General features: G+C 28.2%; 2 protein-coding genes and 1 long non-coding RNA gene across 4 annotated transcripts; 2 read left to right on the top strand and 1 right to left on the bottom strand.

Moving 5' to 3' along the window:
- Positions 1 to 25,677: 25,677 nt before the first annotated feature.
- LOC136978615 (zinc finger protein 862-like) lies at positions 25,678 to 32,117 on the bottom strand. Its single transcript, XM_067274355.1, has 2 exons — positions 32,002 to 32,117; positions 25,678 to 28,054 (listed from the first exon to the last, which is right to left on the bottom strand). The coding sequence occupies exons 1-2, from the start codon at positions 32,115 to 32,117 to the stop codon at positions 25,678 to 25,680; spliced, it is 2,493 nt and encodes an 830-aa protein (XP_067130456.1).
- Positions 32,118 to 47,647: 15,530 nt separating this feature from the next.
- LOC136978749 (calcitonin gene-related peptide type 1 receptor-like) lies at positions 47,648 to 69,601 on the top strand. Of its 2 annotated transcripts, none has more exons than XM_067274550.1 (15): positions 47,648 to 47,738; positions 48,333 to 48,418; positions 48,532 to 48,659; positions 50,787 to 50,980; positions 52,529 to 52,654; positions 52,720 to 52,811; positions 52,882 to 52,973; positions 53,056 to 53,200; positions 53,287 to 53,437; positions 53,664 to 53,724; positions 58,031 to 58,097; positions 58,181 to 58,269; positions 60,938 to 61,079; positions 61,153 to 61,194; positions 69,393 to 69,601. In XM_067274550.1, the coding sequence occupies exons 2-15, from the start codon at positions 48,368 to 48,370 to the stop codon at positions 69,543 to 69,545; spliced, it is 1,533 nt and encodes a 510-aa protein (XP_067130651.1). In that variant the 5' UTR covers positions 47,648 to 47,738; positions 48,333 to 48,367; the 3' UTR covers positions 69,546 to 69,601. The 2 variants fall into 2 exon arrangements, with proteins under 2 accessions (XP_067130651.1, XP_067130652.1); XM_067274551.1 differs by having other exon boundaries at positions 47,672 to 47,738; positions 48,351 to 48,418.
- Positions 69,602 to 97,292: 27,691 nt separating this feature from the next.
- On the top strand, positions 97,293 to 103,128 carry LOC136978746 (uncharacterized). The gene is made up of 2 exons (XR_010881278.1): positions 97,293 to 99,099; positions 101,997 to 103,128. It is a non-coding gene; the product is annotated as an uncharacterized lncRNA (long non-coding RNA).
- The last annotated feature ends 40,772 nt before the right edge of the window (positions 103,129 to 143,900 follow it).

Below are 143,900 nucleotides of genomic sequence, written 5' to 3'. Positions count from 1 at the left end.
GTTCGGGTCAAAAAGTCATTAATCTTATTCGTGCTTGTAAACTCTTGCAAGCATGGCAAATCTGATTACCACTGCATGATTTGAGCTCGTACAGTATGTGTTAAGATCGCGCATGAAAAATCCAATTTAATCCCTTAAAATTATCTAAAACGTACCCAATAAATAAACGTGAAAACTTTTCAGATAAAAGTAACAAATTAATAAATTTTCCATTACTTCAAATAAATATAATATAATAATTAAAAAGTGTAAAAATAATGCATTTTAGACTCTCAATTTACTTTCTGTCTAGAGAAATATATATTAAAGTTTAAGTAATAATTGCTAAAAAACGTTTTTTAGTTTTTAAAAAACTTATCACACCAGAAATCCATATAAAAAAGTAATGACTTTACGAAGAAACTCATATAATAATTTCAAAAATTATTTTAAAAGAAATAAAATTTGAAAATAATGTTTGTTGAAATCAGATATGAAAATGATTAAAAATTTAAAATATTTTTTTCAATTCATCTTATTTTATAAAATAAAATTTTTAGGATATCGACCTACATAACACATTTAATAATATCAACTTCTAAACCCTAATAAATTTTTAAAATGCAATTGAAACATTATAAATTTATACTAATAATTTATTTTAAATTTAAATTTGTCTTCCAAATTTGTATATGGATATCTTTCTTGTAAGTAGTATAGATTTTTCCCTCAGAAATGTCTTTAAAATTAAATCAAGCGGATAACTGTAGTCAGCAGTTTTCTTGCAATAACTGAATTTTTTAATAACCAAGTTTTAAAATTTCGAAGCAAATCAATAAAAACAAGCCTTAAAAAAACACTTTTTCAACACTATATATTCATATTCTGAATTGGCCTATATTTATATATATTTTAAAACTTTATTATTGAATTTAAACAGATAAAAAATACACTTAATTATAGCAAATATCATTTAAGTTATAATTAATTTTTTTAAATCCTTAAAATCTTATTCAACTGTATATGAAAGAATTTCTGTCTTATTTAATCTTGAATTATATACAATTTATAATGTTAAATGTTGTTTGCGAAATATTATTTCTTTTCTCTGAAATTTTGAAGTAATATGGTGTACAGAATAAGTTGTATTATTACATTTATAACGTTTATATAAGATGTAACAGTGGATTGATGGAGATTGTGGCACTGAGGCAATAAAGAGATTTGGAAGAATAGATACGGCATACAAATATTAGATGATGGCCCTATGTTAGTAAAATCTTATGGTAAAAATAACTCGATACCAAGAAAATAAGATTTATCAGGAGGGAGTGAGAAAACGAAATTGAACAAAACAGAAGTGCAACTGTCAAACTTCAGCAACATTAAAGTATAAGGAAGAAAAAATGAATGTTACAAACAAATACGTAATTTTACATCAAATAAGAACATACAACTAATTTACAATTTGAATATATTAGGAATTAAATAAATAAATAAAATCCCAAAATTAAGATTCAGAATGTCTACTTAACTTTTAAAATTAAAAAAAAGAAAAAACGATTTCTATTACGAAACGTAGTTAACATCGAAAAATGATATTATTTAATTTTAGAAACAGATAAATATTTCAGATGTTTCAAACTTTCAAAATTTAATAAATCATTGAAAAGTTTATCTACATGAAAATCAGATTGTTTGTAGTCCTTATTAAATGGTAGATATGAATAGAATTTATTAAATTTATATATCTATTACTTTTATATTTAGACAAGTGTGCTGAATATTAAATTCTTGCTGCAAGCAAGAATTAATTACTTTTTAAAAAGAATAAAAATATCAAATTTAGAAAGAGATAACATATTGGTGTAAGTCGACAACGATGAAAAAGTGGATTAAATTTAATTTTACTTTAAATGAATAATATTAAGAATTTAACAGTTTAATTTTAAAAGTTCAAATATATTATAATATATTTTACATTATAATTATGTATAATATTTACATAATTGAGTATAATTTATAATCATAAAAATAATGAAATTATAAAAAGAAACTACAAATACAATTGTTATTAAAATAAATATAACATGAATTTTTATAATTTTTTTAACGTTACATTAAAAAAACAAAGTCTAGACATTTAAAAATAGATCCTGCTGAACGTTATTATAGCTTTATCCCCACATAAAAAATTAAAATTGTTTTGCATACAATGGTAATAATAAATCTCATATTAATTTCTGTTGACGGTTATCTACATCGTTTAAAATCAACGAAGACATCAACGTGAAAGAAAACTTCAATATTAATAGGAAAAATTTTATAATAATTGACGGAATTTGATCATTAAAGAAATGCATTTAAATATTGGAAGCTCACAGATTAAATTATATTAATAATAAATATATAATTAAATTTAAGTAAAACAATTGGCTCAATTGTTTAAATAAGATTTTCAATGGAATAAAATAATAGAAGAATGTAAATGAATCATTTTAAAAATGTTATTTAAATTTGAGGAAATAAAATATTTCTCATTTATTAAATTCCATATCCAATTTCTACGAGGAGATTTATGTTACTTATATAATAATTTCAAGAAAAATTTAAAATAACGTAAAATATTTGAACACATTCCATTATTACTTTTACCATAAGGAATGATATATATTTTGCCGAATGCATGATATCATGAATCACACGAGTTAAAATATTTTCTTTTGCTTTGCGTTCAAAGAAAAATATTTTGGATAAATTTATCTCTCAAGGATGACAAGAGCTAATAACAAATCTTTCAAATAATTATAAATGTTTTTAAATCAGAAATTATCCTAAAATAATAATAATAATAATAATAATAATAATAAATCTTTTTATTATTTATTTCTTTTAAACGTAAATTTTTTTAATCATAGTGAATATTTATTATTTCTCATGAATAATTCTTATTTATTTAATAAACAAAAACGTGCCTATTAAATATTAAAATTTCTTTTTTAATGTAATTATTTACAATGTTTTATCATTTACAAAATGTGCGCATAACTTTAATATTCCATTTATTTTCACATTTTTCTTGTAAGTTACTTGTAATTTGATTTTATTTAATTTTCTTTTTTATTATAATTTCGCTTCGTTTGTAATTTATTTAGTAACTACCAAAATAATTTAAATCCTTGTAAATATAGAAAGAAATCAAATTCTTAAATTATTATGTTTAAGTAAACAGCTATAAAAATTTATTTTTAAATGCGTTGAAATGACTAATTACTTTAATTGCTTGGTATATTATTACTCTCTAAATAATTCTGATGTATCCATGACAAAACCGAGATATTATTAACAATTTATACAATTTTAATTAAACCAAATCTTAATAATATTAATATTAAATTACATTTTTGCAACGTACTTTTGAATAGTTTTTATTTGTCTGTTAGAAACGAAAAATCGAAAATAATTGGAGACTGTCAAATACTTTCGAAAGATTCCATTAAATGTGTTTTAGCCTAGAGAACATTTAGTTTATTTATTTTCTTTTCTTTTCACTGCCCAGTAGCTATTTTCACTCGGGACAATATCTGATGAATTTATAAGCACGATAATATATTTTGTTGAGTGACAACTAGGTTGAACTTTAGCGAAAATATATGAGTTAAAAATAACTTTTATACTTATTTTTCTTTTTCTTATTATGCCAAATAATGCGATTTTGAAATTTATCCTATTTTTTCTAGCTTTTGAAATATTTTCAATTTTATATATATAAAGAATCTATTACTTTTGTTCATTCATTTTAATTAATTCTAATCCACTTAACACATAATTTACTTATAATTCTTTAAAGTTTCATTATTTTTTTTATCTAACTAGAATTCGAATAATAATCTAATAATAAATAAATAAAACTTTCCTTACTAAAAATCCGAAGTTTTAAGTAAAATTAAATCAAAGAAAATAAAAGTAAAATTAAAAAATATATTTTTACTAAAGAGATTTTAAAAATGTTATTCTTTCAAATATCAACAGTTTGACTATATTTTATCTAATCTTAATCTTTCTTTTAATTGAATTGTTTTAATCTTAACAATAGTAATTAACTGTTTTTCTTGAATTGCGATTTTTACTTCAATTTCTATTTCAAGCGATTCAAGAACACTTGATCGTCGCGACTACTTGAAAGTTTGCCTCTTCCACTACTTTGAAGCACAAATAATTGATTGAACACATGATTTACTCATTAAAACTGCAATACTTTTAACGTTAATTTCCTTATAAAGTTTTAAATATTAAAATTTTATTAATTTCTATTCGATTTTTATTATTTTACTTAATCTGACATATACGTTACTTTTAAGCAAAACCAAATATATATCCTCTTAAGTGATTTACTTGAAAAAATGGGCCATACAATATACAAAAAGAAAATTATTATTTAAAATAATAATTTAAAGCTCTTGATATATTATTTGAAAAGAATAAAATAAGCGCTGCTAAATGTTTTTCTTCATTCAAACTCTATTAAATGAAACCTTTTCGTCATATAAACTTTATTACTGAAATAATTAAGAGTTAAGTGAAGGTATCGAAGAATGCCAACATGTCGTATCATTACTGACTAATTACTTACTAGCTTAGACTTTATTAAAGTAACCCAAGGACACTTGTAAGACCTTTATATTTATAATAGTTTTAAAAACGTTAATAATATTAATTCTTTCAAGTAACATTAAATAAATACAAACTTATTCTTTTAGAATTTTAATAAATCTAATTTATTACATTATCATGAAATGTAATTTCAAAATAATAGTCACAAAATCCTATAAAATCTTCCTATTTAATAAGTATTTTAAAATTTAATTTCATAAAGTTGAATTATTTTAATTTTTGTTCAATAATATTTACTATCATTGTTAGGGATATTAATTATAATAGATTTCATGAAAACATTAATGTAAATGTACACAATATACATAGGCTTATAGAAATTTAAAACATTAAACTAATTGAACAGCTTTAATAATTATTCTATTCTTCACTATATAATAAAATGTATTTAACAGATAACAATTCAAATTTGTATATACATTAAATCGTTTAAAAATAACCAAAATATATATATATATTTGATCGTTAAGTTTAATTCGGAAGTAAATTATATTAATATCTGTATTTAGTTACCTGCTAAGACGTTAATAGTGTTGCATAAAAACATTACTAAATTGAATCCGAATGGTTCTAATCATAAATAAAATAATTTATTATATGAATAGATATATTTGCAGAATTTAGAATTTCGATGTACTTTTAATTGATTTTTCTTCCAATAAATTTGATGAGAAAATTATTTAGCTAATCAACATACATTGATCACGTTATATTCTAGTAATTTTTATCTGTCATTTTTTAATTTTAATGCGTCAAATAGTCTATTGACTTTCTGTTCGGGGGAAAAGTAGCAAGTTTTATTATAATTAAGTTTAATCTATTTTATTTTGTAGCTGAGATGGTGGAACATATACGTAATAACTCATCCATATGCACTTAATATTCTTCATTAATTTGTCAAAAGGTTTTATAATAATATCTTATAATTATAAATCTTAAAAAGGATTTATAACTAAATTTTTAGATGCTGGATATCATTAAAAACATTCATTCAAATAAAGTACACAGCTTCATAATGATTATATAATCTCTTCATATGTATATTCTTATTGCAATTTAAAATTAATTTTAAAAATATTACTTTAGCTGTAGTTGAATTAGTTGGAATCACAATTTTGATAAAATATCCCTTTTCTGTGCATGTTTTATATAATCAATTTTAGTATAAGGCATTACACTCTATTTTTAAATTATTTGATTTTTGAAGATCTTGCAATAAGGAAAAGAGAAATCTGGCATATTCCAAAATCGCTGGCAATTGAACGACAAGATTTATCTCTCCTAAAAGGAATTCGTTTTGCATATGTTAACATATACTTAGTTCTTTTTCTGTGTATTTTTACAATATTCAGACATTTTGACTCTAAGATAAAAGTTGGGATAAAATTTCGATAGGATATCACAACTCAATAAATAGGCACTCTGCCAAGGAAGAATGCTTCCCGAGAGGACTTTCTATTTTTATTGGAATCTGGTCCATATTTGGGTGTTATGCACCCAAAGGAAAGTTCATGTTGTTCAAGTGCGAACCCGCGACCAACTACCAACATTCAGCAGTTTTATCCACTCGGCTAGTGGCGGGTCTAAAACAAAAGTAATTCAATTATTTAAATGAAATTCTATTGCCAATAAATTTTTAAAATATACAAAATTAATATTAAATTGTACCATTTAGAATGTCGTAAATTTTTTTTTTCAGAAAATAATCGTTAAAAGCTTCTATCTAATAGTATTATAAATAAATGTTCTTAAATAAACAACTTCAAAAGAATTGTAACATATTACACTTTTATCCGAGATTATCCTTAAACTGGACCTGGAAAATGTGTACAGTACGTGGAAATTACATTTAAATGTCGTAAATAACACAAGGCACTTATATCAATGTAAGCGATGTTTTACTCAATCATACCTATAGTTAATTAATTACATTAGAAAACCTTAAAAGAATATTTTATGGTATATTTCAAAATATATTATCCAAACACTTCTTAATGTATATGTAATAATAAATTTATCTCTCTCAAGTAGGTCTTTTGAAACAATGACATCAATTTATTATGCTGCTTTTAAGCAAGCTTCTGTACCAGGCATTTAAAATACATTACAGAAAACGTATACATTAGCATATTTAATTATGATAATTATCAATAATTGCTGTTTATACGAAATCCAATCTGGAAATGATTAAAGTAAGTGAGATCAAATTTTGGAATCATCTGAAGATATAGATCTGTTTTACCGGAAATGACTAGACATCGCTTTAACATTTGAAAAAATAGAAAGAATGTAAGAAATAGCATTAGAAAAATAGTCTGACAACACGAAGAAACAACAAAAACAATAACAAACATTGTTAGATTTGTCGGTATCTACGGTAAGATTTGTTTTCTTTATTGCATGTAAACTTTATCTGTACAAGGTGGATCAAATTCAGCAAATGGAACAAAGTGATGAAGTTTTCTTTATGGTGTTTTTTCCTTTTAGGAATAAAACTAGTTTATAACAGATGTTATTTCTTTGAGAAAACATTACATCACTCTGAAGTAGGTATTATTAAACTATTTTCTCACTCATCACATTTGATATAAGAATATATATATATACAGACAGACATACAGGCATTTCAAGGTTTTAATGAAAACTTTGGAATAATTTTAGCATCAGAAATGCTTCTATGTGACTTGAAATTTTTACAAAATTTAAAATATCTTACATCTAAATATATTTTAATAGATAATATCAATTTAAAATATCTTAGCAATTTTTAAAAGACACAAATGACTGGAATTTACAAAACCAATTTTAATAGATAAATATATATGTCATATATATATTGAAAGCTATTTTTATTAGATATATATTAAGTATATTAATAAATGAAAATGGCATATAACTTCTTGTCTATCTAATAGATTAAATTTAGTTTTGATTTATTTTAATTTGAAAAATTTGAATAACTTAAATGTTATTAAGTAACTTTGAATAAAAGTTATTTAAGAAAATTGGCTTTCTAGAAAAAGTTATAACCGGAAAATTATATAAAATGCCTTATTTTAGAATGTTAGTGTTATTGTCAGAGATGTTATTTCAATCGAATAGAAGAGAAAATATACATTTACTTCTTTTATGATTTTTAAATAAATTTTGAAAAATTGATGTATAAATTATAATAAAAATATCCAAAGGAAAGAAATCGAACTTAGTATGAGAAATGAAAAAAAATATGAATTAATAATATGAACCGAATGATGTCATTTATACCAATAGATAAAAGAAAAGTTGTGTAAGTCGGTAAGTAATCAATGATTCAACCTTGAAATATGATAAGCAAAGGGAAGTTGTATATGTCATCCATGCATAAGTTATATACCTGAGATGCCTCCGCTGTATCCTCTTGCATCATTTTATATATACAATGCAGACATCTGAATAGGAAGTCATTTTCATCCCGTAAAGTGTGTTTATAACCACTGGACATACTTTACTTTATTTCTGATGAAATTTCGAAGTTTTATATATAAAATTTAATAAAAATCTAAAACTGCATTAGTTTGAAAAGCTTTGTAGAAAATTTTAAAAGTTTTTAGTTATTTTTTTTTAGAATATAAAATATTTATAAGCTAAAATTTTATTCCGGATATTATACACTAAACATTATATTTTTAAAAATAAAGTTTTATTTTTTTATACTATAATTTATTAATTTAAATGTAGAGGTATAAATCGCGTTTATTTCGATATTAATTGTATTATTAATATGAAAAATATGCAAGAATATAAAAAAATATCGAATATTATTGTTATAATTTTGTAAATTTAATAAAAGTGAATTGAATAATAAGGTAAAAATAAAAATGGATTTCGAAATCGAAAATCAGTAAATATTTATTCTGCTTGACGCGATAATCTGTAAAGATATTGAAAAAATAAGATTTGAAACTAGAAATTTTTACAAAAAAGAATTTAAATACAGTCAACAATGATTTGAATTTTCAAACAGCAATTTTAGAGCCACTACCAATCCATATTTCCATCATTTTTTTCGAGATGTATGTGACAACTCCAGGACTAACAATCATATATAATAGTTCTTATCCAAAACCTCGGAAATTTTCTATCTTTACTGGACAGAAAGGGAAGCAAAATAATCGTATTTGAATGAAAAACAATTTGAATTCGAATTCGAATTTTATGTATAAAAATGTAAAATGGTTAAAAAGTTTTTCAAAATTCTATTACTTTCTTCCAATATTAATGCATATTTAAATGCAGTTTTAATTCTGCTTTGTTACTAATTAACTTTTTAAAACCTCTTATTAATTAACATGTTATAACTGAACTAAAACGTTCACATTTATTCAATTATTAAGTATGTTAATTAAGTAAAAGTGAAAATTATTTTAATATATAGCAATTTATGGTAAATACACTAAATATTTTAATATAAACAGTAGCTATAACACATTCAAAAGGGTGGCCATAGGAGCAATGTTTTACCGCTTTATTATTTCTTTAAAATAAAAATATTAAAATGTTAATATATTATCATTAATTTTCAATTTAGTTGCTATTTTATCTTTTAAGTCATTCATGAATTTTAGTTTGTTTTAAATAATTATTAAACAATAAAACTTTCATATTGTCTATCGTTAAAACGGGTAGTTTTTAAGATTGTACCAGTTGTACTTAGATTATTGCTTTTAAAGTTATTTATACATTGACCTATAACTTGATTATATTGCATTAGAAGATCTATAAAATGGCTCTATTCTATTTTTGAGGTTAAAAAACAGTAGAAATCCAGGATTGTCCCGGAAATATCGAAACTTATAGTCATCATATTTGTGTATAGATTTTATCACACGTATAAAAAGTTGTCCCCCTGATCTACTCCTAAATTTTCTAGCGAATAAGTTGTATTAAATGCAGTTATTTACATTAATATTTTAAGATCGGTAATCATACAAAAATCAATTCTAGACTTTTTAAAACTTTGTTTATAATTATCAATGTTTTTCTCGATGACATATTATTTCATTAATTTCTTGCGATTAAATTATTGTGCATGAAAATCAAATTATCCCGTTAAACAGCTAAAATTTTCTATTCATCCGTCGAGAAATCGATACGAAGCATAGCATCAAGTCGATTACTTTCGTCAAACTATTTCCCAAACGACGAAACTCGATATACCAGAAACCCTAACCACTTTTTATAAAACGAACGGCGATTGTCATTTTAGATCAAATATTTAAGGATAAATTAATTTTTTACATTTTATATTTCCGTGTTTATTCTGCATTATTTAAGGTTTCCAGTTGATTTTTATTTAATTCAACTTAAATTTTGTCGATAAGTATAAATAAAACTACCAGTCATTGTGATGTTGATATGTACTACATAGTTAATATATGTTCTTGACTAAAATAACTTTTTATAAGTGAATCTTTCAACTATTCTTCGTTTACTATTAAAAAAACTCAAATGATTGATCACAGAAAAGAATGTTGTTTTTATCTAACTGATAAATATTTCTAAAGAATATGATAAATGTTTGATTTCCTCTACAAAACTTGATAAAATTTGTTATTTGAGCCATTCACTTCTTCTGAATCAATCATAAAATCTTAGTAAATTTATCCTTAAAAGCATTCTTTCGAATTTATTTTTCATTTTATTTAGTTATTTTACTTAGAAACTCATAATCAGCGTAATAAAATTGAGATGATTTTCACAGCATGATAAATGATTTACTTATGGTCAGTGGTCAATTGTAACTGATCTGATATAAGCTTTGAAAACTTATACATCTTTTATAACACAGTTATATAAAACTTTATTTTCTGTGGAAATGGTTTCTTTATATAAAACTTTTCGAAGAAAGATTTTCTGAAAAATAACCTGAAAAATACACTAAATTAATTTCGATACATCTTACTAATATGAAAGTTTTCAAGTAAATATGAAGTAAATAAATTTAATTAATTAATATAAAAAACAAATCAAATTAATTAATTTATTTTTTATCCTTTAAATTGATTATCTTAAAAAAGTTTCTCTGATATAGTTATTTAATTACTAATTTTCTCGAATGAAATATCATGAGATGCAATTAAATAGATTAGATTCATCCTGCATAATAATATTCTTGAAATATGACTATTTCAGATGTAGTAACTCAGTTTTACACGCCTAAATACAAGAAAAATTGAAAAATAAATTAGAAATAATAATTAATACACCAATTTCTAAAGCCAATTAACTCAAAATTATTTTGATTAATTAATAATTCGCTTCAAAAACACAGTTTGAGATTCGATGTTTGGAGGCAAAATAACAAAACGTTTGAGTTATATTTAAAATGTATTTATGATAATTCTTCAGAAAAACCTATTTCTTTGCTTCCTATTTTTGTACAAATTGATTTTTTCCTTTGTAAATTAATTTAAAACGCAGATTACAGATAGCAAGATGAATTTAATGTCAAAACTAATTAACTTCGTTGTCATTTAAGTATACAGTAATTGGAGTTAAGAATATCGAAAAAATAAATTTTTCATCGACATTTCTAATTTCAATGCAATATTTTACCCTTTCTATATTTAAAATTCTTCATTTTTATTCTTAGATATCTTATTATAATTAAATTGTATTCCTATACGATATTAAATACTATTGTAAGTTTTTATGTTTTTTTATCTAGTATATGATATTAAAAATTTTATAAGTTGAAATAAATAATAGGGTAGAAAAATTATTAAATTAAATAAAATATTATTAATATATTTATTTATAAATACCATTTGTGATTATTAATATTATATAACTTAAAAATTAAATTAAATTCTTATTTTTTATCACGATATATAAGAAATATTTTTGCTTGAATGTAATATTATATTATGTTAGATCGAAATATAAATTTTATTTTTATTTGAATTAACACAAGCGATAATTATATACTTAAAGAATTTTCTTACGTTTTGAAAATCAGCATAATTAGCCTATTGACTACGCATTGTTATTTGATTATCCTTGTTTGAAAAGAAATTTCTGAATTTGAAAGTTTGAAAATTGTTCATAAAAACGAGCAGTTATTTGTTGTGACATGGTCACAATGCCGGGCTGAAATTTTTAATTTCATTTAAAATATATGCTCTCCACCTCAAATTAGTACTAACTTGCCCCTGTACATCATACTTTTCCTTTAACTTTAGAGTCGTGCCGGTCATGTATCTAACAGGGGAAATATTTAAACTGAAATAATGTGACTTTCGGTTTGCCTCTGAAGTTAGTATATAGTTAATCGGGGCCTCCTACGCATGAGGTTTCCAAATCTGGTCTCGTATTTCATCTATCTAAGAGAATTCTTCGGTGGAGATTTATAGGTCTACAATTTTTTCAAATTGCAGACTAATATGCATTTTAAATACATTTTACTGTATTTTTAATAAACTATTTGTATCATTTTATATTCACATCTTTTTAGTACCTTTAAAAATATTAAAAACACGTTTTACGAACATGTTACAGAATTTTTTATATATTTTTAAATGATAAAAATATATAATGTTTTAAAAATAATTAATCAAAGTATTCATAAATAATTTAAGTAAACAGTTAATAAACTTCTTCAACATTTGTTACTGGTAATTCTTAGGTGATTCTAACATCGTATTACTTTAACTGGTCAGCAGGCCACAATAAATATCTACAGAGCTACTGCCTTTTTTAGTAGACTTGTGCAAGTGTTGTTTTCTCATTTTTCACCTCTTTCTATCATTCTAGTATTTTCTTCCACTCTATCTTTTCAACCCACTTCCAAGATCAAACCAATTGAATAGTACATGATCTATTGTACAAAGAATATTATTAATGAAAAATCTTAAAATTTAATTACTTTATTATTATTTTTATAAATAAAATGATTGTTTTTCCTGCTGACAACAACATTTACTTCGAACTTGCGATACAGATTTATTCTAACCAAATTACAAGTTAAATGTTAATAAAAGTAATTAAGCATAACGTAAAAATTATTATTATTTTTTTTTTAAATATATAAATTACATTTTTCTCTTTTCTACTTAAAATTAAATTTAAATTTCACGCTTTAAAAGTTTTCTTATAAAGTGAGGAAATTCTCATTTTTTATAAACTTATGGAAGAATTTAGAATGATTTCTTTTTCAACGTAAGATATATGCTATATGTCAAGTTATGTCATATATCAATGCCGAAATGTCGAATATTTTGATAAATCCTTGTATATACTATCTACAACAATTGGAAAAACGTCGAAATAGTAAAATTGTTTAGGATAAAGTGTTCGCTAGTTGAAATTCTTAACACTTTCCAATTGAAAATTTGAGTATTCAACCAGAGACAATTCACTTATTAATCAATTTTTTCTTTCATGAAGTAATGAAACGAAGAGACAAATGGATTAGAAGAAAACTAAAAGCATTTTTTTTAGTCACGCCGTATTAAACCGATTTTTCAAACGTATCAACAGATTATGTATATAGCTTATTTTGCGTAATTATACAAAGAAAAATCAGAAATTTTTTTGCTTTATAGAATTTCTAACGGAATAAACATTAAAAGACCACTTAGTAAAATAAAAATGTTGGATCGACAAATTTTATTCCAATTTTTTTGCGAGCTTTATTTAAATTTCGTTATTTTATTGGATTACTCGATTTAATACCCTAAACATTTCATAATTTAAAAAGAAGAAATATTTAAATTACGAATTCTTTCGAAAAAAAATCGTCTAGAAAAAATAAATGAAATTTATTATTTAATTTTCATGTGTTTATGCTTCGTCAATATGATAAATTTTAATGTTTTAAAGTTATTTAATTTCTATTGTTTCTCCTGTTGATTTTTATAATATTCTTTGTTCGCGTTGTTATAAATTATTTATGATAAAACGAATCTTGTATTTAATACGTTGCTGACGTTATTAAGATTGATAATTGTACAAAAATATAATTTTCATACAGAAAAAAAAACGGAAATAAAAGTGTCAAAAAAATATTAGGAAAAACACGAATCAAATGATAATCAAGTAAATGACTGTGGTTTACATTAATGAATTATTAACTGAGGGAAAGTTACGTTTCTAATCGATTAACTTGATTTATATACCGTATAATTTAATGAAATATTTCACGCTCGAAGAGATTCTAAATTAAGAAATTACTATATCTTTTCAAGTAACTATATCAACTTACCAACTTAAGGAGGAATCGAGTTTTTATATATTTTCGTTAAAAATTTCGTCTTATAATCATCTAAATAGAAATAAAATTAATATCGAACTCAACGCGTAAATTAAAATATATTTTAAAAATATGTTAATGGAATTAAAGATAAAATATTTTATAATTTACAGCAAATTTTTAGTATTTTTATACACACGTATAATACACACAGAGTTTTAATGTAACGGAGTACAGATAACTCTAAAACAAGTAAATAATATAATGTGAGGAGTAAATACAAATAAAATTTGTTAACTTCTTACGTTTTTTCCAATCACAAAGGACAACTAACACTGGCAAAGTCGACTTTTCCTTTGAGGCTCTCCCTTGATTACGATTATTTAAATTGATTAAAAGTTTCCCTGGAACTGAATTATTGTAAAAATAATTTAAAACTATAAGAATGAAATGCTTTTTTTTTGTATTTAAAACATCGACGTTACCAATATTATAATTGTCTTCTAGTGGTGGGTTGAAAAGGATTTAAGAAAATAACAAATTTAATTTGTATTATTTTTATATATTTAATCCTCGGATTTTTAAATTTTACATATAAAACAAGAGTTTATTAATATTTTGAATATATAATATAAATATATTACGGTAATTAATAAAACACAGGTAAACAAAAATAAATAACAATTTAAAAATAAAAACAAAAAGTTAAGAATTTTTTATTTAATTAAATAATTTCTTAAAATTTGGCTAATAGTTATAAAATTTTGAAGTAAAAATAAAACATTAATTATCGTTGAGAATGATAAATATAACTCATCAATCAGTCCGATGTCAATTTTGAACGTAATTAATGCACCCTGCTCGGTTTATTCAAGCGAACAAACTTATTGAAGCAGATATGAAAATAAAGTGACTATTAGATTATTTAATAGACTAAACTATAATTAAAAGCAAAATTATATAAAATATTTATAACAAATTAATATCTTCGAATACTACAGTAATGAATTGTATGTTTGTGCCATCTGGTGAATAAATGCAGAATTAATTCTGACATACGCTTTAATGTATATTTTCTTTATAAGTTAGCAAATAAAACTAACGATAACAAAATTTTATCGCTAATTATTATATTAAATTGTAATTTTATTATATTATGATTTGTGATAAAAATTTTATTAAAATTCATTTTGTTACGAGTTTATTAAATTAATTTCAAACTATTTATATTTTAAATATTAAATACAGTAAGAAATAAATAGATTTTAGAATATATTTAATATTTTAAGGAGTAAGCAAAATTATTTTTATAAAATTTAAATTATACACTTTTTCTAATTTTTTAATTTAAAATGTCCATAATTTTTTTTTAAATTAAAACGAAATAAAAATTTAAATCATCTTTTAAAATTTATAACAGAATTTATTTTAAATGTAAACTAAGTTATACTTAAAACGATGATTAAAAAATGGATATTTTATCATAAATGTATAACTGTTTACTCTTATATTTACTTTTTTTAGATTTTGCTTAATTAGCAGAGATTTTAATGCTGGATTTCATCTGGAAGTAAATTTCACAACTAAATTTTTATTTTCCTGGCTCTGTTATAACAGAGAGAAACTATGGAGATCGGTCAAAAAATTACCCCCTCACCCAAGATTCATTTTTTAATTCAGGACATCTTGAAACGTTGAGAAATGCAAAAAAATCAGGGTTTTTTTTCTGTATGTATGGATGTTAATGTGTGTTTTAGTGGATTATAACTTTATCACCCTGTTTGAAGCTCAATAAACCATGTGCTTTTTGTCAAAATTTCTGAACTTTTTCAGGTAGATTTGTTTATTAGGGGATTGACGCTATTAAATTTTGGTGATTAAAGGTCGACGGAGTGGGGAGGATTAAAGGGTCGTGTATATCTCCAGTATGATCGGACTAAATGCGATTTTACTCGTTATTAGCATTTACAATTTTTAAAAAACTTATCTCTACTCTTAAAATTAAGCTTTTTCCCATTTCATAATAGTTAAAAATATAAAAAGTTTTGGTTAATGTTACCTATGGTTCCAAAATGGCGGCTCGTCTCTGATTCCAGCAAATAGAAGAAAGGAAACAGTGGGGACGCACGTTCTAACCTAATCTAACCTATTCTAATAAATTACCATAATTATTACTAACAAAATTATTAGAATAGGTTAGGTTAGGTTAGAACGTGCGTCCCCACTGTTTCCTTTCTTCTATTTGCTGGAATCAGAGAAAAGCCGCCATTTTGGAACCATAGGTAATATTAACCAAAGTTTTTAAGTAAAATATCATTACAGATGGTGTCATCCGCAGTTTTAAATGTTTCCGGGAAAGTTAAGCAACTCGTTACTGGATTTTTTTCCTCCTGTTTAGACTTTTGATAAAAATAATTCGTTTCGAAAGCAATACAATTGGTTTTCTGCAGAAGGTTCAGAAATTTTAATTATAAATTTTCGGAACAAATTTTAATTGTGAATTATATCAATTAGCTAAATAAATTTATTTTAATTAATAGCTATAATATTACTTAAAAAGAGTAATTACTTTTATTATTTAATACTACACAATTAACTAACTTTTTAAATAATTATTGATACAGCTCATTCGGATAATTAGTTGAATGTAACTTTTGAAATATAAAATATCAGCTAATGAGAAATTTTAAATGTATTATAATAAATATACATTTTTACAATCATTAGAATAACTTTTCATTTATAAACGTAATTAAATTTATGCTTATGCATAATTCTAAAAATATAAAAAAATGCATATAAATTAACGGTTTTTACTTTTAGATTATAATTACTGCATTATTGAAAATAATGTATTTAAGATTTTTAATTCTATAATTATTGTTAAATTAAAACATGTTTAATTTAAAGAAAATATTGTAAATTAATAGGAAAATTCTTATTTCTTCGAAAAGAAGTCTTTGTAAAGTATAGTAATGAGGACTATCGTTTCAATGATAAATGCTTCTGGAACAATTTAAGTGAAATCGATTATTCCGTGAATAATTTCCTTAAAGTGAAACTTTTCCACAAGTAACTTGCTTATCAAAATTGAAATTTTTCTGCAATTAAAGTGCTGTTGATCAACTGACTAAGATAAATTACCTGCGATCATTTCTCAATGGATAATTTAAAGTTGAGTGCTTTATTTATTAAATTTAATATGATAATATTAAATTTAATAAATAAATAAGTATACTGTATATAGGTACAGTGCGTATCCATTTTGCATGAAGAATAAGCATATAGAGATACGCACGGGATATAATACATACGCGTGCGGCTAAGTGTATTGAAACGAACGTAATCATTTTTGAAAATCTCCTAAACTCTGAAAATTTGTAAGCATTGATACAAAATGGATCTGTAACAACTTTCTTCTTTAATTTTTAAGTGGAGAGATATGTTATTACTTGCAACAGTTACTTTTTTACAGAAAATGTACTTTGTTTTCAACTTTGAAATTTGCCAAGGTTACGCGCTGTTTACATGAATTAGTCCGTAACTATTGAGAATAGGACTCAAGTTTATAGAATACTTTTTGCTTAAAAAGATCTCCGAAATAAGCTCCGTAAGTAAAGGTATAGTGAATGATGAAAAGATAAATTCATAACAGAATTATCCCTAAAAAATTTAAGGAACTAGATCAGACTTGACACCAGATTCTTAAGGATGTCATTTAGTCTCTGAGCCAAAAAAGAGAAAACAGTCATCAAGTCGAGCAATAATATTTAAATCAAGCATTCAAATATAGTTAAAATACAACCTTAATTTCACATTATCCTATCAAGCCTGTTAAAGAGCCCTGATCCCACCAACAAGTTTCACTAATAGTAAATACTAATACTACTATATAATTTCAACTTTCGTTAAATTTAAAAGTGATCATAATAATTACCATTTTAAAATAAAATATAAAAGTTAACGTAGTGTACACAATGTTAGAAATTCAGGAAAAAACATTTCGACAAATTTCGTTTTCAAATTCTTAAAGTAGATGATAACTATCATTTCAATAACAACTAGCAGATCCACATTCAATTTTTATTTTTAACAAATTGTTTTAAAATCGAATGGAACGTTTTCGATTAGACTCGCCTATGTTTTAATTTCTCAAATGAAATCAGTTTACGAAGCTTAAATTTTTCTTATGAATTTCTATCCATGTCTTGAGTTACATCGGAATTTTAAATGTAATGTCAAATGACTACATTAAATGCTTACCAAAAGCTCAAAGAATTCGATACCTGAATCACAGTGTAGGAAATGACCTATATAGAAACATAAGCAAGAAACATTTTCTTTATTCAATGGGAGGAGACAGAAGATTAAATTCGTGAGATCTCAAGAACTACAGTTACAGCCACTAATAATTTCAATCTTATTCTTTTATACAAATTATAGTTTTTTAATTCGTAGATTTCGTTATAATAATGCTAATACTGAAATTTCTTTATTCTAATTTAAAGCGAGATTTGTCACAAAAATTTTATGGCATTATAAAGGCATTTTTCATTTCAGTCGATGAGAAACAATACTTTTAAAAAAGTTCTTTATCATATATATAACAATGTATATATTAAAAACTGATTTCAAAATTGTTATTTATTGAAATAATTTATTTCGTTATAAATAATATTTAACTAAACAAACTTATAGCAAAACTTGATAGGAGTAAGTATGAAATGATTAATATTTAAATTTTGATTCACGGAATATTCGACTAATATAATTAATTAACTACAATAGAACTAATTAACTCTTGATTAATTATTTTCTTAAGTAGAAAATTAATAATTAGAAAAATAAATTTGTCTTTATAAAAGTTTAAGGCATCATCCTCTTGATAATTTCCCAACATGAGTATTTTATTATCTTCATCCCATTCATAAAATATAGCTATCTTTTATAACCGTTTTATAAAATTCTCCATATATACTGTACCTTATCATACTTTCCGTAAAATGTATAATTTAGGCTTACACACGAAAAAGAAAAGGACCCAGTCATGTCCCAAGGCTGGGTCCTTTTCTTGTTCTCTTCGCTCAAAACTACTTCTGAATTTTTTTTAGTCCTGGCATATATTTGTGGTAAACCATCTGACGATTCGGTTTGCTTCCTTCTTTTACCATGGCGCACTTCAGTTTAGATTCTGTCGGCTTTTAAATACTTTGCTGTCTCTCACAGTTGAGATTAAAGCGTTGTCCGTCATCCTCGATTTTCAGACCAAGAATGTCCTCTTCCTTTCTGAGCAGTAGCAGGAGCCCTGATTGCTCATGGGTCGTTCCCAATTAAGACGATCCTTTTGTGTTTAACGCCTGTTTAGCCCACGGCTAACCAGGTGATTCGGATCCTGATCTACATATTTGTATATGTTGTATATATATTATGTAAAGAAGAAGTTGTGACTCAGTATCTCCATATTAGACCATCACTACTTTGATGAGAATGTGTTTTTGTATGTTATATTTTCTTGTAAATGAAGTTTGTTATCATATAACTGAGTTTTTAAAGTTTATATAAAATTGGAAAATCTGTATTGCTGTATGTTACGGCTAAAAAATATTCTTTTTGATGCAGAGAATAGCAACTACTAAAATGGATACAGAAAAGACGTGACATTTGCATAAGTTACTAATCTTTGACAAAAAAAGAATATAATACCGGTATTGTTGAAGTACTTTTTTAAAATGAAAGCTACACAAAAAGATACCATTAAAAAAGCTTAGAAAATTTAATTATGTGATCAATAATTCATTACGTTATTTGAATATGGAATTAAATTCTTTAAAGTATCGAAATTAGAAGATAAAAAAGGTTTGTCTAAATTTGTCTTTTTAATTAATACATAAAGAACAAACATTGACAGTCCGTTTTTCTTTAATAGAATTCATCCAATACGTTTAAAAAATTACATTTCCTCAATTTTTTTGGCAACTTGAACTTAAATTTTTCAATTATTTTACAAAATTATTGCAGTTTCATTATTCAGTTTAAATAAGAAAACAGCATAAACCTTAATTTAATAAATATAATAAATAAATAACAAACTATCTAAAAAACAATTTATATGTATATTAAGTTTATACTTATATCTTGATTTCTGTATTAATTAATATTCGACTGTTGAATTTATCAAATTAAACTTTGTCCGTCAGAAAGAAATAAAAATATTTTTACAACATGAATGCATAATTTGAATTAAATAAATATTTAAAGGTTTATTTCAAAATTCGAGAGAAACCGTTTATAAATATGCATAGTGAATTAGTGAATACTTCAGTAGTTGTATATTATTAAACGTATGATTTTTTCATTGTGGATTACATTGTTTTAACCAAATCACGTGTTTTCCAAACGTCATTCTGAAATTCCAGATCTCATTACATATGATTCGTAAAGTTTAAGATGCTTCAATTTAACGCCACCAAATTCAAACGCAAACAAATGATTGTCGTAAATCGAACTATATATTTTTAGCAGTACATCTTTGAAGTTTTATTAAAATGTTTCTTTTTCAAACGTTCATTACTTTCCTAGTGTTACATTAACAGAGGAAAAGTATGGCAATCGGTCAAAAAATGACCCCTACGTTTTTGGACTCAGGAGACCTTGAAACGTCGCGAAATACATCAAAATTCGGGTTTCCAAGTTGTTTGTCTCTTTGAAGCTTAATAACTCCTATGCTTTTTTGTCGAAAATTTCTGAAATTTTACAGGGTGGTTTGTGTATTAAGGGAAATTTTTCTAGAAATTTTCAAGAAAATGAGACAATCGGATCGGGCGATTTTAATTCGAACAAGGCCATATTTCAAAAGCTTCAGAGTTATAAAAATTTTATTCGTACAAATTATTAGTTTACCAAAAAATAAATTAATTTTTTTTCAAATATCACTCCAATATTAACGTTCTCTAAACTTTGCTATAGTGTTTATTAAACAAACAGTTTTCGCCGAGAAAGTTATGCAATTCGATGCTGAATTTTCTTAAATACGTCTTTTGTAATACAAACCTATTAGTGCAATGAAAAATATATTCATTTTTACTGTTTATTTTATTAGTTGCAAAATTCCAATTGTTTACTATGTTGTTACTGTGTATACTCGGCCCACAGTTACTATAGAGGAAATTGATAGGAGGATACGTCTTTTTTTGTTAATTTGTAAACAAGAATTTTTAATAAATATAAATATTTACTAGAAGATAATAATGTTGATGTAATTAACTAAATTAACCACACTCACTCGACATCTTTTCGATACAAAGTGAAGTCCGAGAGAGTGTAAGTGCATTCGTAAACAATTCTATCACACCAAAAATGAACCAATCCGAGGGCCAGTTCTTGATGCTCCGACTTCGTATTAATTTAGATAAAAGAAATAGTTGTAATACAATGTGGAACCATTATAATTTTCATGAAAACAATGTCTATATTTATAAATATACTAATACCATTTTAATAATTTAGAATTAAAAATGATTCAAGTCGAAAATTGATAAGTTTCCATCGTAGATTTGTTTCTGTTCTTCCATTTACACCTCTCTGCCTTCTGGACGACTAACTTCTACTAGAATTTTTTTAACTTATTAAATACTAGTTTAAAATATAGAAACTAAACAATGTAACATAATTCAACTTAAATATTTACGATTTTATAACCGAGATAAGGAAATATGTTAAAATTAGATAAATTCAAAGCATTATATAACCCATACAGAAATATTCTTTATTATTTAAAAATATTTTGAGTTTGAAAATTGATTTTTAAACGAAAACATTCAGCTTTATCGCAAGCTGGCCAAATATCAATTACATTTATCCGACGTTTTGGTTTAATCGATGTTTATATTTCGTGTTCAGAGAAAGTTGCTGAACTTTCTTCTTAAAGAATAAAAACCGACTTGAAAGGTTAGAAGCTATAATAGAAAAGATCATTTCACCGGTAAACAATCTGTCTTTCCATTAAGGTTCATCGAGAAGTAGTACAGCTGGAACTTTCGTGTTATTTGTGAAGAAGGTCGACCTGTCATATTATGGATTTCCTAGTTACGGATCGATCAAAACTCACTCGACTTAGAGGATCAGAATCATACTGCAGTAGCGAATTTCATAGGAATCTCCGAGAAATCTGTCCTGACATTTCCGACAAAATATTGCTGACATGAATTGGAAGAGAGAAATTTAGTCCGTTTATATCAAAGGAATTGACCACTGTACTTTGATCTAGTCTTTGTCTTTTTTTCCCTCTATAAAAATTAAAACTTAACTTTTTCTAATTTATATAGCTTTGTGTGTTTACACTTAATTTTTTTTCCCTTTCGAACTACATAAAACGAATCTTTTTCATTTATAACTTATTTTGAATATAGCATTGAAATACTAAATTCAGACTAATGGGACTGAATTACAGAATATCATTAAATTATTAGTAATTTCAACATAATAATATAACTATTATATAATTTAAATATTGGCATCGAGTTTAGTTACACCATGTGTAATCATTTTATTTTATTTACTTCAAAAATGTCATATACAATATTTATATCAACAATAGTAAATAGTATATTACATTGTTTTGTGCTAGTTAGTGATCATATTTCTTTTCACTGAAAATGTAATGTTGACATTTTAGAGTTTAAGGTTCTTATCATTTTAAAACTGGCTTCTATTTTATTGAAGAAAATTGTTTTTATTTGGTTTTTTTTAATTTAAACTAATAGTTTAAAATCTATTTCTTTCGGCTGTTGGATTTATTGTTCGTTTAGTTATCTTAAAAGTTATGACAATCAATTTTTTTCACTTGCAAACTAAACGTAGTTGTGTTATCACACTATTTTTTGGCAGAAAATTTTTATACGTATTCTTTACGGCATTATAAGGCAATACAATTTTTCATTTGTTTTTTAACATGATAAAACTAACAGTAATACAATATATTAATGTTTATTTACCATCGAATCATAAACATCAGTATGAAGTAGGTCATATCTAACAATACACGATAAACTAAGAATCATCTCTGATCTGTTCGAGATTAATGGTTTATATCCATTAATCATATCCTTTTTCAAATATGTATTATTTGAAAAAGCTTGAAAAGAAATAATGTATTTTTATAAACAGTTTCTGGATTTGTTTGTCTTGGAATCGTGAAATAAACAGTTCGAGTTCAAAATTTGAAATTAAAAAAAAAAATACACTAGAGGTTAAATGTCTGAAATATGTATTTTAGGATATCTGATAAATATAAGTAATAAATGAAAATAATAATTAGAATTAAATGATCATGTAATTCATATTCAGATGATGAATGTGATGCTGCAACCACATTGCAAAAAAAAAAAGTTACATTCCAATTTTGCATATACATCAGTAGAAAAATGACTTTTATAAATTTTGAGCAAAGATTCTTATAATCTTTGAGGGAAAGCAGGTGGTGTGAGACTGGGTCTAACAGACCATCTCCTAAAAGTTCCTGTAATATTTTGACTTCCTAGATTCAATCTTGGGTCCCCCATAACGATAGGCCGACGTCTTAACCGCTCGTCCATCCAGCCGTCCCTCTACACAATGCTAGAATATAACGATATAACGATATTACCGAACACCTTGTTACCTCGGAGATTGAATTCCTCACTCAATTTCTTATGCCAGGTCACGTGCACTAGATCAAATTTCTATTGTTGCGGACACTTCAATAGTTTTCAATTCGTTTCTTTTCATTCTTTGCACGTGGATGGCAATTCTTAAAAATATCGGCATTTTGTAATTTCTTGATAGTTTCATTTATTGTATATTTAAAAATCTTTTTTACAGAATAAAAATTAGTCAGATTTCTGGTTCAAAAAATATTTAAAATATTATATGATTTGAAAAAACAAAAATCGTTAAGACTGAGTTGTTTAAAGTTTAAAATCGAAGGCAGATTAATTTTATCGCAAGTTTAAGCGATATGACATATGCAAATTGCGCAGGGTCAATAAATGAATACTGTCACGCAACGTATTTTTACGCAATTGCCAACTCGGTATAATATCCATACCCAGTTCCCTGTACCCACAGGTTGAAGTGGGCCTATGCTTTCTGTTGTTTTGCAGCTGGCAAGTGTCTGTGTAATGTAAATACTGTATATAACTGTTTGTACTTGTAAACTTTGTTATTCGGATCGATATACTCTGTCAAATAACCATCAAATAACCGGCAAATCGGTACCAGCGATTTTGGTGAACATATGTCTATTTTCTGTCCAGAAGCTTGGTAAGAGTCTGTATTGTATATAGCTGTACATAGTTGTTTTCCGTACCCACAAGCGTTGGTGCGGGTGAGTTTTATGTAGCTTGGAAGTTCTTCAAGTTTTTTGTTCTCAATTGTATAACTTCCTTATTGATGTTCAACATTTGTATACACTGTTTGTTTTCTGTTTATCCGTACCCACAAGTGGTAGTGGGCTTTGTACACAAATTTTGTATTCATGTTACCACTCTGTACTCAATCTTTTGTTACATTTTGTTCGTTTTGATAAGTAAAACGATGCAGACTATCTATCATATAAATTTTGAATGCTTTTTTAACACTATGTATTCAATATAATATTCAGACTAAAACAGTAATACTTTCTTTCTGAAAATCGCCTTTGCCTTTCTCTGTTTTATATATATATAATACTATTAACTACGTATTTTATTGATTAAAATTGTAGTAGATTAGATTGCTTTAATTTACAATTACAGTATATTTAATATCAAAGTAGTAACTGTTAAAAACATCACCAGATGGCAGTAGAAGTTAACAAATTACGATAAAGATTATTTTGGAAGTCTGCATTAAAGAAATAAATATTTTATGTAAAAATTCTATTAAATTAAAGTTGTCTTCAATATATTATAATATGTTCGGAAAAAGCGCATATATAATATATACTTTATTTTTAAAAAATGATTACGATGCTATAGTATTTCCTTGAATTCTTAAGTATAGAGCCGATGTCCCGGATCTTCGATGTGTATAACTCCGCCGTCCTAGTTAAGTAACGAAGCTATATGAGATTGAATAAAATAAAATAGAATAAAACATTAAAAAATTCAAATATAACGTCATATGACGTAATTTTTAAAATTATGAGTAATGTTCAAAATAACCAGTCGGGTTGACAAAACACAACGTTTATATTGACGAAACAAACATACAAAATAATGTTTACAACTAGGTATCCACAATACACTAATCTAAGTTACGACCTACTATGTTCCGTACAAGTCCGTTGGAAGGACACCTTACGACCTCCGCTAACAGACTTAGTACTCGCAACACCTCTGAGTCAGAAAAAGTTCGTGATAGTCCAACGGGAGTCCACTTACACCAGGTTTCAGCAAGGTCCCAAAAAGAGAGATAGAGAGCAGTGTTGCCGTTTTGAAATTTCAAAATGTACTGAATCTCCTTCAAAAAATGTACTATTTTCCTTCAAAATGTACTATTTCTATGGTTGGTTGCTTTTGATATTAATATACCATCATACTAAGTTTTTGTGCTTATTTCAAATTCATATTCATAAATACTTTAAGTGAATATATATATATATATAGGTTATATATAGGCACGTAAACAAAGTATTCATGAAAAAATATATATATGTATACTTTCAATCTGCCACATAGGCACTTCATTAAATTAAATAAAAGAATAGTAAGACAACACTTTCTTTAATAAAATTAGCAAAATCAATTCTACAAGCATAAAAAATTGCAAATCTTATCTTACAAGTTGAACAGATGTATTATGTCGTCTACATCTTCAATCTCTTCTGTTTCGGTATCGTGGATAGCTATTGGGTGAGTTTCTTTAAGTTCTGGGATCCAATCGTAACATTTTCGGTTTTGGGTTTTTAATAACTCTTTTGATAGCAGAAAAGCATTACAAGTGTCAACCTGAAGTCTATTGCGAATCTTTGTCTTAATTAAATTAAGTTGTGAGAAGACTCTTTCCACACAAGCACTAGAGTGGGGAAGACTCAACAAACTTGTTGAAAGCTTTCCAAGTATTGGAAACATCACGTCGCCATTGTCATCTTTAATTTTATTTACTTCATACCAGAAAGTTTCTAGGTTTTCAACTGCACAACTGGTTAACTTATCACGAATTTCAGGCAGCAGTTGCCATTCTGTGTTCAGCTCTTCATACTCATGTTCAGACACAATATTAGGAAAATGTGTTACCAGGTTTACAACTGATCTAACATTTCCAGACAAAGCAATTTTTGGCTCCAACTTCGTTATTTCCTGCAAGATCAAATCATCAAAAGGAAATTTCTTTTTAATTTCTGCACTTAAAACAATATAGAAAGACTGAATGCTTGAGAGAAATAGCTTCATGTCTTTTTCAGGGAATTTATTCTTTGCAATCTGAACTTCGCACATTGCACCAAGATATATTGTTTCTATTCGTTGAAAATGTGAATTTTGAGTGTCTATCTTGTTCAGCGGTATTGAATCCACATAATCTTTTTTCAGATAGTTGTGCAAAATTGTTTTAAACAGAGAAGATATGTTTGGCAGAAGTGATGTAATACGTGGCCTCTCGCTTTGAAAATTAAGGTTCATTTTGTTGATGAGTTCCAAAATGTAAGATAAAAAATGTAAATACAACTTATTAAAGGGATTCTGTAAATCTTTCAGTAACAACTGTGCTGTATGTATGTTATCTTCCACAGCAGCTGCTGTAAAATAAAGAGTGAGTGCATTCCATTGTTCTAAGGTTCTATTGACTACTGCCTGCCAGGATAGCCATCTTGTCTGAGATAAACGTAACAATCGATGTGGTTGGCCATCTACAAATTTTTGAAATTCACTAAGTTCATTGATCCTCTTGGAGCTATGAGCAAAGTAAGCATATATATTTCTAACCAAGTCTTCAATTGTCCGTGGAAGTTTGTTGCAAGCCTGCGACACACATAAGCTAAAAGAATGGCATACACATCCAAGAACAAAAATATTCGGATTGTCCTTTTTAATTAACGCTTTCACACCACCAGATTCACCCATCATCACAGAGGCATTATCCGCACCAAATCCAATCATATTTTGTGCAGGAATATTTAAATTTATCAAAAGTTCCATCATTGAATGATAGATAGCTTCAGCAGTTGCTTGCTGAACTTGCAACAGTCCCATAAAGCGATCCCTTGCTTTTCCAGAAGAGTTATCAAAATACCTAGCAATCACTGCCAAGCATTTGGTGGAGGAGATATCAGTCGTTTCATCAATAATTAAGGAAAATTTCACATTTTGTAACACTGAAGTCATTTCTTCGCAGCTTTTCGCAGATAATTTTTCTTTAATGAGTTCTGTTGTTTTCGTTCGGGCTACTTTTAGGTCTTTGGCAATATTTGAATCATGGCATACGGACTGGATAAGTTTAGGAAGGTGATCCATAATCTTTATTGGAAGATTATGCTCTACACAAAACATAGCTAATTTCAGCTCAGCTTCTAATTTTTCTTGTTGGTTTGATTTTCTTTGAAAAGCTTCTAGTAGGCCTCCTGATTTTACTGTTTCAAGGCTCTTCATTGCTTGTTTGTGTTTTGTATTGGTGGCATGTCGTCGAAGGTGACAAACATTTCCAGATATGGTTTTTTGGCATACTGCACAAAATGCTTTATTTGGGTATACTGTAGATCGTCTTAGCCAAGTCTTAAATTCTCCCATTTGTAGCCACTTGTCACAAAAATTTTGAGGATAATTTTTTCCTTTCTTCTCAGATTTATCATCCTTTTTCACAACACCACCATTCGATCCTGCTTCGTTTTCACTACCAGATTCAATACAAGATGAGTCTAATTCAGCTTCTTCAACTTCCGATTCAGAAGAATACAAATTAGTCATTTCCTGAGTTAACGATTTAGATAATGTTGATTTCTCAATGTGCCTGCGTTTCTTAACTGGAGAACTAGTACTTTTAGAAGCTGAAGTTATATCCCTCATATTTGTGGAAATGGCGGAAACAGCAGTTGCAGAAACATTGTTCGAAGAAAGCACTGCAGGATTAACGGGAATTTGAGTAGGCTTAACGGTTATTGGATGTAAGTTCTTCTGTGCTGCACCAATGTAGCCTATTTTTTGGTTGCGCTTGATGTATCTAAATTAGAAATTAGACAAAACATTGCACTATATTGTAATAATGTTTAGTCGGAAATTATTTAATGTACGTGAAAACATAAATAAAAAGCAAATCGATATATTTGCTCACAAATATTTTTAAAAAAAATTTAAAAAGCATTAATATGAGTGCTTTTTTAACAGTTTTTTAATGATCGAAATTCTTTAAATCTTCGTGAGATCGAAATCAAATGCTCTGTTATTGAAATACAAATATAATCAAGGTGTGACTTGAAAAGGCTAATATTTAAATATAAAATAAAATATTTCATAAAATTTTTTAATGAAAATATGTTGTATGGTTTTTTTAACACAAGCATTAAAGCTAATTTTTTAAAAATACAATAGTGATGGATAAAAAAATTATAAACTAAATATGCGTGGACAGATTCAAATTAACAAAAGTTAATTCGGTTAAATTTCAGATATGTATACTGTCATGGCCGCACAGTGGGGACCTACGTTCAAACCTAACCTAACCTATTCTAATAAATTAACAAATTATTAGTAATTTATTAGAATAGGTTAGGTTAGGTTAGAACGTGGGTCCTCGGGCCCGAGAAAATTAAAAATTTGCATTTCTAATCGCAAATACTATCGAGATTCCGGAAGGGCAGCCATAACAGTATACGTATCTGAAATTTAACCGTTATTTCTTCTACCAAAATTACTAAAACTGAAGTTCATAATTTAAGAATTAAATTATAATGGTAGAAAATAATATAAAAGTATTTATATTATTTATACTCGTACAATTTCAAAACTATTTTCTATAATAATTCGACTCTGACTTAACGGCTATTTTGATATTATTGACGACAAAAGTTTAAAATCGTTGATTTCCTTACCTGTCCATTATTTTTGTTTGACGGATTTGAATTGTTTGGATCACGTGACACTATCTATGTTGTTGACGTCACCGACATAAGCCATGTGTATGTTGTGATTGGATAATTCAAATTAACAAGTAGTGACACTAGTGAGACTTTATTGAACTAATTTTTTCGGATTCTTTCGTTAATTAAGGCATGAAATATTATTTTGTACCATAAATGGTACTAAAATATTATAATGTACTCAAAATGTACTAAAAATCTAAGTGTACTTTCAATGCTCTCGAAAACGCAAAATGTACCAGAAAAGTACAAATGTACTAGGAACGGCAACACTGATACGAGAGAGATCCTTTTCCCGCCGAAAACTGCTTCTTATATCGTAGCCGACGTTCAAATTCTCCGCCAATCAGCTTCGATGTCTTCATAAAGTCCGGCCAACGGCCATTCTCTCCGACAGCCAATCGTCGATTCCAACCACAACGGCTTTCCCAACGGATCTTCTCTAACGGTTCTTCCGTAACGGCTATGATTTTGAATAGAGAGGTTTCATGTCGACATCACGAGTGACGTCATGAGCATGCGCAATTGTCCAGCGCCATCTTTGTGACTGTTTGTGACTTGTTTACGTTTTGTGTGTGTTCACGTGCGTTTTAACTGGAGTTCTTGTGTTGTTTTTTTTCGTCGCGAATATCACTATGGTGATTTGTTGTGTAATTGGGTGTAATGCTAGTTCACTCAAGAACAAAGGAACATCATTTTTTAAAATTCCCGGCATTATTTGTCATCAAGGATCTCAAACTGAGGAGCTTTCACGACGAAGGCAAACTGCATGGCTCTCGAGAATTAACCGGAAAAATTTCGTTACGAATAAAGTGAATATCAATACAAGAGTTTGTCAGAAACATTTCATTTCAATATTTACGTTAATAAACACTAAGTTATATTTTAAAACCTAAAAGAGTTTACTGATTTGCTTATATTAATTTAGTTAGGTATAATGCATTTATAAACGAATAACTAACGTAATTTCAGGCTTTAGCTAGTGCAAACTTATAAACATTACACGTTAAAACGAAAAGCAAGTAGACTTATTATATGCTAGTTTCAACTAGAAAATAAAGGTACTGAACAATTTGAATTAAAAAATTTCCACGGCTGTTTTTAATTAGACTTTTACTTTCAGACAAAAATTCTTACTTAAGAAATACGTAAAAACACGAGTTTAAACAAACAAAAGAAAACATATCTTTCCAAGCAATATTACTTCGCTGTTATTAATTACTTTTACTTTTATATCAGGAGAAACCCAGCCACTTGTTAAATAGTTATGGGCCTCTAAAGATTTATAAGCTTTCATTTGTGACAGGGTGTAGAAATTTGTTGTAAAAACCAAATAGTTTATAATGTCACCAAATTCTACTTTCGGCCACAACTCTTGATATACGACGAAGTCTGATAAACTGGCTTCGTATGGATCGCCTTGACATAACGAAATTTTCTCTTCGTACAGAGCTGCATCTCGTCCTGTTAGACTGCTAGAATAGCTTGCAAGAAAAGAATCTTTTTTAACTTAATCCATGATAATAGAACTGCAGTATTTTTGTACGTTTAAACTAAAAAAAGACGTCGAATAACAGACTACGTGCAAGCTAAGCGAGCGAAAACTACCACAAAAATGGCGAATGGGCGGAGCAAACGTGTGTTTTATCACGTGACATGCGACCTTGAAACCTCTCTATTACGAAAGTTTCCGTTATCTTACAAACAGCGGGAATCGTTCGCCTGGGCGATTCCATCCACTACATTATGTTTAAACTGTTATAATATATTTGAAATTTCCGACATTTTACAAGAATGACGTCATATGATTAATTCTTCAATAATTCTTGCAAAATGTCGGAAATTTCAAATAGATATTAACATGAAAAATTTTTTAAATTGTTATAATGTTCCATATCCATTTTGTTTTATTTAGTAATGAACACAAAACTGTTTTCTTTCGCATATATAGATTAATGAACATCGGTCCATTCTTACTGCATAATTAAATCAAATTATTACTAAGTGATTCTTAGATTAATTGTAGTATAAGTAATAAGTGATATTTGGAGAGAAACTTACTACATAAATTATTGAAGTGCAATACAGTCAAATGTCTGAACAGCACTTATCAATACAGGAAATCCTGGTTAGTTCGAAATACATATTTCTGAATATAATGCCAAATGCATGTAACTGGTGTAATTTATTAATCAAACGGAATACGGCTACTTAAACAGAACGCTACTTTTGTTAATTAATAATTAATAATATAATTATAATATAAACTGCAGGTAAACAGCATGTGTCCGGTTACAACCTTACAGATTGCCAGATAGGTTTTATAAAAGTAAAGCAAAATTTCTCTAAATGTAGCGCAAATTATTTTTAATGTGGCTCAAAAGTAGTAGCCAGAGCCTTATAAATATCTCAATTTGCTACTCGTAGCTTAATCTTGCAATCCCGAAATTCAGCCGTATTTTACGAAATAAGAGAAAAAAGGGTAGTCGGTATGTAAAGTGACACCTGAAAATGTGTTACTGTAAAAACAAAGCCATATTGATCAGATTAGAGTTGTTCTTGGTTTATTGTTCTCTTATAGTAGGGAAGCAGTTATGAACGAGTTAACATACGCATATTACTTCTAATTACGAAGCAGCCGTATTTCGAATTAACCGAATTCCTTAACGTGTAAATCTCTATATATCAGGCCGGGACAAAAGTACGGGTACGAACTAATCGGAATTCAAACTATACGAGTTCGAATTAACGAGAATTTCCTGTATAATGACAAATCCCTCCATAACGATACGAAATATATGTCTCAACGGAATTCGTATTAGCTTAGTGTAAAACTTGTCCCGATTAAACGATGTTCTTTATTGTTCTAAATCTCTGTTTTGTGAAACTTTTTTTACTATACTCGTAAAAAATGCGTAGTAGTTTCCTCTCTCTACAACAATAATATTCTAGTAAATTAAATTTTAATATTTCTCTAGTTTTAGAAATGAAAATATAGTATTCTTTTAATACAACGATTCCAGTACGTTACCTGTAGTCAGTAAGAACTTTATTTAAAACTCTTTCTTCCCAGTGAACACTAAGAGGGCTTTTTTCAGCAAACCAATTATGGATTTTGTCAGCCCACAATGGGGCAGCTAAACCCATCGGCAAAACCCAGCGATAAGGAATGGGGATAGACTGTCCCGATATATCAGGACAGTCGATCCCCGAAAAACTGCTGGAGTATTTCCGACCGTTCGCATTTGATCCTACGTTTCCAGAACGGTAACCTATCCCATAATCACTCTGTCATCTAACCGTCTGCGGTCAGTAAGCATCGGGACTGTACGGACGAGGGCAGGTTGCCAGATTTAACGTGTTTTTGGTGTTTTCGCTTTTAAATTTTTTAACAACAATACTGTATATTTTTCCATTCTAACATTGTGTAACTTTGAAGACATTGTGAAATAATCCTATTTGTATTCAGACAAAGTAAAACGAGGAATGGGATACTTTTTTAAAAAATTCTCACGATAACAATAAATTTCTCCACAACAATATTTTTTATTGTTCCATAAATATCACTATAGAGGGATTTCACTGTACTTAAATCTGGTCCATGTTTTCAGTTGTAAAATGTATGACACATATAAAAAAATTTTAAAAATTAAAGCTGGTTTTAAAAAGCAAACGAACTTGATTTTATTGTGGATTCGAAAATAACCACTTGCGGCATCTATATTTCTAGAAAATTAAAGCGCGTATAAATATATAGTTTAGGGAATTTCCAAAGAAAGATTTACACAAACCACATATGTGATTCAAGCTTTGCTACAATTTGGAGAAATCAGCTAGTGAAAGATTTTAGATAATACAAAAACTTTTGGAGAAGCTTCAATAAAATGAACGACAGCATTTGAATGGTACTGTACAATAGGTTTAAAAATGGCTGCAGTTCAGTCGTAGATGGCCTAAGATCTGGACGTCCAAAAACGGTGAGATAACCCGAAACCATTGAAAAAATTAAGAATTTCATACCTGTAAATCGAAGGATAACAATCAGAGAAGTTGCAGAAGAAATCAAAATGTTATACAGACTATGTCATTCAATCATTCATGAAGACCTTGACTTGAAAAAAAAAGGTTAAGCAAGTTTGTTCTACTAATAATAAGCTAGCATTGGCCTAAGAACCGCTACGAAGTGGATACGAACTGCCAGCTCATCTCTTTCGGCAAGTTCATTAATTAACCTAGAAAAAGGAAATTCAAATGGTTTGCCAAAACATGTTCTTGATGGTGAAAATGACAAGATGGGCAGATAATCAGCGACGAGAATTGAGACAACTGGTACGACCTCAAACAAAATCCTAATGAAATCAATGAGTCTTTTTCGATTTTGGATCGCTACTCCAAAGCGAAAAAGTCAGGAATTCGAAGTCCTAAAAGTTTATGGTTTCACTATTATATGGCAATTAAGGTTTAATTCATGAATTCATGCCAGTAGTAACAATCAACCAGGATACGCATCAGTCCATTTGTGAAGGTTGAGAGAAGCAGTGAGAAAAAAGCCTGAAAAACTGTACTCAAAATTGCTTTCTCTATTACAATAAATGCTCGGCCACAGACAGTCAATTCAATTCTATGGGCCAAAAATAACATTCCCACCCTTCCTGTTACTCATACTCTCTAGATTTAGTTCCGAATGAATCTTTTCCCGAAACTGAAAGTGAATCTGAAAGGTAAGAATTCCGATACGAAGATGAAACAAAAATTACTGGAAGTTTTAAGAAGCCGACAAAAGAATGATTTTTATGCGAGTGTTCAGAACCAGGAAGAAGACAGAGACATTGTTTACATGCAGGAGAATCCTGTTTAGATTACAATAAATTAATTATTAATTTAGTATTGTTAATACTCTTGTGACGTTTGCTTAGTGTCTGTTCATTAAAATGTATGGAAACAACAATACAATTTATATTAAAGAAAAATAATATTCTAGTGTACAATTAAATAAAATTATTTTTAAGAAAGTAAAGTAAAATTTAGTTAATATGCAAAATTATTAATTTTTGATGTGTATAATATATATTTCGTATCAGTGAAATATCATAATATGAATTCTTTTATGATGAAAATTCAGATCTAAATTTTGATTTTATAAATTCAAAATCCATAAAATATCAAAGAACAGTAGAAAAATATAATTATAATATAAAAATTATTCTAAGCAATTGTAAACAAACTTTATAGCAATAATATGGTTTTTATTAAATTTAATACTTAATAATCTTGTTAATAATTGATTAAAATTGGTATACCAGTATTTCAGGACATATCTAATTTTGCATTCTGAATAATTTCCTAAAATGTTATAAAATCACAAGTTATATTAAAAATATGTTTTACAGATTTATTCAGATTGTAAGCTAAACAACAAAGTACTTACTTTTAATAATATAAACGTAAAAATAAATTCTATAATTGTTTAGAACTTAATTTTATAACGTAAGAATTACAGTTCTTTGAGAAAAATGTTTAACTTTTCGATCATACCTTGTATTTTATCAATGTATTGATGTTGTTTTTGAAAAGAGTGGACGTTTATCTAGCCTAGTTCATCTTATATTCAGTTTTTTTTTCTAATATTAAGCTTTATTTTTTGTTTGTGTAATTCGAGTTTCACTTCATAACGCGCTATGATCTTATTATATCTATCTGAAATGATGAAGTGTCCATAAAAATAACCATTAGAAATAATAGGAAATCAATAATAAATCAAAGATTGTTAACTTAATAAAACAAAAAATATTTGTTAAACTGATAAAGTTAAATTTTGATATAGTTGGTAACTTCTATTTGAATGCGCTTAAATTGAAAGACAAGTTAAAATATTTTTCTGTCTCACTGTATCAGATTGATTAGTGAACACTAATCGTTGTTTCCAGAAAAAAAACACAAGAATACAACATAAAATTACCTTTATCGTATTCTAAAAATATTGATTATATACAGTATTTTAAAATCGATTATAAAACTAAATTTTATAAACTTTATCTTACGTTATCCATAATAACATATAAAGAATGGAGCCAATTTCTTTTACAAAAGTCAAACGAATAAAGTCACGTTTTATTGAAAACATAGAGCATTAATTATAAGGAAATTGTTCTAAATAAAGCTTTGCAATACATAAAAAGAAATAGCTGCGTCACCTATCACGTGTTTTCTTTTCTTTACATTTATATTTATTAAATTCAAAAATATTTCAGAATATTAAAAAATAAATCCTCAATATATACATTTTCATAAAATTCGCAATTATTGCTTGTTATTTTACAGTTGAAGGTGGCGTTTACTTTATTATATACGTATTTCTGTGTGATTGATCAAACTTTTCTTTTCCTCCCTCCTACGGCTTTCTCTCCATTCTCTTTAAGCCTATTTTTATTATTAATTTTGCTATTATATTTGACGAATTCTTTGAATAATTGTTTCGTATTTTCCACTTCCAAATAAATATCGGGTCTGTTTTTCAATTGGTTCGCTTTCTTTTCATCCTTCCGTGTAAAATCATCTTTTCTCTTTTAAAATGAATTCAGAATTCTTCTCTTACGTTTTGCTTGACAACTTAAAATCAACTTTCTATTATATTTCTCAATTATATTCTTAAATAATTGCATATTTGATGGCCGAATAATTTTCAAGTATGCCTATAGTTGACGACTAAAGTTATTATCTTTATGTTAAAGAATATATAAAGAATGATAACAAATGTAACGTGTTACCATTCTTGAAAAATTATATATACATATTTTTCAAACCTGAACAGCTTCAAATTTTTACTTAAATCTTTATTCTTTAGTAATAATGTTGGCTTAATTATAAAACTGTTCACGTTTATTACTTATTTATTAATACTTAATTACAAGATTTTGTTTAATAGATCTATAAGAAGAAAATATAATTGTTGTACGTATATAATTAATGTGTGTTATTATATAAAATTCTGTTTTTATAAGAATTTTTTATATTATTTTAACACGGTTTGGAAAAAATTTCATTCTCTTTTTACACAGTTTGTATTGATGTATTACGTTTCAATACATCAATACGTTTGCCTTTTTTAAAAATCTTTATTTCTGAAAAAAGATATTCATAATTTATTTTCTTAAAAAATCCTTTACTGAAGAAATTCTTAAAATTTGCATTTAAGGTTCTACACACGCTCGAGTAAATTTTAAGATTTATCTGTTTTTTGCGACTTATTTGAATGTGTGTAGCAACAGCCAGTCTTTCATTTCTACTTTATCCCGCGATTGAAGCAGTCCAAAAAAGATTTAATTCGAAGTTTAATGATTTGTTTGCACCATTGCGTTTCTTCCAATTTTTTTCAATACGGATTACTAATTGCATGCCATTCGGTGTTAAAACCTACAGGTAAGTCGAACAAAAAACTAAAATCCAAATTAAATGTGTGCGAATAAGTGTGTAGCAACTTATTACAATTTAAACAGAGTTACAAGCCCGCATTTGATTTATGAAATAGTTTAAAAATTTTGTTTAAACACACCTTTTTATATTTATTGGTTTATTGTATTATCTTTGCCGATGGTTAACGTCTGCAACCAATCTTTTTTTTCATATAGATAGTGTTTTTTATGTAGATTTATCGGGAATGAATTTTCGGGAACTTCCCGAAAATTCCGTGTAATCTGTATATATATGTAAAATATAAATAAATATATATGTTTAAATAAATAATGCCATAATGCCATATAAGCCGTATTATATTTATTTATAAATCATATTTAAAAATGTTTTTAACATACTACGCTTTTAAAACAGTTACATAATAAAATTATTTGTTTATCATTATTACACATTAATACTTAATAAAACTAAATCTTAAAATATTTTATCGTTTTCGTATTTTATTTTTTACGATTTTATACATGATCTTTTAGGATTGTTTGCAGACCTTAATCAAGAGATTTTATGAGTTTATGGAGCTTGAAATTGAATTAAAAGTCCTCTAAGAACGAGAAAAAGAATTTCAAAAGTTTCTTAAAATTATATAATTTATTTCATTATTTTATAAATACCTCTCACTAAATGAGTAAATACATAAATGCTTAATTGATGCTGTTGTATTAATCAATTAAACCTTTTCTATTCTACAATATAAAAAGTTATCCGCTGGAAGAAGCATTTGACAACATTCAATTCAAATTCTGTGAAATCATAGACATTTTTGCTAGTCCAATTAATCATTAGACTGTTTAAAAGTTAAATTTAAATAAATGTTTTCATTAAATAAAAAAAATCTTGAAGTAACAGACATTTTAGAATGACCAAATACTTTAATTGCTGTCTTATTAAGTTATCAAAATAATTTAATCAATTATTAGTTAAGACTTCTCAGATTTATTTATTTAGTTCCGAGTATTAAAAAATTATTCGAACTTTCTTTATCACAAGAAATTTTTGTTTTGAATCCGATCAAAATTCTTATGATTCTTGTGGGCATTTTCATGACTCCCAACAAAGAAATAAGGAAAGATCATTTATTTAAATCCTTATTGGCTGATGTTATTGAAAAGCCAGGTCTATTTAAAAGTATTTCTTACAAGAAAAACTTCAGTCAAGTATGCTGAAAAATTGCTGTGTTAAAATTTAATTATTAGAATCGAATTGCTTTTGCCTTCAGATATTGTTTTGTTTATAGTCACTTTAATTGTTAGTGTAATAAGTTATTTATGATCTGTTATTTGCATCTACAGAAAATCTATATCAATATAATTTGGTTGTTTCCTTTCTTTTCTTTAATTTCTATCTCTATCGCTTTCTATCTTTTATATACGGTTAAAAACTATGAAAACGAGCTTATTTTGTTATATATTATTGTTTTGTTTATCTAAAAAACCTTAATGTGAGTTCATATATAAAAAAGTATTGAAAATCTGTTTATCTGATTTTAAACTTATTTTATAAGACCAAAATATTTTAAAGATAATAATAGTATTTATCTCCTACTAAATTTAACATTTGTATTCTGAATTACAGTATTAAATCGAAAATGTAATAATTAAAACTATTCAACAATAATCAGTTTTATAGTTAATTTTGATTACATTATTTTTGTTTAACACTGTCTATTTTGTAAGTTATAAACGTATAAAAACCAAAGTACAGTATATTAATTCGTGATTAGTTTTCGCGAGTGAAGTTTTCATTTTCCATCTACAATGATCGATGAATGTGTTTTTGAATCTATTTATAGTGCGAGATTACAAATTTTATTATATTTTTCAATTATTTTAGAAGCTTATTTTCAATTTTATAGCCAGTTGGGAAAGAAAAACTTTCTTATAGCATAGATTTAATTTCTAAAACTAAATATGAATATGATTTCTTAATAAAATTGTCTATTCATGTCCAAGTTTTTCAAATTGTTTATTTATGATTACAATAAAGCTAGTTTATTTATTCTTAGAATAGTGATATTGTATTTTTAAAAATGTCTACAGTTCATTAAATGCTTTAAGTATTTATTTAAAACGGGTAAGTAAACTATATTTTCTGCTTTGTTACAGAATTCAGATACAAAATTAGCGGTTTCGAGCCTTTTCCATTCTACGTACACCTTTTTATGAAAATAAGAAAAAAATTCATATACTCTTAAACGTTCGTAAATCAAAAATAGGTAAATAGCGTTGTCAAATGATTTTTAAAGGTTGCTCCATTGATTTTTAATTATTAATTTTCGATTTGAAGTACTATGGCGCATTTTTAGTAATGTAGACTAAGTCAATATAAAAGAAAGTTCAATTTAAACTAACTAAATAAAGATCCTTAGAAATATATAAAATGCCAAAAATTTCTACTAAACAGCTGCTTAGTTTTTTTAAGAATTAATATTCTTTACAAATAATTAATTAGCAGTTTTTATGAACTTAGATCCAAAAGATTTTGAATCACCCAAGTGTAAACGTCTTTAAAATTGATGTTTTTAATAATTATATTTGTCAGCATTAAATTTTTTTCGCGACTCCCTTGAAGTGTTTAGCGTATCCCACGTTGAAAAACGCTTTACTAAACTAATATTATCATATAAAATATATTATTATGCTAACTGTTAAGACTTTCGTATATACGAAGTACTTTACAAAACTGTACTAGACAAATATATGATAATAGAAGAAAATATGAATCCCAGTTTGAAAAATAATTTAAAAGTTTCTTTTCTGATTTTTAATTAATAACAATGATTTATGTATCATAAAACAAAACCTCCCTACTCTTATACGATTAAAAATTAAGCAATAAAAAAATATTTACAATTTTATAAATTTTATAATCTAAATTTTCGGGTTCTTAGACAGAATTTTAAAACTATTCTTTCATTTCCAAGCAGTTTAATTCTCTTTCAGAAATACTAAAAATTAAAGCAATATATTCAAGTTAAATTAAATTCTTACAACATCCCTGATGATCAAACATTCCAATGTTTGAAAAATAATGTTTACTGCTCTGATTCCTTTCCAGATAAAACATATTTATCTGTAAAAACCAAAACTTTTTACTTATTAATTTTGAAAATTAAAAAAGAAACTTATTATTTTCAAGCTTTATAACATTGTAACGTACTAAACAATGTCTTTAATTAATGTATATATTCACATTTCATTTATTTCTTTTATAATTCATTTTATTTTATTTTATCTTATTTTTACTAATTCAAATGTGCATTCTCTCTCTTTCTTTCTTGTTGTTACATGTCTGTGACATGTAATTAAAATGTGTAAGCTAGCCTAATTAATTTTGCTTTATTGTTTATGATATATGTATCTAAGAATAACGATATGTTTAATTATTCAACTCTGGAATTCAACTATAGCTGTATTTTAATAATTTTGTGTCATTCTTTTCTTATCTGAGATTCATTTTATTGTTAGTGTAATTATTAATCAGAAATAAAATTAATTAGATATACATAAGGTGCGATTTAATGGGAGGAATGGGAATTTCTTTCTTCTAACTTTCATATCTCCACTCTGCAGAAATGGAAGTATACCAACTGGGAATAGCTTCTTTTCCTTCCACTTATCAAACTCGTGGGTGTTGAAACTTGTAATTTGCATAAAACCAAACTCGTGTTTTATGCAAATTATAAGGATGATTTGTAGGTGTGATCATCATTTATGACGTCTAAATTGTAGAATTTTTCCCGGTAGACTACACGGAGTAGGCTACATACAGTCACTAGCCGTTTTGATTTCCTTTTTCGATAGTGTTTTCTTTCTTCTGAACTAGAGAAGAGTAGAGAGAAATGTCTTTTATATCTAGAAGCGTTTATTCGGTGGTAGTTTTCTTCAGAATAGTTCCAGTTTCGGTAAAAATTATTGAAGTTCAGTAACTAACTATATGCACAACTATAAGCCAATACTTAAAATGAGTGATCATTCTCCTAGAAATTTTACATCTAAAACCAATGACATTAAAAATCGCATAGTGAATGTAAGAATAGTAAACAGTATCTTATATTACATACCATTTTTTATGTAAATATTTACTGTAAATAAAGACTACTTTAATGAAATTTTGAAGAAATAACTTATACAAACTTATTTAAAAGTGTCATTGTCAATTTTAATAGTCAGTTAAAAAATGCTTTATTAACTAATTTTTGTTATTTGTTAGTTCTATAACGATCATTTTAAAAGCTGAAAGCACTAGTAATTCAATAAGAATTTTGAAATTAATTTTGTTTTTCCTTAAAAGAAAAGTAGACATTATTGCATTTCCAATGGAAGCAAATGATTTTCTAATATTTGCCTCCAGAAGTTAATTAAACTTATCGAGAACCGAAAAATTTATTGAAATAAACGAGCAAAGAAAAATTGATTTTATCTAATGCATAATGGTTGAATGAGCATTATGGTGATAGATTTTTTCCAAATATGTCTCCTTGATTTCTCTTCTATGTCAGATAAAAATAGCTAAATCGATAAATTATTTGAAATATTACAAAAGTATATAGTAATTAATGAAAACTGGAGTTTTTGCTATAATAAATATAAGAATTTAAGAATATATTGTATAATAGTGGTTATCGTTATTTTAGTTATTAGTAATTTTAGATTCAATTGTCTGTTATTGTTAATTATTTATTACAATTATTCTATATTATACAGTATAATTTTAGTCAATTGTATATAATGTTTTACAAATATAATATTATAATAAAGTATATACATTTGTATTATAATAATAACTTCTTTGTCTAGTGTAAAATTGTTAACGTATTTCACTGTATTACCGAATGCATGTTGAAGAGGATTCAAATCCCGCTTCGGACATAGATGTTTGCTGTCAATTTTAATGAAGAACATTACTAGGAAAAGTAGTTATTTGTAATCACAAATTATAAGATATTATCACTGTGCATTTCTAATTTCATAAAGATATAAACCTAATTTTTTAATACGATGTTATATAGAACATTAATATCATAATTTAACATTAAAGAAACGTATATAATATGTTTGAAATGATATAAATGATACTTCTTATTTAACAAACTAAAATAGGAAATATATTTTAGCATTCGAAAATTTCACTAATATTAATAAGTAATGAAAAAGGTTAAATATAATGCTAATGCGTATGTATCTGTACATTATTTTAGAATACATTCGTTGTAGTAGTTTGTAGTTTTCTTAACAGTAAACGAGCTCAAATCATTATGAAATGAACAAAGAAATTGGCAAGTAAAACATATAATAATATGAAAGAGAATTTAATAAAATTATAAGCACATTTTGTAAAAATATGTAAAATCTGTAGATACATTATTGTAATAGTTATTATGATACATAATGATATATTGTATATGACCACGGTGGCCAAACTGTGGATCGCGAGCAATATGCAGTTCTTCTAGACCCTTATTGGGACTTCCATATACTTATACAATTTCTTTTTAAAACATTCAACTTACACATATATAATATTTTTGTAAGTTTTCTGACTATTACATAGTGTAAAGTATATAGAAACAGTAAGTGTAATTCGCAACTTAATCTCGAACAGAAAACTGAAAGCTTAGGGTACATTCATAATGTTGAAAGTTAAATGATTGTTTACCTAATCAGTCGTAAAGTATCTGTGAAGTATCTGTGAAGTAATCTAAAAGTTACTGTATAACAATGATAATTATATTGTTAAAGTACTATAAATGCGTCTTCTATATATTTCTGATAAGTATCACTCCTATCGTCACAACGTTTGGCCATTTTTGTTATATGGTATGGTTCTCCATTGCTGTAATTTGCTTAAATTAATTTCTTTACTAAGAACTTCACTTTATTTTTGGCTTGTAGCCTTGTTGTAAGTGCAGCATTCGCAACTAAACCAAATGCTAGACTTTGCGTAACATAATTATCGTCAATTGTTCTAATTAATTCGATAAGTTTAAATTCAATTGATATTAAATTATAACAGCAGTTAATCCATAAATTATTAAATACAGTATATTTGTAATTAAATATAACTTTAGTGTTATTTTGAAGAGTAGTACTTATTATTTTTATCTTATTAATTAAGTAAAATTATTCATTACTGCAGTTTTACGTAAAATTAGGATTCATCATTATAACACATTATGTAATATATACGGTAATATTTTGTAATTTAATATATTTTATAATTTTATTTTCGATGTCGAATGAGGAAAAATGTAACATAAAACATTTTATAAAATAGAAATTATAATAAATTCAGAAGTAACTTAAAACATTAGATTTAATATAAAATGCATTAAAAGTTTTATACTGAATATTACTTTAATAAATATACACATGTTTGTCAAATTTATAATTTCCAGCAGGTTTGAATGACAACTAGAAAGATTTACTAAATGATTTTTAATGTAAATTATATAAATTTTTCAAGAAATTAATAATTTTGCAATTCCGAATGAATCTAATTGTGTTTAAATCGAGCATTTAAACTAGCATTAATTCACCAAAAGAATTTTTAATAATTTTCACTTCAATGAACTTCAAACAATTAAAATGTTATCTATTCAAGATTTTGATTAAACATTATATGACAATTTCTATAGAGCAAATTTTCAATGTTTATAAAGGTATGAATGCTTTCCAAGGTGCTTGAACAGCTTTGTATAATTGATTAATTCTATATTAAGCAGAATAATCGAAAATTTAAATTGCGTCGAGGTTTCAAATAAGGAAATTGATAAATTATATCCTCATAAATTGTATTTAATGTAAATAGTTTCTTTATTGTTATAAAGTTTCACTTCATGTTTCATTCATGCGAATGGCAATTTTTATATTTTATCTATAATCCGTTACATGAATTTTTAAACTAAGTAAACCATTTATTAATATAGCTACAGAATGTATGGATCGATTTTAGAAAGAAACTTTTTAATTTGTAAATCTTTAATTAAGATAAAGAATTACATTCATAATTCATATATGTGAATACATTATTTTAATTTAGGCATTTTTGTTTTTGTTTTCCTTTTTAATTTTGTCTTTATTCGAAGAATTTTTTCTGAATTGCTTTCCTGTACAGATTATTTGAATTCTTTTATACTTTATTAAGTTAATTATTTGAAACGAAATTTTATATTTAATAATTGTTAACAAACTTGTCAATAATGATTAAAATATAATTTTTTAAATGAAAGAACTAATCAAAACATAAGAAAAGAATTGTTTAACGTACTGCACGTAAGTACTCTGTAGATGTTCCTTCTTCTTTCTGACAAGCTACCAAACCTAAAAGAACAGCAAAAAGTATCAGAGTAGTCTGATACCTCTACTTAATTGCGTTTATTAGCATTGTAGATTTCTATCATCCTCTTATATTCTTTTCACTTCATATAGGACGCGATAGGTCACGAATATGTTCATTTATTCAGCTGTATAAGAAAAACTAAGTAAATATACTCATTTACTAGATGACTGAATCTGAATAAATTCGAATTTTAACGTTAATTCTATACTTATAGATTTATAAATTCACATAGGTTTACTTATTCTTTTTTGAAAAAAATACTTAATGTATTAAGGCATAAATTTGGGCTAAATAAGCTTAAACTTTTAAATAAAACGTGTGAATGAACTATTATTTTACAACACAGAGAAACGAATAGAGATAGAAGAATTAATAGATGAAAAGTATGAAAAGCTAACAGTGTATAAATACATTTTTCCAGAATTTAATTATTCGCTTATTCCAAGTGAGAACTTATGCTAAAATTTTATTATTTCTATTTCTTAATAAAGTAAAAGAAAAATTCTTTGTAGCATATTAATGTCTCAAATTAAGGTATTATTTTAAAATAAGTTTTTAACTTATATGATTTAATAGAAAATTTATAGAAAAATTCTTAATGTCTTAATGTTTTAAAGTTTGTTGAAAATGTAACAATATTTATTCAACTTTTCTTTCAAATATAATTTTAAATTTCTTTTATTTATTAAAAGATGTAAGGCTATTTTAGTAGAATCTTACATAATAAAAAGTTTGCAATGAAAAACTTTGTCACTGCTTGCCATTTACTTGCACAATTTATTCTAATTAAATTTTAAAATTAATTATTATAATTTATTTTTAATTAAATTTAATTTTAAAAAACACCAGTATCTTGTGATTTTTCCAATTTTTTTTACCAGTAATATAATAGCAAATACATTAGAATAACAATTTCTCTTTAGTGGCAAGAAAATTAAATATCTTCTTTTATATTGTCACAGCCAACTGTTTCTAGATTTTTTGCATTTTAACAATAAAGTCAATATAATCGAGTGCTACTTCTAGATAAATTTGAGATCACATTAAACATACTGCAGATGATAATGTATTTAATATATCTTATGAGAATATTCTGTTAAGTGCATATTAGAAAGGAGATGATGATAATTTATAATGAAAATTTTGTTTAAGAGAGAAAGAAAAAACTAATTAAACTTTTAAGAAAAATTTTCTATTTTATATAAAGATTTGTCTAGCATTAATATATTATTTCTATCCAGATATACATATTTTATATTCGCCTATATATATTTTATGTATAAAGCACTTAATCCATGTCAGAAATAAATCGATATTTTTGACTTATAGAAGAAGTTTAATACTTTAATGAAATGCATTAAGAAATGTCACTTTTTATTTTAAGCAATCGTTTAAATCGTTAGAAGAATTAGTACTTTATTCTGTTTTCTGCTTGAAAATAAATTATTTCTGTATTAAAGGTTAAAATAGTATACTTAATATTTCAGCAGTTTTTCTTGCTCTTAGACAGTAAAAACTAAAGGAAAGACTTAAATGGATTGTTATAATTTTAATAAAAAAATTATATTAAGAATATATAGAGATAATATATTATAAATATTATACATGTTACATATATAATGCATTTATGTGTATTTTCTAATTCCTTTCTATTCGTAAGTACACGATATAATAAATTTTTTTATCTTTCACTCGAATGGCAAATAAACTGAGAGCACTTTTGTAGGTTATTCCAGTTATTTTATAAGAATATTTTCTTAAAGGTAGATGTTAGAGAAAGATAATGTTAGTTGTTCTTTCAAGTTTTCTGCCTCAACAAATCTTGGACATAAATCTAATTTCTCTTGCACGAAGAACAAATTCTAAACTGCTACATATTTTATGTTAATTTCTGTACACAAAATTTTTTTTTGTTATGAAAGTTTAGTAATAATATATAGTAAATACTAAATCTTTCTAGCATAGAATTTTTATGATGTGCAAGCTTAATCGCTATAATAATAATGATGATATGTATTCAATTTTTAATAACTTAATACGTAATGATTTACGAGATTAATGCATAAAATAAAGCTATTGAAATTTTTTTCGATAAAATTATTATTTTTTTAAAAGTTTTTAATGCAAAGTACAATTAAGATTTTTTAAAAAGAAATTACTTTTCTACTTTATAATTAAGATTTCTTTCTTTAAATTTAAAAATACGTTTGGTTAAATTATATTTCACACTCTATACAATTAGATAAAACCCCCTTTTACAAATTTTTAGCTAAAATATAGGTCTATTGTATTTATAATGCCATTTTATTACCACAGAAATAAAGGAAATTGCCTTTCACATAGGAATATTAACTCAGAATATAAGTGAAAAATATTGAAAACTGTATTAAATAGATGAATGAAAATGTATATATTTGTTGAATTTGAAACAAAATAATCTAAAATCTAATTCAAAATCTATTTCAAAAAGATTTTTGTTCAGGAATTGCTGAGAAGCGTCATTAAAATATTATCAAATGGCCATTCGATATTGTTTTAATGACATTTCAGCAACATTTTAATATGCACCTCACATATAACAACGAACTATCTATGCAAGCAATTAATTAATAAAAGAAAGAAGAATAAAAAGAATTTTAAAAACGATAATTTATAACAATTTATATTACAGATAAAATAAAAGGAAGACTGAAAGTTCCTATTATGATGTGCATGAGGAATCTCCTACAGGGAAGATTTTATAACATTTTAAATATAATTACATAAAAATGTTCTTTTTTTATTTGTTTTCTTATTTCAGTTAAAATATAATACTGATGACTTGATCTTTGCCTGTTTTGTACATACCTATTAATTATAATTCCTTTTTTTTTTATAAAGTTTGTTTCTGTTTAAAATATTCATTTTTATGATAACTATATCGTATTATTATTATATTGCTAGCTTATTGTTAATTATTAATTATACTTTGAAGTTAAATTTATTTTTTGCATATTACGATACACTTAATATAAACTAAGTTAACACTAGATATACAATAATCTGTTATTTATTATTTTACGTATAATTGGAAATGTCTTACGACAATGGATCTCCACCCCTAACAACGAACAACCAGCACTGTAGAATAATATAAATCAAAATTAATTTGAATAATATCATTTTCTGTTGAATAAGAATCAAAAGTTGATTAAAGTACTTTAAAATGTATTATATTTTACTGTAATTACTTAATGAATAAGTAATAATAGTAAAATTCTATTTCCGAAATGATTTATTCATTATAGTACCAGAATACTGAATATAATTTCATTCAATGTTGTTTATATTAGTTTTACTGAATATGAATTTAGTATTGCACTATTTATTGCATCGTAAATTGCACTTTTTTTATTTCAAACGTTTATATGAACACCATTAAACGAAGTTTTTGACAGTAGATTGCGAAATTATAACAAATGAATTTTTATTATATTTTTACTTCCTTCGCAACGCATAAACTCACAGAAATTTTTTGATAAAATGGTTTTTCTATATTTGATTTATGATAACTTTAAAATTTAGCAATTCATTTTTTTGACATAGAAAAACAAAATTAACAACCAAAAATAAAAGCGAATCATAAAATTATTTTCAAAAATTATTTAATTAATAAATTATTCAGTTAATTTGCCTATTAAGTATTATTCATTTCTATTGTGCTTTATTATTATTATTATTATTATTTAATAGACTAATAGATTTAAAATCTAAATTAAAAAATCAATTTATCAGTAACAAGAAGAGATAACTGTTGTTTCGTCATCAATAATAACACCGTAACAGACAAGATACTATATCTATTTGAAATAACTGCAATACCGAACACACTATCTGTTTCACTCTCGACAGTTGAAGTACCGTCAGTTTATTAATGGTTATGGAATGAATAGGATGTATGTATTCTATAAAAATAATGTAAGTAAAGCATTACTTTAAATTTAATTACATATTTTTACTATGTAAAATTTTCGTGTATAAAAATGAAATTTTTACATTTATAAGTCAATTATTTTTTAATTTGACACTTAGATTGTTATGTCAATTGATTTTTTCAACAAAATTGATTACATTTTTGTAATTCTGAGTAATTTGGGGGTTTTGACAACAATCGTTAATATCTATTTATATAGAAAGTAATGTAGTTCTAGAAACGAGAGTAAACTTTATCAACAATACAGGTGTGCCATTTAAAATTTTAATATTTGTTTCTATTTTGGAATCAATTAAAGATAATGCCATCTCTACAATTAATGTAATTTTTATACCTAATATTTTAGTATATCCTTTCTGTTTACCAAGACAAATGTGGTAATAAAATAAATATGCAATATATTCATATTAATTGTATAATTTTAAAGTATTTAAATTGTGTATATAAGCATTATTTATACTAACAATTATTTGATTATAGCTTTAAAGTTTTTTTTTAGTTACTTATATTAGAAAATAAACTTAGTTTTATCATTTTAAAACAATAAATTTCTTTGTTTGGATTTTTCTATTTATCAGCTCTTTACTGATTAACAGAAATTATCTCTATTAGAATGATTTATTTAAAGTACTTCTTTTTATTTCATCTTTTCATCGTTTCACAGGTATGAATTATATTCTAAATAATTTAAATTTATTCATTCAATTAAAAAGTGTTAAAAATAATTATTATTTTGTTAAAATTAAGTTAATTATCTTATTATTTTTATCTTTATAGGGTCAAAATATAACCTGTCGTGGACGAAATCACTATTTTAGTAGAGATAGTTTTGCTGTTTATTACTGTTTAATGTGCTTTTATTACATTCCTGAGCACATGTTTCCAAAAGGAAAAGTCAATTTCAGGTATTGTGTAAACTTATAAATTACAGAAGAATTGTTGGTAATAGAAAAATTTTATAATCCAATTAATAATGCCTGATAAATTGGGGTTATCTTTAATAAATAATTACGTTGTTAAATTAAACGATTTTACTTGGCCTCAAATATCTATCTTTTATAACATGAATAACATTAGGCTTACATTTAATTTTAATTTTTTCAAAAACGTGAATTTGTCTCTTTTCTTTACTAAATATTTTTAATTTAATAAACAAATTTTTACGTTTTGTCATGTAAATTATATTCAGATAAAATATCTAACTTTTTTAATTCCCTAGATCTTTAATTCTCTTGTTAAACATTAAAAATTTGATTGTAAACATTTACTTCATGCAAAACAAATTACTTTGCTTTCCATGAGCTAAATTTTTTCAAATAAAATTAATTAAATCTATAGAAAATATTCTTTATTTTGTAATCATGCTATTTTGATTATGAAAATCGAATAATTAGAATGTTTTTATCGTATAATAAATTAATCTGTAAATAATAACTCACTCGAAAAAATTAGAGATTTTAAAGACGTCGTCGTGTAATGGAATGATACATTTACTTTAAAATATTTTGTTTCCTTATTTATTTTTTGTTTTATTTCACGATGATATATATATATATAAATTTCTTTATAATTTAAATATATATGGAAATTTATTATAGAATTCAAAATACAAAAGGAGAGAGAACGTAAATAAATTTAACTTTATAATAATGTAACATTTTTCAAAATCTGCTTTATTATTTTTCTATTTATATGTATATAATTTTTATATATTAAGATTTTATACAATATAAAATAGATTATTTTTCGAGACTGTTGAGAGGAAAAAGCACTGGATACAAATTACATGAATGTAAAGGAGTTCAGAAAACTTTTAAAAATGATAAATTAGCATAATCTTTACAAATTTTGGTAGATTTTTTCCCGTAATTTCACAATTTTTAAGTATAATAAATGTGGTTTTTGTTATTTAAATATCGAAAAATTGTTTATTTTGTAAACAGTAGAGAAAGGGCCTATGAGAATGTTAAACTGAGACACGTTTCTTCTCTCGACAGATTTACCATTTCAAGTCAATAGATGAATTTTTTTCTTTGTTATAAAATATATTTAAATAATTCATTACAATTAACAAAAATTAACCAAAAAAAATTCTTAATTTTCGGGATATTTTGTAATATTGTGGATTCTTGTTTAGTGTGTTGCTGTTATCTGCAGCCTTTTTGAGTTGTCGTTTCTAAATTTATATTTATGTTTTATAAAATATTATGGACAACAAAGTTACATTAAATACTACAGAAATAAACTTTTTATATCTGGTTTAGAATATAAATTTTAAAAAAAGTAAAAAAATGCATAATTTCTAAATTATTTTTCCTAATAAAATCATTTTCTATTAATATTTATTTAAAAGAGTGCTGAAATAGTTCAAATTAATTTTATTTGGTTTAGAAGTAAATTATAATAACTAAATTAATTTCGGTGTTATGTAAAAAATATAAATTAGATTACTTGAAAACCTATAAATCAATACGTAAGTTAATTGTTTGAAAATTTTACATTTGTTAAGTATAATATGATTTGATGATGAATTAATAATTTATTTGACTTTATAAAAAGTAAAAGAATTGTAGATAATCAAATAACACTGTTGAGTAAAGGAAAATTTAAAGTTCTTACTTAATTTAATTAAATAAAGTGACTGTACTATTTGCCCAGTAACTATACATTAGATCCTTCCAATTTATATTATAAATTTTTTTAAATAAAAATGTTATATTTAATTAACATTTTACTTGAGATAGAAATATAAAAAATTCTTTATATTATTTAATTTTCAAATAACAAAGAGTTCGATGAACGCGTTAAAAAAAATTTAAAATTGCAATTTTCTTTCTAGGCGAATAATACATTAAAAATTTTAATGTAGCTAAAAGTTAATTTGTAAATGTTTTACCTAAATTTTAGTATTAAAATCTTAGAGTATATCATTATAATTAATTATTTCTAGATTTGTTTAACTATAAATATATATGTAAATTATACAATCAGCTTGTGATTCGATTTATCTCAGTTTTATATTTATTTACTAGATATAATCGTTTAACAAATTTGGTACATGATCCACGTACAAATCAAAGCTTTGTATTGGATCCAAAAAATAAATCATCACCCGTGTATCAGAATTTTGCCAATGATCGTGATGCGAGTAAATGGACCGATTGTTGCCAGGCTGCTATTGACTGTTGTGATAAGATGCTGAGTGATCCTCCTTTGCCAAAAACGGGTAATTTTCACGTTGTTTTTCAAGCAATAAATATTATTTTATTTTTAAAGCTTTCAATTTGTGTGAAAAGAATAAAATTTATAAATATTAATAAAAAAATTCGAAAGATTTAATTATTTTTCAACTATTTTAAATTGCCTTTACTATATTTACGGTTGATAAATTAAATTTTGCAAAAATGAAAATTTAAACAATGACAACAAATAGAATTTGAATAGATAAAAATTAAATAAACGTTTACTTCGAAACTATAATTAGAAATTAATTAATAAGATATTTAAAAAAATTTCCACTTTACTTATGTCAATTCTGTACTTTATGTAATTATTGACCTCATTTGATATCGTAAAAAGATCAGATTTTATCAGGATTTGTAAACATGTAATTCGTTAATGTGTATTATTTAGTTTACTTTCTTGTTATTTTCTTTATCTTCCATAAAATAAAAATCATATATTTTTTCTTTTTTATAAAGGAAAAGAACTTTAAATATTCTTAATGGTAGAATAATTGTGATTATACATCGAGATTAAATATTATAATTAAAAAACAGATTGCTTAAGGAATTTATTGTATTTTTTAAAAAATTAATAATAATAATAATAGATTGTTTTAAATTTGTCCCTTCAGGTCTTTTGCAAATCTTGACGTTTTTAAGATTCCTGAATCCAAAAACGTCAAAAAACTGGGAAAATTCTGTGTGCGTGTGGGTGTATGTGTATGTAAGTGTGTTGTGTTTGTGTCTATTTTGTTTACTATCTCAGGATGGGGTAAAAATTAAGAAATAAAATTTGGCATCATAATTTGAATATAAGGGGTATTGAAATAAATGCTATTAAAGTTTTGAGTACGAAACTTAAGAGGATGAAAAGATAGAGGGGGTCATGTATCATCTCGAGTGGAGTCGAACCTAAATGAAAATTTTACTCATTATTGGCGTTTACAATATTTTAAAAACTCATCTCTATTCTCAAATTAATCGTTTTTTTGTTCTTTTTATAATAATTAATAATATAAAAGTTATTTTTAATAACATTCCATAACACATGGCACCACACACAATTTGAACTTTGAGCTAGTGTCTTAGTGTTTTTTAAAGTTGAATATTTTTTAAATAGAGATTTTTATTATACGTCAACAAAATTATTTTTAAAGTTTTTATTATTACTTAATTTTTATAATCTAATATAATTGAAAATTATCGGACTTTCTAATGGTCTTCTCAATCCTGTTCAAGTGCCAAGAAAATCGAGTAAGAACCTAAGCTAGCTTTTATTAATAGACTTACTTTTCTTTTACTTTAAGATTAAATGAAATTTCACATTCTATTTTAATTGATTTAATTTTTTAAATGTTGATTTGATGAAACTCAAATTGCGTATGCGATTCATATAAAAAAAATACATTTGAAATATTAATTACTTTATTACTTTTTGTATTAAAATAGAAAAAAGCTCGTAAAAGATTTAAAATAAAGTTCTTAAACCTTTCTTTATTTAATTTTCATGAAACATTATATTGATGTAGTTATATGTTATTTTAATATAGATAAAAAGTACTGTCCAAGAACGTGGGATGGTTGGCAATGTTGGCCAGATACTTTAGCAGGAACGACAGCATCAAGAGTTTGCGAAAATCACGTTTACTTTAAAAGTCAATTACCAAGCTGTCGAAGTAAGTAATGAAAATGATAGAAGAAAATAATTAAATATACTCATGACAATAACAATTTATTTTAGAGCATGCAATGAAAGAATGTTTACTTAATGGTGAATGGTATAAAGAAGGGAACTCTGAATGGACTGATTATAGCGGATGCGGTGCTAGAGATGTAAGATTTTATGTTTAATAATTTATGCTTTAAAGTGAAATTATTAAAATGATGGTTTATATCTGATTAGGTCTACGTTAAATCTATTATATTTCATCTGGTTTGTTTTGGAATATCTATACTTGCTTTAATTCCCGCTATTATTATTTTTTCGAGTTACAGGTAAGCTTGTTTATAAATTATGAAGTAGATTTATAAAATTTTAATTAAAATTCATTTTTATCGTTTTTAATACTATTTTCAGAAGCTTAAAAGTATACAGAATTACAATACATAAAAATCTATTTTCATCATGTTTAATGACAGCTCTATCTGTTATTATTTTTAAAGCTGTTGTCATACATGATCAGACTAAGGCTAATAGTAAGGATTATTTAAATAAAAATTCGGTATGTAATTAAAGTTATAGCTAATTTAATCATTTTTGAAAAAAATAAAAAATTTATACCCATGACAGTTTCTTAACTTTCTGTAGGCTTGGTGTAAATTATTATTTATTTTAACTAAATATTTTCGTCTGACAAATTATATGTGGATGTTCTGTGAAGGATTTTATTTACATAAACTGATAGTCTCTGCATTTACAGAACAGAAAAATCTTTATCTATTTTATTTTATTGGATGGGGTAAGTTTGACCAATAAAAATATTAACTTTGTGATTTTAATAAAATATTTTAAATAATAATTTCTTTATTAATATTTGTAAAATATATAAAGAAAAATTAATTTTTTTTATTAATTTATTTGCGAATTAAATCAATATTCAAGTATATTTATAAATTATATTCTTATCTTATTAAGATATCTAATCATTTTATATTTAAAAATTTTTAAATTTTTATTTTTGATAGGAATTCCCTTGATAATCATATCAATATATTCATTGTTAAAGCTCTTTCTCGCCAATTTTCAGTAAGTCTTGTTATTGTATTGAACAGTTTTACTTTATTAATTTACAGTTTTTACAGTAATTAATACAGAGAGGATGATAATACTGATCAAATTGAATATTTAAGATTGTCGATATTAACATTTATCTATTTTTTAAACACTGAATAATACTTGATTAAAGTGATTATACTTCAATAGTTAAAGATATAAATATTTAATTTAGATTATAGATTTACTCTATATATATATTATCTATTTGTCTAATATCTTTATAGTCTACGTAGGCTAATATTCTATCGAATGGTTTAATTAGAGTATTTCGAACGTAAAAGCGACGATTAAAACAAAGATACTTTTACAGAATAATACATTCTGTCTAGCTTACAATACTTTTTCTGTGATGACATATTATACGTCAAAAACATTTCAGTATGATAAATATAGTATAGTATAATCATCCTCAATATGAAAAAGTTTAATAACAAAATTCCATATAATTTTTTATAATAAATTATCTTTTGAAATAAATTTTACATCTAATTAACAACCGAACTCACACTCAACAGAAAGAATAATTACTAAAATCATTACTAAACACCTTTGGCTTCTGAGACACATTTGTTTGCTTACACACTAGCATTTTAATGTATAATTTTAGTGATTATTTTAGTAATTTACGTCTAATTATTTCTTTTCTCCTACTTTGTTTTTGCAAAACTATAACAAAATACAAAGCTTATTTTTAGTTTATATTTAAACTTTAAATATTATTAGACTAAGAAACTTGAATTTCCGCTCTTTTCGCTCACTTGCTTAAAAATTTCATAACGATTCATCGATTTCTGACGCCATCGTTTCTATTTTTCTTTTTATTTTGTGACGGAAAAAGTATCGTGAAGACTTTAACCTTAGTATTTTATATAAATAAATATGTATATATATATATAATTAAGCTCAAAGTCATTACTATAATGAATACAAAGAGAGGGAAACGGAATATATAGCTTATAGAGAAGCGTGTAAAATAGAGAAAGCGAAAATATGAAATAGAATGTTATTTTTAATGTATAATGAAGGTAAAATTTAACACTTTGATTAGATTATCTATTTAAATTCCTATAACATTTAGTCACTGAAGGAGTTTAATTTGTCAGAAAAATATAGAATAAGATAAAGCAAAACTTGGCTTTAAAAGGAGAGAAGTCTAGAAGAGTAAGTCAAGATCATAACTTGCATATTTATAATAGATAAGTAAGGAAGTTTCTTCAGAAAAGTTATATAAGAGACATAATATTATAAAATTTTCAATTGAACAAATCTTTACGTAAATGACAGTAATCTATATTACAAAGACCCACTAATTCTTCAACTTGAAAGCAAATTTTTAACGAAAATAAATCTTTCGTTCGTTGTAAAGAGAAAAATCTTTTCTTTAACAGCAAGGTAGTTGAAGTAAAGTTATAACTCTAGAAAAAATATTATGAGAAATATCAAGAACATGTTCCGATCCAATGAGAAAAGTGTCATGTTTAGCAGAGTACTTTCAATTCATTTGGAAACTTTTTTTACTTTTTTAGCCCTGTGGACATTAAGGGAGCCTCTTAAGTCCATCATAGGTTGGTCAGACCAACAATGGAGTAGTAGGATGGAGAGAGATGAGACCCGACATATCCGGAACCAGCTCCGAAAAATATCTGGAGTTTTTCTTTATCCGTACGGATTCGTTCCCTGGTTCCTCAGAGCGGTAGGCTGACATCTAAACCGTTCGATCATCCGGCATCCGGCCGTCAATAACTACTGTAACCTAAATGACAACAGATATTTCTGCCTGAAATATTTTCAGAACGGTATATTATGTACAGTACTCTGTCGAAAAGCTTTCATATATTCAGGATTGTCACTATAGGTTTAGATCATCTTAAATAACATTAAGCTTTAAGGATAAGTTATTCTATCAGATGTCAATTAAGCTGACTACGAAAGAAATTCTAAAAATACTTTCAAAGTTGATTTAATAAAACTCTTCAAGAATATATCTTCATTTATCACGTCCAGGACACTTTGTCAAAGGCTAAGCAGGTACGATAAATATTGCCTGGAATAGTAGTCACTGTAAAGTGCAAATGAGTTGCAATTATACTAGCAGATCCAAGATTTTTTTAGCTACGAGTGTATTGAGTCTTGAGTCAACCAGAGCAATTGAAACAACCAGATAAGCGAAGATCTCTAGATAAAATTCTAAAGATATGATTTTGTCTCAAACAGGTATCTTGGGCTTACGAATTGCTAGAATTGACTGTGGAAGCTATTGGATGCATAAAAGATGCCCCAGTAGTAATTTCTCTATGAGAATTGTTTAGTTTTTCTCAATCAGTTTGTACTGTATGATAAAAATTCCCTTAAAATAAGTTGCTCCAGTGTACTTGCACAAAATACAATTAATGTTTCTATTTAGCAGACAGCAGAAAACTTAGGCCCTTTAAATGGAATGGACTTTCCACAAGAAACTTTTTCGAACTAGTAGAATAATATTTGATAATTTCTGCTGCACAAAATTGATAGTTGAATTTGTGTAGGCTACCAAATGAGCCGTATACTCGTAAAAGTTACTTAGATTTAAAAAAAAAAGACCTTCTCTAAAGATCATTCAGTTTATCCTAATATAATGAGGGAAAGGCTTTTCGAACGTGAAGGAAAGCTAGGGTTAGCAGTTGTGTATATCTGACCCGATAAAGATAGAATCACCCGACACTGTCAAATTTATAACTTAAATCAGAGGTCACCAAACTACGACCCGCGGGTTTGAGCGTTTCGATTATAGAGTACCTTGCATTTTGCAGATATTTCTTTAAGATTGCCATTTCGACGTGATCTAGAACACTTCACAAAGATTCGCAATTTTAGTGTTCTAAAGACCGAAGCTCTTGTCAAACACACTACAATAATCATGTATTTTGTGAATAATCGTGTGATATCGCTCAGAACACTTTTTCATAAAATGAATAATTGTAAGTACAGTTAATTACAGAAAAACTAGTATACCTGTATTTCTATAAGAGCAACCTTAGTTCGGTTGCTTTTATAGAAATAATAGTAGGCATGGATATTATTTTATGTTTCTTGCCTTTCTCAGATAAACAGAGATGTGCTATAATGCATAAATATCACTTATCTTCATAAGTTTATCTTTTTGTTTGATTTTCTCTTTGTATATGTTTTGTATTTACTGTATTCATTCAAATATATATATATTAATAGTAGTTTTTTTTCTTTTAAGTATCGTAAGTATAATGTTTACAAATGTTTTTATGAAGGCATATGTTTTTATTGTAAAATTATCTATAGCGAAATATATATTTATTTTCTTACACTATATCAATTTGTGGGGCTAATTGACACCAATTGTGAGGTTTCTACTGTCTTTTGAGCCTTCTTATCACCGAATGTAAGTGATTACACTCGGAATTTTCTAACACCAAGTAAGTTCACTTACTTCTCGAACTTTTTAGTGTTTTTGTGGATGACACTAACACAATCTCGTATATGAGACTAGGGAAAGAGGAAGGAATAGGAAGTGACGAGATTCAATGGAAAAAGTCACTCAATACAATTAACTACATTTAAACATTTATTAGACGGCACAAAAGTTCGTACAGTACGTTACACGTCTAAGTAAAACATAGTTTTCGCAGTTACGCACGTTATCATCGCGGAGAGAGAGAGAATTTAGAGATTTCTGTGCCATACGAATCTGAACTAGAATCCCACGTCGAGGATTACCAGAAATCAGTCTTTGACATTGACTAACAGTACTCGTTGAGGCGAAGCTTCCGGATGTTGGAGAGAAGAACCACACAAGCAGAATGTCGACATACGAACTACAGAGAGGTAATAACATACAGGCACAGATCTTAAAAGTTTGAAGAACGGACTGCGACTGACTAAAATAGGCCGTTCTTCGTCCTATTCAAAGATATAAATTCTTTAGAGGTGATTAAAATCGAGAGAAAGATGCCATAAGATGTTATTATCAACACTAAAAATATTCAAAAATACAGCAATAACTTAGAATAGATTTTAAGTAAAATAAGAACACACAAAGGTTGTGATTTTAAATTGAAATTCTGTATAAATATTTAGATTTATCTTGGTAAAGTACTTTTATTTTATTTTTGTAAAATACAATAGATTACTTAATATTACATCGAAATTTTAATAACGATTGTAAAGAAATAATATGCATAATTTTGTTTAATTTTAACAAGTATTAGCTATTCTTTATATAATTAACTAAAATTGTATATGTCTATTTATTTTTTGTATATAGATGCTGGTCCTTTCCAACAAATATTTTTGAGTGGATTACTAATGTTCCAATGATAATCGCTTTGCTTGTAAATACTTTAAAAAAAAATAATAACACTATGTTTAATTACTCATATTTATGTATTCAAAATTTATAATTAACTTTTTACAGGGTAATTTAATATTTTTATGTGATATTAATCGTGTGTTGCTTACGAAGCTGAGACATCAGAGCAATCCTAATGAACCAACTCAATACAGGTAAGAAAATTAACAGAACTGTTGAATTTGAAAGTAAATGTATTTCTTCATATTCTTAAGAAACTTTAAAAAAAATTAATGTAAACAATATCTATTTTATAATACGTCATCTTCTCTCCTAAACTGTAAGAATCAGCATACCTATAGTGCGTTTAGCTTAACACTTTAATGATGACTAATTATATATAATTATTGGTAAAAAATAAATGATCCTATTGAAATTATTGTGAAATGAATAGCTACACATAATTTATATTATTTTGGTCAATTTTATTAATAAACAACTACAGGAATTTAACTTTATATCGTCTAATTACGATGAAAGGTTTCACATAATTCTAAAGCATTTAATAAATTATTTTGTTTTATATTTGTAAAGATATTTTGATATTAAAATGTTATCGGAAAAAAGACAGAGAGAAGATGAGGTAATAAATTATTACTAAAATTGGTACATTTTTCAAAACTCATTTGACCTTAGAAAATCACATTTAAAAAAATAAATACTATAATATAATTCGTGAAACAAAATTTTTTGGAAGTTTGGTTCATATCTTTTGTATCGAACTTTAAAATAAATATAAATAAAATGAACTGTTTAAATCGAATAATTATAATTTATTTAAAAAATAATATATATAGCATTTTTCATTACAAATGATTTGTTTTATATATAATATTCTTAATGTGAATATGAATAATTGTTGTTGTCTGCTATGATGCCAGATAAAAGAAAATTTCATTATTTTGTTATTGGATGCTTTATTTATGAAATATTACAGTAGTGTGATACGCACAAACGAGTTTCTTTTTGATTACTTTGATAAAGTAGTAAATTATGCAAATTTTTGTAGAATATTTAAAACTGTAACTAAAAAATCCTAAATAAATCTCAAATTCTCTGTAATACAAAAATTATAATTTTGTACTATCTATTTATATATAATTTTCATTGTAAAAAAGCATTAAAATAGTCAAGTTTATATAGCTATCTCTTTTCTGTTGATAATGTCCAACGTTCGTTTTTATTCCTAGTTTAACGATTGTAATTCAATAACTAATTGCTCAGATGCATTTTTTATATTATACGTAAAAGTACAGATTAGTCTGATAATCACAATCGGACATAAGGCAATACACGAAATCGTAGCTTGTCGGCCGGATGGACTAACAGATAAACAGATGCTTTTACCATTTTAATCAGCCGCTCAAAGGAATCTGGATTCAGGTCCGAAATTAAGGATTTTTCACGGGTGATATGCTCCAAGTATATCTCCCATTCTCGAATCAGCTAGAGGACGTTACCCATCATCTAGCTGATTCTTCTACACCTCAATGAATCCATAATGCGTATTTCAATGTTTTTCAACCGTTTTCTAATAGTGGTACCCCAACTTGGTAATTTTCTTGTGGCAACCCTACTTCTTTATTAGGGTTGTTCACTTTTCGTACTTTTATTAATATACGAAGTAGTGTTATAGCGCTGCTCAGCACTATATTTTGCGGCATCTCAAGTGTCGTTGCGATATCATAATGTGCCGCGATATCCCGGTTGATAACCACCGCCACAATGAGTAAAAAGTGAAAATTCTCCTAATGTTTTCAAGGCGAAAGTTGAAAATGGTAACGGAGTCGAATACACAATTTCAAATTGTCATTCTTTTTGGTGTCGAATTAGCCTTCATTTTATACATTTATTAAAATTCTGCCTTTCGTCGCTGTCCGACCGGAAATATAACCTGTTGGTAAAACTCTATATGGTTAGTTTTCTTGCATTGTTATTGTCTTTAGTCGTCTACATTTTTGGCAGATTCTTATGAAGTTTCGCTCGTTCATTATAAGTTTCTAGTTTCGATTTTGCAGCAGTTTCAGAATATTGAGAAAGCCAACTATGGATATTTGTCATACTAAAACATTTACAGAATTCTAAGTTAATAGGCTCAAATATATAATTCCTTAGACTCTTATGAACTATTTGAAAACAAGTTATATCTGTCTTTAATGAATGTGTTGTAAAAATAGATTTACTAGAATTATTTTTTAAAAGGAGTTTTTATGTATACTTTTGAAAATGTAATATTTCGATTGTATTATATTAAAGATGAAGAAAATTATTATATTTTGATATATCTGATAAAACGCTGATATTATTTAGGCTAATAAAAATTTTAAAATTAAAAATAATATTTAGCATTTTATATCAATAGATTACGATAAGTTATAAATACTTATTAAAATTTGAAATGACTTTTAATTCGAAAAAAATATGTGAGTACATTTTTCATTAGTCATGCTAATCTATCAAGACAAAAACTTTGAGTAAAATATTTCTTAAATGAATTATAATTAATCTAATTCTGTAAGCGATTTTCATTTCATTGTGTATTAAAAAATTTACAGAATAATTACATTGAACTTATTAGTCAGCGAGTGTACTTATTTTTTTCCTTAATTAAAATTCCTTATTTGAAATATTTATTCAGTTTTCTTTTACACATCTTTAGCTCTTCGTGCATTTTATTTTTTCTCTTGTGTAGAAGAGAAAGGAAATAAATTAAAAAGTAATTGATTTAAAATTTAAATACAACGTGATAAATATGATTATTTTTTTTTTTACTGGAGTAAGGAATTTTCATTAATAAATATTTATAATGTAAAAATATTCCAGAAAAGCGGTTCGTGCAACTTTAGTTCTAATTCCGCTCTTCGGACTACACTCATTTTTGACCATCTACAGACCAAATTCATTAGGTTCCTGTCAACATCATGAAGCCTACAACTACGTAGAATACGCAATGGACGGATTACAGGTATTTATCCACTTTTGTTTTTATGGATAATCAAATATTCACTATTTTAATTAATTGAATACGTCTTGTTAAGGCTGCTGTGATTTCTATAATATTTTGTTACGGCAACAGCGAAGTAAGTATTTATTATTTTTTAAGAGTTCGTTCTAAATTTTATAAAGTGTTATTAAATAAAACATTACTAGTTAGTTTTTTTAAAGATATTCTTAAAAATATACTTAAAAATAAAAAGCAATATGCACTTTATTATTATCCATGCTAATTAACGTAGTGAAATAGAATATTTTTTAATTTTATAATTACGAATATATATATATATATATATATATAATAATAATAATAATAATAATAATAAAATTAACAGAATAGTAAGATTTTATACTTTAATACATTTAAAATATTTCAAATATATTTTAACCAAAACAAACTATTTATAATTTGAAATCATGTGATTCACCTAGTTCGTTTCCATAATTAGTTACATACTTCGTTTTTGAACTAAAAATGGAAGATTTATGGCAAACAAGTAGTGGAGGATGTCAAAATATTTACGATATATAAAAATAAACTTTATAAAGCTAAAACCTTGGAATAATTCTTGAAAGAAAGGGGTATCAATTCACGTTAATTTTTTAAAAAGTCATTGGTTTGTGTATTAACATGAAATAAAAATATTTAATTTTAAAATATTTATTAATTTTTAACAATAAAAATAAAACTGTAAGACAAAATGTACTTAAAATATTGTATATATAATAACGAAAACAAAAACATGCATTAAAAAATGGAATCGTCTTAATATATTTTTCACAAAACATTAGTGGAGTCAACCTTTTCCTACAGGTTGTATCCGTTTTGTGTCTTCAAATTGTACATATTTTAAATATGTTTCCTATAAGACTTTTATTTATATTGTCATACAATTTTTGCAAGTTTTCAAAAAAACTTTTAAAGGAATTTCTTACATATTTTAAACATATAAGAGCCTGTGCGATAAGGTCGACTCCATGATGTTTTCATTGTGTTCTTATTTATGTTTATGTTTAAGTTCTGTACATTTTCACCCTAATTTGTAAAAAGTTTACAGGTTTCTTTTATTTACACGCTACACCCATATAAGTGCTTTAAAAAGTCGATAATTTGCAATTAGAATTACTCCCTTAAAAAACTTATTAAAGAAAGATTCATATATTTTCAAATTATAATTAAACTAGCAGGTAGGCCCGGCGTTGCTCGGGCGAAAGTAACGATAGCGATAATTAAGATTATTAAGTTATAGTCACAAAAGAAAAAGAGTAATTTCATCAACAAATTAAATATTTCTAAAGAAAGGTCGAATTTAAAACTCGAATGTTCTAATATTGTTTGATTTTCACAACGTGTTCTGATTATATCGTTCGATTTTCATCGAATGTTCTAAAGAAGAAAGATCGAGAAAAACCGAACTAATCTGTTTAAATTTGAAAATCGAATGTGTTCTAACATATTACTCTTTTTTTTTTTCTTCTTTTTTTTCCAGAGCCCGTAAATCTTGCACGTCGCTTTCTCTTGTTCTCCATTGATACTTCACAGTATCATCGTTACTTAACACTTTGGTACTTAAATTTGGTACCCTAACTGCCTACCAAATTTCAACTTTCAACGCCTAACCGTTTTAGCGAAAATTAAGATTATTACGTTACAGTCAACCTTACCCGTTTTCACAAAATGCAAGAATTGGGTTCCCCTGTTTCCAGACTAATTACAGAATTTTTAGATGGATCTTAAAATATGTTCGATTTCCCGCAAAAACGAGAAAAAACTGCATCTGCGTCTTGCACGTCGCTTTCTCTTAACAATTCCATTGTTACGTAACACTTCCATTGTTGACACTTCCATTCGTACTTGACACTTCCATTGTTACTTGACACTTCCATTGTTACTTGACACTTTCATAGTTACTTGACACTTTCATTGTTACTTGACACTTCCATTGTTGATGAAAGTGTTAAGCTTTAATCCTGTCCCTCTCCCCCGTGGGGAGGTATTTCGAAAAATCCCTGTATTGTGTGCGTTCTCGTGACGTACCCTAACTATGTACCAAATTTCAACTTTCAACTCCTAACCGTTTGTGCTCTTAACATTTCCATTGTTACGTAACACTTCCATTGTTGACTCTTCCATTGTTACTTAACAGTTTCATTGTTACTTAACAGTTCCATTGTTACGTAACACTTCCATTGTTGACACTTCCATTGTTGATGAAAGTGTTAAGACTTAATCCTGTCCCTCTCCCCCGTGGGGAGGTATTTCGAAAAATCCCTGTATAGTGTGCGTTCTCGTGACGTACCCTAACTATGTACCGAATTTCAACTTTCAACTCCTAACCATTTGGCTCTGCGCTGATTATTATTATTATTATTATGTTGGGTTAAGTGAGATATACTCGGTTAACACCGGTGGCTGTGTACTATGCCGGACCAAAGTCAAGGCATAGTAACCAAAACAGAAATTAAAGAAGTGTATCAGTGTGTGTGTCTGTATACAGGAATTTTCTCACAATATGACATATATTCAATATAGTGGCCTTCTGTAGTGTGATGTATGTGTTTCTATTCAATTCTAATGTGCCTAGGCTTTTGTGTAGTGTGTGTGGTATGACACCTGTAGAGGAGAGAACAACAGGTACAATAAGCACCCTATCCATCCTCCACAGATGCCTTATTTCCTGGGCGAGTTCTGTGTACTTGCTAATTTTTTCAGTGCATGCGTTTTGTATATTGTGAGTGTTTGGAATGGATATGTCTATAATGTATGTGATTTTATTGTGTTTGTCAATGAGTGTGATGTCTGGTCTGTTGTGGTAAATTGTTTTATCTGTGATTATGGCTCTGTCGTAGTACATTTTGTGCGTGTTGTTTTCCAATACTGTCTGTGGAATGTATTTGTAATATGGTTCGTGGATGTCTACTAATTTGTGTTTCCTTGCAAGCTCTTGGTGTATTATATTTGCTACTTGATTATGTCTGTGTAAATAATCTGTCTGTGCCAAGAGCTTGCAACCAGAGGTGATGTGTTGTATAGTTTCTGGCATGACGTGACATTTTCTGCATGTGTCATTTGTGAGTGTTGCATCTTTGAGTATGTGTTTTCTGTAGTTTTTAGTATTTATGACCTGATCCTGTATGGCAATCATGAATCCTTCCGTCTCCCCAAAGAGGCATCCCCGAGCTAACCAGCTGTTTGACGCAGTTTTGTCAACAAAATCATGGGCCAGATCATAAGGATGCCTGCCATGGAGTGCCTTTCGAGCCCACGATTGCTTAATGGTGTCTATGCTTTTTATATGTTGTGTTGTGTCCATATTATGTGAGTGTAAGTTTAATGGTGTGTTATTCGAGTCTGCTAGAGTTACTGCTTTATGTAATTGTGATATTTCTTGTTTTTCATAAAAAAAAACTCTCGCAGTGACTGTATTTGTTTGTAGTGAAGGTTAACTACGTCAATCAGGCCACGTCCGCCATCTTTACGTGGAAGGGTTAATCTTTCTGTGGCGGATTTAGGATGATGTTGTTTATGCTTAGTAAGTGTTGTTCTTGTTTTCCTTTGGAGTTGCTCAAGATCAGTGTGAGTCCAATGTATAACTCCAAAAGAATATGTGAGTACTGGGATGTTGTTGTTATTATTATTATGTTGGGTTAAGCTAGATATACTCGGCTAACACCGGTGGCTAAGCACTATGCCGGACCAAAGTCAAGACATAGTAACCAAAACAGAAATCAAAGAAGTGTATCAGTGTGTGTGTCTGTATTCAGGAATTTTCTCACAATATGACATGTATTCAATATAGTGGCCTTCTGTAGAGTGATGTATGTGTTTCTATTCAATTCTAATGTGCCCAGGCTTTTGTGTAGTGTGTGTGGTATGACACCTGTAGAGGAGAGAACTACAGGTACAATAAGCACCCTATCCATCCTCCACAGATGCCTTATTTCCTGGGCGAGTTCTGTGTACTTGCTAATTTTTTCAGTGCATGCGTTTTGTATATTGTGAGTGTTTGGAATGGATATGTCTATAATGTATGTGATTTTATTGTGTTTGTCAATGAGTGTGATGTCTGGTCTGTTGTGGTAAATTGTTTTATCTGTGATTATGGCTCTGTCGTAGTACATTTTGTGCGTGTTGTTTTCCAATACTGTCTGTGGAATGTATTTGTAGTATGGTTTGTGGATGTCTACTAATTTGTGTTTCTTTGCAAGCTCTTGGTGTATTATATTTGCTACTTGATTATGTCTGTGTAAATAATCTGTCTGTGCCAAGAGCTTGCAACCAGAGGTGATGTGTTGTATAGTTTCTGACATAATGTGACATTTTCTGCATGTGTCATTTGTGAGTGTTGTATCTTTGAGTATGTGTTTTCTGTAGTTTTTAGTATTTATGACCTGATCCTGTATGGCAATCATGAATCCTTCCGTCTCCCCAAAGAGGCATCCCCGAGCTAACCAGCTGTTTGACGCAGTTTTGTCAACAAAATCCTGGGCCAGATCGTAAGGATGCCTGCCATGGAGTGCCTTTCGAGCCCACGATTGCTTAATGGTGTCTATGCTTTTTATATGTTGTGTTGTGTCCATATGATGTGAGTGTAAGTTTAATGGTGTGTTATTCGAGTCTGCTAGAGTTACTGCTTTATGTAATTGTGATGTTTCTTGTTTTTTGTAGAAAAACTCTCGCAGTGACTGTATTTGTTTGTAGTGAAGGTTAACTATGTCAATCAGGCCACGTCCGCCATCTTTACGTGGAAGGGTTAATCTTTCTGTGGCGGATTTAGGATGATGTTGTTTATGCTTAGTAAGTGTTGTTCTTGTTTTCCTTTGGAGTTGCTCAAGATCAGTGTGAGTCCAATGTATAACTCCAAAAGAATATGTGAGTACTGGGATGACATATGTGTTTATTGCTTTAACTGTGTGTTTTGCATTTAATTGTGTTCTGAGAATAGCATTTAACCTACTTTGGTATTCTTTAATTAATCTTTGCTTTATTTGTGTATGTTCTGTTAGTTTGGCCTGTTGGAATCCTAAATACTTGTAGAACTCGCCCTCTTCCATGGATTCAATAATGTCTCCATTTCCAAGTGCAAAATCTTCTTTCTTCAGGATTCCTTTTTCTATGTGAACTGTTTTGCATTTATCTAGGCCAAATTCCATTTGTATGTCCTTGGTGTATGAATGTGTGATTTGTAGGAGTTGATGAAGTTGTTTTTGTGTGGATGCATAAAGTTTTATGTCATCCATGTACATGAGATGTGACAGTGTAAACTGTGTTGTTTTTTCATGTCTGATATTGTAACCATATTGCGTGTTGTTTAACATGTTGGATATTGGGTTTAGGGCTAAGCAGAACCAGAGAGGACTCAAGGAATCTCCTTGAAAAATTCCTCGCCTAATAAAAATTTGGTTTGTTTGTATGGAAGTGTTACTAACCCTGAGATGTAGTGTTGTTCTCCAGTGCTGCATAGTGTTTTGAAAGAATGCAATGAGTGATGGATGTATTTTGTACATGTGTAGGATATGTAGCAGCCAACTGTGTGGAACACTGTCGAATGCTTTTCTGTAGTCTATATATGCCATGTGTATGTTTCTGTGTTGTCTGTGTGCTTGCCGTAGAATGACTGAATCTATGAGTAACTGTTCTTTGCATCCCCTGTGGTTTCTACGACAACCTTTTTGCTGTTCTGTTAGAATGTTGTGTTCTTCAACATGTTTGTATATTTTGTTTGCGATACAGGATGTCAATAATTTGTAGAGTGTTGGAAGACATGTAATTGGTCTGTATTGTGTGGGGTCTGTGGTATTGTTGTTTTTAGGTTTCATGTAGGTGATGCCCTGAGTAAGAAAATTTGGCATGTCTTGTGGATTGATGATGATGTGTGTTAGATGTTTAGCTAGTTCCTGGTGCAGTGATGTAAACTTTTTGTACCAGAAATTGTGAATGTTGTCTACACCAGGTGTCTTCCAGTTGTGTGTTCTGTTAACAGTGTATTGGAAATCATGTATGTTTATTTCAACACAGGGCATAGTTGGTATGTTGTGCAAGTTTCTGTTCTCCTCCTCGATCCAGCCTGCATCAGCATTGTGCGTGACAGCACTGGACCAAAGAGAAGACCAATATGTTGTGAGTTCTTCTTCTGTTGGTGTGCCACTGTGCTGTGTATCAGTGTTTGCTTTGTTATTAATTTGTCTGTAAAAGAGTTTTTCATTGTTTGTAAATAATTTATTTTGTTGTTTTCGTAGTGTACATGTTTTGTATCGTTTGAGTCTACGTGCTTTGGCAGCAAGTTTTTGTTTTAGTGTATCAATGTATTCTGTAATGCGTGTGTTGTGATGTTCATGTTTTGTGTGTGTTTTTATTTTCTTGAAAATGTTTTTGAGCTGTTTCCTTAATTTGGGTGTTATGTTGTTTTTAGTGTATTGTGTCAGCCTGCCTAATTGCTGTCTAATGTCATTTATTTGTATTTCTATTCTTCTCTGCCAGGCAGGCTTGTGATAGAATTTTGTTTTCTGTGTGTTTGTCTGTGATTGTACTTTCAGCCCATGGTGTGTCACTACTGTGACTGCTCCAGCATAAACTAATGTATGAATGTCTGCGAGTGTAGAAATTGAATGAATGTAGTGTGGTAGTAAGTGAGTGTTTACGTAATTTAGTGTTTTTCCTACTTCCTTTGACGTGTTGATTTTTGGTATTCGTGGTCGTTGTGTGGGATCTGTGCCTGTATATTTAGTGAGTGTTTCCTGAAATATATGTGAGAGTGTATTAACTAAATCCATGTCTATGTTATCAGTGATGGATGAGGAAATGTCTGTAGTATCATTAGTGGTAATTGTTGTATGTGTGTTATTATCAATGCTTGTTGCTGGATTATCCTGACAGGTTACATGATCTTCATTAATGTTAGATGTTTCTGTCTGTTGATGTATTTGATCAGCAACCTGTTGTTTGATAAGTTCAAGTGTTGTTTGTGGAATAAGGTTGTTGTGTATAATTGTTCTTTTTTGATCAACAACCCTTTGTTCGGTGACAATGAGATGAGGATACTGTTGTGTGAATCTATGGTGTAGTTGTTGTCTGTATGCTGTCATGTTTGTTTCGAGTTTTGTGATGGTGTAATAAGTACGGATGATAAACTCGTTCATTTCTACTGTCCATTTCATCCGTTGGCGTGGTTTTCCAGCCTTTGTGGTCTGTGGATGCATTGCCACAGAAACACCAAGGCTGGGTTGGTTCCTCACATCTGTTGAGGGCATTGCAGTAGCCATGCTTGGGCCGGTGCTGCTTTCGCCACCGGTAACCAAGGGAGACTGTGACCTATTTTTCGAACGTGAGCCTCTGCCTAACCCACGAACGCAGACCTTGTTAACCCGGGCGACGTCCGAGCCGGTATCACACTTTGATCTAGTTATCACCATAGTAAATATCTCCACTGAATGTGGGTGTGGTCACTCTTAGCTTCATTTCTCCCCATAGACCTTACTGGCATGGGTGTCCCTACCAGGAGCTTGTGCTCCAGCCTGCATTGCCCTATGGATCAGTAAAATTACTGGGCTCTCCCACCACGACCAGGTGGTGACCACGGGAGAGTTATTATTATTATTATTATTATTATTATTATTATTATTATTATTATTATTATCAACTCGTCTCGATTATATATATAGATCAAGTTATAAATAATTATTCATAATCATTCATTTTATGTTGCATTACAGTAAATTATGAAAATACTAAATTAAATCAATAGTAATCGAGGTTCATTTTTGTTGGTATTTCAATTAATTATTCGTAATTAATATTTAATTAATAAGTAATAACAGTAACTATAATTTAATTAAGTATTTTCATTCTCATGTAATATTTAATATATTGTCAAGCAAAATAATTGGATTAAATAAAATTAATAGGAAATTATTTATGTTACTATTAATATAATTATTTTTTAATTATAAATAAAATTATTTATTTTGCAATTGTAACTAACTAATGATTGTATTTTAATTTTATTAAAATTAATAACAAATTTTAATTTTTAAGTAATTTTTATTGTTGTTATTGTTGTTTTTTTAATAAAATAAATTTTTGTCTTACTACATTAAATCAGTAATGGATCATTATCCATTAAATATAATGGTAAAAAATACATTTTTTTAGAAAAAACTTTGAAATGGCTGAATTATAATGTTATTTTTAAGATTAATGTTCCAAAATATTTATTTAATCCGACCAAAATATGTTTAAAACATTAAAATCTTTTATAATATATTCAGTAAAATGCTTTTTCAGATTATTGGTTTATTAAAAAGAAGTATAGAACGGCAAAAATTGAAAAAAATTGGTAATAATAGGAGAACCAATGATAGGACTGCTGTATCCCTATCAACTGTAACAAGATCTTCGACAATATCTATTTCTAGTGACCACAATTCAACAGTGTAAATGTCACTTTTATATATATATATATAAACGCGTATCACATTTATAAGTTTATATATATCAATGAGAAACAGTGGCGCTCGTAAGAATCTGTTGTGGTGTGACTGTAGCAATAAAAATTTACATAAAAAAATCAATATGAATTGAAAAAATGCATCATTAATAAAAGTAAAATATATATATAATTTACTTATGATAAATTAATTAATAAAAATGTAAGAATGGCGATAATAATACAGTAACTTTTATTTTATACCGGAGGAGCTGCCACTTATGAACGAACCGCCACTGATGAGAATATTTAGTCAACCTCGAATAATAAACAGCGGCCATTCTATCAGGAACTATTTTTAACAAAAAGGCGTACAAAATAATCTTCAAACAGCGGCCATTTTTTATGTTTTCGTCAGTCTTTGTTGTTCAGAGGTTTGACTGTATTTCTTTCTTTCCGTAAGTACAAAAAAAAGAAACGTTCTTTGTATGTTTATGTTCTTTTATGAAGAGGATCGTCAAATATCTGGTTTATTGCCTAAAAGCTAAATTATCTCAAAACACTTAATAGTTGACTCTAAGATTGTTTGTTGGATAATATCGCTAGATACACTAACATCAAAGCTATAAAAAGTTTATTTTCTGCTAATATAAATTAAAGAACTTTAAATAAACAAAATTATGTTCTATTTTTATAGTGATTGACTTATCAGTTGTCATTTAATCTGCTTTAATAATGTAAATTGTAAAGAAAAAAAACAGGCAATACAAACTGATTAATTTATTTTAATAAATAAAATTTTATTTATCGTTTAATTAGTCTTTATTTTCACTTAATCACTATCTAGTTATAAATAAACTACAGTGATTATGTCAAAATTAGTATCTGAAAATAAGTATCTGAATCTGTAATTAAGACTGATCAAAATGCAAATGTATTAAATATCTGAAATTTCTTGATATGTCATACAGAAAATATTCTCATTAAATTCTGTTCTGGCTATTATATAAAAATTACTGAATATTAAATTATTGTCAGTTTGCTCGTAAAATCCATTTAAAGAAGATGAAAGAAGACTTCATAAAAGTTCACTCCTAATCGATTTTGATAGATCATGGCATTTAACTTAAGAGAAACTGATTGGATGAAGTTAAATAGCACAAAAACGTGCCAATCTGTTTCATTTTGATTGAAATTACTTCCATTTAATGAGTTTTAAAAAATCATTAATAATTAAAATGTACTTTTGATTACTATTAACAGAATCGGTTCAGTGACTCGACCGTTTTATGAAAGAGATGAATTAAGTAATTTTATAATTAAGACGTCGTTAGAGGTTGTATTGTAACGTCGAAGAAAAATCGATACAGTGCGAGACGTATGTAGTTTCGACTTCATATAAATTACTCATTGTTAAAATAATATTTTCTTGATTAAATATTAAGCAATTTAGAATTGATTTTTTAAGTAAAATTCATAAATAAAAAAATATTTAAATAACTTTATACTACTACATTAAATTACCACGAATTAATAATAATGTACTGTACATACATGATAATTAAACGAACAAAAATAATGTATTTAAAGTTTAATTAATTATCTATTTTAATTGACTACTAAAATATTTTTTTTAAGTTGGAAATTAGTTTGTTTGAAGTAAAAATATTATCATAAAAATTTACTATAAAGTAAATACGCATTTATAAATTATTAATTAAAGAAATATATTTTTAAGTTTTTGTTTTACGTTGCTTCGTTTCTAATTAAAATTTGTAAGAATAAAAAAAATATTATATAAGATTGAATTAAGCTTGTATAATTATTATTTTTTAAAAGATTATTAATTATTTTAGGAGTTAATCAATTAAAATAATTACAACAAACACTACATTTTAATTAATTTTAGTTTTGTAAAAGTGAAATGTAATTACAAGAGAAAGAGCTTAAATATTAATTCTTAAACAAAAATCATCAAAAAATATCTCTTTTTTTTTAATTGATAAGCTTTATATTCATATTTTAGTATTAATTAATTATCAAACTTTAAGATAATTACACGAACTTAATTATATTATTTTCGAATGAGACATTATTAATCATTGAATCATTAGTATTTACTGAATATTTGGTTGACATTTACGAAATTTTTAAACTTTTCATTGCTAAAAATATAAAAAGTGAAAACTCGAGTGGGATAATACAATTTATTATTTCAAAGTTAAAAAAATCTCGTTTAATACGCAATACTTTTTATAATATTGCTTAAATTAGATTAAATACTAAAGTAATACGTTAAAAATCCGCGAAACTCTAAACTTATTTTCTTCTCTTCTATAATTTGGCTATTAATGAGGACTTAATGCACCATAATCAAAATGGGACGAGATTAGAACCTATTTTTGTCATTAAACTCTAAAATGTTCGGGTCTTTTGACCCCTCTTCAGTTGGAGAATACAATTTTCATAAATTTTAAATAAATTACAATGTTGCATATATTAAAAGTAACCCAATTTCTACTTACAACTGTAATTTAAAATTTTCGTATATAATTTTCATCTTTCAAGTATAATTTTTTAAAAAACTCTAAAATTATTTTACTATCTTTATTATCACAATAAAATGTAATTGAGTATGTAAAAATAATATATTACCATCACTTAACATTTTACACGTGATCACGATTCTTCTGTTACTAATGTATACGAGCTACAATGAAACGAATCTGAGATTAGATAACATTGCTTCCCCTTATAAGTTTTCAAAATAAATTTTAAATAATTAAAAACAATGTAATTTACTTGATGATATGATGGCCAAAACGGTTATTGCACCAGCATTAACAGTTTTGGCCATTAACCCTGGCTAGCAACTCTCTAAAAATTTTTTCATGGGCGGTCTGTCCCGAATACGTCGATCCAATCCCTCTTAGTGCCCACGTGGCCGAAAAGAGACCCCGCAAAAAATCTGATTTATCGTATTCATAGATGTAGATTTTGTATTAAAATAATATATAAAGTGAGATGATCATCGTTATGACGAAACAAACTGATAATTACCTCAGCTACTTAAAGAGTAATAAACGAATAAGGTTTCATTTTAAGCTGATATAATTTGTTCAATTTATCATACAAATTATCTCAGCTTATTTTATTCAGTTTATTTATCTTGTATATTTTTAACATTATAATATTTCAAATAAAATGTTTAAAATTTTATGAGTTTATTCAAAATATATGAAAAGTGAAGATTCTAAGTCATAATAAAATGTTGCAACTTTTACGTTGACATTTGATAGAAATGTACTGTCAATGGATGAAGAAATGTGACATATTTATCTTTTAGTATAAACCTGCAATATGTAAAACTTGATTTTATACAAAATAAATCTCAAAGAATGCAAAAGTTTGCATGAATTAAAATAGACGTTTTTTATGACTATGCTAATCCATACTGTTGCAAATGAATTTAATCATTTTCTCCGTGTTTCTCTGGAGGTTTGCGTTATTATAATTACAGAAAAATGCGTTTTAATATAGTCCTAACCGCCTACATTATGAAAAAAATTTTTAATGATCGAAACTATGTTCTAAAATAAATTTTTCTTAAAAAAATTACAAGAAATAATAAACTAAGTCATAAACATATTTGAATTTTTTTGTAAACGATATCTTAATGTAATAAACTTTTGAAATTTTATTGCACTCTGATATGATTTATTTCTTAAATATTCAAGAAATAGATAAATTTATCTTAAGTTGTATCCTTGAATACAACTTAAGATATATTTAAAATACAGGCCTATTTGTGTCCTGGTGAACCAAATAAAAGTGGACTTGAAAATTTCAAATACGAGAGCATTCACCTTTATTTTGTATTTTTTCTTACATAATTTGCCAATAAACTGACAAATTTGTGAACATTGAATAAGTTATAACTTATTTCCAATTGACATCCGGTAAATTGATTGTGAAAATCGTGAAACCGAACAGATTCGTATCATAGATATTACATATTTTCAATTGTTATATGGAAAATTGTTACAAAGAGATAACGTATGGTGAATTGTCGGGATTCCAGAAAGATAAATGATATTTTAAACCGAAGCAAATTCTTTGTAATCCACTTTATTTAAAATTTTTTATTGACTGTTTTAATATTCTTTAATTTACTTCCCAAATTAATTTGTTTTAATTTTTAATTATTAATATTCTATAACATTAATTACTATATTCTTTTTGTGATATCGTTGAAACCATTATGCTTTATTATTTATTTCTCTTTTGATTGTACTTTTAACAATTGCTCCGTACTGTATATATCATTACTTCAGTTAAGTTATACAAAATACAGTAGAGCATCGATTATCCGACTCAATTGGGGACTGGGGTTGGTCGGATAACCGAAAAGTATGAAAAAATACATTATTAGTATAGTGTATTAGGTCTGGTTTAAATACTAGCCTCCCTTTCAGGATCGAGCCAGTGCTGCCAGCTAAAACATGCAAAAATTTAACAAAAATAATATTAAAGTAGCCAAGACAACCAAATATTGTAGCGCCACATCACTAGCGGACATTTGAATTTGCCGACTAGAACGCGGTCGGTTAACCGATAAGTCGGTTAATCGATGCTCTACTGTATTGTAAAAATAAAATGCTTTTTATATTAATGTATACAAAAAAACGAATTTGTTCTATTCTCCTTTATTATTGCAACATTCCTTTCAATTCATACCTACAAAACATCATTCTTAAATTATACATTACGTAAAGTTAACTTGTAGTCATACTGAGTCATCTATTCAGCGAATTGTTGTTAAAACAATCCCTCTCAAACCGCTGTTAACATGTCGCCTACATGCGAAATTACATTACAGATCATTATGATGAAGTTTAAAAATGTTCCAGCCATAAAACGATTTGCGAAAGAAGATTTGGATGAGATCCAAAATTTGTTCATCTTCTAAGAGCACTTGGAATTTTATCTGTACTTCTTAAACTGTAAACAAAATAAATTTTAGACTTTATTCACAACATAATATTTCTACAGAGTAAATTTAAGAAAAAAATAAATAAATTTTTTGATGGCTAAAACAACAGATAAATATCAGTTCTTAAAATAAGAACTTTAATTATTTCACAGATTTTTCTAATTTTTCAATTTTTCTTCGTTCTTCGATTCTACAATTTTGTATTTATATATATATTATAAAACGATATTAAATAATTTATATTAAAAAGAGTAATTAAAATTCGCATCTTCATAACACATAAATTAATTCAAATAATCCCATAAAGATTAGAGAAATATAAAAAAGTAAATTATCAAATACTTTTAATAAAATTTAAACTTTTATAAAATGAAATAATCCATTTTCGAATATTCAGTTTAAAATTTAATTTTGAACTGAAGAATTATTAAATTCTCCTCTGATTACATAAGTCTAGTAATTATTTTCATTTATTACGAAGCGATATAATTTAAATTGAATTACTTAATTAGAAAATTAGCTGTCGCGCAATTAATTAATTATCGGTTAAAAGTTAAAATATTAGATAATTATTTAATTAAATATTTTAAAAACTGTTTTAAAAAACTGTTATGTGATTGGAATGTTCGGTGATGAATGCTATAAATGTAAGTATCTAAAAAAACAAGAAAAAAACATCAGTATGTTTTGTTTTAATTGATTGTACAAAAATCAATAATAGAGATGAAGCAATATCAATAAAATTGTTTAACATGATTACTTTATGCTAAGTATTTTTTAGGTTAATTTCTATAGTCATTGCGTACAATAGCTGATTATAATCATTTATCGAATACAAAGGCAGCGATATTGATCAATATTGATGATCTAAATGATAAATGTCAACTTTAATGCATTCAATATTAATGATTTGGTCAAGGAATCTGATTATTATTAACATCTTAGATATAATTTATCATAAATATTCTATATGTACAGTACTTCTACTTATTTTGTTTTTGACACTAGACTTACCGATATAATCATATTTATTTCCATACATTATTTTTTAAAAATTTACTTCATTACAATAGCTAATAAATTTACAATATAATAGTAAAAATATTTTCTTAATTTATGAATATTTATAAATGGCATTTTATAAAACTTCGAGGTTTCGTAATCGTGTAACTTTTTAACAAAGGCTATTGAGAGATGATTAGATTTCGTTGCACGTAAATTAAACAATTCTAGAATAATAATATCTTTAACATCGAATTTCCTCTCTTTATGATAGCTACTTAGCATATTATCTATTAAATCACAGTAAAGGGAATGATGCTAATTTATCGATCTATCTAGTTTAATCCAATCTCTCTAGCTACGTTTCAGAAGCCATAAATTTTGAGATATTACGAATATTTCCTGGTAAATTATTGCTGGCATAACTTTTATATTTAAAGCATTAAAAATTTATATTAAATCTAGATACTAAAATAAACCATCTCGATTTATCTTAAATTTCAATCAATATTTCTAGCGTGAAGAAAACCAATTAGACTAAACTAAACTTTTCAATTTTAGACTTTAGACTGTACTTTTTTAAATTCTCAAGAATATTTTATAAAATTGTATTATATATATGTATATGTATTATTTATTTATAATTGTTTAAGATTCGAATTCATATTATTTTAAAAGAATCTCGTTATGTCTATGCGAAGAAAACAAACAATTTATTTCTTATTCTAACCTTTAATTTCTTATTTGTATGAGATGCAAGTAGAGAGACCAAATTGATTTGTAGTAAGATTAACTTGTTTAACTCTTTTATTCACAGCATGAATATAGCTTTTGGAATTACATTGGTTCTATTGAAGAAAGACCATACTCGGTTCAAATTTTTGACGCTGTCAAATAATTAGTTTCTCTTACCACAATGAAATGACAGTAAATCTGTTAACGAGGAAAATGGATCTGGAGCGCTATCAATTACGAAACAAAGAATGGTGCAATTACTTATTCAATGTTTCAAGAGTTTCATAAACTTGTTTAAAGTTGTATTGAAATTATTAAAAATAATGATAGCCTATAGAAAATAAATATTTGTTTAAAGTTTTATTAATTCTTAATTGTATTCAATAAATTTCATTTTTGATTTTTAACGATTCTTTATTTGAGGACAAAAAAAAATTCAGAAAATTAAAACTCCAAAAACGATTCAATTGACACATTCTTCGAAAAAAACAATTACAATAATTTGAGACGATTTAATTTTTGTTTGAGATACCATTTTAAAACGTTTTGTCTTTTTCAATTTGGAAATATGAGAGATATATTGATCTTAAAGATTAATAATTAATTTAAATAAGTTTTAATGTAATAATAATTAAATGCAATTATGTAATGTATTTACAAAAGTTATAAATATAAAATTGGTGGAAGCTCTAGAATTTGCATTCATTTTTAAGGATTCTTAATAACCTCCAGAAATATTTTAAATCATTGTAATTTTAAATTTAACATTTTAATTAGCATTTCCATTTATTCACTGCGCTTTAAGCTAAGAGCCGAAAGCAGAGATAAGCTATCTGACTTATCAGTGTAATTCGAAGATCACTCAATAGATCATGAATTTTACTTAATTATTTGAGTTTTAATCTTTACTATTATACTATACAATACGTCTTGAAGCTCTTTGTTGTACTGTATTAAGTTGACGAAAAACAGTACAGGAAAGTACATGTATGAGTCAAAGGAAGGTAATCAATAAGGTTCGTTGTTTCTTTTTTACTATGGAATCCTATTCCGAAATGTTTAGGGTGAGCTGATAATTGTTTATACATTTTGGTTTTGACTATAAAATAGATAAATTTTATCTTTGAAATAGTCTATGTAATGTATTTCAAGAAAACAATAGAAAATTATTGAATGGTTCTATAATATGAACTTCCAATCAGCGTTTAATTAGCGTATTTTGATTTATTCTTGAATCTTGAATTAGTAAAATATTTTAATAGACTAATCTATTTATTTATTGTATTATCTATTATGCGATTACTCTCCAATATGATCTGTAATAGGTTCTAACGACAAAATTATAAAACTTTGCTAAGGTCCAATTCAGTTTTGAATTATAATCCATTATTCTGAATAATTGCCTAAGTTTCAGACGTCCCTGTGCTGATGTCACGCTTGTTCTATCATCCCCAGATTTTAAAACCAAGCATTTTTGGCAAACAGATATATAGCACATTAATTTATTTATATTTTTTGGCAAGGCGAAAATATTTTTAAAAAATAGGTAATAGACAAAGCAAAAGAAAAACGAAATTCATCGATTTACCACAGAAAAGTTTAATTATATTGTATTAACTCCTAAACTAAAGATAATTTATACCGGTATATCTTTCAGCGGTATCTTTATCTGTAATCTGTATCTGTAAAGATTAAATTGTTGCCATTATTCATTCATATTAAAAGTTCTACTAAAGCACTTTCAACAGAGCATATTTAGTACAGCGCTTCTACTAAAGTATACCGATTTAAATAAGCAAGACCTTGTAGTGTAATTGTTACTCCTTAATAAAGCATGCCTTTTATTTCCCATCTTTATTTCCGTTTCCACATAGTCTACACCTTTCGAGTTTCATCTCTCCTTCTCAGTATGGTTTCTGTTTGTATACATATTTATTTTAAATTTTCTTAATCTTATATTTACGTTAAAATTACATGAACTAATGTAAATGTATGATGAAGAAAATATATGTATACAAAATAAATATATATGTATACAAACAGGTATACTGAGGAGGAGAGATGAAACTTCCAAAACGTTTATTTGGAAACGGAAATAAAGATGGGAAATAAAAGGCATGTGTTATTGTTATGGAGCACTGTTCAACAAAAAGAATAGCCAAATTGTAAAATTTTTGTGAATTTTTACGACTCCATCATTCTACAGGTATTCCTTGTACAGTACAACACTGTACAGTACTTCTACAACACGGTTTTGCTGTAACACCAATGGCGTGCGGTGACATTTGATGATAGGGAAGCTGTGCCGGCCCTGGATAGAATTATTGGAAACGTTATACGATATTTTAGTGTGTAGCATCCATGGACTAAACCACGTGAGGTTGGTGCTCTGTAAAGTACATGCGCGAATGCGTATAATCCAGCTGTTTTACACCATTTAAATATTTTGGCCTATTCGACAATACGGCGCTTCCATTGGGAATATGCATACACGAATTTCAGATGAAACATAATCTATTTCTTCTACTGTATTAAATCTGTTTACACTAAATTATAGACTTCCCGCATTTTCTAAACCGAGATGTTTATGATGTAAATAACAGCAATGTAGACACCTCGTACAATAACATTATTAACATTCAAATATTTCACCCATAAATTTTCCGGCTTTCCAATCATTGAAATAAACGAAAGCACACCAGTATGCATGCTTGGGTTATATGCATCATTGGATAATTTATATTCAAATATACAATAGCAATTTTATCATTGTTTTTCACATGTAGTATAGAAATTTGTAATAAGATACATAATGCAGTTATAATAAAATATTAATTTTAATTAATTCAAAGTACGTTAAAATATGAAAATAATCGCACAATACGTATTTATATTTTAGAAAATACAAGGGAAGTGGTGCTTCCACAGCTTCCATGGACGGCACGCCACTGTGTAACACGGTTTGAAAATTGAGAATATATCTCGTACAACACGATTTCCGGTTTCGCTCTAACACGGTTTTGGAAATCCTTCGTACAAAATTTCAAAACTTTTGAGTGTAAACTTAGTTATTCGATATATATATATATATATATATATTTATTTATTTTTTTCCCCCCTATTTAAGTAAGCACGCGTGTCGTCTCGAATTTGCCAATTGATTTTAGAATTTTGAAATTTCCATATTGTTTGTGCCTTTCGTCTTATTTCCTTTAATGAAAGCTGATAGGAAAGCTAGGACAAGAAAGAAATTCTATTATCAACCGTGTGTCGTTGCTATTGCTTTCAGACTTTAGCCTTTAAGATAAACTCTTATAGCCTAGTAACTCAAGCCCGACCAGATCATAACCAACTAACTAACTAGTAGCCCTTAAGACTGTCACTGTAAGGTATGGAATCGCCAAGACGCGCGATTCCCACCTGTTTGTTATAACGAACTTTCATAACGGAAAAGTCGTTAGGATCGGCCGGTAGAAACGACCGTTAGGAACTTCCGTGGGAAGAACCGTTAAGTTTCAAATCGTCGACCATCGGACGATTGGCCGGCGGGAAGTGACCGTTGGCGGCCGTTGCGGGAACATTCAAATTTGATTGGAGCAGGGTTCGAACGCCGTCGACTATTTAAGTTCGTATCGCGATCGGCTGGGATCGTGTGATCGGATCGGAGGTGATCGGATCGGATCGGATCAAGGGAGATCGTCGTATTCGAGGTGCTAACTAACTCTCTCGTTGGAAGCTACGTGGTTGTGTACGAACTTGTTCCTGACTCGGAGGTTTTGTTAATTACAAGTCTGTTTGTGCGTAAGGAGTTCTTTCGACGAAGTTGTACGGGAATAGTCGGTTGTTGTTCAGACTAGTGTTTGTGCCTAATTAATTGTAACTCTAATTTGGATTATTTTGTACATTTACTGTAAATATAAAATTTGTGTTTTTCGTCAAAACTGACTGAGGGGTTATTTTGAACATTACTGTCACCATGTTTTGTTTTTATAGATTAATCGTCGTATTTAATAAAGTTTATTTAAACATTTTTAGACAAGTGTTAGTAAACGATTTTTAAATCGTTCGTAAAAATGACGAACGAATTACAACGGTATCTCCGTACTCGAACAATTCGATATTCGAGCACAAATTCTGAAAGTTCGTAAAAAATCGCGCGGTACTCGACTGAACAAACGCGACCTGCTAGAACAAATTATCGATTAATAACACTTTTATTTTGTCATCCACAAAACATTATGATAAAAATAAAAAAAAAATGAAGACGTTGCTGATATTTCTGATAAATATCAGCAAAAAAGCTCAGAAGATGACGATACTACGAAAAAAGAAAACGCCCTCATTTAACTAAAATTAATATTAACAGTACATTTAATACTAACAGTGCTTGTTAGTTAATTATTAATTGAAAATAAATTATTGATTGCTTTAATAAACATATTTCTCTTAGTAATAAAAAACAATAGTATACTTTTGCTAACTTCTGGAACGTAACCCTATGTTTTGTATTTGTCCTTTGTTTCGTGTAGCACGAATTCGCATAACACGGCACTTTTTCGGAACGTATCTACCGTGTTATACGAGGAATACCTTTATCACAAAATTTTTACGTATCCTTCTTCCAAGTGCGGACATCATATTTGAATGATCCTTAAGGCGAACTGAATGGGAAATGTAATAGCTTCCAACAGGGAGAACAGATTCATGGCGCACTTAGAGCAAAATTTTTCCTTTTTTGCCTCATTGGTAACCTTAGTAAATGGATGAAAAGTATATATATATAATCGTACATTGTTTACTATTCATCCGAACCAAAGTTTTAGCTAGTAAAAAATTTCACTAATTTTATTCTATTCATTAATACCCAATATAATTATTAATTTTATAAGTTTATTAAAGCTACAAGTATTCCAATTAAGACTATCAAATAGTAAACCTGAGTTTGTCTTATAACGAAGTCTGTTTTAATCAGGAGACAAAGTTCAATTGACCAAAGAAATTTTATTCGTAACACATTTTGGGATTGAAACATCTCCTCTTCAGGCTAAAATACATAAAATACAATCGACATTACTTATTTTATAATGAATGAAAATAATAAAATATAAAGATGCCAACCGGGAAAACTCTAATTTTACATAAACACCTCTTAGTAACATTTCAATACATTCCTCAAACCAATTTTTACGTATACTGTATAAATCACACTGCAGAAATTCCTTATTTTTAAAAACTAAAAATATATAAAGTACAAAAATTATTAAAAAGTAAACGATACAAAATAAAAAATGTCGATAAATTACGTACAATTTTGATTACTCATAAATCTTACAATCTTCCTGGTAATTACAATTGTAAAAAGTTAATTGGAATACCTAAAGTTTTCTGTATTTATATGATATGCAAATCTGCCATAGAAATTTAGTTTCTAAATCGTCAAATATATTTATTATTATTATTATTCAAACTCTCTCTCATTATTCAAACACTTCCACCAATCGGCAATTTAAAAACTTACTACACTTCCTCGAGAAAGCTGGTTTCTAATCATACTTATAACGGAATTTATCTTTCTTTCCTCGACTTTGCGAACAGAAATAATCGAAAATAAAATTTTAAAAAATTATTCGAAAAATATCTGCATCAATATAACTATTTGTATAATACATTATGTCTCTTGATATGAAGAAGATAATCAGGTTTTAATATAAGTGTTTGTCATCGCTTGACTTGAAACTGATCTTATGTGTATAAAAATCATGATTATTTATACATAAAGTATTATAATATATAATATATTCGCGTTATCAAGTTATTATGATTATAGACTTAAACACAATAATATAAATATAATTATTTTTTTACATTAAGTTGGATAAATGGTCTATTACTATTAGGAATTAAAATTAGAAATCGATCCAGGTTCTGTGATTTCTAGTGATTAATATGGATCAAGATGTCGTCTTCCATTCTCATCTAAGCTGGTCAAGCTCAATGCGAGTTAGGCTTGTCTAAAATGGATAAAAAAGCAGTGCTAATGTGTCGTCACGTTAACGAACCGATCAACTTTACATTATTCCAATTATTTCTTGTTCTCTACTTGTCTTCTGAATTATATAGTTATAAGTTAGATTGGAATATTATCTCTTGCATATCAATACGTTTTAATAGCACCCCAAATGTTAAAATTCAGTGAAATATAAAGTTCCTGAAAATTTAAACCTTTAATTTAAAGTTAGTAATCAATTAGTTATTTTATAAAGGATTGCGATTTTAGTGTTACCAGAAAATCATTGATAGCTAAGTCTAATAAATTGTGTAAAAATATATATTTTTTAAAGTTTATTTAATTTTTATAGATAATATTAAAACTTGGTTTTCAAAATATAGTTTGGTTTGGTGGGATAAGACAAAGCAACACGAAGGCAATTTGCCAAGCGAATGTTGTGTCCCGAGAGGACTTTTATAGGAAATTGGCTCCTGTTAAATGTTAGACACGTGAAGGAAATCCGGAATACTCCACACGGTCAGCCCGTTAATCAGGCACCTTTTCAAAATATGAACAGAAAAGATTGTGAACCATTAGACTTTATTATAAATATCAATTAGTGTCAGAATTTTTTTTTATAATTTAATTAATATTTTTATATATACTTTATTTTTAATTAACCTGGGTTTTTTGACAGATGATCGCGTATTAAGGAATTTTTCAGAGGCGATTCTATCTAGAAACTGATGATTTTTTGAGAAAGTTTTATGGGAACTCTTTCCCATTTTTGGTTTGGATCGTCCATCCTTTTGTAATCTGATTCAATTGCTTAGGCTAATCGATAACGGACAGAAATTTAATTTGGATATAAAAGCCATGATACAATATTTTTCAACAATTATTTCTTATATTTTGATACATTTGTTTAGCACATTCTTCTTTATATGATAGATCTCAACGTTGCCCAATACAGCAATGAATATCGGTCTAATCCCTATTGGGGTAAACAAGTTTAGGTAGATACAAAATAATATGCATAATGATAATTAAACATTTAGTAAAATAATCGTAAATGATGACATATATCATCAGGAAAACCAGAATTTGCAGTGAGTTCGATTTAAAGTACATTGTTCCTTTCTACCTCGGGTAACCATTTCTGGCCTCTTCTAAGGTATGTGTAGGTGGCACGAAACAGAAAAAACCAAACACGACGATTGTTCTATTAAAACTTCAAACGCTTTATACATTTATTTTCTTTTACTGACATTTAATCATAACAGGTAATTAACATAAAACCTGAATAATTAATTAAGCCTACATAGAATTAATAAAAATTACTATATTGCCAACTTTCTTGTATAATAAAGGAGGACATTGCACATACATTCTTCAATGGAAGACATTTATAATAAAGTAATTTGTTATAAATATTCGTTGACTAACTATAAATTATAAAACGTTAAATAGACTTTTAAACTCAATGTTTGTTCAACGCCTCTAATTGAGTCCCTAAATTTTATTTGTTTGTCGACTCTAACTTAATAGTAGTGTCTTTTACTTTAGTGAGTGATAAACACGAAATTATTACTTTAAAATAGAAAAATAAAATATTCTCTGAAATATTTCAGAGATAATAAAGTAAAATTAAACAACATCTCGTTCTGCTTTTATCAATGTCCTCCTTTTAGATACAATTAAATATAATTCAATGGAGGACTGTACTCCCAAATAGAGGACGATTGGCAAATCTAATTGCAAAAGTTAGTTTAAATGCAAAAACATTTCGTTTTATTGAACGTTGCATAACTAAATTTATTTACTATTCGTAAAATAGCATTTACACTATATTGTGTTAATATCAGATACTTAAATATGACATTTTTTTAAATTTATTTTTACAGTAGAAGTTGATATGAATTATGTTGTTGGATCATTATTAGAGACATTACATTAATATTTATATCAGACTTTCCTGTCTGTTTCATGCCTCACAATCTTAATTTAGACAAGTTTGTTGAATAGTGTGATGTTAATTTTAAAAAAATCCAGTAACCAGTCGGATAACTTTCCCCGCAAAAAAAAAATTAAAATTGTGTGTGGTGAAATTTGTTATGATATTTTTTTAGAAAAACTTTTTATATTCTTAATTATTATAAAATGGCATGAAGCTTAATTTTGAGAGTAGGGATGAGTTTTATATTTAGAAAAAAAATTGTAAATGCTAATAACGAGTAAAATCTTCATTAAGTTCAATCCCAATCGAGATATGGCACATAACTCCCTCTATCTCCTCATCCCCACCATCTTGACTTTTAACCACCAAAATTTAATAGCATCAATACACAAACCACCTTTTTGCAAAATTTCAGAAATCTTCGAAAAGGCACAGCAGTTATTAAGTTTCAAAGTGAGTGAACGAAATTGTGTCACACACAAACTCACTAACATTCATACATACAGAAAACACTCCAGATTTTTTATTTACGCTTTATTTTTTTACACTTAGTCTATATCAAATAGACGCATATACATACGGGCTTATCAAACCAGTGATAAGCCCGCTGTATATGTGTCTATTTGGTGTAAAAAATATTAAGAGTTAAAGCAATAGATTATTCCATTATTTATTTTTTACATTTCTCGACACATCAAGATTACCTGAGTCTAAAAATGTAGAACTCTTGCGGAAGTCATTTTTTGACAATCGCTATATTTTTCCTCTGTTAACAGCCATAAAAGTAAAAGCACATGTTCCATTGGAATCGTACTTCTAGAACACAAATGAGAAAATTTACTATTTAACTGTCAAAAAGTATTCACAAATTCGTTAACATCATTTTTTGCTTTCCTATCGTTGAATAATATACATAACTTTTAAAAAATGAGAAAATGATTTAATTGCACTATAAATTAAATGTAATTAATTTTATTTATTTTATACTGACTATTTGTTATTAGTCATTTCTTAATAGCCTACTTACACATTTAATGTTTGGCAATTTTACCTGAATAACATTAAAACGTTCTTTTTCACTAATATTTTTTAAAATTTTTATTCATTGTTCCAAAAATCGATTTACTTATATACCTGTATTTTAATTCAACAACATATATACGTATCAACAAATTGATGTGAGATGTATTAAATTCCTTTTTTCGAAAAAGTAAACTTTAAATAGCTAAAAATAAGATAAAACATTAACGAAAAGAAAAAAATGCATTAATATATTTCAGATCGAATTAACATTGCATATTCATAAATATATAAAAAGAAACTGGCAAGGGTTTTCTCGAACTTTCCCAGCACCCATACATACAGTGACCATATTTTTTGGGGGAAAATAAAGGACATATCGAAGAAAATAAAAAAATACTTTATAAAATTCATAAGTTTATAACATTTATTACGAAAATAGTAGCATACAACATTGCATACATTAAAATTTTAAACAATCTTAATTATTACACATACACACACATTGTAAAAAATTTAAATAACATTAATTTTGATACTTTTCAGTAGAATTAACTTTTTTCAGTAGCACCGGTTCATGTTTTAAAAAATCATAAAATTCTATACAGTTCATTTGAAAGTTGTATTTGACAGAAATACATGCTTCTAATGTGCTTACTTTTAACTGGGTTTTTTCATTTATCCACATATTATTCACTAGTGAAAATATTCGTTCGACAGGGGCATTAGATTCAGGGAGACATAAAGAAAATTCTACAATTTTACAAATGTTTTTGAAAGCAATTTCTTTTGCTGTAAAATGTTCAAAAATCTCAACCCCCTTTGAATGCAGGGCTTGTTATTCTGTTGCCATTCGTTGATCTTTTCATTTGTGACATATTTTTTTACACACGAAACTTCATCAAATAATTCACCGTCAAGTATATTTATGGACCAATGATTCGAAATAAAAATATAGCTTTTCTCTACCTTTGCCCACAAAGGGATTTCGCGTAATGTGACCCATTCAAATACCTCTATTTGAATAAAACACATGTTCCAATTATTTAGATAATCTATGCACGTTTGATAAAATGTGTGCACAGCATCATTGAATTTTTTGGCTTGTATATTTTCTGATTTTTCTAATGCTAAATCACTTTTCTAATAATAATAGAAAGAAACACCTCATTTTTTCTTTCAACTAACTTTAACTTTAATTCCTTTAGAAGTATAGATGTTTCGCACATTGAGATTTCTTGTGATTCAACTTTCGATATATATTGGTGAAATATTGAGGCTTGGTTATGAATAAATAATAACCATTCCTCTGCTAATGTTTCATTGAAAAAGTTTTTCAGAATTGTGGGACATTTTTCCAGATACAAAAAGTATGATTTTAATGGATTAAATAGTTGTAAAATTCTATTTAAAGCTTGTAAAAGAGTTAGCCAGAGTGTTTTGCTGTAACCAAGAAGCTTTTTATATTGAACCTCTGCATCATCACAAAATTCTTTCAAATCTTCTACTCATATTGTATAAATATAGAAATGTGAATAAATTTTTACTAATATCACTTTAATATCTATTGGAAGACAATCTACAGCAGTGCTTATGCAATTGTTCAATATGTGGGCAGCGCAATTAACTCCTATCAATTTATGTTTACTTGATTGTTGCATTTTAAATAAAACATTATTCTTTCCTTTTCTCTGGGAACCACCAAAATTGCTGTTGGTATTGTCAGCACACTAAACGAGTAATTTATTAGTAATTTCAAATTTTGACAGTGAATTCTTGATGCAATTTGTTAATATATCTGAAGTTTCTCCAGAAAGATTATTTATATTCAAAACTTTTACTCTGACACTGCAATTGGGTAAAAAATATCTGACCAGAATTGTGCACAATTTAGTATTACCATGATTCGAACAATCCGAATAAATAGTTATATAATTTTGCTGATCTGCCACTATTCGCAATATTAAAGCTGGCTAAACATTTGTTGCATTTGACGTCACTATTTGTTATTCCTTTCTTAATAAATGGAAATTCTTCTTGTAATGTTTGATTAAAAATGCATTTTCTTTTGGGTGCCATGATAAATGGTCTACAAAATATAAATTAAATAATACCTAAATATAAAAAATTAAAAATAATAGACTAAAAACTCACATGCAGTCCCTGTGTAACTAATTAACGTTTCGTAAAAGTGTAGTAACTGATGTGAGGTCCACGTGTGTACTGTCCAGAGAAAAGGAGTGTACTATAAAGAAAAGGGAAACTCAAAAATGTCACATGCTCAAGCCCCTGAAGATTGCTGACAAGTGGCGATGAATGCTCACCAATGATCCAAGTGTATTATCCACCAACTAGAGAGTTAAAAAAACTATCACAAAAATTCCCATAAGAGTGTCTACCCCCTGGTACTTTCAAAGGCCGTTTGATTGGCGACACACTGCACTACCACGCTCTATGTAGCAATGCATGACACGATGACAACACTGGTCGTGATGGCGTACGAAACTAACTTGTTCAATATATTATTAAAAAAAATATTTTTTAAACTTTGCGTCGACTTTACAAAATAAAGGACAAAATGCTTATTTTAGAAAATAAATAAAGTTAGAGGACAGAGCAGTGAAATAAAGGACTGTCCTCTTAAATAAAGGACGTATGGTCACTGTACCCATACAGGAAAGTAAGAGGATTAGGAAGTCCAATAATTTTCAATTATACTACGATATAATATTTAAGTAATAAGAAAAAATTTAAAGGAGTAATTTTGTTGAATTATGATAAATCTCTTTTGAAAAGTAAAGAAATATTTAATTTTCAAGTTTAAAAAAAGGAAGAAAAGCACTGAAAAGATACGAGTCAAAGTTAAAATTGTATGTAGCTTCTGAATCTGTTATGAAATTTTATTAAAAATAATCTTTATGCTTAATGAAAGCGTTATGTGTTTGATGTGTTCATTAAGTGTTTAAAAAGGCTGAGTTTTATATTTGGTTAGTAATTTTTATATTATTAATTATTATAAAAAGGTAAAAGGCGTCGTCTATATCGTGGAGATGAGTTTTCAAAAAACTGCAAATGCTAATTACGAGTAAAATTTTCATTTAGTCTGATCCCACTCGAGATATGACATTCTCTCTCCCCGCCTTTGACCTTTACCGAAATTTAATAGTGTCGATTCCCCAGTATATGGAAATCACTCTGTCAAATTTCAAAATTTTTGGTTTATCCTGAACTGAGATATAATGCAAAAGAGACACACATACAATTTTTTTTTAATTTTTGGATCCTGGAAGTATCCAGAAATGCAAAAATAAATAAATAAATGTTATAAATGGCTAGTTGTAATATTCAATGTGACTAATACATACACCATTAAATTCTACGGCCAGTTTCTAACCAAGACTATCGAAATTATAAAATTATTGTTTTATATTCTTATTAAAATAAAAATTAAAAAAGATCGAAAGGTTAAGATTTAACCGATCACCATACTTTTCTATGTTATATTTTATAACAGCCAAAAAATTAATACTGACGAAAATTTTTAAATATAATTGTATCCCAAATATTCCTTGAAATCGATGACAAAAACAAGTCAAATTTTCAGTATTTAATGGAAACGAAATTAATTACTTAATAGTATTTTACAGATGACTGTATAGGATTAGTATAGATGTTACGTATTGATTAATTGATTGATTGATTGATTAGTTAACACGAGACCTCAGGACATTAAACTTATCTGATCACTCAAGCTACAGTACGTAATAATTACGTGTATTATCTAGCAAAGATGAGAAATTGGAAATGGTGAATGTTACATTTTAGTAAAACACAGTAAAATACTTTATACTAAATTTAATATACTTTAGCATTTATTAAATTTCTTATCTGTAGGCCTATATCTGTCCTCATATATAGGCCTGTATCTACATGTCCTCACATATAATAAAAACGCATTAATAATTTGAAATGTAAATTTTAAATTCCGTCTTATTAAAATAATCACAATTTCTTGCTGACTTTTTATATTGACAAAATTATTGACTATTTATCTTTAAATCAATCTGATATTTCCTTAGCCCTGTGAAAGATACAAATTCAAATTCGATTCGAACTTCTGCATGTCTAATTCGAATCTGAGTGATTTTCCCTCTCTCTCTCTCTCTCTCTCCTCCCAGCTTAGAAAAGAGTAAAATAGATAAAAATCTGTAAAACCTAACGTAATTAATTTAATTATAATTTGTTGTAGGCCTAATTAAAAAATAAAACTTTAAACTTAATCCTAACATTAATTAAACGTAATTAAGTAAATTATAAATTTGAGTTAAATATAAGGGCAAAAAATAGATTAATAACATAATTTATCTTAACTTTCTCTTATTTACTTAACTCCTCTTAAACAGCTGTAACGATGTCTAAATATTTAATCAAATACAATATTAATCAATACAGGAAACACGAATTTCACTTATTAAAAAATTAATTTCGGCGAAAATTTCGTGGAAAATAAATTGGAAAAAAAATAATAATAACAATCTTTTAATATCGTGTTTAAAACATCTTTTATTCCGATAAGTTTAATACAATATTTGAATTTTCCGATAAGTTTAATACAATATTTGAATTTTAGCACGTTTTATTACTAATTTTCACTGTTTATATCCTCGTAAACATTTTAAACTGTAATTCATCGGTCATTCTAATAAAATATATCATATATTTTATTAACTAATATAACAGGAAAATCGACAAATCAAACATGAGTTTAAAATTTGGTGAGAATTTAAGCTTACAAGCATACAAGCTTAATAATAATAGATTTAAATAAATTTAAAAATAAAACATTAAAGTAAAATAAATAAGTTAATGATGAACAAGATACGATATAAGCCTGTGCAGTACACACATTGTGCAAATATATCAGAATACTTCTTTAATAAATTAGAATTTACTATTTACAATGATGTATTCTACTTTACGTAATTATTAATTTATGACAAAATAATAGTAAAATTTGACAATTTAAAATATAATAAATAAATTTTTAATATAAAATTTAATACAAATACATGCTATATTGAAATATAGTATTTTAAAATTATTTTATGACGAGGAATTTTTTATGTAAATTAATAGAAATCGATTAGACATAAACAAATCAAAATTTTAAACTTACTTAAACGTTAAAAAATTGATAACAAATTCATAAAACAGCAAACTAGAATTTTAAATAAATCATAAAAGAATAACAACGCTTATCAGTAAAATGCATCTACGAAACATCAAAAGCATATTTCCAAACTAAAAGTAATGCGAATCCACAAAGAATACAAAAATATGTCAAATTCTTTTCAAAAAAAAAAGAAAGAAGGAAAAAGAAGTATATTACAAAAGCAAGTTGCAAATACCATGTCTTTTCTTCTCTTTTGTGAAAATAAAATGTAGTTTTTAGACTATCCAAATATATCTTTAAAAATCTATTGATTAATAATAATAAATACAATTTTATTTCAATATAAATGGACATTTACTATATAAGACAAAAATACTGTTAAAAATTCGAGTTTTTATATTTTTATACAGCAGAAAAATAAACTATTGTTTATGAAATTCAATACAAAAAGAAATTGTTTACGGATTACATGCAAAAGACAAATTAATTATTTATCTATATAAAATAATTTTAAATTTTATATTTATTTTTGTAATTGCTAATAAAATTTTAATATATATTCTACGACTTAACACGGATTTCAAATATTCGGTAAAATAAAATAAAGCGGATTTTGTATTTTCAATACCAAAAATTGATTTATTTTTTCAGATTAGAATAATCACATTATAAATGTAAAACAACCGAGAAAAATAAATTGATAATTATTATACGATTATAAAAGAAAGTTGTAAATAAAATGAGGTTGTAAAGAAATAAAGAAAGAATCAATAAATTTTCAAGCTAACTGATAACATATGGAATTTATCTTTATTGTGATGGTAATAAATGCAACGAAACAAAGATAAATAAAACTAATATCGGAAACTGATTTTATTAGAAAAATTTGCCTGATTTAAACTGTAGAATTAAAAGAAAAAAAAAACCTGCAGAAAACGTAACTTATTTCTATGTACTAAAATTGGTAATGCCAGATTTATTATACTAACATCATAAAACTTATATTAACATCATAAAATATTAATTAAAAACAAGAATCGATGCCCTAAATTGATTAAAATCAAAATATAAATAATACAGATGAGCAAATTTCCAACAGATAAGCCATCGCACGTTCTAAAAATTCCTTACGGTGGAAAAGTCAATAGAACAGAAAGCATGGAGAAAATTCAAGTGTGAAGAATAAAAAAATATAGAAATAAATAAATAAAACTATGAAAAAAAAATCGATAAATAAGAAAATCGAATAAGAAATATCTAAATTATCGATTATATTATTTTTACTTCTTAACAAAATTGAAAAAAGACAAAGGCAGAAAAACCAACTTTTTATTTAATAAGCGATTCTTTCGTAAAACACAACTTCCTAAATTTGTTAAATTTGTTTTGTCAGTTTGAAACTACAATTACATGAATAATTCTGATATGAAATTATTTTACTTTTTATGTAGAATCGATTACTAGTTAATTTTATGTTAGATATAAATTATAAATAAACGTTAAATTGAAGAAAAATGATTTTACGTTGCAAATAAAAATAATGCGTCTTATAAGACATATTTAAATGTAAAAAAAAAAGTATAATTGTTTTTAAAGAATTATAATAGCAATATAAATATTAAAAAGGATAAAATGTTCGCATCTTTTCTCATAAATTTTAATGTTTTATATTACTATTACTATGCCTGATAGCCGACCGGATGGCCAACGTAGCCAATACGTCACTATCCCGCTCTTGTAGACTGGGAATTGAATCCGGGCAGCTGAAAAACTCCAGGAATTTTTCGGGAGGTGATCCATCCGGATATGTCGGGGTCTATTCCTTACCAGTCACCACCTGACCTCTCTATTAAGAGCTTGGTCGATCCCACAATGAGCTATTAAAAAGGCCCTCTTACGACTACAGGACAGAATTAATCAAAAAATAATAAATATACATCCTATATAAAGAAATAAATCTAAAATGTTCAATAATTATCACAAAAATGGCTTATTAGAGTTTTCATGTAACTTTCATTAGATTACTTTTGATTTTTCATGAAATTTAAATGTATTTTGATATCGAGCGATATTTTTTGGTATTTTCAAAAATGTTGAAAATTATTGTTGACTAGCATTCAAAATATCAATAGATCCAACTTTTATTTTATTATTTTTATTTATTTTTTAATATGGCATGTCTGAACTTGACGGCGAGTTCGATAAAGTAACAGAGAATTCGTTTAGCGTTAAATTATATCTGATTTAAGTTAATTTATATTGCAAGAAGAATATATTTCTGTTTGAATGGACATCTTATCTAAATGTAACTTTGAAACTACTTTTAAAAAAAATATCAAAAGTAATATAAAAAAAATGAGTTCGATCTTAATTGGAAAGTTTAGCTTAAGTAAAGTTTGTACCGTGTATTTAATTCTTAAATACAAAGTACGATGTTCTTGTATTACATTCTTGGATGGTTAATCCGCTTTCTCGGCAGTTGAGGTGACTACAGCATTATCCTTTGGATAATTTGGTTCTTCATAGAACATTTCTATTCTTCTCTTTTGTTCATTTTTTCCGTTAGGTATGTATATGTTTTATATATTAGGATCTATACGTTGAATACTAAATACTTATTAACGTCTTACGTTAATTAATACTTAACATTTAACGTATTTAAGTTAAAGAATAATGGTAATTTAATCAAGTATGATTATCAGTTATTTTGTTGTAAGGCATTCTACGCTTTTGTTTTTAAATATGTATACTGTATATTTCTTTAGAAATTGATATTTATGCGCTGAGATGAACAGTAAAATAATAAAATTCAATTTAATAGGCTAACTAACGTTTAAGAGACATAAATTTTACTGTTTTACTAAAACTCTTAAATTTTTCATAAAGTCGTTAAATAAAATACAAGGTAACCATAATTGAAACGTAGATGTTCTGAACTCTTCTGTAGAAAGAATTATTGAGTAAATCTTAACCAAACTTGATAGTGAGGTTGCGGCCGACGTTTTTATCTCTAAAACGTGAACGTCGAACGTCGGCCGCAACCTCACTAATGTACGAGGTATATATTGTCATTACTTCTACATTCAGCCGCTAATGGAAAATTTGGGGCTGCTATAATGTGGGTATCTGTACGTTTTCTAAAGAATTTTGGGAATAAAAAATGCAATAATTTTGCCGTCCAGAGATGGAAGTGTTTAACAAGTAACAATCGATCAGGCAAAGTGAGCATCATAATTGCGAAAAAACGTTTTGCGACTCCTTTTAAAAGGACACATTAAAAGGATAGTAATGCCAAATTTTGTCCAAGTGGCTGAATTTTAAAGTAAAATTTTTCGTGAAAATCGAAACTGCATTCTCAGAACAGTATGTATACCAAGTTCGGTTGTGATTTGCTCTATAGTTCTTTCTACAGAAACCTGTAACATCTATTCTTTACTTAATTGTAATCTGATTACCTTCTTAATTTTTGTTGATTTAAATAAGTACTTTAAAATAAATTGGATAATATTTCTTATCAAGAAAAATATAAATTGCGTATTTTGTGGGTCAAAAACTCTCTTAAAATTTTTTTTCACTTAAAAAAGGTAAGTGAAAGTAATTTTTGTGATTGAGAATCATTCAATCACAAAAATTAATTAATTGAATTAATATAAATTTCAAATTATTCGATGCTGTGAATCAAGTATGCAAAAAATAATCCTTTTTTAATTATAAAATTAATTAAAATATATCAATAAATAATATAAAGTAAAAATTGGTTTATGCTTTAAAAAAAGATTAAAAGAAATTCTTTAGTATAAATTCAATATACACCATTCATTTTCTTTTTAAATTTCTAAACGCAACGATTAATTCATTTTTATAAAAAATTTTAATGAGTTTTTTGATAAAAATGGTTGTTATTAACTTGATTTTAAAATAATTGATGATATGCTTGGTTTATGGAATATAGAAACGCAACACCTGGACGATCTGCTAAAGGGGTATGTCTCCCGGGAGCATCAGCTTCGATTTGTGTATATATTAGAGAGTCGGGCCAATGACAACAAATAATAAAAATTTCTCGTTATCGATCTTTGAGTGGATATAAAAAGTAAGGTTTACCTGCAGCACTCGTTTCTACTTCTAATTTTTTGTAGAGTGGTATTAAAAATATACCATACTGTAAAAAGTGAATAATTTTCGTGCCCAAAAATATTGGGGACATGTCCCCTCTGTCCTTTATGAATTGTCCAGTGGCCCTTTAAATAAAACCACTAAACACTGGTAGTTGGACCCGGGTTTGCGCCTCACCAACGAGTTGCCCGCGTGGACTTTTATAGTTTTTTTCATGTGTTTAATATCTAAATAGGGACCAGTTTTCCATAAAATTCCTCCCGGAAACCACTTCCCATTGTCAGATCGCCAATGTTCTGCGTTACCTTATAACTTATCATAAAGCCAATCTTATCTCTTATGGATAGAAGCTCGGGGCATGAGCTTCTATCCAGGATGGGAAACTAGTTTCTATTTTGGTGTTGGACACGTGAAGAACACCAGAGAACTCCACACGGCTAGTCCGTTGGTCAGGCTCTAACTACCAGTTTAGAGGTTTTATCCATTCGGCCACTGGTATGCAAGAAATAGATGACATATAAAGTAAACATTTTGACATTTCTAGTTTACGGCAAAGCAATCCGATTTAAATAACGTCACATTTAATTCATTAAATTTAAAATGTAAATTTGATCTTACAGTTAAAATTAATTTAGAAAGTTAAACTTAAGCTTAATATAAATATTTTAAAAAGATCGACTATTTGCATTATACAATTTATGTAGTTGACTAAGTAATTAATTAATTTAAAAATAATGTTATTTTTGAATCGATGCTTCTATTTCAGTTAAATTTTCATATAAATCTTCGATGTTTTTAGCAGAAGGACAAGCAGTCCTTTTTGAGAATCTTGCTGTGTACATATAAATTCGTGAAATATTTAAATGCAAATACTTGGTATTTGGGTAAAATGAGGAAAGAGTTTAAACTAATCTAATGGCAAATTGTTTTCAGTTTTGAACCATAAAAAATTGCAACTACTGTACTAGCTTAACACTTTTTATCTGTAAATATAATTATTATAATACAGATTTATATAAGAAATATTATTAATTAATAATTTTCAATTAATAAATAACTTATTTTCAAACAGGCCTAATTTTAAAATTTAAATTTGAAAATTGTAAATATTATATTATTAAATGTTTATATATGTGTACATAATGATAATAATATATTTGACAATATTAATATTAGAAAGCTAATGCAACTAATCAAATATTACGAATATATTTATTTACAAATATTTATATATTTATGTATTTAGATAACACAAACATATTTATTTAGATATATTTATGTATTCTCTACATTAAAAAGTTAGTCATTTTTAACTTTTACAACTTATTTTATAATATTCATTTGGCGTGAATTGGTAATCATATTTCAATTTTTATTAAATCATTTCGAGAAAGTAATTGTCTACTTTAAGTTCGCATTACCAATTTTAACTTTATCATATCAACAGAGATTTATCGGTTGATTTATTAGCTTTCGCCTCATCTAGTGCCTATAAAGAACCCTTATGCTCATTGAACATCACTACAAAGAGATTCTTCAATAATATTGAAATGTTTTTATTTGCCTAAGTGATATGGCGTTTAATAATTGTCTATTATTATTAAAAATCGTTTTCGTTATAAAATTAAATTTAAAAATTTTTAATAATAAATTGTTTAGTAAGGTAAATTTAAATGTTAATTTGGATCTAAATTCTTTGCGGTTTTAAATCGATTTTATTTTAAAATATTTCAGAGAAAGAGTAAATCGATTGGATAATTAGAAAATATGCAAATTTTAGAAACTAATTCTCCTCCTTTTAACTTTTCCTCTCTATAATAACCTTCACACTAGGTTAGGCCTATACAGAGATTGAACGCATAATACACGTTTAACTAAAACGATTTACTTTATTACTTTCATATTTATTTATTTTTAAAAAAAGAAAACAGATAAAGTCAGAAAAATTCTGTGAAAAAATGGTTTAGAATTATAATTGAATCAAGCTCTTTTGTTCTTATTGATCAAACAAAGGACGTTCGACATAACAGTCGCATCTTTACATTGAAATTGTAACCTTTGTTCAATAATCCGTTCGTTCAATAATACCGTAAATGCAGTAGTTGTACAGGAAATTTCAGTTTAATTTATATTAATAACTAAAACATTCTAAACAGCTTCTTTAATTATAACGCAACATAATACGCTACATGTATATTAATTACTTTAAAATAACAATGAATATTTTTTAATTATAAAACGTTCAAACTTCATCCTTATATTCTTATTAATTTAACTAAATTTTATAAAAATATAGTCTTTTTTTAATATTCACTCCTCTTTAATTAACCAATAAGAAATCCCAAAAATAAATAACTTGCTAGATAAATTTCTTTTCGAAAAAATAATTTAAAGTTTTAATCAACATTTCATTAAAAGTTAAAAAATAAAAATTAAATTATATAAAAGTCTTAGATTCTTTTGTGGTTCAATAACAGTTTATATTAAAATTTTATTAGTGTAGTTCGTTTATCGTTGAAACTTGATCTTAAATTACTATACATATATATTGAAAGATCTAATGCTTCATCTCATTAATTTAAAACTGCATAAGTCATTTTCCAAAGGTTAATTCAGTTAAATAATTCATTGTAATCTAATATAGGCTAGAATTTTTAATGGAATAACACATAATTTAAACATATATATATATATATAAATATATTTATATTAAAGCCTGTAATATTTTATCTGTAAAATCTGATATTATATTATATCAGAATTCCAAATTTAAAATTATATAAAACTTATTCAAACACATTATAATAAGTAAAAGTTTATAAATTACTTCATTTGACTGTAAAGTAACGGTATGTATTTAAATAATGTATTAATTTCAAATAAATTGTATACGCCCTAATTTACATGTTAATAGCTTTCATTTTAGAAAAATAATTAACTGGGCGATCTTGTTTGCTAGTCGAACATTTTAGGTAATTAAAATCTTACCATTCGAATATATTGCAAACGATAAAAGAAGTATTTGAACATTTAAAAATTGCGCATTATACTCCAATGTTTAGTCCACCATCTGTTGACTTATAAATTTCGTTTTATTTAATAATTAGAATATGTTTAACAGCGCAATCATGATTAAATTTCACTCTAAATTTTACATCTGACCATAAATTATAATATAAAATTATAGTTTCCTAATAGCTCTGTATACTCGTAATGACACAAAAACTGTTTTATCATCGGTTCTAATTTTTAATTACTGTTATTATAGTTATAAAAATAAAGAATATTAAATATTAATTGCTTTAATCCTCAATGACATTGAATAAATATTTTTATGTATATATATATAGAGAGAGATTCTTGCTTAAATGTCAATGATATTAAATCTCTATTATAACGAATTGTTTAATAAATATGATAAATATATTTTAGTATAAAAAGTATTTCTAAAAATTTGTTTAATAAAGTAAATTTACTATTTGTAAGTACGATTTACTTACCTTTAGAAATTTCATTTCGATAGATAAAAAACTTGAAAGTAATTTTATAGAATGACGTCAAGAGGTGAAAAATTCTTCGAATTGGATGGATTGTTTTCAGAGATTTAAAAACGATCGTTTATTTTTTATACATGTCTAGCAAAAACTAACATTAAATAATAATTCTAATAATTTTTAATGGTAATAAAAAGTGTCATTATCGAATATGATTTATTTCATCGCTTAAAATATTCATTTCATTTTAAACTTCGTCTGAAAAATTATTTTTTTTTTTAAATGTCACATGATTTGTGAACAGTGTTTTACTATCATAAATCATTAGAAATTATTCAAAAATGTCATTCATACAAAATTTAAACGTGATTGCAGCTGTCATGCTTTTTCATTAAATTATCTACTTAAACTCTTCTATAATCGATCCGATACAGTTCATTTACTGACGAACAATAATGATCTGTATCCAAATTTTAAAAAATGGACAACAATAACGAATATATTAATATATTTGTATATTTCTTCTCGTTATATATTCGATCGATAGACAGAAAGGAGAGCTTTTTTATTGATTTTTCCGGAAACAAAATTTTGAAGTTTTATAAATAAATTTTAGTTAAAATTTTAAAAAATTTACCGAGAAAGTAACGCATAAATCTTCTAGAAGTTACACACGGATCCGGTTATTATAGAGGATAACTTTAATGCAGGAAAACCTCAAATTAACTGGTTAATGTTATTGACATGATTGCGTATTAATATTCATCAAAGTTTAGTCATATATCGTCAATTTTCCGTTAACATTGCGAGTTGCTATTATCGAGTATGCAGCAAATCTTCGCCTCCCAATAGCGTACACCCCCTTACTGGACATGGAACTATCTGCAGGCTGAACCTATCTGGTGACGTTTCGAAGTGGACATTTCACAAACTAAACGCTGGATTTGAGAGTAGCATATCTGTCAAAGTAAAGTCTACAATCATCAAATTATGTAAACAATCTTCTTTACTTAAGTTAAACAGTTATGGAATATCATAAATGAACATACTCTTGTGTTACGAAATACGAGTGTTTGACAGTAAAACGTAAGTTAAAGATCCTTTACATTGATCGCATGCAACTATATTTAGTTTTATCATAAACTAAAATTATTGTTTAATATTTTAATACAATCAATTCATTAAAAATTATTTTTTAAATTACGCTTATACTTAAAGTCAATTTAATACTTAAATAAAATATATTTGATGTATTTAAATATTTAATGTCACGATAAAGTTTTGATTCGAGATAAGGTAAACTGTATAAATTTAAAATTGTAAATAAATAAATAGTAAGTTTTGAATTATATATAGTTAAATTACACTTTGCACTTAGCTTTTTTTTTGTTTGTTTTAAATGCACGTTTTAAAATAATTCTTTATAAACCCAACTTAAGGTCATAATGTTTGTTTTTTCCTTTTTACCGTTGTGTATATTCACTGTCAAACAGTTCTATCCTACAGTGAATGCAACAGTACAGAAGCCATAACACAGGTTTCAGACAGATGGTCTGACGTCAGTTGACAATCAAGTAAGGTTGAGAACAGAAACTAAGCTGATAAAAGAGATACAGAACAAGATTATGAATAATTTTATCAAATACAAAAGCCATACAACAGCTGCACTCTTGGCTCTAATCATAATTATTATGTTTATAGTTTATATGTATTTGTATAAACTATAATCACTAGTTTATATACATATATATATATATAAACTATAATGCATATTTAAAACAATTTAGGTTTTATATAATAAAATATTAAAAGCGTAATGTCAACTTTATAAAATAATATCCACCTTTTAAAATTTCTTTTTCTCCGGTTCATTTATTGACCCGAACGATTTTCCACCGATTAATTTTAAAAATCAATAAAACTCTTTTACTTTTATAGTTTAATGTCTTCATTTATATATTTTTATATTAAAATAATTTACAGAGAACAATTATATGTAAAATATATAACAATTGTTTTAATTATGTATTTTGGTATATTTAAAAAGTTTGCAAATATTGATAATTAAAATTGAATGAAATAATTGTGATTAATTTTAAAATTCAGAAAAGATTTTATTCATATTATAAAGATCATTAATATTTATAGTTTCAGTACGTTAATTGTACGCTGTGATTAGAATAATTTTTGAAATTATTTAAAAATAAGAACAAAAAATAGGAAATCCAGCTTATGTAATAAGCACATGATGAAAACATATTTTATATCACATGACACGAATGGTAGCCAAGTTAAATTATTAATAAATGCAGTTAAATTCTAAATTATGACAATTATCGAAGAGTAAAATAATATATTTGCTGGATAATTTCTTTATATTAGTTTAAATATGATTTGCACGTTTCTATTATAATTATATAGAAAATATTACAGTTTAATTAGTAACGTAGTGTATGAATTGATTCTAAATTCTAAATAAAAGTAATTTTCAGATAATAATGTTTTAATTCTTATATTTATTGTTATTTAATGCCTATTTCTACTTATAAAATGCTATTAACACTAATTGTGGTTCCCTTAATAATTCATTGTTTCTAAAAGGTATTATTAAATAGAAATTTTTGTTATATAAATTTATTATTTTAACTGCAAATTTCTAGTATTTTCTGTAAATTTAATTCTTAAAAAATATTTCTTAATACATTACTAGTTAAATCGAAATGTACATCTATAACATATAAAATTTTCCTTGTTTGGTTGATTTGTCAAGCTGAAAATCAAAAGCGAATTCTTTTATACACAAGTCAAAAAGATTTCATACTAACAATGATTTTTCATTTTAAACAATAATTCTTTTTATTAATTAACCTCTCAATAAATGTGACAAGTATTATTTTTATTACATATCTTCGTTGTATGCTTACGTATACGATTTTTAGTTTATATCAATGAAAAGAATTTTATATATTTAGTTGAATATCTAAGTTATTATTGATCCTTTTTTCTTAAAGAATCTATCCAGTTTACAAATAACTTTCATCTTTTATTTATTTTTTAAAATATTTTTCTCACAATTCATGCCCTCCCTTTAGCTGAAATTTTCAATATGTTCCAGCTTTTATCAAAATGTATCTATTTTAAAAAATAGACGAATTCGGTCTATTTTATTTTAAAACGTTTCAAAAATAATCAATCTTATATACAATATATTTTACATAATAAATCATAAACGTATAAAAATTTCTAATAAATAAATTTATAAAAAGTAAATGAAAATATTTTATAATAGTAAAAAATTTTACTGTTTTATTGTCTACGTCAACGCCCGTTTAAATCCAATGTATAATATATAAAGCATTTATTCCATGATAGGAACATTAAATGATATTTCTACCATAAAAAACGTTATAGTTTAAGGCTAGGCCGTTCATATCTTTGTTATTTAATAATATATACCCCGTATAGTGTTGTAGAATAAACATTAAATAGGTTTTCTACAGAAACTCCTATTGAAATTGACCGAGATTTTTTTTTTTTTTTTTTAATTTTTACTGTTCTCGTTTTGTATATTTACAGATAATAAAAACACTAAATTTCTAGTGTTTCCTTGCATAATTTATTCTTTTCAATTGTAAACAATATTTAAATTACTCATTATAGTCGACTCATCTAGTGTTCAGTTCAGTGTGCCGCATTAAAATTAGAAAATAGCGTAGTACAAATCATTATATAAGACGACTGTAGAATGAGTGAAGTCTATTATATTGCGTGACTGTACGTCTGAGTAGATCATTACATGGGAAAAGCCTTTTTGACGCCACCCTTAAACTTATGCATAGTGAAAACTACAATTTTGTTATTGCATAATGTAAGTAGTAATTAGGTTTTGATAGAAATTTTCAAATGAGAAAAATCACGTTTAGTATATTTAAATTTTTAAAAAGAAATTAATTTTGTATTCTTGTTTTTTCTTTCTTCATAAGGGATTATGAGATTGTTTCATATTAACCCACGTGAGAGACGAGCATCTAGAGAAAGAAATTCGAACGGATCTTCCACGATGTCAAGATTATCTTCAAATAGTCCTCGTTCGTCTATAGACGGTTTGTTAGCCCCAACATTCCCATCGAGACCAAGATCTATGTCTGTTGCTTTCAGTCAAGATGCAACAGAAGGCGATTCTTCATATCGAAGATTGCGTTCGCATTCCGTTTGCCCTCAGTCTCAAAGAACACCAAGAAAATCATTAGCGAGAATGGACGAAGAAGATTCTTTTCGTGGTTTTACCATCAAATTGTACGTCATATTAGGAACTTTGTGCACAGCTATGGCTGGATTTGTGATATATGCATATCTGTACAACACTGGAAAATATCATTAGGAGATACTGTATACATATGAAATTCACATATTGTATAAAAGTCTGGTAATTGTGCGATGTTTTATATTTATTTATAGTTATGCACTTGCATAGTTGTTAAGCTCGAAGATATTTTTATGTAAAAAATATATTCGAATTTTTATTTACACATTCATTTTTGCAGACATTTCCGCGCTTTTTTGTAAATAGGTATATTCCTATGAAATGTGTAATATATGTAGATAACAAGAAATATGAAATATTTATAATACGATAATGACGATAATTGTTCAGGAAAGGTTTCACGTTGCTCAAATGTTTAAAGTATATATATAATATATATATATATATATATTGTAATGGTATATAATTATGTGAATATATGATATTGTTGCATAAACTATTTATCTATTAAATCGCGCAGATGATTAATTTTATATTTAAATTATTAATAATAAATGAACAATGCAAACGTACCGTTTAAAATTACGCGGAGTTAAGCAATACTCGTTATTAATATAATATATATAATATCGGTTTCCTATACCACAAACCGTTTTGTATAACGAAAAGTCAAAACAGGATTAAATTTGAGTTGAAAGTGTGAAAATCGTGTTTATGGATAACGATTTGTTATCCCTGGTGTTTTTGTTATTAGATAACAAAATGTATATGTTAAACATATTTTGGCTTCATAGGATTTATCTGCTTGATTGTGTTATTGTCAAAAATAAAAAATTAATTTAAAAATATTAGCACTTTTAACAGGATTTAATGAACTATGTTGGATTGAACCGGTCGGTGAAGATAAATAAAATTAAAAATTAAAATATTTATTTTAAAGCATTTTCATTCAAAATTTTTTTTAATCGACGTAATCATTATTTAACGAGGAAAAAAATTTAATTATGAATACAACCGGGGTAAGATGTAATCAAAATATATTTCCAAAATCCAAATCGTATATTGTTCCAAGAGGATTTTGGCATATTACATAAAGCAGCACTCTCACGTTACACTTATATTTTAATGTCTTCGCTTCGTATTATTATCGCCTATATTATTTCTTTCAATATTTTCGTGTCAACTTTTACGAGTTTTCTGACAGTAACATTAAATTATTCTGTATAATTATGTGTTAAAATTATTAACAATTTATTCAAAAAACTATTCTATATACAGAAATAGATAATACAGCTATGCTCATGCTTCTGTTCTGATCTGTAATCAAGGATTTATCAGGTAAAGACAGTCAAGTTTGATAACAATTACTGAAATTAATTGAGATTCTACTAAATAACATATTCAATTAACCTTTTTTTAAAAAAATTTAGCAGTAGAATGAGTGAAAATATAACAAAATAAAACTACTAACAAAAAAAATAGTACTGGTGTATAGCAATTGAAAGTCAATAAGGTTAATGGCTTTTTTGTATTTTTAGTAACTTTTTTTGTAGTTTTTAATATTCATACTTTCATTGCAGTAATTTAAAATTAAAGAAATAAATTTAATTATTTGTATCATGCATTCAATAATGCTGGCACTTAAGTCGTCATAAACACTGTTTTATTAAATTAATTTTCTTGTTAAAAGTAAGAATTTCATTTCAGAGGATTACTGTGACAGTTTTTAAGCTTTTGTTAGTGATATTTTTAGAAATGCAGATTATAAGCTGACTACACATTATCGAATACCTCCAATAAAATAATATTAAAGTTAAATAAATTGCAAAAATCGAATTTTATAAATATTTTATCGAATAAGAAGCAAAATTACAATTTATGTTTTATAAATATATATATATAGTAACATTAACGTATATTTATATAAATTCACTTCTCGAATAATTTCCTTGTTTATTCTATTTAAGTAAATACAAGAAAAAAGATTTTATTAAATTTTTTTTCGTTTTAATTCAGTTGAATTTGCAGAGAATTCTAAAAATGATTGTCTATAAAATTTTAGAAGTCTTCGAATGACTTTACGTTCTTTAGTAAAATGTAACTCGGAGCCAAAAAAACTTTTAATGGTGAATTTTGATGTTTCGAAATTTGCTGAAGCGTAAAATAGGCCACGCCGAATCTGTAAATCGTAATAAACGTAAAAATATGGAATGGTCGTATATTTTTATCTCTTGCATAAATTGTTCTTGTCTGAGTTTAAATGTAAATCTAAAAAAATATATTCTAATTTAAAATTTTTTAAATTGAATTTTTTTATCATAAAAATATTCTTATTAGAGACTACAGTAGAGCGTCGAAAAGTGGAACCAATTGGGGACTGGGGTCCTTCCAGTTAATGATTTGTTCCAGTTTCCGACTTTGTACGAAAAAATACATTAACCTGTCCGATGTTCAAATTTTTTTCCGTTGCGTATCGCTTCCTGTTGAATTTTTCTCCGTTGCGTGTCGCTTCGTGTTGAATTTTCGTCGATTTTAAGCCTAACGAAAATTTTTATAATAATCATCGAGGCTATCGTATCGTTAAAAATTATTTCTGCATTTTGTACAAACAAAATAAATATATTAAAGAATATAAAAAACATGAAAATTATACTTTAGAAGTAAATTTAGTATCAAAAACATTCGATTCAGCACGACACAGTCCGACTGAAAATCGTTCCACTTTCCGGCCATTCCACTTACCGACGTTCCACTTATCGACGCTCTACTGTAATTAGAGATAAATACACAAATTAGTTTACCGCTAGTTTTGATCCTGTAATAACGTAAGACTGTAATAATAATAATGTTTATTTGAAATCAATCGATTTTAAGTTTAAATTAATGAATATGTTTAAAGATAAGTATGAAATTCGTAGACATAACGAAGGTTCTCTCTCTCTCTCTCTCTCACTTTTTAACTAATACAAACATGCTTTGAAAGCGACAGAAAATAGATATTTACTCGAAATAAAATTAATGCTTTATAATTAAGAAAATTAAAAATTTTAAAGTTGATTTAAAGCTAACTCTCGGATCAAAACTCGAATTTATATAATTCTCTAATAAAATTAATTATATTGATATATTGTAGGAATTTTAATAAACTAGGGAATCGTTTGTGATTTAAGATAGAATTAATTTATAAAAGGGTTATAAAACGCTTAAATATTTTCCCAAAAATGATTTTAATTGATTAAACAATGCTATTAATTCCAATGATAACGCTTGCTTTTCCCAAACTTTGTTTAATTAATTGTTAATCTTATGTTCCAATGCTTAACGTTGCAAAAACACTTCTGCTTTGTCTTTATCGACTTTCTCGATAAGATAATCTGTATTCGAATGAAAGAAGATTTTCAGCCAAAATAAACTTCTAAATCTATAGCTTCGATGACAACTGAAATGTCATATTTTTATTGATTTGGAACCTTGCCACATTTATAATGTAATTATTACATTTATAATGTTTATCCTCTGTCCAGGATTTTGACATCAGTGACGTATCCAAAAGCCATTAAGCAGAAATGGAAAAAAATAATAAAGATTTGAGTAACAAGGATCTATTTTTCATAAAGTTAATTACTTACTAAAATTATAAATTTGAAATTCGAAAAGAAAGATTATTAAACAAATTAATGTTTCAACACGTACATAAATTACGTTTATATTTTGTAGTTTAGTATTATTATATTATATGTGAGTGTTTATAAGAATTTACAGTCATTGTTTACTAAATATTTATTTTGAATAATTGTCCATTTATAGTAATAATAATGATACATAAGTAATTCTTAACCTTAAGTTACAAAATTTGTTAAACCCAGATGCAGATTTATTAAATAATTGAATTTCGCAGGTGACATGTGGATATAATAAACATTAGGAAGTTGTCACTTTTTAGAAAAATCGAACTTAGTGACGTTGATAAATTTTTTAAAATAATAGAAAAATTTATCTGAGCACAAATCATTTTAGATATATTGCAATGAAATATATTTTTCATTCCATCTGTACTTGAAAGGTTTCCTAACCTGACAAAATTTTGTATTTTTTATTCTACTTTCTTATATGATATCATTTATTAAAAAGGAAATTTAAAACGCCGACGAAAAATATAGAATTTTTCAAAAGATTTTATTCTCATTTGATCTTCCACAAAACTTCATAATGCGAGAATACTTAGTTAATTCCAAAATTAAAATTACACTATTAATTTTAATAGATTTATCATATAGTTTAGAAGATTTATATTTCATATTATGTAAATAACATACCAATGCCTTGTTATAGTCATGGTAAAGTTTTTTTAAATGCGATTAATGGTAAAATATTTATTGGCAATAGCATATTTGTTTTTCCTGTAATGATGTAGATAAAGTTTGTAAAATGTATTGCATTTTATTTTAATGTTAGTAAATAAGGTTAGTGCATCAAAGGCTGGCATTTTGAATTTAAATTTATCGTAGTAAGATCATACGTAATTGATTCAAATTTCTAAAAATTTTCAACTTTCATATTATGTTGCAAACATTTCGCACTTGTGAAGTGAATATGTTTTGAAAAAGAAAGATGAAAAAACAATAAAGTCTGCACATTAATTCTGTTTAAACATTATTATCATTAAATATTTAAATTGACACTTTCATTTAAAATTTCAAGTTGTTACTGATGTATAGTATTTGAAATGACATCTCGAAAGCATTGTTTCTTTACTAGTGAAATCATACAGTCCACATTGTGAATATCAGGTATTGGAAACGTATATAAATTACATATTGCTTGACACAACACTTCTAATTAAGGTACGATTCAAAAATATACTTTTAACTCCATTTTTAGTTTATATTATTTAATAAACACATTCCAAAACACTTAGAAAAATGTAATTATGCAATCGACTGCCTGACAACATCTAACTTTTTGTCCTTAAAATTGACAAAAATTATTTCCTAATCATAATTGTTACATAATGTCAACAATTATGATAATTTAAGGTCCAGATGTTGTAGATAACAGAAAATTAAAGCACTCGAAATACGGTAGAACCAAGAGCTATCATATAAATCTTTTATATTAGTCTTTTTTAATCTAAAATGGTTGTGGTCATCTGTTTTATTCGAATTATTCGAGTAAGCGTCGATCCACATTACCTCGAATAATAAAAGTCCTACCGTTTTAATTACGGTAGGACTTTGAAAGAAAAAATAGTTTCAGGGGAAAATAGGACAAACTAAGATTATTAACTTAAGTTTTGTTTAAAATTACGTCCGGAATTTTATTAGTAATACAAAAGTTATTATTAATGATGACATTATTTGTATTTTCGATAAAAAAATTCAAATCATCTTTGTAGTACATCATACTAAGAAGGAAAATATGTATTTAGACAATTCGTCATTTCAAGGAAATTCCAATTGTGAGGTAATATGATGAATATATTTTATTATGAAATTTATTTCCGTTATTCGTTTCATCAATGATATTTAATTTGAGTAATTATTTCTATTATTATACAAATATTATTGAATCATCATTCAATATTTATAGAATAATAGAATGTAATTAGTATACTACATAATTTAAGTAGATTTAATAATTAATTTCAACTTGTATTTCCTATTTTTTGGAAAAAAAAAAGTATTTTTGCTACAAAGATTTAAGGTTGAAAGAATTTATAGAAAATTCAACTATTGTTTTTATAAAATAAATTTTTAAAAAACAATAGCCGAATGATTTTTAAATTACAGTTCGATAATATAATCACATGATCGACATATTTTCCTTTGTTTTTTGATGTTAAATTAAGCTTGTTTTATAAAATGATTGCTGCTTTCTTAAACATTTTTGAAATCTCATTTTTTAGTAGTAAAAAATATTTTTATATACCAAAAGGTAAGGACAAGTCGTGAAATTTCTATCTAAATATTTCTTAGTTAAAATTTCCGTCTCATAAATAAATTAAATTATGAGAAATTTTATTTATTTATTTTTCTTAATGCTCTTTTCTATATACAGTACTTTATATAAATCTAAGTAATGAGACTAATTATAAAATTCAGAGTTTTCTGATCCAAATATGTTTTGCTCTATATTATTTCTTGGTTGTTATATAAAAGAGGGAAAGTATGGCGATCGGTCAAAAAATGACCCCCCAAAATTTTACTCGCTAATAAGTTAAGGAGGTTCGGCTAAAAATCAAGGTTTTGTACATTTGTGTATTGTTGACTCGTAACAAGCATTCATACGATATTTTCTTTAGGTATTACACCTTCAGAATGGGGACCAGATTAATTAAGTAGTATAACTGCATTGCTTAGATCATATATAGCATGAGTGCCTTGTACTTTTTGCTCGCAGCGCTAAAAGTGCTATTTACTAAGAGTTTTAGTACTAATTTCTTAGATTTAGTGTCGTTTGAACTGCTAAATATTTTTCTAGAGAGCGTCGAATAGGGATACTTTAATTACTATTACGAATTTGAATTTAATGGCATTTTGAATACACAAGTAAATCTATATAAATAAAAATGTAAAATGTTCGTTTGTTCCTAATCTCAAATCTCCAAATTTTGACACAACGTTGCATTTGAATACGCGAGTTTTTGTACAATATAGATGTCGAAATCCCCCGCGGGGGAGAGGGACATAATTAAAGCTTACTCGGCTTCTATTATACTATTTTAGATGCGGTTTTTTGCGTTTTATGATTGCATTTTAACAGGGTACGTCAAGAGAATGTACTGTACAGTACACTAAGAAGGGATTTTTCGAAATTCTCCCACGGGGGAGGTGTTATACATTTATAATAGATACATCTTGAGCTACAACAACGCGTGGCCGGGTCTGCTAGTTAAAAATAAATTCTTATTTTATTAACACAATAAATAATAAGATATTTTACAATTACATTAACTTTCCAGCTTATTTTTCTTCATATTTTTCGTAACTTGCATCAATGACTTTTAATTACATAATATTTTGAACTGATATAATTTTACGAATTTAATCAATATGAAAAAGTTGGCAGCGTTGTTACTGGACTTTTTCGTCATTCTTTATTTGTTTTTATTCCTAATAATTGCTACTTACTATCACGTTTATAAGTCTTGAGATTGGTTCCGGAGATACAAAGAGTGGAAATCATATCTTCCGAACCAATGATCCGATTTTCCAGAAAATTTCTAGAAACATTTTCTCCTAATAATCTTCTTGCAAACTCAGAATTTTTTGACAAAAAGCACCGAAGTTACGCTTCAAAACAAGTGAAAAAAACCCAACTTTTATGCATTTTCCACGTTTCAAGCTCCGAGTTAAAAATATAAAAATCTTGGAGACAGGTCATTTTTTCACCGACCTCCATTACTGGCTGTTATAAAACAGAGGAAAGTTAAGTAAAAGAGGTCAATGTTTGTATTATATTTATATAAAAATACAAGCAAAAACACTAGTTTATTTAATATATTATGAATGAAATTAAAAGGCTATGTTAATTAATCGCAATAAAACGTTATTAATTAAACATAAGGATATAAGGATAAGTGACTTATTATAACATTGACCTAGTACTAATATATGAAAACTGTGTTCCCGATTACAAATTTATATAAACAAACATGTTTTAATTAATAAAGCTTTTATTAAATGGTTTATGAATATGATAAAATTTACGTTTAATTGCTGAAAAATATATTTTTTCGGAAAAATTTTAAATAAACTCAGTAAAATAAAAACACGAACGAGTTTTATTATTGTGTTTAATTTAATATAACAGAATTTTAGAAGCACCAGATAAGCACCAAATAAAATGGCGATTTTATTGTTTCATTCTAGAATGAAACAATAAAATCGCCATTTTATTTTATTAATATATTGTGATTAAACACATTGTTCTGTGAAATTATTGTGATATTTGTTCGTTAAATTAATTTGATAATTTTCTAGTTAAGTTTTTGGAAATTTATTAAAGACAAAGAAAATTCGTTAAAACTTATCAGAGTTTCTATTGCGAATATTGATTCTGGTGTTGTCTTGCGACATTCTTAATTTGAATGTTTCAATACAAACAGTTCCGCGTGTCTATTTCAATGAACTGAAGTTTGTTTGCAGTAGAAAATGAAAACTTTTAAATTGGATTGATCAAAAAGTGTCCTGAACGATTGACTAAGCCCAACTTCTACTGTTCATCAATTTACATAAATGTCATTATCATTTGGAAAGCATAGAACGAAAACGAATTACATTTTAGTTACTGTAAACGAAAAATAAATTTATCAAAAGTTTATATATAAATTAATTCGTACTTGTTACTCTTTCAGCTGAGAAATATGGTATGTTTTAATTGTACCAAACGTATCAAAATTCAAACAATTTAAATTATTTTTGACAAAATAGGTCATTATAAATATCGTTGCTTTACATTTCCTATTCTTTCAGTCATTAAAATAATCTTTTATCAATCTTTTAAAATGTGTTTTAATTCTATTTTGTACATTTATTCAAGGATAATAACCATGTCTGGTCTCGGCTTTCATCTAACTTACTTCGTTCTTCTTGAGATTAAGGAAAGACAAATGGATAACAATGGGATTTATAGATCTACAATTTTTTCCAATTACAGCCCAATAAACAGTCAATATATTAACATTGTGAACATATATCTTATATTATTATAGATTTATTATTTCGAATATATTGAGTTGATGTTAACAAATGTAGAATATATAGGATACAATTAATTAAAACAATTAAGTGTCTGCTAATTTTCCATTAAAAAATATATAGATAAATCTACATTTACTTTTTTATTTATACCGTGTAATTTTAAGAATTATACTTTTAGAATATTTTTGTCATTTGAAATTTATTATTATTTATTGTTCATTTTTGGTTATAATTTTATACGATAACGATCAAAATAAACTGAAAATAAGATAAAATGTTAATTTTGTTCAGATAAAAAAAAACAAACACGTTCAGATAAATGTAATTTAAATGCATTCTATTTACTTTATTAATATTACTGTATTGTGACTACTATAATCTATTATTAGGACTCATACTGATTTAACTCTGTGCATATTCTAACGTGTAACCGGACAAAATGTGTAATGGGAATTTTGAATCATGGAACGGGAATCCTATATTTGTACAGTAATTAATTGTCCGATTCCGGGTTTTATAATTATTTCTTTCTTCTAGTTATGTAAAGTTGAAATATTCACTTAAATTACAGCGTGTATGGTAAAACCCGGTCAAAACGGAACCTGAACAAAAAGGAAACCAGCCTAAAAAGGAAAAATATTCGGTTTACACAAGTTTAAACAGAATATTTTATTGGACGTACAAAAAAAAGTTACGAAAGGAATGTTGGTAGGATTTACCTTTTAAAATCGAATATACCGTATACAATAGATATTTTTTTTATGTAGCCGCAACATCAATATTATCATTTAAACTATAATCCACAACCAGTGTACTTATCGTATAGTAAATTATATCACATGGTCACGCACAGTGCACACTACGCATGTTTAACGATTAAGACTGGCGGTAATTGAAATTAATAAATAATTATACAGATATAAGATTTGTGTTATTGTTCTTATTTTCCATTTATGTCTTTTAGAACATTTTATTAACGCTAGGATTTATCTGCTTGGCCAAAACAAAACTGATATTTGTGCGGTAGGACAGTGGCGTAGCGAACATAACTGGCGCCCGACACTTTATTGGCGCCCCTCTTCCCCCTCCAAAAACACATATAGTTTGTTTTGGAGACCATTTGGGCGCCCCTCTGAGAGTGGCGCCCGGTGCATGATACACCCCCTTGCACCCCCTTCGCTACGCTACTGCGGTAGAAAAAAAACCTTAGAATAAAGCCTCATTTAACTGCGAAAGAGATAGGTTGATTCAATCTCTTGGTTCAAAAGAATAAACTTTTACTTGCACTTGTATACAAAATTTTCTTGTATTTCGGATCTTTTCGTCCCTCCTTACAAATGTTTTTATTAGCTATATTTCTATAATACAATAAAATATTTTTAATTATACAATAAAAATGTTTTTTAAAAAAATTACTAAAAATCTTAAACCATAATCACAAATCACTTTAGACGACTTATTCCTAGCCTATTCATAAGTTTCCCAAGTTCCATCCCCTTTTCTGCTGGATAAAAATCCAAATATACTTTTGTTTTTGGTTTTTTTTTTAAATTTTTTCACTTTCTTACCTGGTTAAATAATTTATTTTTAAATTTCTTAATTCTTTCTTTCTTCTTCCTTTTTCTTTTCTGTGCTTCTTTTACTCTTGTGACTGTACTTTCACATTTCCGGCTGTGTTATATGTAAGAGAGGGAAAGATAGTATGGCAATCGGTCAAAAAATGGCCCCCAAGATTTTTAATTTTTTTGACTCATGGCACCTGGAAACGTTGAGAAATGCTAAACAAATTTGGAAATTTTTCTGTATGTATGGATGTTAGTGTGGGGGACACGATTTTCTTCACCTTAATAACTCCTGTGCTTTTTTGTCAAAATTTTCTGAAATTTTGTAGGGATGTTTGTGTATTTGGGGATTGATGCTATTAAATTTTGGTGGTCAAAAAATCGAGGGATGGAGAGATAGAGGGTCGGACTTAATGACGATCTTACTTATTATTAGCACTCACAATTTTTTTTAAGTTAAGCAACTCGTTGCTGGATTTTTTCTTCTCTTCTGCTGATGTCGTGTTTAATTATAATAATAATTATTATTAAGACGTCCTCTATAAATATAATTATTCCATGTCGGATGTATTTCTTTTCTATTATTTATACACTTATTTACGTTTAGCAAGAAAAGCGAATTTTTTAAAAATTATCCCTAAATTCAAAAATCACAATTAAATTTTGAATTTTATAGTTATTCATCAAAATTGTTTATTATTATACATTAAATTAGTCAATCACTTAAAATTGGAAAGTTTAATACTAAACAGTGTGCATCGACTCCAAATATTCTTCTGGGTGATTTTTTAAATGAAGCGCAGTGTAGTATGGAAATTGCTATTTTCAATGGAAAAAAACCTGAAGAAATATTTATACAAACCAAATATCGGGTCATTTATATAAAAATTGTTTAAATAGTGCTTTTATAAATAATTCTGTGATAAAAATATATTTTTTTATATTTAGCGAAAGTAAATTATTATTATATATCAATAATAAAATAGCAGATTTAAAGATTCAAAGAATAAAATATTTGCTTCAACATCTGCATAACTAACATAAATGAACGTTTAAACAACTGTAATTAAAACAGAAAGAACCAATTATAGATTTCTTAACAAAAAAGAAGAAAAAACAGAGGAAAAGAAAATTTAGTGTGAAGTTCATGTTGTGAACTTCCCATTAATTTGTATCTTTTTTTTATTATTATTATTTGAAATAGACCGTTACGTTACGCTACGTTACTTTTATTTATAAATATATTTAACTTACTTTATTTTTCTAATATGTTCTATTATAAAACCTATTTAATAATGAATAGTTAAAATTTGCAAGTTTCCTCAAATTATTTAAAAATTGTTAAAATAGTATCCTAAATGTAATTTGAATTCTTTTTAATTTATGAAAAACCATTGTCAAATGAATGTTAATCGATTAAATTAATAAATTTATTTTAATAATTGATTTATTAATTTACTGTAAAATAATTTCTTTAAAAAATTATGTTAGACTCGCTGTATAGTGACCTTTCAAAGACCCATGGAAAATTATTACACGGAGTCGTCGTTATATCGAAGTTTGTTTTGTCGGGAAGATGCAGATTACTTATGAAGGACATTAAAAATGTCTAAGAAAAATACTTAAAAAGCTATTCTTTAAAAGTTTTGATTAAAATTATATTAAGTACATTTTAAAAAATTATGATATGTAAAGCTATATCCAGGTGTTCCTGGATATAGCTTTACATATCGTACTTTTTTTACACAGTTTTACGATTTTTAGAAGCAAAAGGAAAAAAAAAAAAAAGCTTTCTGAATCTCGGAGGAGAAAGCTGTGGTGGTTCTTCAATACTTTAAACGTTTTACAGAACACGTAAGAGATTGTAATTTCTTTCGGTTGCACCGAGCTAGCTATTAAAAGATTTGTATCCTGGTTTTTCTAATGGGTTGGAATTTCACTATTTTCCCATCTATTCCTATCATTACGGCATAATATTTGCAATCAGGACAATGTCACTGATAAGTAAAAATGAAAATTCGTGCCTAATTTCAACACACTGTAGACAATGTTATGCTGCCTGCAAAAAGCACGAGAATGGGAGAAGAAACATCTTTCTGGCTAGTGTTAAGTTACTTGAGACAAAACTTGCATTTAATTTTATATTTATTATTTAAATAAATTTTACTCGTAGAATTAGAAATTATCCAGAATTCTAACAATGCGTTGGTGCACGAAGAATATATTTATTTGCCTTTCTTATACGAGAGACAAATGTAGCATTAAGTTAATAAACTTGCTAAATTAATGGGATCCTCTAACAGGGAAGCAGAAGGCAAGTTGTTTTACGATAGGAAATTTCTTACGTGAAAAGGTAGAACAGTCTTCTACCGTTACATGGTAGAACTATACGTATTCAGTTCAAAATTCGGAAAATGTAGATTAAATTTCGTACGTATAAAATAAAAGATGGATGTTGTATAGATTACTCCCAGTGGAATTTCGAGACTGAGTATACATCTCAAATAAAAGTATTTAATTAGAAAGAAACGTTTTTTTAAACATGAGAGACAAAAAAAGACATTTTAGAAGAAAACTTTTTATTTAGGGAGTTTTTTTTAATGTTGAAGATTTGCTTTATATAGATAGTTTTCTACATCATTTAACCTTAATCATAATACATAAATTATAACAAAAAACAAAGACGACACAACCACTTTATAAAGCAAATCATCGAGATATAAGTTTAGTGGAAATGATTTAGTTGTACATATGTAAACTTTTAATAAAATTCAATGAATATAAATCTAAACATGAGAATTTAAGGAAGGGATAATTATAACATATTTAAAGTTTTTGTAAATTCAAATAAAGCGAAGTAAAATTGTTCATCCTAAAATAAAAAATAAAAATTGATATCAGTAAAATTTAAAAAAAAGGAAAAAATGATTTTAAGTAATACATTACCTTCAAAACCGAAATTAAAAATCAACCTGAATGTGAATGACTTAGTGTTAATTAATTCTCCACGTGTTGACTAAAGTCAGTCTAATCGCTTTAAACAGTACCTTGAATAATAGAGGAATCAACCATATAATACACAAAACAATGACGACAAGGCATAGATAACAAGTCATTTTTCTTTAATGTTATCTAAAAACATTTTTTAATTAATTACTTAAACTATTATAGTAATCTAGAAAAATATATAAAATATTTTTACCAATTCTCCCACAATGCTATCACTAAGAATTATTGTTGCAATTTTTTATTTATTCATTACAAATCGCTTCGAAAAACTTTTAATTAATTTACATAAATTTCGAATTCTCATTTTTATTTTATTCGGATATTTTACGAATATTTAAGGCTTTTTAATGTTAATTCGGATTTATATCCGCCTATATATCATTTTATAAATTAATATTTTCAATTTTGAAATGTTTATTAGATGATAGAATGTGTTTAAAATATGCAAATTTTTTTCTTTCGCTTATAATAATAATAAATTTTTTTAAATATTTTGATATTTCGAGAAAAACATTAAACGATGAATAATACCATAATAAAATATTATTTAATCAATAATTTGTCGGCCTGTTGGCCGAGAGATTAAGATGATACCTACCTCTCTGAGGGACCGGAATCGAATCCGGACAGGTCGAAAAATCCTAGGAATTTTTCGGGGAGTGGTCTACCTTGATATTTCGACCCCGATCTCTCATCACCCGGCGCCCTTTTGTAGGTCTGGGCGAACCTATAATGGGCTTGCTAAAATACAGGCCCTCTTAGTGCCCGTAGGACAAAAAGAGTTAAAAGAAAATTTATAATATAAAAAAGAATGATTGTTCAGATTATTATTCGACAATATTTTTTAGTAATAATAAATAAGAACAGTATTTTAAAAAACGGAGAATATACTTCAGGTACTATTAAGGATGGTTTGTACAGGATATGTCAGACCCATCCTTTATCACCAGGTCGCTCTCATTATAGTAAATATCATGCCCATGCACTGTGCTTATTTTAATATTTTCTATTTTTCTATTCCCAATGAATACTATGTTCTAATAATATCAGCCAGAGCGGGCAACAAGAGAAATCAAATTTGGACCTATGTTTACAGTCTAACGACTAATTTTTTTATGATTAAAAATATTGAATCTATGTTTACGGTCATTAATCAACAACTTTTCACTTCCAAAATATAAAATAAAACTGTGTTATAAAAATCAACAAATAAACAATTTTTATAATAGAATTAGTATTTCTAATCAACGTTTCTGAGAGTCATTTTATATTACCTTCTTAATGTGGTAAGTCAAACTTCAGATCAAGAGTGTAAAGCGAATATAAACAAAAACGTGTCTTTTTCATTTGAAAATTTATATAAATGTGTTTCCATATATATGTATACAAATCGCTAATCAAAATTAAAAGTCATAACTAAAAAATCCCGCTAACTCCAGTAACAGCAAAGCAAACACTAATAAACTTTGACAATCATCTAATAATAACGAGCAATTATTTATTGTGACATAGTATAATGCCAGGCGGCGTCGAGAAATCCCCAGGAATTTTTCGGGGGGTGGTCCGTCCGGATATGTCGGTCCCCGTCTCTCACCACCCGGCCGCCTCATTGTGGGCCTGGCCGAACCCATAATGGGCTTGCTATAAGAGGCCCTCTTAGTGCCCACTGGGCGGAGAGTTACAAAAAAAAAAAAAAAAAAAAAAATGCCAGGCGGCAATTTTTGATCATATTTTTAATTTATTTAATTTAAAATATATGTTCTCCACCTCAAATTAGTAGTGGCATGCAGCTGTACAGTACATCATACTTTTCCTTTAATAATAGAGTCGTGTCGGTCATCTATCTAGCACAGTGGTTCTTAACCTTTTAGTGATCAGGGACCATTTATCAAAATTTTTCTCTTGCCGTGGACCACGAGCCTCTTTGGCAGTAATATAAGTTCAATATAAAGTTGTTCTATAAATTAAACATGTATAAAATTATTCGATACCAAGAGTATTATATTTTTTGCGAAAATGTTACATTAATTATATTATTTTAGTGCAATTTTTGTAACTGCATAGTGTTTACCAACTGCTGGATTCTTTGTTCAGTGCTACTCAAAGCCAAACGCATGTCGGCACTGGCATCCAACCGATTTCGATGTTTATTTTTAATTATCAAAAGCACTGAGAATCCTTGCTTGCATAAATATGTGGTTGAAAATAAAGTTAGGTACCGTAAAGCAATTTCTCGAATTTTAGAGAAAGCAATAGCTTTATGGCTCCAAAAATCTTCAAGATTAATTCCTGTCTCGAAAGTATCCTTGCAGTTACTATCGTGTTACATTTCAATTAACTCTTCTTGTATTTTATCCGGCACCTCAGAAATGTTGACTATGAAAGGATTGTGAATCAGTTTCCGAATAATGCCTTCCAGGAGGTCTTTTAAAGGAAACTGGCCCCTATTCAGGTGTTACAAACGTGGAGAAAACTCGGAGAACTCCACGTGGCCAGCCCGTCCAAACGCAGTGGGAACCCGCGACCAAACTCTCAGTGTTTAGCGACAGAACTGCTCGGCCACTGGTGGGCATCTCAGCACACTGTCTGTCAATAATTGGGTTCAATGTATCAAACGCAGAAAAATTTTCTCTTTCAACTTTGCTGATCAATAGGTCGATTTTAGCGATAAACGTACTGATTTTATCTTCAAATGCAAATATATTGCTAGTGCCTTCCAATTTCACATTTCCTGACCGTTGCAGTTGAAGGTTCAATTTATTTAGTTTGTGCAAAAAAATCCACTAAATAAGCAAAATGTATTTGAAATTTGAACTGACAAAACTCGTCGTCATTTATTTAATAATTTTAGGATGACTTCACGGACCACTTCGGGTGCTTTCAGGGACCACCAGTGGTCCACGGACCACCGGTTAAGAACCACTGATCTAGCACCTTTCAGGAGAAAATGTTTGAACTAAAATAACATGACTTTCGATTTGAATCAGAAGTGCGTATACAATTAATCGGGACTCCCGTTGTCATTTTTCCACATTTGCTCTCGTTTTCCATTTAATTAACTCTGTTCTCGTGATTAAGGAAAGACAGACATACGGACGAAAGGACAGATGGACGACAGTGGGAATTTATAAACAATTTTTTCAAATTTGCAGCCAAAAACTCAAACAGAAATATACATACAAAAGCGTCATACTAGCGAATCGTCTTTAAGCGAGGAACATATTTTAATATTTGTAGTTACAAATATCACTTCATTCATTTTAGTCTCAAAGCTTTTTTTTTAACAAAATTCAGTATAAAATACATTTATACATACATCCGCATGTCTTCGCTACCAAAACATTTCAATTATTAATTAATTTTAGAGACAATTAGTAATGTTTTGCATTTCCTTTAATATGATCCTATTTATTTTGATTATTTCCGGTATCACGTGATCAATTTCGTGATGAATTGGATTACATTGATGGGATAAGGTAAACACGACACATGGGTGATCTCCGAGAGGAAGTTCGCCTCCGGAAGGACTTTCAATGGGAAATCTCTTTTTAGGTGTCTCATACTTGAAGAAAACCCAAAAGCTGCATGTGGCCAGTTTTTTGGTTAGACACGAATCTTCCACCAAGTACCAGGGTACAGCGCAGAAATGCCAGTACGTTGGAATATTTGAATACGTGCCCCTTTCTCGTCTGGGTTAACCTTTTCCTAATTCTCAATTGGACCCCAAATTTCATCATCAACAAACAATAGAAAATTCATGACTGACATGATTATTATTTTTTTGACATATTATTTCCTTGGTTGAAAATAGAATATAAATATCTTTATTTTGTTCCATTTCATATATACATTGGTGAAATCTATCTTATGTTCCTGACCATAGCGCCAAAGTTTTTCAAGAAAGGGTTCCAAATAAAAATTTTGACTACCGGATGGCGACAGCCGGATGGAATCATCTCGTCATTTATAACAACTTTGTTTTTTTATTATTTATGCGAATATTTGCTTTTAAAATAATACTACTTAATAATGAGAATTATTTTTTGAAATTATAAGCGTCGAACAAATTATACACACCATATTATTTGACCGAAAACCAAGTTGATATTTAAAAATCCTTATTTTGTTTTTCTTGAAACAAGACACTGTATTATACGGTATTTACTGTAAACCGTATTAATTCGATTTCAGATAATATTTTTAAAAAATATATATATTTATATAAATATTTTCTTCGTAGATGGCAGCACGATAACAAATTCTTAAAAAGTTTAAATTCGTAATTCGGAGAGTGGTGGCGCTTCTCTGATAGAGGAAAATTCTGCTTTGAATAATACGTTTTCGGTAAGTTTGAACTTTTCGGGTTAAATATTAACTAAAATTCGGTAAATTTAAAGCTAATATTGCGAATTTATTTTCCATTTTAGTTGTATTACATAAATATTTTGCTTTTATTCGATTATTTGTTATAACATTGCCTAAATGACTCATCTTAAATGTAAACATTCGTCATACGTTTAATAATACGTCATAATTTTAAAACATTTAAAATTTTTCAATCAGCTTTTCTAGGTTTAAAAGAGAAGCAAATTTATATAAATTACATTCGTTTCAATTAAATAAATTCATTTCAATGTTATAAAGTGGATGTTGCAATAAACAAATGATAGAAATTTTGTTGGTAGTATTCACTTTAAATCTAAAAATTCAAAATTTTCATATAACTAAACCTCATATTGATAAGCCACAGTAAATCATGATATGAAAGTGTAATTAGCAAATGAACAGTTTAAGACGAATAGTTTTATAGTAGTAATACACAAAAGTATTCAAGTTGTCAAATGCTTCTGGAACTGTAATAAATCTACTCTTATATAATGACTAAGATCCAGATTTGTTTCAAAATCCTGTGAAATATGAATTCCCAAAATATGTAGGAAATGATTGTGGTGTTTGTTTCAGAAAAGATGATGGCATTTTAATTTGTAGTTAGCAGTGATTTGTGTAGGGTGTCTATAATTAAAAGTATACCACTGTAGATTACTATGGAGACAAAACTCCTAGAGACAGATTGAAAATTTTGTTGGCACATTTCTCAGCATGAGGAAACTGGACTTTTTTGAAAATAGATGAAATTTTTGTCCATAGAGGTCTGTAACTTTGTCACTTTTGCAGCAGCATCATCACTTAACATGCTAAAGACATGTTGCAAAATTTTGTCATCTGTACACTATAGCAGAGAGGATGAGTGGCATCACTTTTATGCAAGCTGTGCAAAACCCCACACTTTAGACATTGTGAGAGTACTGTCTTACACATTTGGTGACAAAAGGGTGATCGATCACTCTTTTCTAATGTAATGGCCTGCTTGTACATCCAATCTTATATCTTGTGTCTTCTGGTTACGAAGCTCTTTCAAGAGTTTATACAGGTTCAGTTGCAGATTTATCAGAACTTGAGACATTGAAAGGGAAGTGAGTCTCATTAGTCCTGATATATTACTGTGATAACCAATCGTTAATGTGATAGCTCAATTGCAAATTGCAATATATGACTGAGTGATGGAAAGAAAGTGCATTGAAAAGTTTCTTTGATTCTGCTGTGACAATGGTGCCATTAGAGATTCCTAGCAGGAAAAATTGTAACTAAATTTTATTGATCTATGTGAAATCCTTTGTCAGTAATCTCAATATTTATCTAATCAAACACAAACAGTACAATAGTTAAAATTGCTGGCAGTTTTCTCTTCGATTAGGAGCTGTCACAAACACCTTATAAGTGTGTGTATTACCAAATCCTTCTAAATTTCATTATTTTTATAATCAAAATATTGATATTTTTAACTATCTTTTTATGTTGTCATCTTCAACATGTAATTGATAAAGTGCAATCATTATCAATCTTAAACCAGTGCAGAACTAGTATTTTAACTATTAATTTAACTGGAGCTAGATTAAGATCAACTCTATCAATATTTAGAGCATAGAGCTAGATTTCCTAATAAGTATTTAATCTATCTGAATATAACTTTTAGCTTTCTAATATATTTAATAATAATCTTTTATTTATTGGGCTGCAATTTGAAAAAAATTATAGATTACAAATTTCCACTTATGTCCATCTGTCTTTCCTTAATCTCAAGAAGAGAATTAGATAGATGAAATCCAAGACCAGATATGGAAACCTTGGATGCAGAAGGTCCCAATTAACTATATACAAACTTTCAATGCAAACCTGAAGTCATTATTTCAGTTCAAAACTTTTCTCCTGAAAGCAGTCAATAAATAACTGTCACAACTCTATTGTTAAAGGAAAAGTATGATGTACAGGAGCAAGACACTACTAATTTGAGGTCGAGAGCATATATTTTAAAGAAGTTTATTATTTAGTTTCATTATTAAAATTTAATAGAAAATAGCTGAAAATATAATTTAGTACAAACACACCTATTTGAAGATTTAAATGAGTTTTAAAATGATTTTAATTAGTACTTTATGTAATTAAAAATAGTGTCTTCAACTTATGGCATAATTTTTTTCAATAATTTCTTGTCTTTTTTCTATTATTTGCATATTTATTCACAATAACTGTCATAAGCTATTCTATCATTTGCAATACCATAACACATATACAATACTGAATCACCTAATACAAATCAACATCAATACCTACCACAAAATATGACATAGTTTTATATTATTAACCATTCTTGAAAGGGTGCTTATGTTGGGCCTTATTGAGAAAAAAGATTATGTATACAAGAAAAGAATCTATACTTATAAAATTTGTTTTATAAGAAAATTTAACAGTAGGTTCTTGTATATAAATGTCTCTTTAATCCAAAAACTTGTTTTGTAGACTATCTCACAGCATTTCAGTTAGGAACATTTTTATTTTAAAAATTGGATTACAAATGCATTTTGGTTGGTTTACACTCCCAACCCCTCTTCAGTGCATATAACAGCATAAATTTTTCTTATTACAATTATCTCATCCATAAACATACATAACAGTCTAGTATTCTACATAAAAAGAAATTATATTTTCATGCACTTAAAGTGGGTGGATATTAGTTCACTAAATAGTGAACTAATATCCACTCACTTTATGCCTTTATATGCACTGAAGAGGGGTTGGGAGTGTAAACCAACCGAAATGCATTTGTAATCCAATTTCTAAAATAAAAATGTTCCTAACCGAAATGCTGAGATATAGTCTACCGAACAAGTTTTTGGATTAAAGAGATATACAAGAACCAATAGACAGCAATTGTATTAGTGTTTAACAGTAGAGTTTTATCTAAGCAAGTTCACAACAGCTTTTTGCTGATCTTAATCATGCTGGATAAATTAATCATTTTAACAGTACAATAGTTAAAATTTCTGGCAGTTTTCTCTTCAATTAGGGGCTGTCCATAAATTACATCCACATTTTTCTTGAAATTTTTACCCCCTCCTCCCATTGTCCCAGTTTGTCCAAGTTGCTTTAGCTCCTCCCATCTTCGGACATGGAACAAAACTCAATCCTCCAAAATCTTTATATATTTTATTATTCATAAAGTGGTAAACTGTATAAAATTTAATGAAATAAAAAGGACCTTCATTGACATTCAACCCCTCCCTTTCCCTTGTCTGACATTGTCCAACTTGTCATAACCTTCTTCTCTTCCAGTATGGACATCATTTATGGATAGCCCCTTATATGCTAGTTGTTAAATATGGAAATGCAAAAATAGAGAAACAATACTGGATGGTAATTAGTATTAATTAATAATAAAAATGTTGATTAAGAAATCTTCCCAAGTTATACATGTTTTATTTTTAATGTCAAATAAAACCAGAATTTTTCTCTGCTAATTATCTTACTTAATGTTCTTTATTTATCAGATATGAGTCCCAAAATCATTACAATAAACAGAGATGCTACTTTATTTATAACATAAATTAGATTTAGATATTTGGATTGTTTTCGGTTTTTGATTTTCACAATTGACCATAATTGGGCTTCAATTTGAAAAAATTGTAGACATAAATTTCCACTGTCATCTGTCTTTCATTAATCTCAAGATTGGTGTTAGATAAATGAACTTTAAGACCAGATATGGAAAGTTTAGGGGCAGAAGGCTTTGATTAACTATATACAAACTTCCTATGCAAACTGGAAGTCATGTTATTTTAATTCAAAAATTTTCCCCTGAAAGGAGTTAGATAGATGACTGGCATGACTCTGTTGTTAAATGATGTACAGGAGCAAGCTACTTTGAGGTGGAGAGCATGTATTTTAAATAAAATAAATTTAAAATATCATTAAAAACTTCAGCCTGGCATTGTGATATCAATAAATAATTGCTCATTAGGGTTAAATTGTCAAAGTTGTATCCATTGGTTTATATTTTCTAATTTTTATTTCCTTCATACTTAGAAGTGCTTTAAGCTAAATTTGCTTACTGTTTTATCTGATTTTGAAAATTTTTGTTCTTATTAACAATATTCCAGATAAACAATAATAATGCACAGCTTTAATGTCTAATTATATAAAATTTCTGCTGGTTAAAAAGTTTATTTTTAGAATATTAATAAGCAAATGTACTGCTGATATTAAAATTTCCATAAACCAATAGATTAAGTTCATTTTAGTATTTTGATAATGAATATTTTAAAAATTATCTTTTACTCTTCATACATTCCATTTATTGTATTACAAATTATTTGTGTGTATGTATATGTATATATACAGGGAATCCTCATTAATTCGAACTAATTCTGATAGTTTAAAATTCTGTTTGTTAGTAACCCCTTATTTTTGTCCCAGCTGGGGATGTAGAGATTTATATGCAAAGGAGTTCAGTTAGTTCAAAATACAGCAACTTTGTAATTCAAAGTGAAAATTCTGTCTGAACTGTGATATACATATGTTAACTCATTCGTTTAGATCTAAGTGTCTCCATACTATAATAGAATAGACCAAGAACAACTCTAATCTGGTTAATATGGCTTTGCTTTTACAGTAACACATTTTTGGGTGTCATCTTACATAAGGACTACCCATTTTTTTTCTTATTTTTTTTCTTTTTTTATAAAATACAACTAGGTTTTGAGATTGCAAGATTTGGCTACGAGTAGCAGATTGAGATATTTGAGGACTCTAGACTATTACTATTTGGGCAACTTTAAAAATAATTTGGACTACATTTTGAGGAATTCTGCTTTACTTTTTATAAAATTATCTGGCAACCTGTGAGGTTCTCACCAGACACATGCTGTTTTCCTGCAGTTTATATTATCATCAATGTTCCCTCTAAGCTGCGCGGCTGCACGGCCACACACTGCTCAAATTGTTGCCGTGCACGAGAATTTGTGTGTTGCGCAGGCGAGCATGCACACTGATTTGAATTGTTGTTTACTTATTTCTCACTGTCTGCAACATGATTATTGCTACGTATATTTCGATTAAATACATTAAATCATTGACAAAAGATAATATTTTGTATTGAAGTATGTTTTAAAATGAATTTTAATCTCTACTTTATAATTAATTATTTTAATTTTTATAGAAAAAAAATAAGATTTTATATATATGTTACAGTAAAAACTAGTTTTTAGTTAGAATGCGTTTTAACTAGTTGAAACTAGTTTATACTAGATGTCTTTGTTAAAACCTGTTTTGTCTAGTTAAAACTAGTTTTAACTCAAATTCATTTTTGACTAGCAGTAAATTCTAGTTATAACAAAGACATCCAGTTTCAACTAGTTAAAATGCGTCCTAACTAAAAACTGGTTGGCAGAGTTGGCTGTTGCTTTGTGGCAACAACTTAAAGACTACCTTTCGGCAAAGGCATCTTCAGCAAGCTGCACTGTTTTTCAGGCTGAATTGTGTGCTATCCTCTGTGCTGTCAAATGGTGCAATAATTACTGTCATCAACAATGCATTAATATCTACACTGACTTAGCTACCTCTGTTTTTGCACTAAACGATGACAGGAATACCCATTGCATTGTTAACAGGATAAATTGGTGCACCATTAATTCTAACAATTGGTATTCTTTGACATGTATTACAGGTCACCAAGGTCACGTTACCTTCTTGTCTTTAATTCTTTTTAAAATATTCTTTGCCTGCTTGGGCCTTTATTTCTTATCAGGATTTAGAAGTTTTTTTCTTCCTTCCACATAAAAATTATAATAAGTTGTTTCTGTTAATAAATAGAAAAACTGAAACAATCTAGGTTTTTTTTTCTTCCATGCATACAAGTATAATAAGTCCTGATAACAAAAAAGGCTCAAGTAGGCAAAGAATATTCTAAAAACAAATATTTTAATGTAGATTGTTCTATTATTGTATTGATAAATTTTTTGGTTAATATGAAAAACTTTTTTAATTTTACAGAACATTCATAATGGTTTGTATTCCATGTATACTTGCTCCTATTGGCTTATGGATATGGTTCAGATTTCTCTATCCACTCATCTCAAAGTTTTTTAACTTCAGAAAGCCATCTCCAATTGATAGTTCTAATATTTCAAATGACAAAATTATTACTGAAGAACAAATTGGAGAATCTGTGGGAAATAATGAAAAAAAAAGTAACTATCCAAATTCTGTATCAGATAAAGAAAAAGAAGTGAGTATTTTGTTTATTTTGATTCATTAATCCTAAATTCTTATGCATTTTAAATATTTCATATATTATCTGTTTAATAACTTCAAAGTTGCATAGTTATTGTATATTTGTGTATAATAAAATTTTGAACATGGTTTTAACAAATAGATTTAACCATACTTTGAAATTTCATCTTACATGCATATAAACTACATAATTTCAGTTAATGTTACCTTAGGTTCCGAGATGGGGACATAGGGATTTTTTCCCTACGTCGGCGACCGCGCCGGGGGAAAATTTTTTTCCTGCGATTCAAAATGGCCACGCGACCGGCCGCCATCTTGAAATGCTATGCAGAATCCGCGGATTTTAAGCAAAATGAAAAAAAATTAAAAAAAAGGGAAAAAGTAATTTTTTACTCACTTTTCGATGGAGTTCAACTACTTCTTCCTTTGTTTCTTTCCTTTTCGATCCAATTTTTTGCCAGTTTCGCTAAACTCCGGATTTTCGTTTGGTGAAGTTCTTTTATTCGCTTAGTTTTCGATTCGGCCGCCTTTTATTGGTCGGTTGGCGTTTTCCTTCTTTTGAATTAGTATTACTATGCTGCTTTTTGGTATCTTTCCCTTCTTCTTGTTTCTTGTTAGCTTTCTTTTTTGTAATCGTCGCAGGCGCTGCGGGAACGGTTTCGGGCTGGAGCCAAATCGGCACTTTTCCCTGCCCGGACAAGTGTTGCTTAAGTGTTGGGCAAAAGTTGGAAATCTCTCGCCTGGTTTTCTGGAGGGCCAGGAATCACAATCAATGCAAACGGACTCAGTCGGCTGTATGCCTAATTTCACAGCAAATTTAAATGCGCTATCGACAAAGGGAGGTACATACACCTAACTACAAACGGTCGTCTTCCATTGACTTGTAAAAATCACGGGAAGTGCATTTTGACCGAAATTCGTCGTTGCAAATCAAATCGACCGAACCGCTCATTTCCACACAATCGGTAATAACTAAACGAGGGGAGGTTGGAATGGTGGGAAAAAAAACACAGCCTATCCTTAATTTCTAGTTACAGGTTCGTCTAACGTTTAGCTAAAAATTGTAAAAATAAAAAAAAAAAGAATACTTACTAATGCAAGAAGAAATATTAACCACAATTATTATCCGATAAGAGTTAATTTGAAAACGAAAAATCATCACGAAAAAAAACACGAGTCATAATCCAAATCGCAAAACACGGCAGCACATGTTTCCAACTGGTAGTCAATTTGCATAAAATTGCATTGAAACGAACAGAAATCACGTCACAGATCGAGCATTTGCATATTCGCACGTAACACCACTATGAATTTCCCGCCGATATTACTCTCGCACGACGTCATGAAAAGGCTCCCTCTACCGTCGCAAATTTACACATACCGTCGCCGTTTCGAGGTTACAGGATATTTGGCAACATGGAAGTCGGGGTCGAAACCGACCGGGGAAAAAAATTCTCGAGGGCGTCGACGTCACGAGTCTAGGGAAAAAATTTTTCCCCGTCGCGGACGCCGACGTAGGGAAAAAATCCCACCACCGCAATCTCGGAACCTAAGGTAACATTAACCATAATTTCATACAAATCTATACTAATATATAAAGAGGTAACTAAATTTGGTTGTAACGGGTAATCTCCGAAACTACTCATCCGATTACAAAAATTCTTTCACCAATATTTAGAATGGACCTTCAGGGTGGACATAGGCTATATATTATTCCGTTAAACATTCATATAAATTAAAAGATATCATCTAGGATTAAGGCTTTTATGTCCAACAGATGGCGCTAACTCCGACAACCTAAGTTTGCTTTACTGCGAGGCATTACGCTTTTCTGTGGGAATGGACTAAAGCGGATCATCTTCTATCTATCTATATAAATAAAAATGCAATGTTCGTTTGTTCCTACCGATTCCTTTGAAATTTTGACACAACGTTGCATTCGAATACGCACGTGATTTTATATAATATAAGTGTCGAAATTCCCCACCCACCGGGGGAGATGGACGGGATTAAGGCTTACCGTAAAGAACTCGGCTTCTATTATGCTATTTTAGATGCAGTTTTTTGCAGTTTTGATTGCATTTTAATAGGGTTCGTCAAGAGAATGTATACTAAGAAGGGATTTTTTAAAATTCCCCCCACGGGGGAAGTTTTATACATTTATAATAAATACATTTTGAGCCACAACAACGCGTGGCCCGGGTCTGCTAGTATCTAATACATTAATAATTCTTGTAGACTGGTATTTTGATTTTAATGATAAGATCTAATCTCTTCCAGCAGAAAAAAGTTATTTTATTTATCAAACATATTGGCTGACTACAGCCATCTTCAGGCTAAAACTGTTAATGGCTTGTAATGTGGAATACAGAATAAATATTTTAAAATTTAAAAAATTAACAAGTTTTAGAACAGCTTCATATTTGAAGTGAGAATAGATAGGTAAAAATGAAGCAAAATACAATAATAAACTAAAATTAAAGACAGTGTTAGTAGTCCTTCTACTGGTTTAAAATGTACTTCCAAGCTATTGACAGGAATCTAGCATCTTTATGGTTGACACACGTACACACACACACACACACACTCTTCATGCTGTGTTTGTATATTATCTTTTCAATGGTTTTTTTTCAGTGCTTTGGTTCTGGTTTTAGGAGTTTTGTGTGAAAGTGGGAATGTTTTCTGAAACTGTTGCCATGATTGCTAATGATGTTTTTTCAGCTGTGAAGGAAGGATAGACATGTAACCAATATATCTGCTAATGCAGCTTTCATGTCCTAGAGTAAATGGTGTTTTGTAAAAAGCAGCAGGGCTGTGTTACAATTAAGATTTTTCTCGTTGTTTTAATAGGCTATAAACAGTACAACTGTGCTTATATAGGAATTGCTTGGTCCCATTGTCTTTAAGCATGATGTCTAGGTCTAGGAAGTGTGCCTTAGCATTGTTGTTCATTGGTTCACATGATCAAAAGTAATTTAATACAGATTAAAAATAATGCTGGATCAGATTAACAACACTAATGCACACTTCCTAGACCTAGACATCTTGCTTAAACACAATTGGTATGTACTAATATATAGGTAAAACCACAGCCAACTACAACAAGCCCACCAATGGAATTTTAATGGATTTGCTTCTGGTTGGTTTAACTGAAGCACCTTTTATTTCTCAGAACATGTGTCTACTACATCATAGTGTGCTTATGCTTGTGCCTTCATTTTTTATCATAGTTAAAATATCAACAATATAATTGTAAAATTATGTAAATGTAAGTTTGTTTTTGATCGTTGTTGTTATTTCAAGCTTTGCTTTTTTTCTTTTAGTATTGATTTTATTTGTTGAACTTAATACATTTTGAATTTATATGCTGAAAGCCTTAGCATGTGGATTTAGGCCTAATGGAATTTTGTTTAATTTAAAATCACTGAAAAATATTGCATACCTATGTGCAAAGGAAATTTATGAATCTACATCAACTGGTTGTTTAAATATTTTTAAATTTCCTAAAGATCCTATTTTGTGTCAGCATTAGATATGAAGTATTCCAAGAGATAAATGGACTCCAACTGATCATAGGATGGTTCGTGAATTGCATTTTTTACCTTTTGACATTCTGGAGAAGAATGTGTATAAAAACTCTGATGGAAGTATAGTGGAACTTGAAAAGAAGATTCAAAAGTTAAGGGAGAAATGTATTTTCAGCTATATTTCCCAAACTGCCAGGTTATTTTAAAATTCCAGCAAAGCAGACAAGCACAGAGACGAGCAACGATTGAGACTTGCAGATTTTGTGGATGACAAATACATTATCCACAGTTTCTGAGCATCATTCAAAGGTGAATGAATAAGTAAAGGATATGATTTTTAACTGGCATGTTTCAAAAGAGAACCAAATGCTCATTTTCTAACAAATTAGATTTATAGAAGAGAGACCAACCATTTCTGTAATTATATCCATTAATACTAATCTTCATGTTACTATATTTGTTGCTGAACAGTGTGTAGAAAGAAAAGAACTAACATGGATTTTGGACAGTGGACGATCTGTGAAAAGATGGTCACAATTTGAAAATTTATTTAACTGTTATAAAAATAGCATCTCAATGTGATGATATACAGTGGGAATTATGAAGATCTATCATCAAATATCTTAGAAGATTTGCTAGAACATTATCTGTGCTTGTCGACATACACTGGCGAATGTTCAAATGTATAATAATATAACCAAATATTCAGTCTTTCACCACGTATTTTGTATGTGTCAACATTCTCTAACTTCAGTGTTTCATGATGAAAACTATATGAAAATTTACAGTAAGAATGGAGTTTTAATAAGCAGAAATTGGATACACTGCATGAAAATAAGTCATTTGGCTTTTATGTTGAGAATCATAACACATCATTTATTATATCTTCAAAAAAATTCAAAAAGTATTTTTTAAATGTATAATTTTCCAACTTTATAAAAATCCAATTTTAAGAAAGAATTCTGTAGTTATCATCACTATATAATTTAATATGCTATTTCATGTAGCCTGTCAGTTTTTAAATTTGAGTTTGTAAAATTAAAACTAAATATTACAAATTTATAAATCAGGTTTAGTTATAAAATTTCATAACTTTTCCCAATCTATAGAGAGATTCTTACATATTGCTATATTAATTTTACTTTTATCAATTAAATGAAATCAGTAAGGTAGTAAGCTATTTTGTTAAGTATTTTGAAAAATCAGCAAATATATCAAATTTATTTTATGTATAAAAATTTTGATCGGATTTACTTAACAATTATGAACTATACAAATATTAATTTAAATTTTTCTTTTATAGGTACCCCTTTTGAATGAAAATTATCAGGAGGTTGATAAGAAGAATCTATAGCCAAATCAAATCTAATCAAGAATAATATAAATTATTTTCATTAAGAATACTTCGTCTTTAAAATTGTATCAGTGTTATATTGGATGTGAAATTTGTCCTATAGGATCTGTATTTTAAATAACTATTATTTTATTGTTCCATAATTAGATAATTTCATGAAGTTACTTGTTTGTTTATTAAAATTCTTGTTATATTTTAAAAGTTTAAAGAAAATTTGTATTGTTCATAATGTTAATCTGACAGCATTTTCATAAACTTTTGTTCAAATTTTAACATTCCAAATACTGAAATTTGTATAAAGTCAATAAAAAGTTGTTTCAAATTTTATTGTGATGCTTATAAATATTAAAGTATTGAGAACAATATCATTTTTTAAATAATTATGATGTAGTCAGAATGATCTATTAAATTTTCTCTAAAATTAAAATTTACTAAAATGAACTTACTTCAAATTTTAAAACATATGTTATTTTGTAATTAAAACTTAAAACAGAATTTTGAAATGCCTAATTTTTAGATTTGTCAGGCTCATAATGTTTTTGCAACACTTGTAGGACTTACTAGTGCAAAAATACAAACAAATCTCATTCTCAACTAAGTATTTGAAATCTCATATTTACATATTCTCTTATTTTGTATCCATAAATTTTAGTTTGCTTTCTAACTTCATGATGGAGAGAGTTAAATTCAATGTTTTTCAATTCACTTCTACTGAATTGAAAAAATGTAATTTTTTTCATTACAAATGGTAATTAGAAATAATTTCACAATTGAAGGATGTAACTGATTTAAAAAAACTCCAAATCCATATCAATCTGAAAGCAAAATTGTATTTAGTGCATTGTTGTTCTAATGAAATTTTGATTGGTATATTTTCTTAAACTGTGATGATAAACAAGATTTTTGGGGGATCCGTCCTATATATAATACTCATTTCTTACCACCTGCATCTCCATTATGAGCTGGAGTGAATTGATAGTGAACATGAAAAAAGGCTGCGTACAAGATGGAAAGAGTGAAAAGCAAGAGAGAAAAATAAGTCTAGAGATAGTTACAAAAATGGCCAAAACATTTTCTTTTTAATGTAAATTGTTTACTGTTTTTAAAACGGACATTTTGTATTTGAGAGAGGAGAAAAACAATGAAAACTGAATTATACTGTATATAGGGTAACTGTACCATATTTCACCCATGTACCGCTACCTAATACCTCCTAGAGCAGGGATGTCCAACCCATGGCCCACTGCATTCTAAATTGTTTAGATATACATCTATTTTGGTAAAAAATGTTGTAAAGCTTATTCTTGTTTCACTTTGATGTCATAATGACATAATTGGTAATAATAAACAAGGCTTTTAGCCCACGACTTAGATTAATTTAGTCTAATAAATAGGATTGATTTATATATCTAACTCTTCTAACACCAATTGTCTATTTATATAACAGTTCTCTAGACATAACAATTTATACATGTGGGATAGTGCATACTGTTGTAAACAATTCTTTTTATGCATTAAAAACTGCTGAAAGAAATAGTTAAATGGGAATCACTCAACCTAACGTTTTTAGAGTTAAATTAGTATTATAAAAGCAGATATTGACAATATAAAAATAAGGCAATGTCAAAAATTGCATTGAATTTATTTTTATTTTGTGTGAGTATAATTTCTTTTTTACTATCAAAAATATAGTATTTTTTGTAATAATATATGTTATTAAAATTTAATATTTACATTTTCAACTTTTTAAAAGCGTATACTTATATGAAGTACCTTTGTGGCTCGCTGAATATACCTAATTTCGATTTTGGCCCATTAGGAAAAAAGGTCGGACAATCCTGGCCTAGAGTAAGATGAGCAGACCTAGCGAGAGTAAGCACATCGGTTTGAATCGTTCTATTGCTAGCGGTTGGGTTGGGGTTCGTTCTTTCTTTCGTGTGCTGGTTCATATGGAGACTTCTTGAGTTCATTTTGGTTACGACAGTATTATATAATAAAAACAATTACAATAATAAAGTGACATTCAAGGCAAATTCAGAGGAAAAGTAATACAAGTTACTACAGGGTGACAATAATTAACCCGTACAAGTTTTTTTGTATCGTAAATTTATTAAAGAAATGAAAATTAGCAAAACAACAGCATATAACAGTGACAATACTTTATGTATTAATCAGATATTCAGCCAGTTTCAAAGTGGCCTCCTTTTGCTTTGATGCAGAGCCCCAAACGCGTTTTGAAATTCTCAGCGATGGGCCGCGCTCTTCTGGAGACAGTTTGTCTCACTCCCAGCGCAAGGATTGCTTCAGCGACTCCAAACTTTCATGGCGCTTAGAACAGGCCCTGGCCTCCAAAATGGACCACACACTGTAGTCCATTGAGTTCAGATTTGGCGAGTACGGTGGCCATTCCGCAGACAAGATGAAATCGGGAAAATGAGCCTTGCACACTCCTGAGTCTTCTTCGCTCTGTGTGTCGGCGCCGAGTCCTGCTGAAACGTCCATTTCGCACTGCCAAAATGCTGCTGAGCCCACAGAAGTACCACAGCCTCGAGAATGTCATGGTGGTACACATCTCGATTGATTTTGGCCCCTTGATCGACGAAAACAAGGGGTGTCTTGATGCTCGCACAAATTCCGCCCCAAACCATGACTGACATTGGATTTTGTGATGTTCGATGACGGCTAAGCATCCAGGAGTCCCCGCGGACCAGTTCCTGTCGTTTTTATGGTTGTACGGAGAAAAGCTTCTCGTCTGTGAAGAGAATGCACTCCCATTGTCGACCTGCGGCTCGACGCTTGAGTCAACGGGATCTTTGGAGTCTCACGCACTTGTTTTCATCGGTGAGGAGCTGAACCTTTTGGAACTTGTAGGGCTTGAGTACAAGTTCTTTTTTCGCCATTAAACGCACCAATTCGCGATTGATTCTGATCTCACGAGCAATTTTTCTCATGGAGACCTTCGCATGTCAGTCAACTCGCTTTGTGATGATCTTGCGGTTCCTAGACGTGTTGACAGTGCACTTTCTTCCACGTCCGGGACGATCACCATTGTGGCCAAGCTCCTTGAATCGCCGAACTGCATCTGAGACTGTAATTTTTGGAACACCAAGCAGACGAACAATTTCACATTGATGCTTTCCTTGCCGGAATAGCTTCAAAATTGCACAACATTTGTTCGACACCATTAAAAAAATAAAGAACTAACCCTTATTACATCGAAAGTACATCTACACGGGCAGGAAATCATGGAGAATTAAACAATAGTATGTAAATTGGTGACAGTAAAAAAGTTCAGGTGCAGCATTGCTACAAACTTTGTACGGGTTAATTATTGTCACCCTGTATTATTATTGTTTAGAGAGAAATACAGAAGGATTAAAATAATTGTTAAAACATAGTTAACCATCTGTAACAGTATAAGTCAGAAGAACAAGATGCAATAAATCTCGCAGATTTCATGAATCACGTCAAAAAGTTCTATAGTAACTGCATAAATTATTTAGAAAAGTGGACGATACATTACAATGATATTGAACATTTTCATTGAGTTACAGTATATTAAAACAAGAACTTAATTGGGAAGATGTGCAAAAATCATTCGATCACATTAGTCAACATTTTCCAGATAGTAATATTTCCGAAAATGGTCTTTTTAATGAAGTATCATTATTAAAAACATATATTGATAATGAAAAGGTTAAATCTTGGGCATCAGCAAAAATCTCAATAGAAAACAAATGGTTAGAATTATTTCAACATTTTGAAACAAATTGTGTTCCATACAGTAATGCGCTGTCCTTACCAACTAGGAACTAATGCCGCGACTTAACGCGGGTTTTCTACCGTAAATAAAGTGTGGACATCTGAAAAATCACAATTAAGTGTTGAGACTTTGAAAGCCATATTATGTGTGAAATATAATTTAACAAATTCTTACAAAAAATTTCATGACATTTTAAACGACATGTAAGGTCGCCGACTTCCAGGGGAAAACAGTTAATCATGCGTCAGGAAAACCTAGGGTCGAAATCGTGGGTGGTGGCGGTAGGAGACAAAGATGACAAGTGTCTTACACAAAACCGTTTATTCTAACTACTAAGTTAACTTACATATTATTGAGGTACAACCCGATCTAGATCGTTACGGCAATGTAGGCATGGTGACGTTGGGAACGTTCCGGGCTTCCTAGGGCGTTTTCGGAGAGACAGTCTTCTTGTGGCGCTGATGAATGAAAGGATGTGGTCCCGTTGTAGAGGAGGAGGAGTTCTGTCGGCCTCTGTAGACGGCAACCCCTTTTCCGGGATCTTCGGACAGTCTTGACTGAGTGCAGACTCGACTGGAGAGGAACCGCCGCACTTCTTCCAAGAATGACCGAAGGAGGATCGAACTCTCTGTCTGGAGGAGAACCGCCCTTCGACCCTGAGATCCGGGGGTTTTATAAGATTTTCCCGAAACCCGAGACCGATCCGGGTTGAGAGCGGTTGACGGAACCTTTGAAGTTCGCGCTCGTATTTTACGCCGTTATGGCTCCAAACAATCTGCCATACGTTCTGGCGGCTAATTTCCCCCCTTTGTTTCTCACTCCCGACACTTGTTTGCGAGCACCTGGACAAAGCTCCTCTCTTGGTTGACATTCCCTCGGTCGTTCGTCATCGAGTCGCGTTTGTTTTAGGATAAGTTTTAAGAAAGTTTCTTTTGTGTCTGGTCTGCATCATTAACACGCGTTCCTGACCCGAGTTGACTCTTGAAATACACGACTTTGGAACTTTATAATTATTCACCACTTCTACGCGTTTTTGCGACCCTTACAACAGCAATCTACTAAAAAGATTTATTCAATTGAGAAATATGCGAAAGAATAAACAGTTTTTAAAGATTTATAATAGTACAGTATATATATTTATTATATTTGTAAATTTTACATATGTTAAAATTTTAAAAAATATATAATACAATACAATTTTTGCGTTCTTTGATGATAAAATTTTGTTGCTCTAGAGCAATTTTTCTCAACAAACAACCACTACCCTCCCGTCAATTTTGTCCCACTTCACCAATGTTAAAATCAGGTCACCTTAGCCTAGAGCCGTGGGGGCCAAACCGTTAGCATAATGGGCAAACTTCAGTCGGGGAGAAGTGGGACATAAGGAGTACACGTTCGGTTGTGATGGGTACCGTCGGTGTCGTAACAACACCAAAGATAGCGATACATTTTGTGATAGTCTGATGTGGAAGAGGATGAAACGCAGCATCGGATGACGTATTACAGTGACATATTCACAAGTAAATTGACAATATTGAGCGTCAAAGAAAACGTGACGGTCGTTCCGAATTCTACTCGTGCATTCCCTAATATCACCTATCCGAGCGACATATCCGAGGCTGAAACAGAAAAGGAGATAGATACACATCACAAGAGGCAGTCATCCTCTATTACTGATTCTTCCGACACAGAATTCCACAGATGAACCCCAGTGAGAACCCTATTCTGTTGTGGTTTGACAAGCTGGACCTCGAATGCCCGTTTTGCGCAGCGAAATATTCCACCAACCGGAATGGTGATGACTAATTTTAATTCTACATGTTTTTCGAGTGGAGTCACTAGCTGTGTGATGCAGCCAGCAAAGAACATCTCACAAAATGCATTTGTACGGTTTGTCTTGATGATTAGACAATTGGTTTATTTCTGTTTTCCTGTATTTATGGTATACTGCATACTTGACGACCGGATAGCCCAGCGGTGAAGGTGGCAGCTTACCGCTCTGGGTAACCCGGGATCGCATCCGGACGGGTCGAGAAATTCCCAGGAATTTTTCACGGAGGGTGGTCCGGATATGTCGGGCCCCGTCCCTCACCACCAGGCCGCCTCAATCTGGGCCTGGCCATAATGCTGAAAGAGGCCCTCTTAATGTCCACAGGGCGGAAAGAGTTTTAAAAAAGTACTCGTACTTTGACGTGCGAAAATAACATTTTTTTAATGCTTGGAAAGTCTCAAGACATTGTTGTTATGATTCCCTTTATTATTGTTTACAACACTGACAAGAGGCAATGTTCTTTGCGCAAGTTTTTTTTAACTTGTCCAGTCCGATATTTCGATTCGTTAGACTTGTATTGCATATTCTTGGTCTTCCAATCTTACTCGACCACACAAACTCCGACGCCTTTAATATTGCCTAGTGAGTGAAAATCGAATAGTGAGTGAAAACCGCTGGTGGGGAAAATAAGCAATACTTTCTTGACACGCTATTTGCCACTGTTTTCACGTTTTCACTATAAAAGCACAGTGCACCTGCCGTTACCGAATCCACCTGCCTCCGGTACATTGTCCGATAGTTGGTGCTTTTTTCGGCTATGTTTGCTTTCTTGCGCATAAACTATTCCTCGGCATGTATATGTTACCGGCCAAACCCGATTTTAGGCCAAACTAGTTGGTCCTAGGCCGAACTGATTTATGTACTATAAATAGGTGCCAGTGTAAAAAAAAAAAAAAAAAAAAAAAAATATGATTTTGCGTAATTCGAAATGCCACCACAGTACACCCTGTAAAAATAAATAAAAGATTAAATATTTTATATGTTACACTAAGAAGCACAAATAATTTCATTTTCAATTTTAGTTTGACTCTAAAAGTTATTTTTTCTATTTCGTTTGAACTTTTGAAAATATTTTCAAAAGTTAATTACCTTTAAAAGTGAATGGCTTAATAAAAAAATACAAACTGATAAGTACTAATTAGCTTATTTTTATTTTATAATTTTGTACAAGTGTTGTGTCACTTCTAATCAATACCGGTTTTCGTTGATGTTACCCTAGGTATCGACGATGGCGACTCGTCTCCGATTCCAGCAATCAGAAGACGGAACAGTGGAGACGCACATTCTAACCTAACCTATTCTAATAATTTGGTTGCTAATAATTATGGTAATTTATTAGAATAGGTTAGGTTAGGTTAGGACGTGCGTCTCCACTGTTCCCTGTCTTCTGATTGCTGGAATCGGAAACGAGTCGCCACCTTCAATACCTAGTGTAACATTAACCCCGTTTTTTATAATTAAGTAGACTATGTTTGAAGAAATATTGTTCATCTAATTGATTGCCTTTTAATTTTATTTTAACCATTAATATACTTGAATAATAATTCTAAATCAGTTTGGCCTGAAATCGGGTTTGGCCGGTAACATATACAAATAAAAGTAAGCAACATGATTCCCTGTGTATATTATGTGTTTTTATAAGTACTTATTGTTCTAGTTTTCTAACAGAATACTCTTTTTAACTGCTGCTACTAATTGTGGTAAGTTTTTCTGTTCATTTAGGCCAGGAACACACATGCGTAAAATTGTTTGGCAGAAAACTGAATCAGAAATCAGCTTTCAGTTCAGTTTCTGTTTTACGCCTTTATGCCAGAACACACATACGTAAAAATTCTGGCCGAATAGGAAACACCACTGCCATTAACAGTGTTAATTTTATTAATTTTTTCCTCTCATATATCTGTCCATTTGTACCTTCCATTTTTTCTCCGCTTCCTCTGCTATAATATAGAAAATTTAAATTAATACACTTGTATTCCGAATTCAAATAAAGAACGTGTGATCTAAATACTAGGCCTATATATCGATTCTACTAGACCTACCTGTTATTTGAAATTTTGCACCTATAGCCATCCATAAACGTTGTTTAAATACAGTTTCTTTATACATGACACTGATGTGGTCTAACGGATTCAATAAACTCCTCTATTTCATTTATTTTTCGTTTTTCGAGACCGTCACAATTATAGGGTTAACCCTGATTGCCGCCATTGTTAGAATAAAAACCACGTGTCTACTTTGACGTCACGGAAAAGACTTCTCTTTATTGGAGAAATTTTGGCGTAAAAAGTAGAGACATGCTCTACTCTTTTTTCAGTTCTGTTTCAGCCAAAAATTCAGAAAGATTTCTATGCTTTCTGTTTTATGCTAGATTTTACGCCGAATTTTACGCATGTGTGTTCCTGGCCTTACTCTTTGTCTTAATAGCATTTTATACGAGAACAGAATTTATGCGATTCGCAAAAGATATAAAAGACTACTTAATGTAAAAAATGATCTATTTTCTAACATGTTTTGTTAAAATAACAGATTTTATGTATTATACTTGCACGAAATACAGTTTATAAAATATTAGACGGACTTATTAATGGCGGCAATTGATTCATTTAACCGTGGTTGAACATAGCAATTATTTATTAATACTTATTCGTTGGCACTTCTTCAGTATTTTCGGATTTACATTGTTTATCACATCTTGGTTGAAATCACATTGTTTCAGTCTACAAAATATACTTTTCTTTTTTTTCTTTACGATATCTGTAATTTAAAATTTCAATTTTCTTAAGGATTTATAGAAATCTGTTTTTCTAGATACGGGGTACATAGTTTCAGGCCTAACTATGGTTTAGACATGATAGAAACAAAATAATGATAGTATCAGATAGGGCCATCTGAATATGGATTAATAAAACAGCTTTTCCTGCCAATTTGCAAAAGCTGCTTGGAAACATTCAATTTAGTTAGACTCGTTGCATTCATTTGCATCATGTTCGCTTCTGCAAGACAATGCGCCAGTGCACACGGCTGCTATTGCCAAGACTGCTGTGAAGGAGTTTGGTTCGAAGAGCTTGACATCCACCCTATAGCCCGGACCTGGCTCCTAGTGATTATTACCTGTTTCCAAAACTCAAAAAGGACCTTTTAAAACTGATTAAGAGTTGCAGGAGGCAGTTTATGAGCATTTTGAAAACAAAACTGCGGACTATTTTTTCAAGGGTATTGAAATACTAATTCAAGACTAATGCTAATTCAATACTAATTCAGTGTGTTGAACTGAAAGGAGACTATATAAAAATGACATCATTGTTTTATACCTATAACATCTAAAACATAAGCTGGAAATTTTTAGCGCCCTTTTACTTTTTGTTCCTTATCTTTGAATTCTGTAATAAAAGAATAGGAACAAATAAAAATCGGAGTTTTACAGATAATATGATTTATTTACGACTCAATTGTTTATTTACCTAAATATGAATTTGTATGGTGTTTTCAGAGAATTTATTCAAAGAACAAATTTGGTGTGTATTTGATTAATTATCTGAAATTAGTTGGTATAAATGACTAAATTGAGACACATTTTTCTGTCGCTAAAATCATTTTTAAAAAGCGTCTTATTTGCTTAGTTTGAAAATATTCTTTTAAATCTTTCGTATAAATCCATAAAGGAAAGGAAAATGAAATTTGTAGGCAAAAATATTCATTTTTCTCAACAATTGATAATTTATTGTTAGCGCTCGTCGACAATAGTTTTTCTTTTCGACTGTTATCGAAGGCTTTCGTTTGCGTTCTTAGCTGTTTTGCGATTTTCGAAGAGTGAAATGAGTGGAGAGAAGAAGTGTTTCTTGCGTAGGATCTTCGGAGGAAGACGCGCGAGCAAGATAGGTGTAGAGAGAGAGAGGAGCAGAGAGATGAAGAGATGGGACATGGTCCCACAGAGAGTCCGGAAGTCAGTGGAATTCCGCTCGAAATACTGGTTCTTCCTCGACGTTTAGAAGATCCAGAATCTAGTGGATTTCCGCCCGATCCTGTGTTTCATTCGGAGTGTTCGGAGCAAGCCCGGCGTATCGAATGGGTCGAGCCGAAGCTCTATTGGAGTCGGTATAAGATATTCCGGCTGAGATTAGCTCATATGAGCGACGAGGAGATCGAGGCCGAAATGTGGACCGAGTTCGATCGAAATGAACGTCACTCGGATTAATTTATGAGGGGCGCTTTCGAAATTGGTGAAAGCGATAAGGAATGTGCGGGAATTCTCTTGTTTCTGCTTTGGTGGCTCATCCACTTATGGACTGATTAGTTTATCGTCTTTTCGAACGTCTTTTCCGCCCTGTGGGCACTAAGAGGGCCTCTTTTTAGAAGGCCCATTATGGGTTCGGCCAGGCCCACAATGGGGCGACCGGGTGGTGAGGGACGGGGCCCGACATATCCGAACGGACCATCCCCCGAAAAATTCCTGGGATTTTCGACCATCCACTTATGGACGATGAGTTACGTCTTCGCAATCGTCTTTTCGGATAGTGCCATTTTCATAGTTTGAATGTAGTTTCAATTCAATTTTTGTTTTTCACAATGAATAATCTTTAATTTTATTCTATAGCCCCCATCACAAACATCGAAAGTATAGAACTGGAGGAGTTCGAGACGAACTGAGACCTTGGAGTTTAGAAGTAAAATAGTGTGGTCCTATCTTGCAGTTCATCAGTTGTGATGAAATGAGTGCGATTTACCGACTTGTGACTCAATTTAACGGACTTGACTCTGTATCTCGGATTTGACAGTTTGTCTCGGATATGACCTCAAAACCCGGACGTGACTTCAAACCTCGGATGTGACAGAAGATGATTCTCGAATGGACTTTCGAATAAGCGGGGAATCATTTCAGTCAAATTCAAAAAGGAGTCACCACTACGTATAGTTGACAATAACACAAACATTTATATTAACAGATGAATATTACAAAAGTTACAAAGTTCACGACACTTAGAAAACAAAGATGCAACAATTAAACAGATTTCCATATACGTACAACTAAGAGTTCAGACAGTTACTGAATCCGTAACAGGTCCGTTGGAAGAACACCTTGCGACCCTTCCTGCACAGACGTATCTGCAGTAGAGTCCTCGAGTCCCTTGAGCACACCTAGCACTTGTCAGTCCAAAAGAGCTACACACCTTTCCAAGTTCAAAGGAAACCTCACACTTTCCGGGCTTTGAAAAGGGAACCTGTTTCCCGCCTAAAGCTGATGCTTTTATACTCGTTGAGTTTCATGCTGATCCACCAATCAGCGCCCGATGTCTTCGTTTCGTCCAGCCAATGTACGATCATCGATTTCAAAACAAACGGCAGTTTTCCAACCGTCGTTCTTCTAACGGTCGTTCTCCAACGGACTTTGTAACGACCAACGATTTGAATTACAAAAATTACGTTCTAACTGAAAAAGGCGGGAATCGCACGTCTGGGCGATTCCAGCCACGACAATTTCCTTCGGACTTTTGTCAATTAATTGTATTCTTTGATGTGTTTGTGATTTAATCGTTGGACAGAGTTTCGAACTCTTCAGAGAACAGACTGAAATTTACATGCATTTTTATGACTTATTCTTACCTTAATCCTATCTGAGTTGATAATAATAATAATCAGCGTAGAGCCCAAACGGTTAGGAGTTGAAAGTTGAAATTTAGTACACAGTTAGGGTACGTCACGAGAACGCACACTAAGAAGGGAGTTTTCGAAATTCCTCCCCACGGGGGAGAGGGACAGGATTAAGGCTTAACACTTCCATCAACAATGGAAGTGTTACGTAACAATGGAATTGTTAAGAAAAAGCGACGTGCAAGACCCAGATGCAGTTGTGGTGTTCGTAACAAGAGGTACACGATCCCGCGAGCGAAATGGTACAAAATAAAACTTAATACAAAGTAGTTTTATTCTCTCTGAACAGGTTCTTTACATAGGATCCCAACTTTACAACTTCCAGAATTTAATATATATAGGCATTAAATGTTTGTCCTCAAAAACAGTTATCTTGCACACACGCGACAATCTGACGAGGACCGTATTCACTTACACTAACTTATACTAACTTAAAACTAAAAGAAATTGGAAGAATAGAAGAAATAAGGAAAGATAAGAAAAGTAGTAGAAATACCCGGGTTTCTTTGCGATGTGTCTTTTGGTGGGGAACAACTTCGGATCTCTCTCTTTTGTTACGTTTGTAGCCCTTTTCCTTATAGATCTTTCGTCTATAATCTTTTTCTTTCAGACTGAGTCGTCTTTCCTCGATGATCTCTCTCTGCACTTTATCCTCTTAGATCACCCTTCTCCCTTTCTGGAGCACTCCTTTTCAGCTCCTACCTCTTCGGGATTCCAACCCAGACTGGCACTCTTTCTGTCTGTTTTGCTTCAGGGCCTCACTCCCTCTTTTGTTCTTACTATTGAGGGAAAGATAATCCTCCCCCAAGGGCAAAGAGTTAGACAAAGAGAGTTCTAGGAAGAGTTAGACAAAAGAAAGTTCTAGAAAGAGTTAGACAAAGGAACAAAGAAAATCTAAGACTAATTCAATATAAAATATACAAAATATACAATATCATGGCCGACGGCCACACAGTTTTTTTCGTTTTTGCGGGAACATATTTTTAGACCCATCTAAAAATTCTCTAATTAGTCTGGAAACAGGGGATCTCAATTCTTGCATTCTGTGAAAACGGGTAAGGTTGACTATAATGTAATAATCTTAATCTTCATTATCATTAATTTTGCCCGAGCAACACCGGGCCCACCCGCTAGTATTTTAATATTTATATTCAATTAAAATTTAATCGTATTAGTTATTTGTATTGTGAGTTAAGAAATATTATATAATAAAGTTCTCAAAAATAAATATATTATTGTGAATAATTTGTACGTTAGTTGCAGCGATTACGTAATTTGATTTATACCGGAAACTTGTGAAAGCGAAGTTTCTGTTCATTATAATAATCTCCCTGTTTATAGTTACACAGGGGCAAAGAACAATATCAAACCATTGGTTTAATACAAAGTTAAAAGTTATCTACACGCGTTATCCTCCATTCGTAGCCATGTTGTTTACATTTCACTAGCGCCATCACAAAATGAGGTGGCAGCCGTGGGTGAGAATTGTTAATTAAATTCAGACAATACCAAATTTCGATGCAATAATTTTTCCGATTAGAAAATATTTTAAGGTTAAATAAGTAATTAAAACTAAATATTACATTATTACGTTTCA

The sequence above is a fragment of the Centruroides vittatus genome, unplaced genomic scaffold (genome assembly GCF_030686945.1).
Source record: "Centruroides vittatus isolate TY-2023 unplaced genomic scaffold, ASM3068694v2 contig_549, whole genome shotgun sequence".
Lineage (NCBI taxonomy): Eukaryota > Metazoa > Arthropoda > Arachnida > Scorpiones > Buthidae > Centruroides > Centruroides vittatus.
This window is presented reverse-complemented; position numbering and strand designations above follow the sequence as displayed.

What these genes read in the sequence shown, in the direction of transcription:
- LOC136978615 (XM_067274355.1), bottom strand. Translation starts at nt 32,117, where the DNA reads ATGGGTTTAGCTGCCCCATTGTGGGCTGACAAAATCCATAATTGGTTT. An exon ending in AAAGTTCTTACTGACTACAG is followed by an intron (nt 28,055 to 32,001) that starts GTAACGTACTGG and finishes TTTCTAATTTAG; the next exon opens with ATACATCAAGCGCAACCAAA.
- LOC136978749 (XM_067274550.1), top strand. Translation starts at nt 48,368, where the DNA reads ATGATTTATTTAAAGTACTTCTTTTTATTTCATCTTTTCATCGTTTCA. An exon ending in CAATGATAATCGCTTTGCTT is followed by an intron (nt 58,098 to 58,180) that starts GTAAATACTTTA and finishes AACTTTTTACAG; the next exon opens with GGTAATTTAATATTTTTATG. An exon ending in ACGCAATGGACGGATTACAG is followed by an intron (nt 61,080 to 61,152) that starts GTATTTATCCAC and finishes CGTCTTGTTAAG; the next exon opens with GCTGCTGTGATTTCTATAAT.